At 43.1% G+C, this 121,896-nt stretch overlaps 1 long non-coding RNA gene across 2 annotated transcripts; it reads right to left on the reverse strand.

The window, feature by feature from the left end:
* Positions 1–80,715: 80,715 nt before the first annotated feature.
* LOC143787658 (uncharacterized) lies at positions 80,716–120,613 on the reverse strand. 2 transcript variants are annotated; one of them, XR_013218422.1, is made up of 4 exons: positions 120,529–120,613; positions 109,323–109,422; positions 100,365–100,421; positions 80,716–81,212 (listed from the first exon to the last, which is right to left on the reverse strand). It is a non-coding gene; the product is annotated as an uncharacterized LOC143787658 (long non-coding RNA). The 2 variants fall into 2 exon arrangements; XR_013218423.1 differs by lacking the exon at positions 100,365–100,421.
* Positions 120,614–121,896: the final 1,283 nt, after the last annotated feature.

Here is a 121,896-nt window from a genome sequence, read left to right on the forward strand (position 1 = left end):
ATTGTGATTTCCTTGCTCCGGGGCGACCCTCAAGACTGGGCTTTTTCATTGACACCAGGGGATCCTGCGTTGCTCAATGTGGATGCGTTTTTTCTGGCCTTGGGGTTGCTTTATGACGAACCTCATTTGGAGCTTCAGGCAGAAAAAACTTTGATGTCCCTATCTCAGGGGCAAGATGAAGCGGAAATTTACTGCCAAAGATTCCGTAAATGGTCTGTGCTTACTCAGTGGAATGAGTGCGCCCTGGCGGCGACTTTCAGAGAGGGTCTCTCTGATGCCATTAAGGATGTTATGGTGGGGTTCCCTGTGCCTGCGGGTCTGAATGAGTCCATGACAATGGCTATTCAGATCGATAGGCGTTTGCGGGAGCGCAAACCAGTGCACCATCTGGCGGTGTCCACTGAGAAGTCGCCAGAGAGTATGCAGTGTGATAGAATTCTGTCCCGAAGCGAGCGGCAGAATTTTAGACGGAAAAATGGGTTGTGTTTCTATTGTGGTGATTCTACTCATGTTATATCAGCATGCTCTAAGCGCACTAAAAAGCTTGGTAAATCTGTTTCCATTTGCACCTTACCGTCTAAGTTTATTCTATCTGTGACCCTGATTTGCTCTTTGTCATCTATTACCACGGACGCCTATGTCGACTCTGGCGCCGCTTTGAGTCTTATGGATTGGTCCTTTGCCAAACGCTGTGGGTATGATTTAGAGCCTTTGGAGACTCCTATTCCTCTGAAGGGGATTGACTCCACCCCATTGGCTAATAATAAACCACAATACTGGACACAAGTAACTATGCGTATTAATCCGGATCACCAGGAGATTATTCGCTTTCTGGTGCTGTATAATCTACATGATGATTTGGTGCTAGGATTGCCTTGGCTGCAATCTCACAACCCAGTCCTCGACTGGAGAGCTATGTCTGTGTTGAGCTGGGGATGTAAGGGGGCTCATGGGGATGTACCTGTGGTTTCCATTTCATCATCTATTCCCTCTGAAATTCCTGAGTTCCTGTCTGACTATCGTGACGTCTTTGAAGAATCCAAGCTTGGTTCGTTACCTCCGCACCGAGAGTGCGATTGTGCCATAGATTTAATCCCGGGTAGTAAATACCCAAAGGGTCGTTTATTTAATCTGTCTGTGCCTGAACATGCTGCTATGCGAGAATATATAAAGGAGTCCTTGGAAAAGGGACATATTCGTCCATCGTCATCTCCCTTAGGAGCCGGTTTTTTCTTTGTGTCAAAAAAAGACGGCTCTTTGAGACCATGTATTGATTATCGGCTTTTGAATAAAATCACTGTAAAATATCAATACCCATTGCCGTTGCTGACTGATTTGTTTGCTCGCATAAAGGGGGCCAAGTGGTTCTCTAAGATTGACCTTCGTGGGGCGTATAATTTGGTGCGAATCAGGCAGGGGGATGAGTGGAAAACCGCATTTAATACGCCCGAGGGCCACTTTGAGTATTTAGTGATGCCTTTTGGTCTTTCAAATGCTCCGTCAGTTTTCCAGTCCTTTATGCATGATATTTTTCGCGATTATTTGGATAAATTTATGATTGTGTATCTGGATGATATTCTGATTTTTTCGGATGACTGGGACTCTCATGTCCAGCAAGTCAGGAGGGTTTTTCAGGTTTTGCGGTCTAATTCTTTGTGTGTGAAGGGTTCTAAGTGTGTTTTTGGGGTACAGAGGATTTCCTTTTTGGGATATATTTTTTCCCCCTCTTCCATTGAAATGGATCCTGTCAAGGTTCAAGCTATTTGTGATTGGACGCAGCCCTCTTCTCTTAAGAGTCTTCAGAAATTTTTGGGCTTTGCTAACTTTTATCGTCGATTTATTGCTGGTTTTTCGGATATTGCTAAGCCATTGACCGATTTGACTAAGAAGGGTGCTGATGTTGCTGATTGGTCCCCTGATGCTGTGGAGGCCTTTCGGGAGCTTAAGCGCCGTTTTTCCTCTGCCCCTGTGTTGCGTCAGCCTGATGTTGCTCTACCTTTTCAGGTTGAGGTCGACGCTTCTGAGATCGGAGCTGGGGCAGTGTTGTCGCAGAAAAGTTCTGACTGCTCCGTGATGAGGCCTTGTGCCTTCTTTTCCCGTAAATTTTCGCCCGCTGAGCGGAATTATGATGTTGGGAATCGGGAGCTTTTGGCCATGAAGTGGGCTTTTGAGGAGTGGCGCCATTGGCTTGAGGGGGCCAGACATCAGGTGGTGGTATTGACTGACCACAAAAATTTGATTTATCTTGAGACCGCCAGGCGCCTGAATCCTAGACAGGCGCGCTGGTCATTATTTTTCTCTCGGTTTAATTTTGTGGTGTCATACCTACCGGGTTCTAAGAATGTTAAGGCGGATGCCCTTTCTAGGAGTTTTGAGCCTGACTCGCCTGGTAACTCTGAGCCCACAGGTATCCTTAAGGATGGAGTGGTATTGTCAGCCGTTTCTCCAGACCTGCGGCGGGCCTTGCAGGAGTTTCAGGCGGATAGACCTGATCGTTGCCCACCTGATAAACTGTTTGTTCCTGATGATTGGACCAGTAGAGTCATCTCTGAGGTTCATTCTTCTGCGTTGGCAGGTCATCCTGGCATTTTTGGTACCAGGGATTTGGTGGCAAGGTCCTTCTGGTGGCCTTCCCTGTCACGAGATGTGCGAGGCTTTGTGCAGTCTTGTGACGTTTGTGCTCGGGCCAAGCCTTGTTGTTCTCGGGCTAGTGGATTATTGTTGCCCTTGCCTATTCCTAAGAGGCCTTGGACGCACATCTCGATGGATTTTATTTCAGATCTGCCTGTTTCTCAGAAGATGTCTGTCATCTGGGTGGTGTGTGACCGTTTCTCTAAGATGGTCCATTTGGTTCCTCTGCCCAAGTTGCCTTCTTCTTCCGAGTTGGTTCCTCTGTTTTTTCAAAATGTTGTTCGTTTGCATGGTATTCCTGAGAATATCGTTTCTGACAGAGGGACCCAATTCGTGTCTAGATTTTGGCGGGCATTCTGTGCTAGGATGGGCATAGATTTATCTTTTTCGTCCGCTTTCCATCCTCAGACGAATGGCCAGACCGAGCGGATTAATCAGACCCTGGAGACATATCTGAGGTGTTTTGTGTCTGCTGACCAGGATGATTGGGTTGCTTTTTTGCCATTGGCGGAGTTCGCTCTCAATAATCGGGCCAGCTCTGCCACTTTGGTGTCCCCGTTTTTCTGTAATTCGGGGTTTCATCCTCGATTTTCCTCTGGTCAGGTGGAATCTTCGGATTGTCCTGGAGTGGATGCTGTGGTGGAGAGATTGCATCAGATCTGGGGGCAGGTGGTGGACAATTTGAGGTTGTCCCAGGAGAAGACTCAGCTTTTTGCCAACCGCCACCGTCGTGTTGGTCCTCGGCTTTGTGTTGGGGATTTGGTGTGGTTGTCTTCTCGTTTTGTCCCTATGAGGGTCTCTTCTCCTAAGTTTAAGCCTCGGTTCATCGGCCCGTATAAGATATTGGAGATTCTTAACCCTGTTTCCTTCCGTTTGGACCTCCCTGCATCCTTTTCTATTCATAACGTTTTTCATCGGTCATTATTGCGCAGGTATGAGGTACCGGTTGTGCCTTCCGTTGAGCCTCCTGCTCCGGTGTTGGTTGAGGGTGAGTTGGAGTACGTTGTGGAGAAAATCTTAGACTCTCGTGTTTCCAGACGGAGACTCCAGTATCTGGTCAAGTGGAAGGGATACGGCCAGGAGGATAATTCTTGGGTGAATGCATCTGATGTTCATGCCTCTGATCTGGTTCGTGCCTTTCATAGGGCCCATCCTGATCGCCCTGGTGGTTCTGGTGAGGGTTCGGTGCCCCCTCCTTGAGGGGGGGGTACTGTTGTGAATTTGGATTCTGGGCTCCCCCGGTGGCTACTGGTGGAATTGAACTTGTGTCTTCATCTTCTCTGTTCACCTGTTCCCATCAAGATGTGGGAGTCGCTATATAACCTTGCTGCTCTGTTAGTTTCTTGCCGGTCAACAATGTTATCAGAAGCCTCTCTGTGCTTGTTCCTGCTCCTAGACAACTACTAGATAAGTTGGACTCTTGTCCATGTTTGTTTTTGCATTTTTGTTCCAGTTCACAGCTGTAGTTTTGTTACTGTGTCTGGAAAGCTCTTGTGAACAGGAATTGCCACTCTGGTGTTATGAGTTAATGCCAGAGTTTTAAAGTAATTTCTGGATGGTGTTTTGATAGGGTTTTCAGCTGACCATGAAAGTGTCCTTTCTGTCTTCTGCTATGTAGTAAGTGGACCTCAAATTTGCTAAACCTATTTTCATACTACGTTTGTTATTTCATCTGAATTCACCGCCAATACATGTGGGGGGCCTCTGTCTCCTTTCGGGGTATTTCTCTAGAGGTGAGCTAGGACTAATATTTTCCTCTGCTAGCATTATTTAGTCCTCCGGCTGGTGCTGGGCATCTAGAATCAACGTAGGCATGCTACCCGGCCACTGCTAGTTGTGCGTTAGGTTTAGTTCATGGTCAGCTCAGTTCCCATCTTCCAAGAGCTAGTTCCTATATATGCTGATGCTATGTTCTCTTGCCATTGAGATCATGACAGCGACCGATCCCTCGACCTCCTGCTGGATCTCAACCTGGCCTCCTCCATAGGTCCTCTGTGCCCTTCAGCCGGACTGGCCCCTCTGGCCGCCGCTTCCGCAGCACGACCGCGTCCCGAACCCTGCCGAACCGCTGCAGCCTGCCTGCCCGACATCCTGCTCTGCCGACCTGTCCCCAAGCCGGGTGCACCGTGCAGCCGTGGTCCCGGTGCGCCCGCCGCTGTCCTGTCCGCCTCCAGGCTCCTTGTTGGTGCTGCCCTCGCTGGGCTCCTTCCTTGCCCTGTCACAGATGCCGCCGCCACTGGAGCTGCTCCCCAGCGGGTCCTGGCTGTAGTCCCTGGCACTGCAGCGCCTGTTGTGAAATTGGATTTTGGGCTCCCCCGGTGGCCACTGGTGGAATTGAACTTGTGTGCATCATCCCCTCTGTTCACCTGTTCCCATCAGGATGTGGGAGTCGCTATTTAACCTTGCTCCTCTGTCACTTCCATGCCGGTCAACATTGTAATCAGAAGCCTTTCTGTGCATGTTCCTGCTACCAGACAACTTCCAGCTAAGTCGGACTTTTGTCCTTGTTTGTTTTTTGCATTTTGTTCCAGTTCACAGCTGCAGTTTCGTTTCTGTGTCTGGAAAGCTCTTGTGATCTGAAATTGCCACTCTGATGTTATGAGTTAATACTAGAGTCTTAAAGTAATTTCAGGATGGTGTATTGATAGGGTTTTCAGCTGACCATGAAAGTACCCTTTCTGTCTTCCTGCTATCTAGTAAGCGGACCTCGATTTTGCTAAACCTATTTTCATACTACGTTTGTCATTTTCATCTTAAATCACCGCCAATATATGTGGGGGCCTCTGTCTGCCTTTCGGGGAAATTTCTCTAGAGGTGAGCCAGGACTATATTTTCCTCTGCCAGGATTAGTTAGTCCTCCGGCCGGTGCTGGGCGTCTAGGGATAAAACGCAGGCTACGCTACCCGGCTACTGTTAGTTGTGCGGCAGGTTTAGTTCATGGTCAGTTTAAGTTTCCATCCTTCCAAGAGCTAGTTCCTATGTATGCTGGGCTATGTTCTCTTGCCATTGAGAACCATAACAGTTTGACCGGCCCACAAAGGGTTAAATTAATTGGCAGAGAAAGGAGAGAAAAAAGAAGTCTGCTGAAAATTTTTTTTTTTTTTTTTTTTTTTCCTTCAGTTCTGAGTGTGCTTTCAATTGAATCACTTGCAAGTCTGCCTATATTGCAGCCTTCCTCTCTCTCTCTCCTTCTAATCCTGGAATGGCTCTGTGTTCACCTGTTTAAAATGGATATTCAGAGTTTAGCTGCAGGTTTGAATAATCTCACCACGAAAGTTCAAAATTTACAAGATTTTGTTGTTCATGTTCCTATATCTGAACCTAGAATTCCTTTGCCTGAATTTTTCTCGGGGAATAGATCTTGCCTTCAAAATTTCAAAAATAATTGCAAGTTGTTTTTGTCCCTGAAATCTCGCTCTGCTGGAGATCCTGCTCAGCAGGTCAGGATTGTGATTTCCTTGCTCCGGGGCGACCCTCAAGATTGGGCTTTTGCATTGGCTCCAGGGGATCCTGCGTTGCTCAATGTGGATGCGTTTTTTCTGGCCTTGGGGTTGCTTTATGAGGAACCTCATTTAGAGCTTCAGGCGGAAAAAGCCTTGATGTCCCTATCTCAGGGGCAAGATGAAGTTGAAATATACTGCCAAAAATTCCGTAAATGGTCTGTGCTTACTCAGTGGAATGAGTGCGCCCTGGCGGCGAATTTCAGAGAGGGTCTCTCTGATGCCGTTAAGGATGTTATGGTGGGGTTCCCTGTGCCTGCGGGTCTGAATGAGTCCATGACAATGGCTATCCAGATCGATAGACGTCTGCGGGAGCGCAAACCTGTGCACCATTTGGCGGTGTCTACTGAGAAGACGCCAGAGAATATGCAATGTGATAGAATTCTGTCCAGAAGCGAACGGCAGAATTTTAGACGAAAAAATGGGTTGTGCTTTTATTGTGGTGATTCAACTCATGTTATATCAGCATGCTCTAAGCGTACTAAGAAGCTTGATAAGTCAGTTTCAATTGGCACTTTTCAGTCTAAGTTTATTCTATCTGTGACCCTGATTTGTTCTTTATCATCTATTACCGCGGATGCCTATGTCGACTCTGGCGCCGCTTTGAGTCTTATGGATTGGTCCTTTGCCAAACGCTGTGGGTGTTGTGAATTTGGATTCTGGGCTCCCCCGGTGGCCGCTTGTGGAATTGGACTTGTCATCCTCTTTCCTGTTTCACCTGATTCCATCAGTAGTGGGTGTCGCTATTTAAGCTCATTTCTCTGGTGGTTTCTTGCCGGTCAACAATGTTATCTGATGCCTCTCAGTGCTTGTTCCTGCTTCTAGACAACTACTGATAAGTTGGACTTTTGTCCATGTTTTGTTTTGCCTATTTTTTCCAGTTCGCAGCTGAAGTTTTGTTACTGTGTCTGGAAAGCTCTCGTCGATCAGGGATTGCTACTCTGGCGTTATGAGTTAATGCCAGAGTTTAAGGTAATCTCTGGATGGTGTTTTGTTAGTATTTTTCTGCTGACCATGAAAGTATACTATCTGTCTTCTGCTATCTAGTAAGCGGACCTCAAATTTGCTAAGACTATTTTCCTGCTGCGTTTGTTGTTTCATCTGAACTCACCGTCATTATATGTGGGGGGCTACTGTCTTCTTTGGAATATTTCTCTAGAGGTGAGCCAGGTCTTATATTTCCCTCTGCTAGCTATTTAGGTCTTAGGCCAGAGCTGGGCATCTAGCGATAAATAGGAAATGCTACCTGGCTATTTCTAGTTGCGCGGCAGGCTTAGTTCATGGTCAGTATAGTTCCATCTTCCGAGAGCTTGTCCCTCTATAGGCTTGCTATGATCTCTGCCTGCAGAGATCATGACAGTTTGACCGGCCTATAAAGTGTTAAAGACCCAGGTTGAGAAAGGAGAGTTATTAGAAGTCTGCTGGAATTTTTTTTTTTTTTTTTTTTTTTTTTCCTCCAGTCTGCCTTGCTGCAGTCTTTTTTCTCTCTCTCCTCCTAATCTCTGTATGCTCTGTGTGCACCTGACAATAATGGATCTCCAGAATGTAACTGCGGGTTTGAATAATCTCATCACGAAAGTACAAAATTTACAAGATTTTGTAGTACATGCTCCGGTATCTGAGCCGAGAATTCCTTTGCCGGAGTTCTTCACAGGGAATAGAGCTAGCTTCCAGAATTTCCGAAATAATTGTAAGCTTTATTTGTCCCTGAAGTCTCGTTCAGCTGGAGACCCTGCTCAGCAGGTTAGGATTGTGATTTCCTTGCTCAGGGGTGACCCTCAAGATTGGGCCTTCTCATTGCCAGCAGGGGATCCTGCGTTACGCGATGTGGATGCGTTTTTTCTGGCCTTGGGCTTGCTTTATGAGGAACCTCATTTGGAACTTCAGGCAGAAAAAACTTTGATGGCACTATCTCAGGGGCAAGACGAAGCTGAAGTTTTCTGCCAAAAATTCCGTAAATGGTCTGTGCTTACTCAGTGGAATGAGTGCGCCTTGGCGGCAACTTTCAGAGAAGGTCTCTCTGATTCCGTTAAGGATGTTATGGTGGGGTTCCCTTTGCCTGCAGGTCTGAATGAGTCCATGACAATGGCTATTCAGATTGATAGGCGTCTGCGGGAGCGCAAACCGATGCACCATCTGGCGGTGTCTATGGAAAAGACGCCAGAAAGTATGCAGTGTGATAGAATTCTGTCCAGGAGCGAGCGACAGAATTTTAGACGGAAGAATGGATTGTGTTTCTATTGTGGGGATTCTACTCATGTTATATCGGCATGCTCTAGGCGTACAAAGAAGCTTGATAAGTCTGTTTCCATTGGCACCATTCAGTCTAAGTTTATTTTGTCTGTAACCCTGATTTGCTCTTTGTCATCCATTGTCACGGACGCCTATGTTGACTCTGGCGCCGCTCTGAGTCTTATGGATTGGTCCTTTGCCAATCGTTGTGGTTTTGATTTAGAGCCTTTGGAGACTCTTATTCCTCTGAAGGGGATTGACTCCACCCCATTGGCTAATAATAAACCACAATACTGGACACAAGTAACCATGCGTATCAATCCGGATCACCAGGAGATTATTCGTTTCCTGGTGCTGTATAATTTACATGACGATTTGGTACTGGGATTGCCATGGTTGCAGTCTCACAACCCAGTCTTGGACTGGAGAGCTATGTCTGTGTTGAGCTGGGGATGTAAGGGTATTCATGGGGACGTACCTTTGGTTTCTATTTCGTCGTCCATTCCCTCTGAAGTCCCTGAGTTCCTCTCTGATTATCAAGACGTCTTTGACGAACCCAAGCTTGGGTCGTTACCTCCGCACCGTGAGTGCGATTGTGCCATAGATTTGATACCGGGTTGTAAATATCCTAAGGGTCGTTTGTTTAATTTGTCTGTGCCGGAACATGCTGCTATGCGGGAATATATAAAGGAGTCTTTGGAAAAGGGACATATTCGTCCATCTTCTTCTCCCTTGGGAGCTGGGTTTTTCTTTGTCTCAAAAAAAGACGGCTCTTTGAGACCATGTATTGATTATCGGCTTCTGAATAAGATCACTGTTAAGTATCAATACCCATTGCCATTGCTTACTGATTTGTTTGCTCGTATAGAGGGTGCTAAGTGGTTCTCTAAAATTGATCTTCGTGGGGCGTATAATTTGGTGCGGATCAGGCAGGGGGATGAGTGGAAGACCGCATTTAATACGCCCGAGGGCCACTTTGAGTATTTGGTCATGCCTTTTGGTCTTTCTAATGCCCCTTCAGTTTTCCAGTCTTTTATGCATGATATTTTCCGCGATTTTCTGGATAAATTTATGATAATATATCTGGATGATATTCTGATTTTTTCTGATGACTGGGACTCTCATGTCCAGCAGGTCAGGAGAGTTTTTCAGGTTCTGCGGTCTAATTCTTTATGTGTGAAGGGGTCTAAGTGCGTTTTTGGGGTCCAGAAAATTTCCTTTTTGGGGTATATTTTTTCTCCCTCTTCCATTGAGATGGATCCCGTCAAGGTGCAAGCTATTTGTGACTGGACTCAGCCCTCCTCTCTTAAGGGTCTTCAGAGATTTTTGGGCTTTGCCAACTTTTACCGCCGATTTATTGCTGGTTTTTCGGATGTCGTTAAACCACTGACTGATTTGACCAGACAAGGCGCTGATGTTGCTAATTGGTCCCCTCATGCTGTAGAGGCCTTTCAGGAGCTTAAGCGCCGTTTTGCCTCTGCCCCTGTGTTGCGTCAGCCTGATGTGAATCTGCCTTTTCAGGTTGAGGTTGACGCTTCGGAGATCGGAGCTGGGGCAGTGTTGTCGCAGAAAGGTTCCGACTGCTCCGTCATTAGGCCTTGTGCCTTCTTTTCTCGCAAATTTTCGCCCGCAGAGCGGAATTATGATGTTGGGAATCGGGAGCTTTTGGCCATGAAGTGGGCGTTTGAGGAGTGGCGCCATTGGCTCGAGGGGGCTAGGCATCAGGTGGTGGTATTGACTGACCACAAAAATTTGATTTATCTTGAGACTGCCAGACGCCTGAATCCTAGACAGGCGCGCTGGTCTTTATTTTTTTCTCGCTTTAATTTTGTGGTGTCATACCTACCGGGTTCTAAGAATGTTAAGGCAGATGCCCTTTCTAGGAGTTTTGACCCGGACTCTCCTGGTAATTCTGAACCCACAGGTATCCTTAGGGAGGGAGTAATTTTGTCGGCCGTTTCTCCTGATCTGCGGCGGTCCTTGCAAGAGTTTCAGGCGGATAGACCGGATCGTTGTCCGCCTGATAGACTGTTTGTTCCGGATGATTGGACCAGCAGAGTCATCTCTGAGGTACATTCTTCTGCATTGGCAGGTCATCCTGGAATTTTTGGTACCAGGGATTTGGTGGCAAGATCCTTCTGGTGGCCTTCTCTGTCACGAGATGTGCGAGTCTTTGTGCAGTCATGTGACGTTTGTGCTCGGGCCAAGTCTTGTAGTTCTCGGGCTAGCGGACTGCTGTTGCCCTTGCCTATTCCTAAGAGGCCTTGGACACACATCTCGATGGATTTTATTTCAGATCTGCCTGTTTCCCAGAAGATGTCTGTCATCTGGGTGGTCTGTGACCGTTTCTCTAAAATGGTCCATTTGGTTCCTCTGCCCAAGTTGCCTTCTTCTTCTGAGTTGGTTCCTCTGTTTTTTCAGAATGTTGTCCGATTGCACGGTATTCCTGAGAATATTGTTTCTGACAGAGGTACCCAATTTGTGTCTAGATTTTGGCGGGCATTCTGTGCTAGGATGGGCATAGATTTGTCTTTTTCATCTGCTTTTCACCCTCAGACTAATGGCCAGACCGAGCGGACTAATCAGACCCTTGAGACATATCTGAGGTGTTTTGTCTCTGCTGACCAGGATGATTGGGTTGCTTTTTTGCCATTGGCAGAGTTCGCCCTCAATAATCGGGCCAGTTCTTCCACCTTGGTGTCCCCGTTTTTCTGTAATTCGGGGTTTCACCCTCGATTTTCCTCCGGTCAGGTGGAATCCTCGGATTGTCCTGGAGTGGATGCGGTGGTGGAGAGATTGCATCACATCTGGGGGCAGGTTATGGACAATTTGAAGTTGTCACAGGAGAAGACTCAGCGTTTTGCCAACCGTCATCGTCGTGTTGGTTCTCGGCTTTGTGTTGGAGATTTAGTGTGGCTGTCTTCTCGTTTTGTCCCTATGAGGGTCTCTTCTCCTAAGTTTAAACCTCGGTTCATCGGCCCTTATAGAATATTGGAGATTCTTAATCCTGTTTCTTTCCGTTTGGACCTCCCTGCGTCCTTTTCCATTCATAACGTTTTTCATCGGTCGTTATTGCGCAGGTATGAGGTACCTGTTGTACCTTCTGTTGAGCCTCCTGCTCCGGTGTTGGTTGAGGGTGAGTTGGAGTACGTTGTGGAGAAAATTTTGGACTCTCGTGTTTCCAGACGGAAACTCCAGTATCTGGTCAACTGGAAGGGTTACGGCCAGGAGGATAATTCTTGGGTCAATGCATCTGATGTTCATGCTTCTGATCTTGTTCGTGCCTTCCATAGGGCTCATCCTGGTCGCCCTGGTGGATCTGGTGAGGGTTCGGTGCCCCCTCCTTGAGGGGGGGGTACTGTTGTGAATTTGGATTCTGGGCTCCCCCGGTGGCCGCTTGTGGAATTGGACTTGTCATCCTCTTTCCTGTTTCACCTGATTCCATCAGTAGTGGGTGTCGCTATTTAAGCTCATTTCTCTGGTGGTTTCTTGCCGGTCAACAATGTTATCTGATGCCTCTCAGTGCTTGTTCCTGCTTCTAGACAACTACTGATAAGTTGGACTTTTGTCCATGTTTTGTTTTGCCTATTTTTTCCAGTTCGCAGCTGAAGTTTTGTTACTGTGTCTGGAAAGCTCTCGTCGATCAGGGATTGCTACTCTGGCGTTATGAGTTAATGCCAGAGTTTAAGGTAATCTCTGGATGGTGTTTTGTTAGTATTTTTCTGCTGACCATGAAAGTATACTATCTGTCTTCTGCTATCTAGTAAGCGGACCTCAAATTTGCTAAGACTATTTTCCTGCTGCGTTTGTTGTTTCATCTGAACTCACCGTCATTATATGTGGGGGGCTACTGTCTTCTTTGGAATATTTCTCTAGAGGTGAGCCAGGTCTTATATTTCCCTCTGCTAGCTATTTAGGTCTTAGGCCAGAGCTGGGCATCTAGCGATAAATAGGAAATGCTACCTGGCTATTTCTAGTTGCGCGGCAGGCTTAGTTCATGGTCAGTATAGTTCCATCTTCCGAGAGCTTGTCCCTCTATAGGCTTGCTATGATCTCTGCCTGCAGAGATCATGACATGTGGGTATGATTTAGAGCCTCTTGAAACTCCTATACCTCTGAAGGGGATTGACTCCACCCCATTGGCTAGCAATAAACCACAATACTGGACACAAGTAACTATGCGAATTAATCCGGATCATCAGGAGATTATTCGCTTTCTTGTGCTGTATAATCTACATGATGTGTTGGTGCTTGGATTGCCATGGCTGCAATCTCATAACCCAGTCCTCGACTGGAAAGCTATGTCTGTGTTAAGCTGGGGATGTAAGGGGATGCATGGGGACGTACCTTTGGTTTCCATTTCATCATCTATTCCCTCTGAGATTCCTGAATTCTTGTCTGACTATCGTGACGTTTTTGAAGAACCTAAGCTTGGTTCATTACCTCCGCACCGGGAGTGCGATTGTGCCATAGATTTGATTCCGGGTAGTAAATACCCTAAGGGTCGTTTATTTAATCTGTCTGTGCCTGAACATGCTGCTATGCGAGAATATATAAAGGAGTCCTTGGAAAAGGGACATATTCGTCCTTCGTCATCTCCCTTAGGAGCCGGTTTTTTCTTTGTGTCTAAGAAAGATGGCTCTTTGAGGCCGTGTATTGATTATCGGCTTTTGAATAAAATCACGGTTAAATATCAATATCCGTTGCCACTGCTGACTGATTTGTTTGCTCGCATAAAGGGGGCCAAGTGGTTCTCTAAGATAGATCTCCGTGGGGCGTATAATTTGGTGCGAATTAAGCAGGGGGATGAGTGGAAAACCGCATTTAACCCCTTCATGACCTTGCCGTTTTTTGCAATTCTGACCAGTGTCCCTTTATGAGGTAATAACTCAGGAACGCTTCAACGGATCATAGCGATTCTGAGATTGTTTTTTCGTGACATATTGGGCTTCATGTTAGTGGTAAATTTAGGTCGATAATTTCTGAGTTTATTTGTGAAAAAAACGGAAATTTGGCAAAAATTTTGAAAATTTCGCAATTTTCACATTTTGAATTTTTATTCTGTTAAACCAGAGAGTTATGTGACACAAAATAGTTAATAAATAACATTTCCCACATGTCTACTTTACATCAGCACAATTTTGGAAACAATTTTTTTTTTTGCTAGGAAGTTATAAGGGTTAAAATTTGACCAGTGATTTCTCATTTTTACAAGAAAATTTACAAAACCATTTTTTTTAGGGACCACCTCACATTTGAAGTCAGTTTGAGGGTTCTATATGGCTGAAAATACCCAAAAGTGACACCATTCTAAAAACTGCACCCCTCAAGGTGCTCAAAACCACATTCAAGAAGTTTATTAACCCTTCAGGTGTTTCACAGCAGCAGAAGCAACATGGAAGTAAAAAATGAACATTTAACTTTTTAGTCACAAAAATGATATTTTAGCGAAATTTTTTTTATTTTCCCAAGGGTAAAAGGAGAAACTGGACCACGGACGTTGTTGTCCAATTTGTCCTGAGTACGCTGATACCTCATATGTGGGGGTAAACCACTGTTTGGGCGCACGGCAGGGCTCGGAAGGGAAGGAGCGCCATTTGACTTTTTCAATGAAAAATTGGCTCCAATCTTTAGCGGACACCATGTCGCGTTTGGAGAGCCCCCGTGTGCTTAAACATTGGAGCTCCCCCACAAGTGACCCCATTTTGGAAACTAGACCCCCCAAGGAACTTACCTAGAAGCATAGTGAGCACTTTAAACCCCCAGGTGCTTCACAAATTGATCCGTAAAAATGAAAAAGTACTTTTTTTTTACAAAAAAATTATTTTAGCCTCAATTTTTTCATTTTCACATGGGCAACAGGATAAAATGGATCCTAAATTTTGTTGGGCAATTTCTCCTGAGTACACCAATACCTCACATGTGGGGGTAAATCACTGTTTGGGTGCACGGCAAGGCTCGGAAGGGGAGGCGTGCCATTTGACTTTTTGAATGGAAAATTAGCTCCAATCGTTAGCGGACACCATGTCGCGTTTGGAGAGCCCCTGTGTGCCTAAACATTGGAGCTCCCCTACAAGTGACCCCATTTTGGAAACTAGACCCCCCAAGGAACTTATCTAGATGCATAGTGAGCACTTATAACCCCCAGGTGCTTCACAGAAGTTTATAACGCAGAGCCGTGAAAATAAAAAAATAATTTTTCTTTCCTCAAAAATGATTTTTAGCCCAGAATTTTTTATTTTCCCAAGGGTAATAGGAGAAATTGGACCCCAAATGTTGTTGTCCAGTTTGTCCTGAGTACGATGATACCCCATATGTGGGGGTAAACCACTGTTTGGGCGCACGGCAGGGCTCGGAAGGGAAGGCACGCCATTTGGCTTTTTGAATGGAAAATTAGCTCCAATCATTAGCGGACACCATGTCGCGTTTGGAGAGCCCCTGTGTGCCTAAACATTGGAGCTCCCGCACAAGTGACCCCATTTTGGAAACTAGACCTCCCAAGGAACTAATCTAGATGTGTGGTGAGCACTTTGAACCCCCAAGTGCTTCACAGAAGTTTATAACGCAGAGCCATGAAAATAAAAAATAATTTTTCTTTTCTCAAAAATGATTTTTTAGCCCACAATTTTTTATTTTCCCAAGGGTAATAGGAGAAATTGGACCTCAAAAGTTGTTTTCCAGTTTCTCCTGAGTACGATGATACCCCATATGTGGGGGTAAACCACTGTTTTGGCACACGTCGGGGTTCGGAAGGGAAGTAGTGACGTTTTGAAATGCAGACTTTGATGGAATGCTCTGCGGGCGTCAGGTTGCGTTTGCAGAGCCCCTGATGTGCCTAAACAGTAGGAACTCCCCACAATTGACTCCATTTTGGAAACTAGACCCCCAAGGGAACTTATCTAGATGTGTAGTGAGCACTTTGAACCCCCAAGTGCTTCACAGAAGTTTATAACGCAGAGCTGTGAAAATAAAAAATGTGTTTCCTTTCCTCAAAAATATTTTTTTAGCCCAGAATTTTTTTATTTTTGCAAGAGTAACAGGAGAAATTGGACCCCAAAAGTTGTTGTCCAGTTTCTCCTGAGTACGCTGATACCCCATATGTGGGGGTAAACCACTGTTTGGGTAAATGCCGGGGCTCGGAAGGGAAGTAGTGACGTTTTGGAATGCAGACTTTGATGGAATGGTCTGCGGGCATCATGTTACGTTTGCAGAGCCCCTGATATGCCTAAACAGTCGAAACCCCCCACAAGTGACCCCATTTTGGAAATTAGACCCCCCAAGGAACTTATCTAGATGTGTGGTGAGCACGTTCAACCCCCAAGTGCTTCACAGAAGTTTACAACGCAGAGCCGTGAAAATAAAAAATCATTTTTCTTTCCTCAAAAAAGATGTTTTAGCAAGCAATTTTTTATTTTCACAAGGGTAACAGGAGAATTTGGACCCCAATATTTGTTGCCCAGTTTGTTGTGAGTACGCTGATACCCCATATGTGGGGGTAAACCACTGTTTGGGCACACGTCAGGGCTCGGAAGGGAAGTAGTGACATTTGAAATGCAGACTTTGATGGAATGGTCTGCGGGCGTCACATTGCATTTGCAGAGCCCCTGATGTGCCTAAACAGTAGAAACACCCCACAAGTGACCCCATTTTGGAAACTAGACCCCCGAAGGAACTTATCTAGATGTGTGGTGAGCACTTTCAACCCCCAAGTGCTTCACAGAAGTTTATAACGCAGAGCCGTGAAAATAAAAAATAATTGTTCTTTCCTCAAAAATTATGTTTTAGCAAGTAATTTTTTATTTTTGCAAGGGTAACAGGAGAAATTGGACCGTTGTTGCCCAGTTTGTCCTGAGTACGCTGGTACCCCAAATGTGGGGGTAAACCACTGTTTGGGCGCACGTCGGGGCTTGGAAGGGCGGGAGCACCATTTGACTTTTTGAACGCAAGATTGGCTGGAATCAATGGTGGCGCCATGTTGCGTTTGGAGACCCCTGATGTGCCTAAACAGTGGAAACCCCTCAATTCTAACTTCAACACTAACCCCAACACACCCCTAATCCTAATCCCAACTGTAGCCATAACTCTAATCACAACCCTAACCCCAACACACCCCTAACCACAACCCTAACCGCAACACAACCGTAACCCTAATTCCAATCCTAATCCTAACCCTAATCCCAACCGTAACCCTAATCCCAACCCTAACCACAACTGTAACCCCAACACACCCCTAACCCTATCCGTAACCCTAACCACAAGCCTAATCTTAACCCTATTTCAAACCCTAGCCCTAATTCCAACCCTAACTCTAATTCCAACCCTAACCCTAAGGCTATGTGCCCACGTTGCGGATTCGTGTGAGATTTTTCCGCACGATTTTTGAAAAATCTGCAGGTAAAAGGCACTGCGCTTTGCCTGCGGATTTACAGCAGATTTCCAGTGTTTTTTTGTGCAGATTTCACCTGCGGATTCCTATTGAGGAACAGGTGTAAAACGCTGCGGAATCCGCACAAAGAATTGACATGCTGCGGAAAATACAATGCAGCGTTTCTGCACGGAATTTTCCGCACCATGGGCACAGCGGATTTGGTTTTCCTTAGGTGTACATGGTACTGTAAACCTGATGGAAAACTGCTTCGAATTTGCAGTGGCCAATCCGCTGCGGATCCGCGGCCAATCCGCTGCGGATCCGCGGCCAATCCGCTGCCAATCCGCTGCAGATCCGTGGCCAATCCGCTGCGGATCCGCGGCCGATCCGCTGCGGATCCGCGGCCGATCTGCTGCGGATCCGCGGCCGATCCGCTGCGGATCCGCGGCCGATCCGCTGCCGATCTGCGGTCGATCCGCTGCGGATCCGCTGCCGATCCGCTGCGGATCCGCTGCGGTTCCGCGGCCGATCCGCTGCGGATCTGCGGCCGATCCGCTCTGTGTGCACATGCCATAACCCTAACCCTACCCGTAACCCTAACCCTACCCCTAACCCTACCCCTAGTTCTAACCCTAGTTCTAACCCTAACCCTAGTGGAAAAAGAAAAAAAAATATTTTCTTTATTTTATTATTGTCCCTACCTATGGGGGTGATAAAGGGGGGGGTTTATTTATTATTTTTTTATTTTGATCGCTGTGGTAGAACCTACCACAGCGATCAAAATGTACTTTGTAATGAATCTGCCAGCCTGCAGATTCGGCGGGCGTACTGAGCATGCGCCCGCCATCTTGGAAGATGGCGGCGCCCAGGGAGAAGACGGACCAACTTCGGGAGGCTCGGTAAGTATGAGGGGGTGGTGGGGGGGTGGATCGGAGCACAGGGGGGGGGATCGGAGGACGGGGGGAGCGGACAGGAGCACGGGGGAGCGGACAGGAGCACGGGGGAGCGAACAGGGGGACGGAGGGGGGTACCGGACAGAACGGAGGACTGGGGAGGAGATCGGGGGCGGTGGGGGGGGCCAGAACATGATTTCCAGCCATGGCAGATGCTATTGCAGCATCGGCCATGGCTGGATTGCAATATTTCACCATTTTCATAGGTGAAATATTGCAAATTGCTCTGATTGGCTGTTGCACTTTCAACAGCCAATCAGAGCGATCGTAGCCACGTGGGGGCAAAGCCACCCCCCCTAGGCTGAAGTACAACTCCCCCTCTCCCTGCAGATCGGGTAAAATAGGAATTAACCCTTTCACCCGATCTGCAGGGATGCGATCATTCCATGACGCCGCATAGGCGTCATGGGTCGGGAAGGGGTTAATACGCCCGAGGGCCACTTTGAGTATTTGGTGATGCCTTTTGGCCTTTCAAATGCCCCTTCAGTCTTTCAGTCCTTTATGCATGACATTTTCCATGATTATTTGGATAAATTTATGATCGTGTATCTGGATGATATTCTGATTTTTTCGGATGACTGGGACTCTCATGTCCAGCAGGTCAGGAGGGTTTTTCAGGTTTTGCGGTCTAATTCCTTGTGTGTGAAGGGTTCTAAGTGCGTTTTTGGGGTTCAAAAGATTTCCTTCTTGGGATACATTTTTTCCCCCTCTTCCATCGAGATGGATCCTGTCAAGGTTCGGGCTATTTGTGATTGGACGCAACCCTCTTCTCTTAAGAGTCTTCAGAAATTTTTGGGCTTTGCTAACTTTTATCGTCGATTTATTGCTGGTTTTTCTGATGTTGTTAAACCATTGACTGATTTGACTAAGAAGGGTGCTGATGTTGCTGATTGGTCCCCTGCTGCTGTGGAGGCCTTTCGGGAGCTTAAGCGCCGCTTTTCTTCCGCCCCTGTGTTGCGTCAGCCTGATGTTGCTCTTCCTTTTCAGGTTGAGGTCGACGCTTCTGAAATCGGAGCTGGGGCGGTTTTGTCGCAAAGAAGTTCCGACTGCTCCGTGATGAAACCTTGTGCTTTTTTTTCTCGTAAATTTTCGCCCGCCGAGCGGAATTATGATTTTGGGAATCGAGAGCTTTTGGCCATGAAGTGGGCTTTTGAGGAGTGGCGTCATTGGCTTGAGGGGGCTAGACATCAGGTGGTGGTATTGACCGACCACAAAAATTTAATTTATCTTGAGTCCGCCAGACGCCTGAATCCTAGACAGGCGCGCTGGTCGTTGTTTTTCTCTCGGTTTAATTTTGTGGTGTCATACCTACCGGGTTCTAAGAATGTTAAGGCGGATGCCCTTTCTAGGAGTTTTGAGCCTGACTCCCCTGGTAATTCTGAACCTACAGGTATCCTTAAGGATGGAGTGATATTGTCTGCCGTTTCTCCAGACCTGCGGCGGGCCTTGCAGGATTTTCAGGCGGATAGACCTGATCGTTGCCCACCTGGTAGACTGTTTGTTCCTGATGATTGGACCAGTAAAGTCATTTCTGAGGTTCATTCTTCTGCGTTGGCAGGTCATCCTGGAATCTTTGGTACCAGGGATTTGGTGGCAAGGTCCTTCTGGTGGCCTTCCCTGTCACGAGATGTACGAGGCTTTGTGCAGTCTTGTGACGTTTGTGCTCGGGCCAAGCCTTGTTGTTCTCGGGCTAGTGGATTGTTGTTGCCCTTGCCTATCCCGAAGAGGCCTTGGACGCACATCTCGATGGATTTTATTTCGGATCTTCCTGTTTCTCAGAAGATGTCTGTCATCTGGGTGGTGTGTGACCGTTTCTCTAAGATGGTCCATTTGGTTCCCCTGCCTAAGTTGCCTTCTTCTTCCGAGTTGGTTCCTCTGTTTTTTCAAAATGTGGTTCGTTTGCATGGTATTCCGGAGAATATCGTTTCTGACAGAGGAACCCAATTCGTGTCTAGATTTTGGCAGGCATTCTGTGCTAGGATGGGCATAGATTTGTCTTTCTCGTCTGCTTTCCATCCTCAGACTAATGGCCAGACCGAGCGGACGAATCAGACTTTGGAGACATATTTGAGGTGTTTTGTGTCTGCAGATCAGGATGATTGGGTTGCTTTTTTGCCTTTAGCGGAGTTTGCCCTCAATAATCGGGCCAGCTCTGCCACCTTGGTGTCTCCTTTTTTCTGTAATTCGGGGTTTCATCCTCGATTTTCCTCCGGTCAGGTGGAATCTTCGGATTGTCCTGGAGTGGATGCTGTGGTGGAGAGGTTGCATCAGATTTGGGGGCAGGTGGTGGACAATTTGAAGTTGTCCCAGGAGAAGACTCAGCTTTTTGCCAACCGCCGGCGTCGGGTTGGTCCTCGGCTTTGTGTCGGGGACTTGGTGTGGTTGTCTTCTCGTTTTGTCCCTATGAGGGTTTCTTCTCCTAAGTTTAAGCCTCGGTTCATCGGCCCGTACAAGATATTGGAGATTCTTAACCCTGTGTCCTTCCGTTTGGACCTCCCTGCATCTTTTTCTATTCATAATGTTTTTCATCGGTCATTGTTGCGCAGGTATGAGGTACCGGTTGTGCCTTCCGTTGAGCCTCCTGCTCCGGTGTTGGTTGAGGGCGAGTTGGAGTACGTTGTGGAAAAAATCTTGGACTCCCGTGTTTCCAGACGGAAACTCCAGTATCTGGTCAAATGGAAGGGATACGGTCAGGAGGATAATTCTTGGGTGACTGCCTCTGATGTTCATGCCTCCGATCTGGTCCGTGCCTTTCATAGGGCTCATCCTGATCGCCCTGGTGGTTCTGGTGAGGGTTCGGTGCCCCCTCCTTGAGGGGGGGGTACTGTTGTGAAATTGGATTTTGGGCTCCCCCGGTGGCCACTGGTGGAATTGAACTTGTGTGCATCATCCCCTCTGTTCACCTGTTCCCATCAGGATGTGGGAGTCGCTATTTAACCTTGCTCCTCTGTCACTTCCATGCCGGTCAACATTGTAATCAGAAGCCTTTCTGTGCATGTTCCTGCTACCAGACAACTTCCAGCTAAGTCGGACTTTTGTCCTTGTTTGTTTTTTGCATTTTGTTCCAGTTCACAGCTGCAGTTTCGTTTCTGTGTCTGGAAAGCTCTTGTGATCTGAAATTGCCACTCTGATGTTATGAGTTAATACTAGAGTCTTAAAGTAATTTCAGGATGGTGTATTGATAGGGTTTTCAGCTGACCATGAAAGTACCCTTTCTGTCTTCCTGCTATCTAGTAAGCGGACCTCGATTTTGCTAAACCTATTTTCATACTACGTTTGTCATTTTCATCTTAAATCACCGCCAATATATGTGGGGGCCTCTGTCTGCCTTTCGGGGAAATTTCTCTAGAGGTGAGCCAGGACTATATTTTCCTCTGCCAGGATTAGTTAGTCCTCCGGCCGGCGCTGGGCGTCTAGGGATAAAACGCAGGCTACGCTACCCGGCTACTGTTAGTTGTGCGGCAGGTTTAGTTCATGGTCAGTTTAAGTTTCCATCCTTCCAAGAGCTAGTTCCTATGTATGCTGGGCTATGTTCTCTTGCCATTGAGAACCATAACAAGCGCCCTTGTGCCCGACGCTAGGCCGCACTTCCGGTGTGGCCCTGACTTCTGGTGCGGCGCTGGCGACTGGTCGCGCCTGCACCGCCGTCCCAGCGCCTCGTCGCCTCACTCCGGCAGAGCCGCCGGGTGGATTCCTGTCGGAGGAGGGGGCGGGCGGTGTGGCTGCGCCATTTCCCACAGCCCCCGCAGGGTCCCCGGAGGGGCTCTGCGGCCTGCGTCTGCCGCGCGGTGTCACATCGGGGGACAATCTCTCAGGTGGCCTCGTCCTCCTGGTCCTGCTGCCCTGGCTCCCGCTGTCTTCCAGCAGCCCGGTGAGCTGCTCCTCGAGCCATCCGGCCCTCCTGGACCGAGCCTCCCTACGAAGCTGGGCGACTAAGCTGTCCACTGTGGCCATGGTGAGTAAACACTGTGGCAGCAGGTCCACTCTCTTCACCTGTCACAGCAAGACTGATCCCTTCCCGCACTTTTTCCCCAGCCCCGCCTCCTGATCCTAACAAAACCCCACCCCATACCTAAAACCTACCAATCCCGGGACACCTATTTATCTTTTTTTTTAAATTCTCCACTCCTCCCCATGGCAACGCAGTCATGTGGGGGCTTCCTTTTAGCTGCACCCAATACAGCCCCCCCTTTGGAGAGAAGAGTGCACAGCTCAGGAGAGGAATGCACAGCTCAGGAGAGAAGAGTGCACAGCTCAGGAGAGAGGAATGCATAGCTCAGGAGAAAAGAGCTCACAGGTCAGGAGAGAGGAGTGCACAGCTTAGGAGAGAGGAGTGCACAGCTCGGAGGAGAGGAGTGCACAGCTCAGGAGAGAGGAGTGCACAGCTCAGCAGAGAGGAGTACACAGCTCAGGAGAAAAGAGTGCACAGTTCAGGAGAGAGGAGTACACAGCTCAGGAGAAAAGAGTGCACAGCTCAGCAGAGAGGAGTGCACAGCTCAGGAGAGAAGAGTACACAGCTCAGGAGAGAGGAGTGCACAGCTAAGTCAAAAAGAGTGCACAGCTCAGGAGAGGAGTTCACAGCTCAGGAGAGAGGAGTACACAGCTCAGTGGAGTAGAGTGTACAGCTCAGGAGAGAGGAGTGCACAGCTCAGGAGAAAAGAGTGCACAGCTCAGCAGAGAGGAGTGCACAGCTCAGGAGAGAAGAGTACACAGCTCAGGAGAGAGGAGTGCACAGCTAAGGAGAGAGGAATGCACAGCTGAGGAGGGAGGAATGCAAAATTCAGGAAACAGGAGTACACAGCTGTCTTATTATTATGACATCCAATCCTTAATCTACAGCCAAGAATTCTGGAAGACCTGCTCTTGTACTGGAGGACATGAACTGTCCTTATATTTCAAAGGTTGTTCTAGATGGTCGCCATTTCCCTGCAGCAGCCACAGACAACATGCCTGTCTGACCGCAGTTTCAGAGATTCCAGAGAAGGACTTGACAAACAGCTAATCAACCTGGGACTGGATCCAGAACGGGGCTGTCTCTGTTGAGCCAAAACCATAAATCCCATAAAAATTATTTCTGTAGGATAGGGTTATTCTCATGACTGATCTTCAGGAGCACAACACTCCTCTGCTTACAGGTTTCCTGCTTGATAGGGGGCGGGGCACTCCTGAATGATTGACAGTTCAGATCAGCAGCTTTGTCATGGCACTGACCTAAATTGTGCGCTCTCTTATGCTGCAAGCTGAGCTGCACTTGGAAGTCCTATAACAAGGAGCTTGTAAGCGCTGCTCTCGTTACCCAGGGAATCAGCACCTCTGATAGACTGTAGAGGATGCCCGAGAGCTAGGAAAAGACCTGTAAACGATAGAATTAAGAATCCCTCTATTGTTCAGAACAGAGAAGAGTTTTAATATGAGGTAAATTGCAAAGTTGTTTGTTTTTACCAGTTGTATCTGTTTGTGAGGATGAGATAAACCCTGTAGCTGTGAGCAGAAACCAATGTAACATTTAACTCTTTGATGAAAGGGATTGAGCCAATTATATATAAAGAGTTGTATCATTCAATAAATCACGGCCGGTCACGCAGCACCAGGTTTAGCAGAGTCAATACGTTCAGCTGTGAGGGGCAGCAATTAAATTATCCAGTTATCCATTAATTTGCAACATTAACATCTGTGTGAAAAAGAGTTAAGACAAACATTTCACACCACTATTATAAAGCTGGAGGTGTTTACCACAGGATCACATCAATGATACGAGCACTTCAGCTTCTCCTCCATCTCTCTGCGCAGTGACTGCAGTGCATGTGTCGGAGCACACATCGCACACTAGTGTGCAGCAGACAGTGAGTTATTTTCTGGGTCATGTCCATATTCTAAAGATGACTGAAACAATTCTAAACAATTTGGATTAATCAATAATTTTATGCGAAAATTCAGATTTCACAGAAACTGACTTAGATTTAAATAATTCGAGCAAAATGTTTTTGAGGGCCGAGGAGAGGTTAAAATTAATGAGACATTATATTCAGCTGTTCTAGGACAGACCTGTTCTGCTTTTGCCACTCCTGCCTGTCTTCTGATATACACTTCGGATCTTCTCCTGGCCTCTAGTTCTTCTGGCCTCTGCTCTTTGGTCTTCACTTTGGATCCTCTCCTGGCCTCTAGTTCTTCTGGCCTCTGCTCTTTGGTCTTCACTTTGGATCTTCTCCTGGCCTCTAGTTCTTCTGGCCTCTGGTCTTTGGTCTTCACTTTGGATCCTCTCCTGGCCTCTAGTTCTTCTGGCCTCTGCTCTTTGGTCTTCACTTTGGATCCTCTCCTGGCCTCTAGTTCTTCTGGCCTCTGCTCTTTGGTCTTCACTTTGGATCTTCTCCTGGCCTCTAGTTCTTCTGGCCTCTGGTCTTTGGTCTTCACTTTGGATCCTCTCCTGGCCTCTAGTTCTTCTGGCCTCTGGTCTTTGGTCTTCACTTTGGATCCTCTCCTGGCCTCTAGTTCTTCTGGCCTCTGGTCTTTGGTCTTCACTTTGGATCTTCTCCTGGCCTCTAGTTCTTCTGGCCTCTGGTCTTTGGTCTTCACTTTGGATCTTCTCCTGGCCTCTAGTTCTTCTGGCCTCTGGTCTTTGGTCTTCACTTTGGATCTTCTCCTGGCCTCTAGTTCTTCTGGTCTGTGGTAATTGGTGTTCACTTAGGATCTTCTCCTTGTCTCTGAATTTGAGCTTCTCATTGGGTCTTCCTGTGCTCACTAGACTTCATGCTGTGATCTGGTGTACAAAACATGTCAATGTGTGTTGCCCTCCCCACTTGACAGCATGAGGCCTAGTCATTGTAGCAATGCTCAAACAGAAAACCAAAGACCAGAATATGAAAGAAGATCCGAAGTGAAGACTGGAAACTGGAAGAAGATTCTAAGCCAAAACCAAAGACCGGAAGCCAGAAAAGATCCAAATCCAATACTAAAGACCAAAGTCAGAAGGAAGATCCGAGGTGAAGAGACCAATTGTTGATAGAAGATCCAAAGGCAAGACCAAAGACCAGAGGTCAGAAGAAGATACAAAGCAAAAAGTAAAGTGTGGAGGCTGGAAAAAGATCTGAAGTCAAGGCCAAAGACCAGAGGCTAGCAGAAGATGCAAAGCAAAGAGCAAAGACTGGAGGCTAGAAGAAGATTTGAGGTGAAGATCAAATGCTATTTGAAGATCCGAAGCCCAGACCAAAGACCAAAGGCCAGAAGAAGATCCAAGGCAAAGATTAAATACTGGGGGATGGAAGAAGATACAAAGAAAGGACCGAAGGTCCTTGGCCATAAGAAGATCTGAAGTGAAGACTGAATGTTGAAGAAGATCAGATTTAAAGACCAAAGGACTGGGCAGGGAGCTGCGGTGGCAGGACAGATGAAGAATGGATCTAGAAAAGGTGAGTCTAATGTTATATGATTTTTAACCCCTCCCTGCCCTTTGTGTATTATACCTCGAGGTTTGGAGAGACCTCAGAGCATTATAAAATAATACGTTTTCGGGGCACCGATCTCATTTACATGTCGTAGTGACGACATCATTGCATTGCATTAGATTATGGAAATATAAGATATTTTGACACTGCAGTAGAAATGTAGCATACATTATTAAAGCGAACCCTTATCATCTCAGTAACTTGCTAGAACTTTGCTGAGCTAATGTTTTGAAGATTTTTTTTTCTGTCGGCTTCTGCCTCTGCAAGTTTCGGGATTCTCGAGTTGAGCAGTAAATTTGTATTGATGCTTCCATACCTCATTAGCAATTTTATAGTGGCATTCTTAAGTTATAAACTTTATGATGTGAAGTTAGACTTTATCTCGGCTCTTTATACTGCCAGTAAAAGCTTATTTTTTTAAGAGGAGCCCGAACATTTGTATTGAGTTTTTACATATTTGGTTTAAGTTTTTGGAGATACTTTTGCTCTCTCTGGAGAAGACAGTTGCAGTTGGGTTTCTTATTTGTATTTCACTTTCCAAATGAATAATTAAACATGAAAATTTTTTTTACATTTTTTATTCTCTTTTACTGTATATTTCACTTTTTTTCTTCAGGGAAACTGTTCAGGGTTGGCATAATATAGAAGTTGAGTATAGTACTGAAAGCAAAACACTCATCTAACAGTGACCCTCTGGGCAAAAACTGGTAATCCTATTTTTGCCCCATGTAGAGGAAACCAAAACATGCATTAAATTATACTAACCTTTTCCTCCTCTTTCAGGGTCTTCATAGAGGCAGGACCTCCATCACTGTTATACAGTATATTTAGCTCATGGGAATTCCCACTGTCGAGAGGCCAGGAAGTCTAAACAGAAAATATCTCGCTGAGAGCTGCAGTCACCACTAGAGGGAGCAAACGTGATAACTAAAATCTATATGTGAAATCCGTCTGCTGGAAGCACACAAGCTCCCTCTAGTGGTTGCTGCAGGCACAAACATTTTTGTTTTAGTTTTCATTTTTATTTAAAGGGAACCTGTCACCACGTTTTTGGAAGATGGGATAAAAATAGCGTTAAATAGGGGCAGAGGTGGGCGTTACATTAGTGTGTGTGTTATGCGTTTATTACCCACCTAAGTTGCCGAAATAACTTTGCAAAGTCTCCGTTTTCGCCTGTCAATCAGGCTGGTCAGGTCGCATGGGCGTTGTCTTCCCCCAGATTTGGCGTAGTTTTCCGTTGGTGGCGTAGTGGTGTGCGCATGCCCAAAGTCCGGAATCCTCTTCCAGGGGATTTAAAATAGCGCGGTGTTCGTTATTGCATTGGTGATCGGTGGGCGCGGCCATCTTCCTTTGGCCGCGCGTGCGCAGAAGCGGCGCTCTGCTGGCCGCGGCTTCAGGAAAATGGCCGCCGCGATATCCATCTGCGCACGCGCGGCATCCCGCGGCCATTTTCCTGAAGCCGCGGCCAGCAGAGCGCCGCTTCTGCGCACGCGCGGCCAAAGGAAGATGGCCGCGCCCACCGATCACCAATGCAATAACGAACACCGCGCTATTTTAAATCCCCTGGAAGAGGATTCCGGACTTTGGGCATGCGCACACCACTACGCCACCAACGGAAAACTACGCCAAATCTGGGTGAAGACACCACGCCCATGTGACCTGACCAGCCTGATTGACAGGCGAAAACGGAGACTTTGCAAAGTTATTTCGGCAACTTAGGTGGGTAATAAACGCATAACACACACACTAATGTAACGCCCACCTCTGCCCCTATTTAACGCTATTTTTATCCCATCTTCCAAAAACGTGGTGACAGGTTCCCTTTAAAGTTTATCTGTTACTTCCTTTTCTTTTATTCTCTGTTTTCTTCAATTATATCTCTTGTAAATTTATGATTCAGGGTTGAGGGAATCTAATGAATCACATTTTTTATTCAATCTTTGAAAATGAAGAAATATGGTGTTTAGCTTCTATCACTTTTACGGAATCCCTAAGTCTTAAACTCATCTCTCCATGACCCTTCCTTATCGGTTGGTGCTACAATTGTGTCCTCTCCACACTTTTATTTTTCATTGCCACATCAGGGTCCTCTGGCCCTTGTGGTCAGCTGGGTAAACAGTGGTCACCCATGTCACTGATGTGTGTCACATTTAATGTCAATGCAATGTGGAAAAACAGAAGATCCTAAAGGAGAAGACAGCAAAGAGGAGTCAATTAGAGGACTGGATGGCAGGTGGACAGATCTGGGGGGGCACAGAAAAAGTGATTATTTTTTTTGTTACAGTAAATCCCTTTTCTGCAGATTTAATTCAAGCCAAATTTACTTCATGCAAGTTGAACCATCGAACGCCCCATTAATTGTGCAAATCTGCTGGAATCGAATTTCCGGAGATTCAGTCGACTTTAGTATAAATACATTGACAATTGGGTGTTATCACCCCCTGCATCTACACTGTCTAATAAATACACCCCCGGAAGAAGAATATATTGAAACGCGCGTTGGGGTAGGAGCAGGTCTTTGTTGGTTCCCTACATTCTGATAGCACTTTAACAGATTAATCCAAGCTGGCTATGTTTACATGCACTGAAGCACCTAAGCTTTGGATAGGTCTCAAGGCATTTGTTTGCACAATTTCTTTGATACAGTCATTTTTTTTTCTTAGCACTTTGGCACTTTAATTTAGTTTAAATTTGTGCATTTAATAATTTTGCCCAATGGATACTATTATGAGTGGCATTGTCTATGCTGTGTGATTATCTAAATGCAAATGTATATTTTTTTGGACCAATTTTGATCTGTTTTTTTTTTTCGGCTGGAGGCATCATCATTTATCTTTTATAGTATTTATTATTTTATGTTTTGCGTTATAAGTAAAATATATATTTTTCATAAAACATTCTTGTGCCTGTCCATTATCATGGGTGGCTTTGTGTTATCCTGTCTAATACAGACAGCACTGATATTGTCAGACAGTGTAAGGACCCCCGACACTACAAACACCCACTAAGTGTATATCTGTATAAATAATAATAATAACAATAATAATAATAATAATAATAATAATATTAATAATCTGCATATACATTTCTAGTGGGAATAATGGAAGAATGGAAAAATGCAGAAAACTAGGAAAAGTTGCTTCAATCGTCTTATAAGGGGGGATACAGGCACAGATGTGTTTATCTACACCTTTATTATTTGCTTGACCAGTGTTGCAAGACGTCGAGCTTAAAAAATAGGAATATGGAATACTCTGTCCAGAAACGTTTCTGCCACATGTGCAGTAGCTGTGTATGGACGCCCAGTGTTGTGATGGGAGCTGCAGCCTGAAATCACCCAATAAAGTGTCTTGAAGTTGCTATAAAATCTTGGCGACCAGAGTTACATCACTGAGAATTATTTCCTTTTCTCCCTTATATAATCTGCAGCACTTTACGGACACCATCATCACTGTCCCAACTGGGGATCAAAGATATCATTTCTCTCTTTAGTGTATGGGAGGAAATCGGAGGAACCATTTATACACAGAAACATACAAGCCTGTTGTCGTTTGGTGAGATTTGACCCCAGGGCCCCAGCGCTACAAGGATACAAGCACTGAGCCGCCGATGTCACTATGTTGCCATCTCATGACTTCTATGTTGAGAAATGTCTCTGAATCCTGATATATGGCAGTATCTCATTTCTGTGCTTTATAGTTTTTTTTGTCTAAGGGAAAGGTTTCTCCTTGTGGATAACGACAAGCCGGGTCTGACATGAGGAGACTTTTAAGCCTTGCATGCTCTAGGAAATTAAATATGCTATTGTCTCTTCAGAGAGGAAGAGGACTAGAACTCTAGCGCCACCTATTGGAAGTAGCAATCCTACAAGTCAATGTCAACCCTTTAACGAGTTTTTCCAATATGACTTAAGATAAATACCAAACCAGAATCTCAATTTGCAGACATGATGTATAAGTGCAAGGCGTTTAAGCCTCCTCATACTGGCATGCCAGACCTGACATATCACTCTCCATAAGGAGAAACATTACCCCTTAGATCCCAGTCTTAGACTCTCACCTAGCCAAATCAGATCTCACACTTTGCACTGACGAGGGGCAGGATCCCGAAACACAATGTCTGCAGATTGGGATTCTGGTTTCGCTTTTATCCTAAGTCATATTGCAAGGCTTGTTAAAGGGTCAATATTGACTTGTAGGATTGCTCTTACTATAGGTGGCGCTAGAGTTCAAGTCTGTTTCCTCTCTGAAGATACAATTTGCATAGCTTCTTTTCTGTAACATTGGGGACTTATAGCTCTGCAATACTTCACACATGTCACACGTGGCAAGGGAAGAAAGAGGACATGGAGGTATAAAGAAAACAGACTTCTTTCATAGCTCGATATATTTGTCACTAGCGTCTTCCCCTTTATTAGAGGACATAAGACCTGATTCCTCCTGACAATTAATGCAGTTGGCACTCCGTGATCCAGAATCATACGATGAGGGTTGCATTGGCAGACACAAGTCTTGTATCCTGTGATTTTGAATTGATGTGTTTCTTTCTGGTTGGTCAAGAAAACAGACTTTTGCTCGTATAAGCCTGTAATATTGACTTGTAAGTTGACAATTTGTTGTAATATATTGTGCTCTTATCTTGGATGACTAGTGATATAGGATCTTGGAACAATGATGTTTGCTGATATGTTGATTACCCATTGTCCAGGCCAGCCAGTTTGTTGACTTTTAACCACTTTCCGACATTGGGTGTAATAGTACGCCGATGTCGGACACCCTCTCTTTGATGTGGGCTCCAGCGCTGAGCCCACAACTTTTCCAACACATGTTAGCTGTTTTGAACAACTGACATATGACTCTAACAGCCAAGGGTGGAATTGCGATCCATCCGCGGCAGTTAACTAGTCAAATGCTGCTGTCAAACTCTGACAGCAGCATTTAACACGCGCTTACAGCAAGCACCTGAAGAATAGTGAGCGCAGCCGTGGGATATAATACAGGATGTAACTCAGGATCAGTAATGTAATGTATGTACACAGTGACTGCACCAGCAGAATAGTGAGTGCAGCTCTGGGGTATAATACAGGAGGTAACTCAGGATCAGTAATGTAATGTATGTACACAGTGACTGCACCAGCAGAATAGTGAGTGCAGCTCTGGAGTATAATACAGGATGTAACTCAGGATCAGTAATGTAATGTATGTACACAGTGACTGCACCAGCAGAATAGTGAGTGCAGCTCTGGGGTATAATACAGGATGTAACTCAGGATCAGTAATGTAATGTATGTACACAGTGACTGCACCAGCAGAATAATGAGTGCAGCTCTGGGGTATAATACTGGATGTAACTCAGGATCAGTAATGTAATGTATGTACACAGTGACTGCACCAGCAGAATAGTGAGTGCAGCTCTGGAGTATAATACAGGATGTGACTCAGGATCAGTAATGTAATGTATGTACACAGTGACTGCACCAGCAGAATAGTGAGTGCAGCTCTGGGGTATAATACAGGATGTAACCCAGGATCAGTAATGTAATGTATGTACACAGTGACTGCACCAGCAGAATAGTGAGTGCAGCTCTGGAGTATAATACAGGATGTAACTCAGGATCAGTAATGTAATGTATGTACACAGTGACTGCACCAGCAGAATAGTGAGTGCAGCTCTGGGGTATAATACAGGAGGTAACTCAGGATCAGTAATGTAATGTATGTACACAGTGACTGCACCAGCAGAATAGTGAGTGCAGCTCTGGAGTATAATACAGGATGTATCTCATGATCAGTAATGTAATGTATGTACACAGTGACTGCACCAGCAGAATAATGAGTGCAGCTCTGGGGTATAATACTGGATGTAACTCAGGATCAGTAATGTAATGTATGTACACAGTGACTGCACCAGCAGAATAGTGAGTGCAGCTCTGGAGTATAATACAGGATGTGACTCAGGATCAGTAATGTAATGTATGTACACAGTGACTGCACCAGCAGAATAGTGAGTGCAGCTCTGGGGTATAATACAGGATGTAACTCATGATCAGTAATGTAATATATGTACACAGTGACTGCACCAGCAGAATAGTGAGTGCAGCTCTGGGGTATAATACAGGAGGTAACTCAGGATCAGTAATGTAATGTATGTACACAGTGACTGCACCATCAGAATAGTGAGTGCAGCTCTGGGGTATAATACAGGAGGTAACTCAGGATCAGTAATGTATGTACACAGTGACTGCACCAGCAGAATAGTGAGTGCAGCTCTGGGGTATAATACAGGAGGTAACTCAGGATCAGTAATGTAATGTATGTATACAGTGACTGCACCAGCAGAATAGTGAGTGCAGCTCTGGAGTATAATACAGGATGTATCTCATGATCAGTAATGTAATGTATGTACACAGTGACTGCACCAGCAGAATAATGAGTGCAGCTCTGGGGTATAATACTGAATGTAACTCAGGATCAGTAATGTAATGTATGTACACAGTGACTGCACCAGCAGAATAGTGAGTGCAGCTCTGGAGTATAATACAGGATGTGGCTCAGGATCAGTAATGTAATGTATGTACACAGTGACTGCACCAGCAGAATAGTGAGTGCAGCTCTGGGGTATAATACAGGATGTAACTCATGATCAGTAATGTAATATATGTACACAGTGACTGCACCAGCAGAATAGTGAGTGCAGCTCTGGGGTATAATACAGGAGGTAACTCAGGATCAGTAATGTAATGTATGTACACAGTGACTGCACCAGTAGAATAGTGAGTGCAGCTCTGGAGTATAATACAGGAGGTAACTCAGGATCAGTAATGTAATGTATGTACACAGTGACTGCACCAGCAGAATAGTGAGTGCAGCTCTGGAGTATAATACAGAAGGTAACTCAGGATCAGTAATGTAATGTATGTACACAGTGACTGCACCAGCAGAATAGTGAGTGCAGCTCTGGAGTATAATACAGGATGTAACTCGGGATCAGTAATGTAATGTATGTACACAGTGACTGCACCAGTAGAACAGTGAGTGCAGCTCTGGAGTATAATGAAAGTTTTAATTCATTATTGGGAGAATAGGATTAACGTAACGTATATTAAACAATTAATATTGTACATTGATTTATTTTATAACTATACTATAAAAGTGTTATTCATATGCTACAATGGTAACCTGTAAGTGAGCGCAGTGTTCAGGTTGTCAGCGCAGCTGTGTAATATCGAGCCTTCTTTAATACACTCACGGATCACACTGCTGTGTCAGGCTGGTGCTGCTGTGATTGAGTCGCCCTCCTTTGGCCCTATCTATTGGAGATAAACTGATGGGGTTTATAATGTGGTTTCTTGTATTCTGACTGCCGTCTTTGCTGCATAGTGGCGTCACTTGTGTGTTCAGTTTGGCAGTGTTATTCAGGTGTATTGTATGGGGGAATTAGTTATGTGTACAGTATGGCGGCATTGTATATGTGCTCTGCATTTATCCATCTTATAAGATAATGAGTCATGAATCTGCGGCAGCGCACAATAGGTGCAAATGGGATTCATGTCTATTTTATTTGCTGCTTCTGTTTTCCGATGATCTAAGTCCAGTAAATTTAATGTAAAACGTTTCTGCTCTTGGTTGCAAAGAAGTTTGAGGATAAGTAATTACATTTTTTGAAACACATACTATTCTAAGGTTTCACATAATATTTAATAGATTACTAGTAATGACAGCACTTGTTATAATATTAGCATTGATGATAATAACAATAATACATTAATTTACATCATTAATATTCAGACAATTCATTAGAGGATAATGGTAACTTTATAGTTAACTTTAGAACAAAACGTCGGCATTCTGTATTTAAATTGAAACGAAACATTTCTGCCGTCAAATTAAAGCTCGTGAAGACCAATTATTTTCCAATTGGTTATTTCTTCGGCTTGGTAGCCGGCCAACAGGACTTCTGAATCAGGTCTTTCATTACCAAATACCATTTTCACAAGGTATTTTTCTGGATTTGGCACCGGGTTGCCGCCATTATTGAATAACTCCGTGTTCCATCATTAAACACTTTTCCGAGCCCTGTGTGCTGCTGGAACAATTATCTTCTGAAGATAAAAAGCTCAGACTTAATGGAAACCTTGCACATTTGTATGGATGTGAGCGGTAAAGTCATGAGAAGCATCGCACTTTTCTATAGAGCAGAGATTTGGCTAATTTCTCACAATTCTGTCCAGGTAAATTACAATGATTGCTCCTCGTCTCCCATAAGAAGCAACCTATTAATAAATGTAACGTGCGCTGCAAAAACTGAAATAAAATATGATGGTAATAATAATAATATTAATATAAAACTAGCTAATAAATTATGAATAATATTAGTGCTGCTGCTACTACTGACACTACTAATGTCCTACTACTAGTACTGATAATTAACTACTACTATTATTAATAATGATAATAATAACACTAATAATAAACCACTACCTCTACTCCTATCACATGACTGATACTATTACTACTGTACCACTACTACTTCACATCTACTACTACTAATAATAATGATCATAAATGATAATAAAAATGTTATTACTACCTGTAATAAAAATAATAGTCTACTTCTACCTGTACTATTATTGTAAATATTAATAATAAATAATAATAAGAATAGTTATTATTATTATTATTAATCTGCTACTACTTCTGCTACACCAGCTACTATTACTTCTACTTATAATAGTTACAATTCTGCTGCCATCACCACTAATATTACTATTACTACTAGGGCAGATACTACTAATAATATAACCACTACTCCTAATACAATGACTCTACTTTTGCTGCTGTTATAACAATAATATAAATAATCTAAGTTATTCATTATATTGTATAGCGCGATAATTCTGTAGCACTTTGCACACATTATCATCACTGTCCCCATTGGGGCTCACAATCTACATTCCCTATCAGTAGGTCTTTGGAATGTGGGAGGAAACCAGAGAACCCGGAGGAAACCCACGCAAACACGGGGAGAACATACAGACTCCTTGCAGATGTTGTACTTAGGGGATTTGAACCCCATACCCCAGCACTACAAGGCTTCAGTGCTAACCACTGAGCCACCATACAGTGCTAACCACTGAGCCACAGTACAGTGCTAACCACTGAGCCACCGTGAAGCGCTAACCACTGAGCCACTATACAGTGTTAACCACTGATCCACAATACAGTGCTAATCACTGAGCCACCATAGAGTGCTAACATTGAGCTACCATACAGTGCTAACCAATAAGCCACTGTACAGTGCTAACCACTGAGCCACTCTACAGTGTTAACCACTGAGCCACAGTAAAGTGCTAATCACTGAGCTACCTACCATACAGTGCTTACCACTGAGGCACCGTACATTGCTAACCACTGAGACACCATACAGTTTTAACCAGTGAGCCATAGTACAGTGCTAACCACTGAGCCACTATACAGTGATAACCACTGAGCCACTATATAGTGATAACCACTGAGCTTCCTTGCTGTCCTTTATAATAATACTATTACTGCTATTACTACTAATAATAATAGTACAACAAAGTCTCTAACATTCTGTATAGATCACTGCTCCATCTGCCTAATTACAGCATTTGGGAATCCTAGAGAAGGTCCGGGGTCCGGGGGCCACAACTCAGGACTCTGCTGAAGACCTAGAGCAGGGAGCCACCAACCATGAGCATCTCCCCTCTGGTGGACCTTCCATCTTGCTTGGCCAAGTAAATGACCAAGGTTCTTCATAACACTAAATATGAGTAGAGCCCTTTACATTGAACAGGATGAAAGGAATTAATAATTTGGATCCTTACTTTAGAGTAGATGGACTTTAATGTAACTGTCCAGTCTTCCCGATAGTTTATGTCTTTTTTCCCTGGTGGGTTAGTGGTTTTCCATCAATCTCTAATCATTCCTATCCCAGATATAATCAGATGAGATCTTTATCCACTGATTTCCTGGCGAGTTAGGGTACTGTCACACAGTGCAATTTTCGTCACTACGACGGCACGATCCGTGACGTCGCAGCGATCGTATGATTATCGCTCCAGCGTCGTAGACTGCGGTCACACTTTGCAATCACGGCGCTGGAGCGATGCCGAAGTCCCCGGGTAACCAGGGTAAACATCGGGTAACTAAGCGCAGGGCCGCGCTTAGTAACCCGATGTTTACCCTGGTTACCAGCGTAAACGTAAAAAAAACAAACAGTACATACTCACATTCCGGTGTCTGTCCCCCGGCGTCTCAGCTTCTCTGCACTGTGTAAGCACAGCGGCTGGAAAGCAGAGCGGTGACGTCAGACGTCACCGCTGTGCTCGCTTTCTGGCCGGCCGGCGCTCACACTGCAGAGAAGCTGAGACGCCGGAGGACAGACACCGGAATGTAAGTATGTAGTGTTTGGTTTTTTTACGTTTACGCTGGTAACCACGGTAAACATCGGGTTACTAAGCACGGCCCTGCGCTTAGTTACCCAATGTTTACCCTAGTTACAAGCGAACACATCGCTGGATCGCTGTCACACACAACGATCCAGCGATGTCAGCGGGTGATCAAGCGACGAAAGAAAGTTCCATACGATCTGCTACGACGTACGATTCTCAGCAGGATCCCTGATCGCTGCTGCGTGTCAGACACTGCGATATCGTAACGATATCGCTAGAACGTCACGAATCGTACCGTCGTAGCGATCAAAATGGTACTGTGTGACAGTACCCTTACTTGTAGGTTTCTGCTGAAACAAGAGGTCACCGGAGTATCGGCGCTCAGGCCTCGGCTTTATTTATGACCAAAGCCAAATGTCTGTGACAGATCCATCCTCCGACGGATCCAAACTGCCACTGATGGACCCTATAGGCTTTAGTGGGGTCCATTGCGGTCCCTGTCTATGTAACAGACGGCGTTTTTCTGGTTGTCATAAACACTAGAAATCCTAACCCTGAACTCGAGCCCAGACATAACGGAAGATCCCGGGCGGCCGAGTCTCCAGCGAGACATGAAGATGATTTCTCCAGATCAGATTCCATTGAGCAAAGAGTTAAACTACAAGACGTCTCTCTGATCTCCGGGGTCACGTCTGAAGTTTGTTCCTCTATTACATCCTTTGTTCTTCTTCCTGTCATACACAGAATATAGCGGCGCCCGTTTCATCGCCATGACAAGCTCGATACAAAGTAAGAAATGTCTCGTCACGATGTAGCAGCCACTAAAGGGGTTTTCTGAGAAGGTATAAAACAAAGCTGGTATATTTTAGGGAACGTGCTCGCTGGGCCCACCCGGTATGATAGCTCCGCACCCCTCGCTTGTAGGCCTGACGTAGCCATGGACAGAAGTGGAACTGGTGAATGAAGGAAGCATCATAGCTTTTCTAATCTTTTGCAATCCCTTTAATGTGGGTGTCCAGGACTGGAAAAAGTAGGGTTATTTTCTATACAGACACGAGCCTTTCCATGGTAAAGTCAATGCGGCTGAATTGCAACTTCAAACACAGTCAATGGATCGATGTGGAGACGATTTGGGAAAATAGATGTGTTCTTCTAATTCTGGACAATCACTTTAAAGGAAACCTGTCATGTCGCCAAACGTGGGGATAGAGGGTTAATCTGCAGGTTAGTAGCACTCCAGTACTGTCCGTCCACCTTACTGATAACGCGGTCACAAACGCGCGCTGGGGGCTGCAGTCATCGCTCAGTACACAGCGAGTGGCGGCTGCAAGCACACTTTGATTGACAGCTCGCTCTGTGGCACCTCTGTGCAGAGCGAGCGCTCATAGTGCCAGGGCATGCATTCAGCCAGCACTCCAACTGCTGAGAGTGACTGAAGACCCTCCGTACATGCAGCCACGAGAGCCGGCAGGTCCTGGGAGGAATAACGGTCATTTTCTCCCTGAAGCTGCACGTTCAGCCGGACACCATTGTTACACTATTAACCTACAGATTCACCCATTCTCTGCAGGGTAATTTGTGGAAATAACAACTTCCTTTTAAGCACCTAACTGCATTTCCATTTTTCATGGCGACGTAACCCCCGAGATACAACTGTGGCATCTAAGCGAATGTCTGAATTTGGGTTCATAGGGCTCAGTAAAATGTCAAAACACTGTGAGAGTATGTTCCCACATTGCGTTTTTGCATTGTTTTTTATGCATTTTTTATGCAAATTACCAAAAAAAGCAATAAAATTTCAGAAATCTCATGCCCACGATTGGTTTTTTTTTTAATCATGGCTGAATTGGAAAACCGCTGCTATTTTTTCAGCCTTTTTTCAGTGTTTTGTCAGATTTTTTGACCATAGAAAGCAATGAGAAAGTGCTAAAACTCTGCAAAAATGCAACCATGCATTATAGCTGCTTTTTTGAACGAAACTAACTTTCTTAAACATGTACTGTAGACAAATGACAAATAAAATCTGCACAAAAAAAAAACGCAGCAAACCCTGCACTTTGTAAGCAGCTTTGTGTCCAGAGAGAAGGTTTTGGCTGCAAAAAACCACATAAAAAAGCAATGTGTGAATATAGCCTGATACTTCAGCGTTGCGTTATATTGTGCTTGTAATCACAAGTTTAAGTCCTCTGGGGGAATAGTGAAATATTGTCCCTTTTTTTCCAATTCCTTAATTAGAAACATATTAAAAAAATTGTAAATATTGCTTTTGTTATCTCAGGGTTCATAAAGTCTAAACTTTAGAAATGTAACATAATTGCAGCATAAAGGATACAATAAAGTTACAGCATTGCTGTTCCAATAAAAGAAAATGAAATAACAAAGGAAATACAATCAGATCGAAAAGTTTTACAGGACAAATTATTATTATTATTATTATTATTATTATTATTATGAACGGTCTTCAGCTTGATCTCGATCCATGACGATTTGATGGCGAATGCCAGAAGTACAATAAAGCCATGGCTGGAATTTTTATTGTACTTCTGGCTTGAAGAAGGCCCTTTGGGGCTGAAACGTTGCTTCACTCGTCTACCTCAATTGTACTTCACCATGTGATTTGTAAGGATGGAAAAATGGAATAAAGGTTACGCTTTATCCCTATTTTCTCTGGTGCCTCGGAATCTTGGATTTTCTGGAGATTTCCATCTTGACACTCTGTAATTTCTCTTTCATTCTAAACCAAACAAACACAGTACAAATTACAGCAAACACAATCCCTCCTACAGCTCCATCATGGGAAATATAAAAAAAAGTGATGTCTCCAAATATGATGAAAACTCATTTTTATATTTTTTAGTATTTTTCTAAAAGATACAGAACTTGAAAAACTATAACATTTGGTATCATTGTGATCTCTCGGACCCACAGAATAAAGTTCTTAGGTAATTTTTACTGTACTGTGAATGATGTAAAAAAATAAAAAAAGTGCCAGAATATCGTCCTTCATAACTTTACCCTAAAAAATGTGTTAATAGTTCTTCAGGACATTACATGGAGCCTTTCAAAACTACAGGGTGGGCCATGTATATGGATACACCTAAATAAAATGGGAATGGTTGGTGATATCAACTTCCGGTGTGTGGCACATTAGTATATGGGAGGGGGAAAACTTTTCAAGATGGGTGGCGACCATGGTGGCCATTTTGAAGTCGGCCATTTTGCATCAAACTTTATAAATGGACCATCCAGATGTATCCATATAAATGGCCCACCCTGTACAACTCAGTGAGTGGTGGTTTCATCAGTATTTTGCCCTTGTGTTGCCCCCGCCTTTATCATGGGGGTCTGCTGCATTCTGATAGTGAATTGGTATCTGACCTGGCCTTGGTAAGGATGTTTCTTTTTTGTGAGAACTTTTTTATTTCATGTCCTATGTGAGTTCTTTTTATTTTTTAGAGTAGGGACTCACAAGTATGTGAACCCTTGACGTGGGTTGCAAGCCTGCATATTTTTGCCACAATATTGACCGATACCTCATATATTTTTTCCATCTTTTTATTTCACATTTTTCCATTTTTATGCAGGATGAAGCAAGGCCCTTCAGTGTTGGTTGGGTGTAGTGGGGTATCCGTCTTTGTGGGGTGCACTTATCTAATAGGCTGTAAGCCAGACACTGTGCATCACATGTACCTGTGTGACTGGCGCCCTATGTCAGCCTCATCTGTGTGCATACTTACTACTAGCCAACCACCCCCTCCATGAATTGGTAGGTTTGTGGTCGTTTCACCAATATTTTGCACCTGTGCTGCCCCCCACCTTTATCATGGTGGTTTGCTGCATCATGTTAATGCATTGATATTCTGCCCTGGTCTTGCTAAGGCGGTTTCTTTTCCTATGAGATATTTTTAAAACTCTTGCGACAAAAAGAAACCCTCATAGGTTTTATTGATTGAAAAAAAAAAAAAAATACTTTTTACTGACCGGGATGGGGGTCTGGTCTGGAGAGAGATAAGTGTCGGTCCTCATCTGTCAGACATTTCCTGTGCATGTGCCATAAATATCCATGTAACAGTTAAAAGGATGAAATAGGAAGTATAAATATAAAAGGATACATTGTGACTGACAGCCACAAAGTGACACTGAAGGTTTGGTAACAAAAAGCGAGCGGTGCATGCCGGGAGAGTTATTTACAAGGCCATTTTAATGCTCATTTTAATGCTTTCCTTACTGGAGATGAAAAGCCGGCAGATTATGCGATTTGTCTTTTTATTCCGGCGGAGCGACTTTTCTCTTATTTCGGATTTTGATTACAATAAATACATTTATCTTCTAATATGTGAAGAGCCTGTAGACATATTTCCTTTACTTTCATATTTATGATGTTTTTGGAGAATGAATTGAGACATTCCGCAGTTATTGCAGCCTGAAAGTTATCCGCGGCTCGCAGCATTTATAGCCGGAGTTTGATGGAACACCAATCACATTTTGTGATCTCAATTTACAAGCGCATTGGTCTCCGAACGATCGCAGATGACTTAAATATTCAGATGTTTCTTCCTACGTATTAATGAACAATCTCTGTAGAGTAACGGGAAAATCTATCCCGTCTCAGTCTACGCCATATTTCTAATATATGTTTCTATAAATGTTCTGCAAGACGCTTTTCATCTTCATTTCTCTATTGGTCCCACCTGTCAGCACAATGTGGAGTCTCGCACTAGTTGGGCCCAGAAGGCAAAGGAAGAAACTTAATGTTATCCTATGTTTTCTATCCTGGAAATTTAAAGGGCCATAAAACTAGTATAAAGAAAGAAGCTGACCCTTTACTCCAGAAACAGCACCACCATTAACCCACAGGCTGTGTTCGGTATTACAGCTCAGCTCCATTCAGCTTTATACTCTCAGACAGGAACGGCACAGTTTTAGGAAGAAGGCAGCCATTATTTTATTTTTAATCTCATATAATCCATTAGCATTACTGGAGATTGTTTTTCTATTACAATTAATATGGCTCTGATGCTTCTTAGAACTGTAACTTGAAGGCGGTGAACTGTGTGACTACATCTTTAACTTATGGGTTGCCCAAGTTTCCTACACCTGTTGTCATCCCTTTTTTTTTAAATTGGCCATACATGGTCTAAAGAAAAAACCTCACCTACCAATAGCCTTCTCTGTGTTCCTGCCCATTTAGTCATTGATTGGCTGCAGCAGTCACATGCTCCTCCCGCTAGAAGAGAGACAGGAGTGGACCTGCGCAGCAGTACATATACGTAGGTGATTATATGGGTATTTTTGTAGACCACAATCTGACCATTTTTAGGAAACTAAAAGGAAAAGTCAAGTACTTTTAAAGAGTAATTTAAAGTTATCACAAATGCACAATTTTTCTTACCCGGTGTAAATGCCGCTGTTCTCCTGAATCCGGCGATGCTTTTCTTTTCTTCCTGCGACTCTCTCTTCCTGAGATATGGCCTCCTCTTCCATGTATATAAAGCTGGTCAAGTGGGTGTGGTTCTAAAGAAGACTCCCATAGTGAATAGTGGAGGACCACACCCCCTTGGCTAACAAGACAAGATTTGCATACGGGGAAGATGAGGTTATAACACTGGAACGGAGAGGAGCAGGAACAAAAAAATTGAATCGCCAGATTTGGGACAATGGCGGCATTTACACCATGTTGATCAGATGTTGCTAGACTTTATATGTACTGTAGTTTATTTCACGGACCGGCTGAATGATGGGCCATGTGTTTTCTGAATGTTTCTAAAGGTCTTTAGGTGACAGTCAATGGGGCAGCACCGAGCATTAGTCGGTCTGGGAAGAGCCTGGATCTAGCTGGGTATGAAGTGTTGGGACACTAATGTGATGGGCCACCATGTTACCTCCCGATAAAGCAGTGAGTCAACAAAAAAGAGGTTTGGACCCAATCAGGAAATTGCAGAGTAATGGCCCCATGCACATTAGACTAAAGATGACCAAAGACACCGACGTCTGCAGGATAGTCTGAGCGACGAACGTATACGGGGGCCTCCTGACTCTTCACCAGCTGATAATGTTTGGGTAGAGAAGAATCGGCTTGTTGGAGTTCCAACAGCAAAGACAAGGCGCTGCCAAAATTGTATCTCTCCTAGTGAACAATGAGGAGCATTCCGCCACGCCGGGCATTCCCGTGTGAGGGAAGTCAGGGGAGGCAGCTGTCGACTGAACCATTTTTCCATCTGATAACTATCTACTGTCCATGGGGGTCTCATCGTGAGGTGCTAGCATTAAACTTGGAGCAACTTTTCAGTAAAATAGTCACCAGAGTAGAGGAAACTTCTTTACCTGCAGAGAGTTGAGGGAAACTAAAAGCTGCGGCTAATTTCCTGGCCGCGGCTGTGAAAGTTGCACTTCGATACTTCTTTTATAAACTTTTCATATCAGCGATTTCTTGGACTTGCTTCCTTGATTGCATTTGACTTATATTAGTGATATTTCTATAAATCTCCCCAGGTACCCAGGAAAGTTCTCTGTCCTCCATCCAGCACATACTGAGACCTTGCCGTTCCCAGCAATAATTCACTGTATCATTGTGGCCGGCAAAACAAACCGAAGGAGCATAAATAGGCTTCAAGGTATTTTATCAGGAGAAGAGAAGTGACAGATTCGAAAGATTATTGGCAGCGACTATATGATTGCACTTTCGGGAAGTGATGGTAAAGTTGCCTCAGTGTTGTATAAAATACTATCACAATCTTTGTATTTTTCCCAAGTCTGAAGAAAACTCAAACAGAACTTAAAGGAAATTGGAAAAATGATTGGATAGTGTTAGCGGAAATTGAAAGGATGATTGGAAAAAGCAAAACGTGATTGAGCAACTTAAGTGATGCGCAGTAATTATGGATAATTTAAGTGCATTTTCTTCGAAAATCGACTGCTCCGCTGAGCGAAATGGCTGAATTATGTTATGAATTCCACCAAGATGCCTATTTATGGAGGGTTTTAGTGCAGTAAATGTATTGCTATTTGCCTTCAGAGGAGAGATTGTAAATGTTTTTTTTAATTTTAGAAAATGAGCAGAGCAAAAACAAGAGGCCAAATTTTGAAAACAGCGGAAACTTTGCTGTCCGTACGTTCAGCTTTGAAACCTCAGAATGCTGTATCATTCTTTTATGCCATCAATACAGTTCATAATATTGCGCATATATTGTCTCCGTTCACAGAGATCCTTGTAGCGTGGGAGGAAACACACGGAGGCGCTTACACTCACCTTTCAGAAATTGTTGTTATAGAATCTAATTTCCCACAATACAAAATCGATACGTTAGAAAAACCATAAGAGGCTGCAATTCTCATCACAACCTACCGGTGGCTACAAAGACACATATAGCATAAATGCCATTGACAGAGTATCATACATTTATGTTTTATTTTTTGTTTTTAACTGGTTGTCTCATTCCACTCATTTCAGTAAAAGTCCCGGTAAGAGGAAAGATAAGGAAGGGCACCGCTGTGGATAGATAGATGATAGCAATATAAACTGTTTACAGCGTTGATGAGGCCGTGTCTGTCTGTGTTGTTTGTAGATACATACACATAATGGTGTAACTTGAAACTTATGGGCCCCAATGCAAGAAGCTGTAATGAGGCCCCCAATTATTGCAAGTCTTTAATAGTATTGGTCTTTTCATTTAGGTCAAAGGGAGTTTTTGGGCCCTTTAGGCTCCAGGCAAAATGTTGTATCATTAAAGCTTGGTGAAATATCCTGAAGACCATCGGAGCACTGCCGGCTTCTTTTGGGTCTCTATATAGATCAAGAGATAGAAATGAGCTATATCAATAGATACATAGGTAGATAGACTTTTCCCGAGCTCCTGTCCCCTGATATCAGCTTTTTTTAGGACTTCACCGAGACATTTGACTTGACCTTCTCCTTTTATCTTTTTGCAATTCATGCACCAACAAACATGAAAGAGGCTTTGATGATAACAAAGGCTTCACGTCTTAATTCTCGAGCCGTGCAAGGATGACGATGTTCCCATTAATGCATTGTCGTTATTTTATTTTCACAACACTTATGCAAAAATTAATTCCTCGTCCATGTAGATCGCGGCTGAGAACTGTTAATGCTCCGAAGACTTTTCTGCTGATAATTCCAAGGTTCAAATTAAAAATTGACGAAAGACTTAAGATCTGCACACAATGGTCATTATTTGCCTGTTCCCTATCAACAAGTATAATCGCTTAAATCCTCACCGCCCTGCGGAGCGGTACAATACGCTGATTCATCTTTTTTGCTGCCAAGTAGCATTTTTTCCCTAACTTTTGTGTTTTGTGCTGTATTGATGGTGTTTGTGTTCTGTTTGTTCTGGGATTGAGTTCATTGTGCCTCTTTCAGCAGGTCAGGGTTCTCGGACAGTGGGATAGCAGCAGCTTCACGCGTCAATTCAGCTCACGTTATCGTTTACAATTTACTTCCTTCTTGTGTTTTAATAACGTAAAATGTTAATTAAAGGGATTAATGTCTATCTCTCTAGAATACTCCATACACAAGAGCACGCGGCTGGGTTGACGGCTCCTGTGCTCCCGACTCTAGAGCTGCCAGGCTCCTCTGGAGGTGACTTATCTCCGCGAGAACTAAAGGAGCAGCCATTGGAAATGCAATCCTTAACTTTTCCAACAGGGAAGAGCCAAGAAGCTCCCATACTCATTAGACTGTCAGATAATCTTGCCGATATCCCAACGGTTAGTCCGATTTTAGTCTAATGTGTTTGGGGGCTTTCACATCTCAGTAGCATCTTATCAGTGGGGTCCAACACCCAGAACCCAACGGATCAGCTATTAGCAGGTCTTGTGACTGCTGGAAGTAAACAGGGTACTGTGATATCACAGGCAATATACTGTGCAGTGGCCATTCTCCGTCCTGCAGCTCAGCTCCTATTAAAGTGAATAGGATTTGAGCTGCAGTTCCAAGAGCGGCCACTGCACAGTGTAAGGCAGCGTTGTGCTCTGGCACTCTGTGCTCTGCCGGCAGTTGCAGGACTTGCTAACAGCTGATTGGTCGGGCTGGTGGATGTCTGATCCCCATAAATCTGACATTAATGACCAATCATAAGTCATTAGTCTTGAATAACCCATTCTAAGAGTAGTAAGTGACACTTTTATTAACACAATAGTTAAATTGCTGATGTCAAGAATGGCTGCTTTAACTCGGGGAAAAAGGTTGGCTACACCCTGGTGGGGGGGAGACCCCTTACGTGTCCGCTTCTCTTCTTTGGGGGGTCCAGCTCACCAGTGCACGGTAAGATGTGAGTAGAAGAGACCACGCCGTGCATTGCTACTGTGCCAAGATGAGCGTCATCCCAGAGGTACAGAAAGCTGGTGAAGTGAACTTGCCACGTGAGCAGAGTTGGAAGTCTGTAGCTTCTGTTCTTCCCATTGTGGGTCTAGTTATATTCTGGTGACTTCTTCTGTTTCTCCACCTGGTGCATCGGCTCATGCGCATGCGCTATGCCCCTAAACATTATAAGCAATAATTGTATCTCTCTGTGTGGTTCATCAGCATCGGTATACGATGTACAATAATCTACTGATAAAAAGAAATGAAAAGAAAAAAGTTCTGTTTAAGATACAACTCTCCTTCTCAACCAAAACCCAGGGACATGATACTTGTCAAACATCGGGCAGAGGATGAGGAATGTTATCCATACTATCATACAGATGTGCCATTGCTATATTTTTTCTTTTGGCTCATCGTATCCCGAAGTGATTGAGGCAAGACGATCAGCTTTGAAAAAAAAAAAAAAAACATTTTGTGATACTCTGCAATGAGATGTTTATGCTATATGTGTCTGCAGGCCGAATTCAGCCTTCTGAGGGTCTTCTTTTAGCTTTCTAGTTAGGGGAAAACATGGTAATAAGTGGTAGCCAACAGCAGTATTCGAGTGGCAGATATATGTCTAAGATTGTAATATTACAACAAGGAAGTGAGAAAAAATATCTTTTTAACAACACGCATACTTTGTGAGATAAAGAGCTGTGATAAACTTCCAGAATCCATTTCCCAGTTCAGGGAGCGCACCTTTTGTGATACACAAGCCTTGGATTCAGGATTTTTCTTTAGTAACAAAATTAGGAAAGAGGGACATTAAACTGCCTTCAATATTTGCAGTGTGTGAAGAATGCAAAATATATCTGTTATTGTAGTATGTCACAGATCAGTCACTTCACAGTTGGACTGACTCTGCAGGTCCAGCACCTCCCTCTCTCATGAATCTTTACTCTGCAGGGCCAGCACCTCCCTCTCTTGTGAATCTTTACTCTGCAGGTCCAGCACTTCCCTCTCTTGTGAATCTTTACTCTGCAGGTCCAGCACCTCCCTCTCTTGTGAATCTTTACTCTGCAGGTCCAGCGCCTCCCTCTCTCGTGAATCTTTACTCTGCAGGTCCAGCACCTCCCTCTCTTGTGAATCTTTACTCTGCAGGTCCAGCCCTTCCCTCTCTCATGAATCTTTACTCTGCAGGTCCAGCACTTCCCTCTCTCATGAATCTTTACTCTGCAGGTCCAGCACTTCCCTCTCTCGTGAATCTTTACTCTGCAGGTCCAGCACCTCCCTCTCTCATGAATCTTTACTCTGCAGGTCCAGCACCTCCCTCTCTTGTGAATCTTTACTCTGCAGGTCCAGCACTTCCCTCTCTTGTGAATCTTTACTCTGCAGGTCCAGCACTTCCCTCTCTCATGAATCTTTACTCTGCAGGTCCAGCACCTCCCTCTCTCGTGAATCTTTACTCTGCAGGTCCAGCACTTCCCTCTCTCGTGAATCTTTACTCTGCAGGTCTAGCACTTCCCTCTCTCGTGAATCTTTACTCTGCAGGTCCAGCACCTCCCTCTCTCATGAATCTTTACTCTGCAGGTCCAGCACTTCCCTCTCTCGTGAATCTTTACTCTGCAGGTCCAGCACCTCCCTCTCTCGTGAATCTTTACTCTGCAGGTCCAGCACCTCCCTCTCTTGTGAATCTTTACTCTGCAGGTCCAGCACTTCCCTCTCTCGTGAATCTTTACTCTGCAGGTCCAGCACTTCCCTCTCTCGTTATCTTTACTCTGCAGGTCCAGCACCCCCCTCTCTCGTGAATCTTTACTCTGCAGGTCCAGCACTTCCCTCTCTCGTGAATCTTTACTCTGCAGGTCCAGCACCTCCCTCTCTCGTGAATCTTTACTCTACAGGTCCAGCACCTCCCTCTCTCGTGAATTTTTACTCTGCAGGTCCAGCACCTCCCTCTCTTGTGAATCTTTACTCTGCAGGTCCAGCACTTCCCTCTCTTGTGAATCTTTACTCTGCAGGTCCAGCACCTCCCTCTCTCGTGAATCTTTACTCTGCAGGTCCAGCACCTCCCTCTCTCATGAATCTTTACTCTGCAGGTCCAGCACCTCCCTCTCTCATGAATTTTTACTCTGCAGGTCCAGCACCTTCCTCTCTCATGAATCTTTACTCTGCAGGTCCAGCACTTTCCTATCTTGTAAACCTTAGGATTGTTAGTCACAGACTGACACACCCATTTTCAGTGTGTCTGATTCAGCACTGCATTAGTACACGACATTCAGATTAAGACTATTCTTCGCTATGTGGAATGTGTTGTGCACTGACTGCTAACACACACTACACTGTACAAGCATACCATGGTGCTGCTTGTCCGCTCCTTATTTTTTATAGTAGCTGTGATAGTGCCCTCTGATTGGCTGCATTAGACCATATGACGTGATAGCTTCCAGGCATTATGGGTAAGCAGCGGCACCTGAAGTCATGAGCCCGCACTCATTTTTCCAAATTTCAGGAAACTTGGCTCAGAGTTGATCCAAACTGTGCATGTGTCTTTTTCTTTTTTACCTATGCTTATTATACTGTCAGGTCTGGAGAGATCCCTGAATATAATAATGCACATTCTTTTCATGTCCATTTCACAAATTTATTTGGATTTTCTGGACAATTTTGAACAAATCAGTGAATTCAGAAGTTTGTTGATTAACTCTTCCTTGCTGTTTAGACATTTTTGTAGATAATTTTTGCTTTTGTTTTGAGCACATTTTCCCTTTTGTTTTGTTAATACATTACATTTAGAATAAAACCCGACTAACGAGCGTGAAGACTATCCCAGGGTCATTGTCAATAATTGTTTTTTTTTACTTTTCATAATCTTGCAGAGCTTGTGAAAAAGCTACAAAATTGATGAGTAAGCAGTGCGCCCCATCAGATTCGAACCTCCGAGACAAGGTAATGCCATACTGCAATTCTGCCTGAATGCTAATTGTATAGATTTCTGTAAAAGCCATTTGAAATAATAGCAGTAATAGCGGTAAGCCCTCACAACGATATAATTGTGCGGAATCCCACAAGCACAAACTTAGTTTAATACAGAGGCTTTGTGTGTTTGACTCCAATAAGTCTCACATTAATGGCTGAACATCTTGTAAAATTGCTCAGGAATTTCAAACATTTCAACAATCTTCAAATTTTACCCAGGTATTATTTCCTCTTTCTTTTCTTGGTAAATTACTTTAAAAGAAAAATCCGATTCCTGGAGGTTTTAGATTCTTGCTAATATTCCTCTTTATAAAGCTTACAATGTAGAATTTGGATCAGGGGTCGGCAATTAATTTTCCCAAGGGGCCGCATGTGAGACTGTGACTGTTGTGGAGGTCAAACCAATAGGCTTCAATTCATTATGCTCAATATTAATATTAGCATAATAATTATAATTATTTATATTAACTGTAGCACTTAATATTGAGCAGAAGTAAGTATGCTGACATAACCCTATTTACAGTGGCTTGCGAAAGTATTCACGCCTCTTGGCTTTTTAACTATTTTCTTACATTACAACCTGTGTAAATAATTTTGTAATCCGATTTGTGTGTGATGCATCAGCACTAAATAGTTGGTGAAGTAGGAAAACGATAGTCATAAACTACATTTATGGGATCAAATGACTAAAAATTGGAACATGCATATGTACTCACTCCTTTTGCTATGAAGCACCTAAAAATTTCTGGTTCAAACACTTTCCTTCATAAGTCCCATGCTTAGTGACAGGACGTCCCCCTGTGTGCAATCTAAGTGTCACATGTCTGTCAGAATATACACTTAACCTTTTCTGAAAGGCCACAGAGGCTGCAACATCATTAATAAGAGGCACCACTAACCAAACACCATGAAGACCAAGGAGACCTACAAATGACACCATGAAGACCAAGGAGGTCTCCAAACACCACCAGGAAGACCAAAGAGATCTCCAAACACCATCATGAAGACCAAGGCGATCTCCAAACACCATGAAGACCAAAGAGATCTCCAAACACCACCATGAAGACCAAGGAGATCTCCAAACAACACCATGAAGACCAAGGAGATCTCCAAACAAATCATTTACAAAGTTGTTGAGAAGTACAAGTCAGGGTTGGGTTATAAACAAATCTCCCAATATTTGATGATCCCCTTGAGCACCATCAAATCCATTATCATCAAATGGAAAGAACATGGTGCCACCACAAACCTGTCAAGAGAGGCCAACCACTAAAACTTTCAGCCTGGGCAAGGAGGGCATTAATCAGAGAGGCAGCATAGAGACCAATAGATGTTTTTCGGCAGCAGAGACAGGGAAAATGGTCCGACTCAAGGGGAAAATAGATGGTGCAAAATACAGGGATATTCTTGAGCAAAACCTTTTTGCGTCTGTCAGAGATTTGAGACTAGGATGGAGGTTCACCTTCCAACAATGATTCAAAGCATACTGCTAAAGCAACACTTCAGTGGTATAAGGGGAAACATGAAATGTTTTGGAGTGACCTGCTCAAAGCCCAATCGAATGGAGAATCTGTGGTCAGACGTGAAGATCGCTGTTCACCACAGGAAACCATCTAACCTGAAGGAGCTGGTGCAGTTTTGCCTTGAGGAATGGGCAAAAATCCCAGTGGAAAGATCATAGAGACTTATCCAAAGCGACTTGCAACCAGGTACGGACTGGGACTGAAATTCAGCCCTGGCATTTGAAATCACACAGGCCCATGCTGTCACTGTCTCCAAGAACCAGATGGAATATATTACTAATATTACCCTGGATGGAGGAAACCAACATTTACTACAAGACCAATATTTCTAATGATACCCGTGGCGTGCCGGGGCAAGAGATGGAGTCAGCGACTTTGTGCTCCATCACAACTCTTAAAAGTATGGATGTCTTGAGAACAGCGATTCTGTTAACAACTTAGCAGACAAGGTGGCCCACAATCAGACAGGCCCTTCTGGCATTTGCCAGAATTGCCAGATGGCCAGTCCGGCTCTGCTTGCAACTGTAGCAAAAGGAGAATCTACAAAGTACAGACTTTAGGGGGGTGAGTAGTTAGACACACTGAAGTTTTCAGTTATTGTGTCCTATTTGTTGTTTGCTTCACAAGAAAAAGAAAACCAAATGTTCACAGATGTAGGAATGTTCTGTACATTAACTTATGCAAACTCTACAAAAAAACCTGTAAAATTGCGGCTTATAAAGGGTGAATATTTTTGCAAGCCACTGTACAACATGAGTCCCCACATAGCCTCACATATACAATGTGAGTCCCCACATAGCCTCCTATATACAGTATGAGCCCCAAACAAACTCCCGAGATGCAGCATGAGCCCCATATAGCCTCAGTTATACATATGAGCATACAGTGTGAGTCCCACATAGCCCCGATATACAATGCTATATATACGATCTCTAAAAGGTTTTAAAGTTATGCAACTATTTTTTTTTATTCTGTGAATTCATGTTAAATGAAACCTGAATCAATATTTCTACAGCTCCCGTGCAGATTTTTGCATTTTCATGATAACACACAATAAGCAAAGCTTTCCTCTATTTAACCCCATGATAACCCAATGCACCTATGTAGATAACTGATGGAAAGGAGCATGGGTGCACCACGCTACCCTAGAAGAGCACGAGAGCGATAGAAAATAAATAGTTGGATCTGGCTTTAAACATCACCCATTGTACAATAACTTTTATTTCAGATCCGTTGTAAGATCCCAACATACCAACGTCATGTACATCAGTATTACTCAGAGGGAGAATCGTGCCCAATTTACGCCATATTTCCCCCATTTAGCCTTTTGTGATCCGTAAAACTGTCCAATTCCCATCTATGTCTATGATAATTGCTTCCAGCCAGTAAACCTGTGAATATCGTGATTATTTTATGAGATCATCATCCAATGGGATCCACATGTTTGGCATGGCCGGTAAAGAGACACGTTGACCTAAGCCCAATTCTATCATGTGTGGCCAAGGCGACTCCTGTGCGTGGTTACACTGGAACCTTCGTTAATAAAAGGTTTCACTTTCCAACATATATTACGGGTAATTTAAACCAGGGCTGGATTATGAGATTTCTCCGCTCCTATAATAGACATAGAGCATTCATGCCTGATAATCCATTCGTCAGTAAAATAGTAAAGACTAGAAAAAATATATATAGCTCTGATTTTAATAGGAACTTTTCGGCATTCTTCATAAGGCGATTCCGCGCCCTCGCTACGCCCCCTCGCCTTTGAAGCCTGTATATTTGACATGGGTTTAAAACCATCTATTTTGCCCATTTAGAGTCTGTTGAAATGTACACCGAGTGATGCGATCATTACGTATTCTGTTTTATTCTGCAAAGGCCGAGGTACTTGTCTGCACCCATGGGATATAAATGCATGCCGATTCGTTTAAATATAATAATTAAACTTTAAACTTCAGACTCGTTCTTGACACCGACTCGGAGTTTGCTGGGAAATATTTTATAAACCTGTTTCTTTAATGATCTCCTATTTTCTTTCATTGCCCGTGGAGCTGATTGATATAATACCGTATAATGGTATGCTGCTATATAACCCTGACAAATAAGGGGAGTTGTTTGCTGTCGCATTGTGCTATGTTCACGGTGTTCTGCTTATTAGAGGCTTAATAAAGCCGTGCTCTTATAAACTTGCGGGAAGGCTTTCATTTTTTCTTTTTTTTTGTGTAAATCAAGTATTTTTTCTTTTTTTCATGTTTTCTTTTTTACCCTTTTCTGCTCAGCATTCAGAAAAGCCTGTGTGATGTGTACGCAGCCCCCGATCTAAGGGATTCAGCTCGTTATGCATGTGATTAACCTGTTAGAGACCAATGAGGAAAACGTTCATCACGCTAACGGGTGTAAAATTTCATCATGGTCACCTCGCCTGTGGACCTTCATGATGAGCAGCAGTGAAAGCTACGCTAAAGATGAGCTCAAATCGAAAGTATTACTAATTTCCAAAAGAATTCAGATTTGCTAAAATCCAAAAATTTTGAGATTCGATTCTGAAGGAAATAAAGAAGTAATTAAAGCTTATACTCACTTGTGTAAGTGGTGCCCTTCACCGTTTTACCCTCTTCAGCTCCTCACCACGTCCTCTGCTCACTCCTTCCAGTCATTCTTCAGATCTTCCAGCAATAGAGTAATAAGGTCGCGTTGCGAGCAAAAGTCGCAGTGCTTTAAGGTCCAAAAAGGAAATGGTGACTAGAAGGAGCGAGCCAAGGTCCCGCAGGGTGGAAGGACCAGTGAGGAGCATTCCTAGGAAAGGTGAGTATAAGCTTTCATTACTTTGTAACCCCTTCCTAGCTTCCCATTCTGCTAGGCTTTGGGATCTGGAGAGACTTCAGGGTGTAATAAGCTTCTTTTCATAGCAGTTTAATCTGCTCACCTGGTAAACTGGTTTCTCTAAACCAGTGTTCCCCAACTCCGGTCCTCAAGAGCCACCAACAGGTCATGTTCTCAGGATTTCCTTAGTATTGCACAAGTGATAATTGCATCACCTGGACAAGCAATAATTCCATCACCTGTTCAATACTAAGGAAATCCCGAGAACATGACCTGTTGGTGGCTCTTGAGGACCGGAGTTGGGGAACACTGCTCTAAACTATAGGTCAGATTAGCAGCACGGACAAGAGGTAATGATGCGCAGGAGCCGGATTTGCCACACAGCAAAAGGATTAACAAGAACTAGTACAATAGGGTGTGAAGGACAACAGGTGGGCCAGCAGAGATGGAAGCACTAGCTGTAGCTGAAAAAGAAGTGAAAGTATAGATGTAGACGCAGAATGGTATTAAGCTTGTAGATGTTCAGTTCACACAGAAATAGCAGAAATGTGTAGGCAAACTGGTAACTTGCTTGCAAGGTGCAGTAATATACAGGAAAATATGAGATACTACATATAGACAAATTGGTACCTTGCTTGCAGAGCTGCAGATACTCACAGAAATAACAGAGTAGCAAATGTGGACAGGATATAATAGCATGGACAAGCTTTTTAACGTAACTTGACACAACCGTGCCAAGAGTACTATAGTGCTAGACGTTTCTGTACTAAGCTTGGAAATAGCAGCTGTTTGCTGTGAGAATAATTAGACACTGCTGTGAGCAGGGTGTTGGACCAGATAACCCAGGAGGTCCCTTCCAACTTTACCATTCTATGATTCTGTGACACTTGGTTGGAGCAAAGACAAGATGAATATGATGTTAGCTACTGGTAAAGCACATTGTAGTAGGATGCTATACCTCCTGAATACTCTGGCAGTGGACAGCTGCCTGACTTTGCCTTAACAGGCCTTGGAAGATGACTGCTATTGTGTATTTTGGGCTACAATATGGCACCATAGACGCAAACATAATTCAACAGTGATCTGGCAAGAACTAGCACAGCTGGAACCGGCCATAAAGGAAGCAAAACCCAGCACTGGAGCCTGGACAGGTGAGGAATATAGTTCTATTAAAGTTGTGACTGAACATGATTGTAGCACAGTACAAGATAGAATGAGCCCTTGTAACAAGGATCCAGGCACATAAACCAGAGACCTAGTATGGGGATAGCATTGGCGCGATGATTTCTTGGGTTTATTTTGATTATACCTGCAAAATGTAATTAAAGAAGCCCTCCTCCTCCTCTTCCTCCTTCTCCTCTTCCTCCTCCTCTTCCTCCTCCTCTCATCAAAACATTTATCCTCTTAATATATTGCAGTCATCATATTATACAGCACTGTGCACTTACAATTGCTCATTTTACCCTTCTATCCAGTTCATTATTTTATTTTCCATTATGTCTATGACATCACATCATTAAGGGGAACCTATCACCAGGTTTTTCCCATATTACCTACGGTCACCACCTTTCAACCCCATGTGACAGATTTAGATTATATGGGGAAAAACCTGGCTATGGAATCCCTTCAAAAACTAACAAGCTGAATCCTTCTAAGCTTTATGTAGAAACAAGAGATCAATTTTCTCTGCACAAGTCATGAGTCACTGCAAAAGTCAGTGATGGGAGAGGAGCGGAGCAGCTGGGTGAGGAGCTGAAGAGGGGAATGATAAATGCAGGGACAAGAGACTTCCTGTTTCTACATAGAGCAGGGAAAAGAGAAGCATTATCTGGGTAGAAAATGAGCAATTGTAAGCACACAGTGCTGTATGATATGACCTGCTATTGCCACTAGAGGGAGCTCATCAGATACATGCAATGAGCTCCCTCTAGTGGCGCCTGCAGGCTGCAGGAATTTTACAGTTTTAAAACAAGGGCCACACAATAAATTTTATTCTGATGAGATCAAGGTCACAATTTTGCATGACATCTGTGCTTCTAATGATTGTCAATGTGTCACATCACAGCCCACTTATTGTGATGTCATGTGGCGGGTGACAAAACATACAACCATTGTGGATGCCTGGTCTTAGGTCACACTGAACTTTTCCATCATAGTCTATCATTTTCTTTGCCTGAGCCTGTGACTACAACGTGTGACATATTTGCATTTTATTTTCAGCCTAATCCCAATTTTAATGCCATACAGAGCTTATACTGCACCAGAGACCCTGGAGGACCCTCAAACGTATTTCTCTCCTTCCTGTAGGGTCCACATCAAAACATTATGCAGATCTTAATTAAGGTCATCATAAAACACTAAAGAAACGCTGCAAAATAACAGCAGAATGAAGTCAAGCAGAGGCGAATAGTGCTGCCATAAAGTATCCCAGTAAATCTGCTACACGGCGCATTAATAACCTTCCCCGGTAGGACAGATCTGCATGCGGTCCGGCTCCGCTGAGGTCTCCTGGGTCTGGGTGGAAAAGGCAGCACCAAAAGGAGCAATATTCTCCCATCATCTGCGATAGAAACGTTTACAGGAAGTTCGATTCCAATAGAGTTTGGAGCCAAGTAACAGAATCCGTCTGATTGACACTTTTGGGTCGCGATAGTTGATTGTGCTGTTAGTATGAACTCAGACCGGCGCTAGCGGAAACCAGCGGAGGCCGGACAGGGATCAGCGGCAGCGGGACACGGGCGCACAGGCGTCAGTGTAATGGATTTTATGTTTTGCCCCTTTCCTGGTCCTCCATAAACTAACAAAGTTAGGACTGACCGGCCAAATGTTGTCGAATTTACACATTGCAAATCACACAGGAAACGGGAAAATCCAAGATTTTCTGCCAAATCAAGGTGAATATGATTCGCCTCTAACCAGTTCACCCATCTCTAGTATCTATCACCATCTGTCTCTAATCTGCCTACCTCTCTGTCTGCAGGACTTCAATGGCCGATGTGATGACGCTTCAGTTCATAATGTGACCTGTTCTCAAGCTCGGGAAAGATTCACACTACGAACCGAAACGTCACCACATCGGCAGTAACGTCACCACATCGGCAGTAACGTCCTAGAATCTGTGTTATCTTTGTAGCGCTGCTTCCATTTCTTGTTTCTAGATTCAGGTTAGGCTTTTACCTGGGAAACTTTACATCCACATCTGCTCTTTATATATATACAACTTGTGCTGCTTGTTTTCCTGTCTATCTATTATCTATGTATCTATTATCTATTATCTATCTATTATTTATTTATCTATTATCTATCTATTATCTATTAACTATCTGTTATCTATCTATTTATTATCTATCTATTGTCTTTCTATCTATCTGTCTATCTATTATCTATTATCTATCTATTATCTATTATCTATCTATCAACTATTTATCTATCTATATATTATCTATCTATCTATCTATCTATCTATCTAAGTATCTATCAGCTATCTATTATCAATCTATTATCTATCTATTATCTATCTATCTATCAACTATTTATCTATCTATATATTATCTATCTATCTATCTATCTATCATCTATCTATCTATCTATCTATCTGTCTGTCTATCTATCTATCTATTATCTATTATCTATCTATCATCTATCTATCTATCTATCTATCTATCTATCTATCTATTATCTATCTATTATCTATCTATCTATTATCTATCTATCTATCATCTATCTATTATCTATCTATCTATCTATCTATCTATCTATTATCTATGTATCTATCTTTTATCTATGATCTATCTGTTATCTATCTATTATCTATCTATTATCTGTTATCTATCTATCTATCTATCTATCTATCTATCATCTATCTATTATCTATTATCTATTTATCATCTATTATCTATCTATTATCTATCTATCTATCTATCTATCTATCTATCTATTATCTACCTATCTATCTATATATCTATCTATCTATCTATCTATTATCTATCATATCTATCTATCTATCTATCTATTATCTGTCTATCATGTATATATATATATATATATATATATATATCTATTATCTATCTCTCTATCTATCTATCTATCTATCTATCTATCTATCTGTTATCTCTCTGTATCTGTCAGTTTTCATTAAGGACCACTATTTTAGAATCTTATTAGCAATAGATAATATGTAAATATGAACAAGATACAAGCCGGATTGTAGCTGGAGGTTACAGAGGGAGGGAGATTTTCCTGTTTTCTATTTACTTACAAGCTTCTTTTTATCATATTCCCTAAATATTCTGGGCTATAATTTATTTCGCTCTGTGTTCGATGTCTCCTCGAGGACGGAGAGTGAGCCCAATTATATTTTATCTGTATGAACCTCAGGGTGTCTGTGTTGTGCTTGTTTGAGCGATTATTGCTTTCCAGCAGTCAGGACTCTCGTTTGGTCCTTTGGGTCTTTATTTTTGCCTTTTTTTAACGAGGGAAGAAAAGACATTAAGAAATTGGACTACATTCCCATTAATGCAAATCTGCATCCATCATTCGTGAGGCTTCTGCAGTAAGTGTCAGGCTCATAGAACACTTTGGAGAGTCGGGATCATTATGGAGTCGTTACTTTCTAGTGACTAGATAACCAGATCCACACTTCCCTTTCCACGATGTTCATTAGAGGAGCTGTTCTCCTTCAGGAGAAAACTGCAAAAAGAAAAACGAGCAAACTGAGCTCTACTTACCCTCTCCGGGAATCAGCCACTGCCTCAGTCTTTAATGTTTGGCTGCAGCGGTGACATCATGTCGACATATTGTAGCCAATCGCTGAGCTCAGTGACACTGCCGGTGTAGATGGAATAACTACTCCAATTTTGTTTCCATACAAACTCAATTGTATCGTCTCAACTGATAGTAAAACCCTCAACTGTCTGCCCTTGACATCAGAGCCGCTGTGTCACCACATGTAGACACGTGGATCATAGACTTCTCCCAACAGAGTCTTGTGCCACCAATCTCAGAATATGTGGGCACAAGAGGAAATCTAAGGATGGACAAGTCTTTATGATATAATTGTTTCCATTAGTTTCTATGATGGTACAAGGCTTCCGCACGGCTTCTCCATATTGTCCTAATGTCACGTGACAATGGCACCTAATGGCTGTAGGCAGATGGGACATCTCATTCATAGAACCAGGAGGCCACACATAGACACATACAGCATAAACATCTCAGGTGAGAGCTCTAGAAACCCATGATTTATTGTAGTGTCTTGTTTTTTGTTTTGTTGGTGTTCATTGGAGGAGAACAGAACATAGAAGACAAAGTGTTACAAACCCGTCTGGCCTCCTGACTTTAACTAAACCCGGCGGAACTATTCCCAAGGAGAAGAGCTGCAGAGGGGACAGAATTAGCCAGTGCCCTGCATCAGGTGACAGTGAGAAAACCAGCCTTCAATATAAAAGGTCAGAGCTCCAAAACAGGAGGGGATTTGGTGCTAAGAGAAGTGGCAGACATTCTTGCTGCAGCTCCAGCAGCCAAGATAATAGTCCGCAGCTGCAGCTACCAGCCAGGCCCAGACCTAGACAATATTCAAGCACCGAAGACCAGAAGTACGCCGGTCAAGGTCCAAACTGCACTCATCGATGGTCAATCATTGAAGACCCAAATGACGTCGGTCAAGGTTCCCAACCTACACAACGCCTGTCAACAGTGGAGGATCAGCCCTCCTCTGATACAGACTGAGGAGACACTTGCTTCTCGTCAAATACCGAAGAGGTCCTGGGAATACCCAGCAAGAGACTCCAGCCTGGGCCAGTGATCGAAGGAGACGTGTGAGATGGGCCGTCACTTCCAGCACGGACTTACAGTACCGGGAGTGTGCAGGGGGAGGGCTGTGGACCAGACGGGGTCCGGCTGACGCTAGAGCGCCCCAGAGAGCGACAATAGACTTTTGCAAGAAAAACATGTGGCTACTGAGAAGGATCAGCAACCCTCGTCAAGGCCCAGAAAGCTGCAGACACTTCTAGTGACTGTTCCTGACAAATTCTGGGGTTGCCCCCTACTAGAACTAGGTTGGCCTGTAGGCTGGGAGCTGATCCAGGAGTTTCTTGTTGCATACTAATCCATGTACCTTTGTTATATAATTCCTTGTGAAATACTCTGTAAATTGTGTCCTTTTGTGATTTGTCATTTTCAGCATCTCTGCTTCTCTTTCATATTGTTAATCCAGTAAGTAAGTAGTTTTTCTATCTGTTGCCTCCGCTATTTAGTCTCCTGCTCACACTCATCATACACAACATATCTCGGAATATGCTGAACCAAGAGACTTGGAAAGGAAGGACAATTCTGGAATAATTTTAGGGGCAACTTCCAGTTGCACATTGGTCTTACCAGCCTTTACTTAGAAACTACACGAAGGTTTGGTCAGTCAGGGGCCCAAGGACTAGACCACCCTCCATCAACACAGAGACAACTAGACCCAGCTGAGGATCTCCCCCTACAAAGGGATTTCCTTCACAAAACTCCAAATAGAAAAAAACACCAACAATCCAGATATGGGATATTGTATAAAACTGTTGTCTTCATTCACACACTTAAGTGCAAAGTTTCAGCTCATCAAGCTGTGAGCCTTTCTCAAACCTTACTTCCAGAGAGTTTACAGACCTTAATGTTTACCTGTAGCTTTCAGTGACTTTTAAAGAAAAAAAAATGCAACATACATGTACATGAATGTAATTTGCATACACAGGCATGAAGGATTCCTGCTGTCCTGTCTCAATGAAGCACAAGTTTAGAAGCAGCAACATGGATGATATTGTACAGCAGGACTGAGCAGTGTAGATGTGAATCCATCACTATGCTGAGTTAAAACAACAGAAAGCAGCAGCTATGTCTGTGTGCTGTGCCTACCTCTTATTCACTGCTCCCACCACTTCCTCCCCCTCCCTCCTCTATTGACTACAATAGGCAACTGTAATATGATCCCTCAGTGAACTGTCAGTTCCTCTTTTTTTTAGCAGGATAAATTTTAGCAGATTTTTGGAGTGAATGTGATGAGCTCGGGAAGATGGTGGAATAGTAGAAGTGGCTCATAAGTGCAGAGATAAAAAAAAGTTTATTTTTTAAGATGTATTGCGTAGTTTTCTATGTTTACTTGTATATGAAAGGTTTGTTAAAACGACAGCGGACATTTAAAAATTAACTTATTTTATTCTTCAAATGTTAAATTATAATAAAGAAGTTTTGTTTTATGCGTTTTTCATTTCTACAATTTTTTGTTAATTTGCTAAATATGGAAAAAAACATATCAAAGACCTAAACAATTATTTCTGCACTTGGATTAATGGTATTTTTAAAGAGAGAGCTTTTCTCCACCCACTAAGGTACAATTTAATGTGGCATGTGTGGGTGAGATATGACGGGAAATGCTTTATAATTGTAGTTTGTTTAAAGAGCTGAATGCAAGTTTTCGCTTCCACCATAACAATTTCCAGAATATTACAAATGAAATCACTTTCTGCTGAAATTAGACCTAATTAGACCTTCCGTGGAATCCTTAATAATATCAAGGGTCAGGCGCTGGTAACAGCTCATTTCATTCCTTAGGGTGCTCCATCGCCAAGTGAGGCCCCAGCAATAAATATGCTGCAGCAATTAGATCTGGAGGGGGTGAAATAGGAGGGTAATGAGATATCCGTCCTATGAATATTGCGGGATTGTGGAGCAATGTTTTATGTAGGAGGCCAATAGTCTCCATTATAAGATGGCCAGATGTACAGTATATGATAGAAGAATTAATAAGAAATTAGAAAAAAAAAACAACATTTCGTAAAATTTGTGGTTTTTAAGTCACTTTTCGACTTGTGCTGTTTGTTGCATTTTTGAGAAAATTCTTCAGAATGGTGCAGATAGGTTCAATGAATTGTGTGCAAAAAAAGATACTTTTTATTTTTGTATTTTATGTTTTTTTTGCGCAAAGTAAAAACGTCACAGAACGTATTAAAGTCCTGCACACAATTCGACATTTGCATAATAATTTTTGATGTGCAAAAACATTTCGGCAAACACGTAAAAACAAAAAATTACAAAAGCACTCCCTACAATAACAAACATTTAAAAAAACAAATGTACAAGTAGAAAGTAGATTTCAATATAAGTACAACAATGAAAAACATTAAATTAAAAAACAGACAAAGACTGGGCGTAAGTGCTGTAATGAATCGGGCCCGAAATTTAGAAGTGAATTATATTAATTAATGATTGGAATGTAGTCGTCAGAGTGGGGAGAGGCTCCTGCTGCAGCCTTAAAGTCACACAAAGGACAGTGAGGAGGAGGACGGTGACATAACTGACCTTTTGAAAGAAGATTTTTTTACATACGTATCAGTTTTTCAATGTAAGGTAAAATTGGATCAAATACAAAGAGAATATTAAGAAGGGAAGTGCTGGGATATTTCTTTTATATTTTCTGCCTTTTCTGTCTTTGTGTTCCTCTAAACACATAGGGAGACACGTGTGAAGGTTTTTACACCAGGTTATTTGGCATCAAAACGACACAAATTTTGTCACGCTCCTTTTTTATATAAATATGTGCAACTTTAAAAGTGGACATCTAATTATGTAAATTAATTTTTAGCCGGATTTGTAAATTATAACATTTTTAAAAAGTTGCAAAAACATTTTGCACAAATAACAGTTACACCCTTTAATAAATTTGACTCAATAGCAATGCAGCCTGAATGAAAAGTGGCTATAACGAGCCCCCTCACAATAACATCCCCGGTAAGATCTGCCGCAGTGGTGCATTGACGCATCCATGTCACTTACTATGAATGTTATGGATATTGTAGCAGTGGTTTCTTCTGTCCCCTTCACTGACAGCCCTGTCCTATGCACACACATCGGGGGAGATCAGTGAGTCTTGGGAAGAAGACCCCGGCCCCTGAGCAGTCATCTGAAACGCACGTTCCTTCCCCTTGTTCTAAACCATTAACCGCCATATTAAATCTTATTGGTTATTTTAAAAGATTTAGAATTTCCATTGTATCATTTTTCAAAATTGCAAAACTTTTCATCGCAGCTTTCATTTCCTCAGCCCTAATAAAACACGAATATTTATAGCTGCAGAAATTTGCTGAAAACTTTTAATCATCCGCAGACAGTAATGAGAACTTTGCAGGATAACAAATATATATTTTGGACTCAGCCAATATGTTTCTTATTCTTCATCCCTTCCACCTTTAATTGTTTTCCGGATATTCATATGCTGGATGTTAACAGTTCATCCTGAAGTTATATTTCACTTGCAAATTGCTTTTCAGCCTTCAAAAAGAAAGTAATATCATCCAATAAACGCATTTCAAATAAACAAGATTTCTTTTCTGAGGAGAGAAATGCTGTAATAATCTCGGCTTTAAATGCGATTTTGAATTAAAGTCGCTCATAAAGTTTGTGTAGTAGATTGGGCTCCGTCAGATCTGTGTGTGCAGCATGTCGTTACAGTATGATGTCCGGCGTCGGGTTTGATTGGCGAATGAAATGTATCAAGTCATGTGCTAGCATTCCTTGTACATAAACTTTTTTAACAAGGTAATATTAATTCTTTTTTCCCCTTGTTCTCTATGTGAATTCCCTGGTTTGTGGCAGTACTTCACTTTGTTTGCCCCTTTAACCAAGCACACACTTCTCCAACCTGGCAATGGCAATACCTATGCTCTCCTCGTCTAGCTGCAGCATGGAGCCTGGTGCCTTCCCTCTCCATCAGCAGTGGCAGCCAGAAGTAACCCTGTGATCGGTGAGGAAACATAACATAGTTCAGGTGGCAAGATGCCATCTGAGTATTCAGGTACTTGGAATTCGGCCATGTGCAACTTTTCTGCTTCATTAAACTTCACAGTTTCAGCTCTGCTACATCAGCCATTGCACCTCCAGCTCTGCTACATAAGTCTTCTGCACTCCAGCTTTATTGCATACTGTGAGTCTTTGCTATTTCAGCCCTCATCCATTATTAATCACACATCCAGCTCTGCTTCATCAATCATCACTATTTCAAATTTGCCATATCAGTAATTGCTGTTCCAGTTCTGCTACATTAGTCACAACTGTTCCAGCTCTGCAACATTTGTTTCCATTTTAACATCTCTCTTGCTCCAGTTCAGCTGTATCTTACCTCCATTTATGGATCCAACTCACAACTCATATAAGTGTCAGTTTTGGGAGATAATTTCTGAGGGCGACAGGTTCCTCACAGCAGCTTGAATAGGGAGCCCAATAGTAAATCTAAAACACATTATCAGTCACGCATGAGCAACTCTTGTGAAATTTGAAGCCTAGAAAGATATCTTTTAAAGATATTTAAAAAAAAGTTTTGTGATGCAATTTCTTTGCTCAACACCACCTTTTTCATGCTGATGCAGTAGTAGGCTGTCATTGACACCTAGCTCTAGGCTTAGTAATGAAAAAGTGTCAGCCCCATACCCTTATTACTAAGGCCATAAGTAAACATAAACACACAAACACACACAAACCTACACACCTATTGTCACCAGCCTAAGTGGGAGCGTTAACAGAACGAACGTACATAGGCTGTAACCAGACAGCAACTGTTAATTTTAAAAAATAAAAAATGAAAAAAGTAATTGCGTGGGCTCACACATAATTTTATTAACCAGCAGAGGGAAGGCTGATGGCTGAGGGCTAATGTTAATATTCTGGGAAGGAGCCAATGGCCATAAAGGTTCCCAGGCTATTAATATCAGTTCACAGCTGTTTGCTTAGACTTTACTGGCTAGTTTACAGGGGGACCCCAGAAAAAAATTGACATAGGGTCCCCCTATAAAATCTAACCAGCAAAGGCTAGGCAGACAGCCGTGGGCTGATATTAATAGCCTAGGAAGAGACCATGAATATTGGCCCCTCCCACACTAAAAACATCAGCTCTCAGCTGCCCAAGAAAAGGTGCATCTAGAAGATGCGCCAAATCTGGCACTTAGCTTCACTCTTCCCACTTACCCTGTAGCAGTGGCAAGTGGGGTTCATATTTGTGGGGTTGATGTCACCTTTGTATTGTCAGGTGACATCACGCCCACAGGTTAGTAATGGAGAGGCATCTATAAGACACTTATCCTTTAGTAACCCCATAGTGATATTGTATAAAAAACACAGACATCCAGAATATAGTCCTTTATTTGAATTAATGGCACAGACTCCTTTAATAATCTCAATTAAACCATACTCACCGAAAACCTAAACCACAGAAGCCAACGTCTCCTGCAACAAAAATAAAATAATAAAGCACAATATTCCTCACCTGTCAGCAAAGAAAGAAATCCATAGTGTCCCATGACGATCCTGATCACTTTGAGATCAGTCACATCAGTGATGTGACTGCTCTCAAAGACAGACAGTGATACATTGACAGCAGGTAATCCCTCCCCCAGTGTATCACTGAGCTGTCGTGAGAGAGTTCACCGGAGTTCCTCAACTGATAAACTCCGAGGATCTCCTTTACGTCACCACTGCTGTGTTGGAAAGTTCTCACGCAGCAGTGCCGTAAGGGAGAGCACTGGAGCTGATGATCTCCTGTGAACTCTCAAGGTAGCTCGGAGATACACTGCAGGAGCGATTACCTTCTGCCAGTGTATCGCCAGCAGCCAGGTAGAGCGGTCACATCTCCAGATGTGACTGTTCTACACATGAGATCGTCGTGTGACACTCGGGATTACCTGGACTACGGTAGACAGGTGAGAATATGTTGGTTTATTATTTTACATTATTTCGGGTTTTGGTGTTAGGTGAGTATCATGGGTTTTTATTTTTATTTGAATGTGTATGTAATTTTACTTTTTTTTTTTAACTGTGGGCAGAGGCAGATGAGACTATGTCTCTCATCAGCAGCACCTGCTGTCATTGTTATCAGTGACAGCTGATGTAGCCCGATGAGAGTAGTAGTCTCATGAGCCCACGCCTGCGGGTCACAGTCACAGCTGCAGGATCACGCTGACATCTGACAACGTTACCCCGCAGAGCTATGACCGACATTACCGGTGGTAGTGTTACCATGGGTGACAGTCACAGTTGCGGGATTCTGCTGACATCTGACAGCATGATCCCGCAGTGTTCTGACCCACGGTCTTACCGGGGGTAGTGTTACCGCCGATAAGAACTACCGCACCAGTGCTTCCCACGCCGTCACCATAGGAAGCTGGTAAAATGCTAAACAAAAACTCAGCAAATCTGCAGCAAATCCACAAACATTTTTATACCTGCGTTTTTGCTGCGGATTTGACTGACTCAATTGAAGTCAATGGGTGAAAAAAGCTGCAGAAACGCACAAAGAATTGACATGCTGCAGAAAAAAACGTACCACAAATACTTAAAGAAAATTACTGATCATGTGCTCAACACTTCAGGATTGTCATTGAATAAGCCAGTATAAGGATTCCATAGCGTTTTTTTTCCAATTTCCTCACGGAAAAAAAGCACTGTGAAAACGCATCAAAAATGCACCGTGTGCACATGGCCTAAGTCCCCTCAGTCCTAATTAACTTACTGAAGAAAAATACTGAAACCAAGGCTTGGCTGCCTGAGAAAGTGTGCAACCTAACTTGGAACATGGATAAGCCATAAGTAACATCTTGTTACATTTCTTTTTGTATAGGGTTTGATTTTTGTATTTCTTTATTTAAAGAAAAATTAATTTCTCAGCATTCCATAAATGTAAAAGCCAAAGTCGACAACGCAAAGTGTGAGCATTTTAAAAGAGTTTTAAATTAATTTTCACACTTTTCAATCTAATTACAGGTACTAGCGATTCGCAACAAAGGTATTCACTACAAATAGAATTAAATACTTGAAGCCTGATGGATTCAAATGTCAAAAGATTCGATCCCCCCTAGATACAAGTAGATTTAGGCATATTGATTGTTTCATAGTTTTCTTATAGACTTTGTTATTTTTCCTAGATGCAGAATTTCCATCACATTTTGTATCATGTGTTTTATGGCTGCTACAAATATAGATATAGGAATTCAAAGTATCAGTACAAAATTATACCACTTGCCAAAAAATGTGGCTGCCGAGTGTTTGTCTAGTATCTTACTAATGAGCTTAATTTTGCTATTATAATTAAAACTGTTTTAATTAAAATAAGATAAATAGTAAGTATATGAAAGATGGAATTTTCAAGAAACTTCATCTTATATGCAAATTTAATTAACATATCCATGTTTTTATAGAACTGCAATAAACGAAAACAAAAGAAATCATTATAAAGAGAAATAGTGATTATTACAGGAAATAATAGTTTTCCTCTTCTTATGTATGAGACATGGATGGTTGTTCTGTACAATTACAAATAGAATCATAGATAGATGATAAAAACATATATAATTAGGTAGAAAAATAGATACATGTCAGATGGATCCATCAAATGGTGGCTGCAGACAGGATCTTACCATGTTGTATCTCTGTATACAGGGAGCTCCCCCTAGTGGTGGCTGCAGACAGGATCTTATCATGTATCTGTGTATACAGGGAGCTCCCTCTAGTGGTGGCTGCAGACAGGATCTTACCATGTATCTCTGTATACAGGGAGCTCCCTCTAGTGGTGGCTGCAGACAGGATCTTATCATGTATCTCTGTATACAGGGAGCTCCCCCTAGTGGTGACTGCAGACAGGATCTTATCATGTATCTCTGTATACAGGGAGCTCCCTCTAGTGGTGGCTGCAGACAGGATCTTATCATGTGTCTCTGTATACAGGGAGCTCCCCCTAGTGGTGACTGCAGACAGGATCTTATCATGTATCTCTGTATACAGGGAGCTCCCCCTAGTGATGGCTGCAGACAGGATCTTATCATGTATCTCTGTATACAGGGAGCTCCCCCTAGTGGTGACTGCAGACAGGATCTTATCATGTATCTCTGTATACAGGGAGCTCCCCCTAGTGGTGGCTGCAGACAGGATCTTATCATGTATCTCTGTATACAGGGAGCTCCCCCTAGTGGTGGCTGCAGACAGGATCTTATCATGTATCTCTGTATACAGGGAGCTCCCCCTAGTGGTGACTGCAGACAGGATCTTATCATGTATCTCTGTATACAGGGAGCTCCCCCTAGTGGTGGCTGCAGACAGGATCTTATCATGTATCTCTGTATACAGGGAGCTCCCCCTAGTGGTGGCTGCAGACAGGATCTTATCATGTATCTCTGTATACAGGGAGCTCCCCCTAGTGGTGACTGCAGACAGGATCTTATCATGTATCTCTGTATACAGGGAGCTCCCCCTAGTGGTGACTGCAGACAGAATCTTATCATGTATCTCTGCATACAGGGAGCTCCCCTAGTGGTGGCTGCAGACAGGATCTTATCATGTATCTCTGTATACAGGGAGCTCCCCCTAGTGGTGGCTGCAGACAGGATCTTATCATGTATCTCTGTATACAGGGAGCTCCCCCTAGTGATGGCTGCAGACAGGATCTTATCATGTATCTCTGTATACAGGGAGCTCCCCCTAGTGGTGACTGCAGACAGGATCTTATCATGTATCTCTGTATACAGGGAGCTCCCCCTAGTGGTGGCTGCAGACAGGATCTTATCATGTATCTCTGTATACAGGGAGCTCCCCCTAGTGGTGACTGCAGACAGAATCTTATTATGTATCTCTGCATACAGGGAGCTCCCCCTAGTGGTGACTGCAGACAGGATCTTACATAGCAAATTGATCAATGGCTGCACTCAACTGTACTAAGGCAAGGAAATGTGCGATACATGAAATGTGAATAGCGGCTTGTAAAATCTATGAAATGACACATGAGATGCTTAGCACAAGATTTGGCAAAAAAATGTGAGCCCATCCACCAAACGTCAAGGTAATCTCAGATCGGATGGGTCCCTGACCTGACTGCCTAGTGTGAACACTTATCTATTTGCTATGTAAGTCTTTTTTGGTTATGCACCAGTTCAGACTAGATTGCTGTTCAGTCAGTTTTTCTATATTTACTATGTACAATTTTTTCTGACTTGAACGCCCCGCCCTTCACCATGCTGTGATTTTAATTACATCCAAACACAGTTGGTTCCGACCTTCCTATAAATGCAGGCTTTACTATGTTATTAGCCATAGGTAAGTGTTCACACTGGTGGTTGCAGACAGGATCTTATCATGTATCTGGAGCACCCCAAAGTGTAGGGCAATGGGGTACTCGGTACCGGGTCTATCTCTCTCGGTTCTGGGAATGTCACGGTGGCCCGACCCGGTCCGTGGCCCTTCTGAGGGGCGTCCAATTAAAGGTGTAGTTGTTTGTACGGTGTTCGTGACGCCACCTGTGGTATTCAGTCAGGGTGACCGACGCTGCTAGGGGTCCACTGGGGTGATGGAATGGCAGCTAGATGGTATACCTTCCCACAGGTGAAGTATGTCCCCAGGGCTTCCCAGATGTGTAGGTGGTGATGGTGGACGATGTAAGGCGCAATGAATAACGAGGACACAAAGGTTGCAGTCTCTTTACCTTTTACTGAAGACTTCAGAGTCCACAGTCCAGAGTACCGTTCACAGGGCAGGCAGAGTCTGGCCGGTCCGAAGGCACATCCAGAGTTCCCTTATCCAGATGGAAATCAGTAGCCTTCCTACTAGCGCCTTTGTGTTGTAGTACCTCCCTGCTGAGCACCACGGAATAGTCGTCACAACTTTCGTGGATGTTTCTGGTGTTCTCTCTCTCTCCGTCCCCCAGATGGTATGGCTAGGACGCACCCGTATGACGGGGTAGGCCTGGAGCTATTTTATAGGGACCCTAGAGACGCCCCTCTCCCACAATTTGCCTCCGTGTCTTCTTAGGTATTAAGGTCGGGCAGCCAACTTGGAATCGACTGTCCTGCTGGTCTCTGAAGTAATGCGTAGAGCCTATTACTCCCTCGGTGTTCCGACCACCGGCTACGCGCCTCAGAAGGATGTTGTCGATCTTAAGGCAGGACTCCTCCCGGTGTTATCTCCTTGTGCTGTGATCTCGTTTCTCACTCTCCACAATATACTTCGCTTTGTGTCCTTTCTTAGGATACTGCCGCAATGAGGTGCAGGCGCAGCTCCGTAACGTTCTGTCTCGTGCTCTGTCTCTGTCAGGATCCCACCCCTGACAGGGACCCTCTGTCTGCAGCTCAGATGTTCCTCCTTCTCCCCCTGTCTGACTGACAGGTCCTCTCTGGGTCAAACCCAGGTAGCTTTCTGACTAACTTCCTATCCAACCCACCAGTTTTACCCGTGTGTGAGGAGTGGCCTAATACATAGAACCTTTGCTCCCCCTGGTGGACTGGAGTGTGAAGTGTAGTGTGTGACTGTGATACCTGGTCAGGTGAACTCCTTTAGTACCATCAGACGTACCATCACTCCCCCTGGTGGAAGAGCGACATTACTGCAACGACCAGGACTCTGGGGCGCTGCATATCTCTGTATACAGGGAGCTCCCCCAGTGGTGACTGCAGACAGAATGGTATCATGTATTTATATACAGAGAGCTCATCACTAGTTGGGTCTGCAGACAGAAATAATCATATCATGTAAATATTTTCAGAATATAATAAAAAAAGCAAAAACAGAGAAAATTTTCCTTCCAGCTTCTGGGATAAAATTTACAGTTCCTTTATTTGAAAAACATTAAAATTCCATAAGAGATTCTGGGACAAAGAATATCGGACAGATGAAAGAGCGACGCGTTTCGATCAATGAAGTGATCTTTATCAAAGCTCTAACATTATTAACCACCATCGGTATATATACCTCACGCCACCAATCAAAATCAAAAGATAGGTCACATGATATATGCCAATTACAATTGAAAGATCCTAAAAAACAAAACAAAAAAATGTCCCATGCAAATTAATAGTGGAACATTATCTCGTTACGTTTGTTAAAACCATCAGGGAGTCTGGTACCAAGATAATAAATCCAATCCGTTTTTTAACAAACGTAACGAGATAATGTTCCACTATTAATTTGCATGGGACGTTTTTTTGTTTTGTTTTTTCTGTTTTCTTTTGTTCTGATAACAATGAAAAATGTTTTTGTTTTTGTTATATTTATGAATTTATTCAATGGGGATTTGTACACAAAATTGATGTTTGTATTCTTTGATATTATTCATGTGTTTCACACTGTTTGGTTTTTATTATATGTATGTGCTTTCTGTACATGTTTTAGGACCTTTCAATTGTTATACATAAAGATCACTTCGTTGATCGAAACGCGTCGCTCTTTCATCTGTCTGATACTCTTTGTCCCGGAATCTCTTATGGAATTTTAATGTTTATCAAATAAAGGAACTTTGAATTTTATCCCAGGAGCTGGAAGGAAATTTTTCTATGTTTTTGCTTTGCATTTACGTCTGACCAGGACGGACTTCCGTGCACCGGTGTTTCATTAGGTGAGCTGGCCTTTCTTCCTTCTTTTTTTGTTCACATATAATAAAGAAATCTTTAAACTCAGTTTCATTAGACATAATTAAAAAATATACTTTAAATAGATGAGACCTCTTCCTGTTGGTATCGTTAAGCATGCAGACTAGTTGAATACCTAAGGTTTATTTGAAATCTTGATCATTTCATGTTTATTTTCTCTATAGAAATTGGAAACTGTTTCTCCTACAATGAAAGCCTAATTCAATTCAACATGTTTCCATGGTTTATTATGAGAAAACTTCTTTGTTGTTATTATTTTACACCTTTATTTGAAATGTCTAAACTTTTGTGGCTGCTTTAGAGGTTATTTGGGTGTTATTATTGTACTTTGGTTCAGCAAACGGCTGAGAGTTTAATGAGTTCCTAATTCATGAGAAGACAATGGATGTAAAGATGAATAACACTGACAATAAATATTTGTACATTCTAATGGAACGGTGTTGAGAATTTTAAAACTATTTGTATATTAGGTGCATTACAATGTTTTGGAATCCGTGGGGCTGCTTTCCATTAGAAAGAAAGCAAAGTATTCCATTTGTTGCTGAAACGTCAAGGAATTCATGTAGAATTGCAAGAAAGAAAAATGTAGGCAGGTCAGTGGATTTAGAAGGCAGTCATTGTGATCATTCACCCATCTGTGTATTATGCAAATTGTCTCTTCAGAGAGGAAGAGGACTAGAACTCTAGAGCCACCTATTGAATGTAGCAATCCTACAAGTCAATGTCGACCCTTTAACGAGCCTCGTCACATGACTTAGAATAATAGCCAAACCAGAATCTCAATTTGCAGACACTGTGTTTCGGGGTACTGCCCCTCATCAGTGCAAAGTGGAGATCTGGTTTGGCCGCGTGAGAGGCATCTGACCGATATCCAAGAAGTATCGTTTCTCTTTGTGGAAATTGATATTCTGGTTTGGCAATTATCCTAAGTCATGTGACAAGGCTCGTTAAAGGGTCAACATTGACTTGTAGGATTGCTACATTCAATAGGTAGCTCTAGAGTTCTAGTTCTCTCCCTCTCTGAAGATACAATTTGCATAATTAGCATATTTCCCAGAGGAGCATTGCGGCTTTAAGTCTCCTCATCTGGGCATGCTTAGCATGTCAATTTCTGTAAGGAGAAACAATACTTCTTGGATACCCATCTGTGTAAAAAGTTTGATCAGTCATCTATCAGTAATCAATGTGATCAGTCATCCACCAATGATCAGTGTGACCACTCATCCATCAGCGATTAGTCATTGTCACGCTGGGTGAGGGAGAAGCAAGATGCACAACAACGAGGAGAGGGAGGGGAAGCCCAAACACTAGGAAAGGGGGAGTGGAGACCCCCTAGGCAACACCCTCTCTTGCCTGACATTCGTAAATAGGTTCCTCATTTATTGCCAAGCAGGTACCTAATCCCTGCCTCAACCTAGCAATATGCCCTAGATAGGGAAGGGACAGAGTGGGCGCTAGTCAGCCCCCACTACAACTAAAGACAGAGAAGATGGAGAAACAAGAGGATACACTTGGCTTGAGATATCACTTCAGCAAATCTCCCAAAAGGCACTAGCCGACTACTAGTACTTCCAAACAGACAGAGGGAAATTGAGCTGTCACCGACACCTTGTTGAAGAGACTGAAGGTATTTAAATCTTCAGCAAGGGTGTGTTAATTAGCAGCAGAAGATGGAGGTAACTGTTGGGTTGTAGAGGTAGAAGGATATCATTCCATATCAGAGAAGCAAAAATCAAGACGGTGCTTGTACAGCTAATCACAATGACCTTCTACAGCTGATCCAGGATGACTGTCACACCTGACACACCCGTGAGAGTCATCCACCAATGATCAGTGTGATCACTCATCCATCAGTGATCAGTGTGATCAGTCATCCTTTAGTGATGAATGTGATCACTCATCTATCAGTGATCAGTGTGATCAGTTATCCATCAGTCGTCATTGTGATCACTCATCCATCAGTGATCAGTGTGATTAGTCATCCTTTAGTGATGAATGTGATCAGTAATCCTTCAGTGATCAGTGTGATCAGTAATCCACCAATGATCATTGTGATCACTCATCTATCAGTGATCAGTCATCCGCCAATGATTATTTTGATCACTCATCTATCAGTGATCAGTGTGATCACTCATCCATCAGTGATCAGTGTGATCAGTCATCTTTAGTGATGAATGTGATCAGTAATCCTTCAGTGATCAGTGTGATCAGTCATCCATCAGTGATCAGTGTGATTAGATATCCAAGAGCAATCATTGTGGTCATTCATCCACTAGTGATTATTATGCTCAGTCTTTAAGCTGTGATAAGAATGATTAGTCATCCATCTGTGATCACTGATCTTTCATACTTCTGTGATTTACTTCCTCCTGTGATCATCCATCCACCATTAATCATTATTATCAGTCTCTCACCTGCGATCAGCGTGATCATTCACCCCTTTGTGATCAGTTTGATCAGTCATCATGCGATCATTGTGATAATTGATATTTCTATGATCGTTTATCTCCGCTGATCATTGTGATCAGTTATCGTGTTTTTAGTAGCCCAGTGGGTTGGGAGAGTTGTTGATGATCATTATTATTAGCAATGTTCTGGAGAACTTGGAAAACCTCTTCATGTACTTTACTTGGCAAATACGTCTTTTACATGGATTGTGTGTGAGCAGCTCGGCTACTTCAGAGTTAACGAAGCGCAGTCCTTGGAGGGGCGCACTGCCTGGCCTTGGCTCTTTATATAGTAATATTTCATTTAGTCAAAGACTCGTCTAAATTTGCTTACATTCTCTAGTGAGACATTTTCTCTTATCTACTGGAGTGATGGTCATCCAAAAGGGGCTTGGAACAAGAACCCAACATTTTGTTTATTTTTTGGTTACTTTGTATAGAAGATATTTTCATGTGTGAATTCTATTTGGGAACATCTCCTTCCTTTTCTTTATTTACGCTCTCAAACAACAACCAGTTGCCATAAACAACTAAGTTATTAATTGTTTTCCACACTTTGAAAGGAAATGTATCACCACATTATGCCTTAATGATTAATACCAAGTAGTGATACACATTTAATAGATGTTTTCATTTTCTAATAATTTTATTTGTGTTCCATGTTCTGTACGTGATTAAGGGGCCCAGACATGTTATCTCCTGTTAATACCAGCTAGAGATAGAATTCACCGCAACCACATGAGCTGTAAGTATAACAACAGCCTCACTGTGTTTAGTGGATAATATGAGAGTGTGCTGTGACCTGTGCAGGGAAGAGGAGGAGGTGAGCTGTGACATCACCTATTGTGAATGGTGGATCCTGTGTTATCTACTGTATATAGAGGTGTTATCAGTCATTGTACAGGAGGAGGAGGTGAGCTGTGACATCATCTATTGTGAATGGTGGATCCTGTGTTATCTACTGTATATAGAGGTGTTATCAGTCATTGTACAGGAGGAGGAGGTGAGCTGTGACATCACCTATTGTGAATGGTGGATCCTGTGTTATCTACTGTATATAGAGGTGTTATCAGTCATTGTACAGGAGGAGGAGGTGAGCTGTGACATCATCTATTGTGAATGGTGGATCCTGTGTTATCTACTGTATATAGAGGTGTTATCAGTCATTGTACAGGAGGAGGAGGAGGTGAGCTGTGAGATCACCTATTGTGAATGGTGGATCCTGTATTATCTACTGTATATAGAGGTGTTATCAGTCATTGTATAAGGAGGAGGAGGTGAGCTGTGACATCACCTACTGAGAATGGTGGATCCTGTGTTATCTGCTGTATATAGAGGTGTTATCAGTCATTGTACAGGAGGAGGAGGTGAGCTGTGACATCACCTATTGTGAATGGTGGATCCTGTGTTATCTACTGTATATAGAGGTGTTATCAGTCATTGTACAGGAGGAGGAGGTGAGCTGTGACATCACCTACTGAGAATGGTGGATCCTTTGTTATCTACTGTATATATAGGTCTTATCAGTCATTGTACAGGAGGAGGAGGTGAGCTGTGACATCACCTACTGAGAATGGTGGATCCTGTGTTATATACTGTATATAGAGGTGTTAACAGTCATTGTACAGGAGGAAGAGGTGAGCTGTGACATCACCTATTGTGAATGGTGGACCCTGTGTTATCTACTGTATATAGAGGTGTTATCAGTCATTGTGCAGGAGGAGGAGGTGAGCTGTGACATCACCTACTGAGAATGGTGGATCCTGTGTTATCTACTGTAAATAGAGGTGTTATCAGTCATTGTACAGGAGGAGGAGGTGAGCTGTGACATCACCTATTGTGAATGGTGGATCCTGTGTTATCTACTGTATATAGAGGTGTTATCAGTCATTGTACAGGAGGAGGAGGTGAGCTGTGACATCACCTATTGTGAATGGTGGATCCTGTGTTATCTACAGTATATAGAGCTGTTATCAGTCATTGTACAGGAGGAGGAGGTGAGCTGTGACATCACCTACTGAGAATGGTGGATCCTTTGTTATCTACTGTATATAGAGGTGTTATCAGTCATTGTACAGGAGGAGGAGGTGAGCTGTGACATCACCTACTATGAATAGTGGATCCTGTGTTATCTACTGTATATAGAGTTGTTATCAGTCATTGTACAGGAGGAAGAGGTGAGCTGTGACTTCACCTATTGTGAATGGTGGATCCTGTGTTATCTACTGTATAAAGAGGTGTTACCAGTCATTGTACAGGAGGAGGAGGTGAGCTGTGACATCACCTATTGTGAATGGTGGATCCTGTGTTATCTACTGTATATAGAGGTGTTATCAGTCATTGTACAGGAGGAGGAGGTGAGCTGTGACATCACCTACTGAGAATGGTGGATCCTGTGTTATCTACTGTATATAGAGGTGTTATCAGTCATTGTACAGGAGGAAGAGGTGAGCTGTGACATCACCTATTGTGAATGGTGGATCCTGTGTTATCTGCTGTATATAGAGGTGTTATCAGTCATTGTACAGGAGGAGGAGGTGAGCTGTGACATCACCTATTGTGAATGGTGGATCCTATGTTATCAGCTGTATATACAGGTGTTATCAGTCATTGTACAAGAGGATCAGGTGAGCTGTGACATCACCTGTTGTGAATGGTGGATCCTGTGTTATCAGCTGTATATAGTGGTGTTACCAGTCATTGTACAGGAGGAGGAGGAGGTGAGCTGTGACATCACCTATTGTGCATGGTGGATCCTGTGTTATCAGCTGTATATAGAGGTGTTATCAGTCATTGTACAGGAGGAGGTGAGCTGTGATATCACCTATTGTGAATGGTGGATCCTGCGCTATCTACTTTATATAGAGGTATTATTGGCCATTATACAGGAGAACGTGAGCTGTGAAAGAGATTAGTAGTGGAGGGTTGGAAGGTGAATATGATTTGTTATTTTTACATAATGCTAAGCTGTTTACCTTTTAAACTAGAACTAGTACTGTACAGGACAGCCCCTCTAATTATACTAGCACCCTTGTTGGCATGCAGTTTATGTGGATTTACAGTTATTGTCTGTGTGCATGAGCTCTTACTGTTTGCATCTATATCATTACTATGTTTCATACTCGGTATGCACTATGTACCATAATCATTTTTCCTACATTTTGCGTATGAGATTCAGATACATTGTAATTTGTAGCAACTGAGCGCCCCCCCAAAAAATCTCTAACATAATGTATGAACCACGTCCTTTTCTTTTTGAGCCACCATATGCTCCATGGCCCAGGTGTGCTGTGATGCATTGTGCCCCCTGCTCTTATCGTTGTCTTTTCGGAATAGTTAACGTCTAGGAATGAGCGAAACTCCTTATCCAAGTAGCTGCAGTGGGAACCCAGATACCTGGAGCGCTCCTGATAATCAGCTGTTCGGCACCGCAGATGCATGTGTATCGGCTGTGTGACAGTCACAACAAACAGGCTCTCCACGCATGTACTGTGACGGTCACACAGTTATTCGCTCATCCCTATTTATGTCGCTTGCATGAATCCTCTTAATATCTGTAAGGTGCGGACTCTAGTGCCCTGAATTATTCATCACCGAGGATAATTGACTCGATGCTAAATTAATCACATTTGTGTCGAGTTTCCCCAAATTTGCAGAGTTTAGCAGCCGGACACCATTTTGCTGGATTCATATGCGGCAGGAGGGTTGTTAAAAAATAATAAAGGTCATACTTGCCTAGCCCCGACCTGTCCTGCAGCTCTCTACCAGTCCTCCACCAACTTCCTAGGTCCCTTCTCTTTGCACCTTTGCAGTGCTGGTCTCCTCTTAATTCTTTGCCGGAGCTTCCGGTGCTGGCTAGGCCTTGCCACATACCTTCAGACAAGCACCACCACATGTGGTCAGGTGGAGGCGCACACATCATATCGTGATACCATCAGAATGTGCACAAGGCTTTACCGTCACCGGAAGCGACTGCGAGGACCGAAGAGAGGACCGGTGCCAGAGCCGAGATAGCGCCTTAGGGATAGACCAGTTGCTGTGGCGGCAGGGACTGGGGAGAAGAAAGCAGAGTGTGACTTTTTTTAATTGTTTTTAACCTCTTCCCGGCCAATGAGATTATTATGCTTTGAAGTTGCGAAACGTCAGATTTTAACCGCGATCAAAGCTCATTCGATTCACATTTTAAAAATTAATTGTTAATCGAATTTCCCAGTCAAATTTGAACAAATCTGGTGACAACGAAACTCGACAGATTCGCTCCTCGATATTTACCAGTAACTGAAGTTATTCATAGAGGATTCGCCTACAGTCTGTACTGTACACATGTGAAGGGCCGGGAATATTGGCCTCCAGTCTCCGGGAATCAGCGCCCGATATGTTATTCTTGGAACATCCTTATCTTCATCCATTCTCATCAGGCACAGCGGCTGGGAGACTCTTTTTTTCGAAACTGAACAAATTCTTGCCGTACTTCTCATCTGCAGTTAGGCTCCGATCTTATCACCAGTCAGTGTTTTCATTTTTTCTCCTTGCCTAGTGCACTCTCATGCTTTCCATTCTAGACTTATGTATTTCCAGCAAAGGAAATTAAAATAAGATTGCACCGAGATTCTTTTGTATCTTGAAGTGCAAAGGTTCACTGCTAAATTAAAATAACTATTAAGCTGAAGACTCCGAGACTTTCAGACACAAGGGCTTGAAGGACTTCACTTTTCCTTCAGCTGCTTTCAGGGTTTTTTAACCTGATTTCAAGCTGACAAAGTTTAACAAGGAACATTTAATAGAAACGTTTGTATAATGTAGAAGGTTAAGAGCGAAATCTTCTAAGTTTTCTTGTACCTTAATGTCGGATACATTTCCAATTACAATCTAAGGGCTCAGGCACAGAGACTTGCATACTCATATCTACCAACTCTCCCGCTGATTCCTGGAAAAAGGAGAGACCTCTGGACTCCCAGGGAAGATACCAAACCACTGTGGTAACATCTGTAATTGCACATGTATCTGTTAATGATTGTTTCATCATCTTTAATGGGTAACATTGTAAATTGCTTGTAATGATAAGCAACGTTATAATTTACGTGTTATTAAAAATCCTTTCTCTCCAGAACTGATGGATTTTTAAATTTTTGCTTATTTATGACTCATACATACTGCCACTTCTGCAGTCTATTAAAAGTGGCCAGTGTCCTAGAAAAGGAGAGCTCTTTCCAGTACAGCTTGTTGTAATCACTGTTGCAACACTGGCAAGATCATTGGATGAAGTTAGCTACAGCGCAGATGTGAGACTATGACGCTCTCTTCCACAACATTTTGCAAAATTCTCTTGGGTGCAAGGTAGAGATTAACATAAAAAAATACAAAGAAGCATATTTTTAAATGAAAGTCCATGAGGTTTTTGGTGCACAACACACAAAAAATGGCACAGTGTTAGTTAGACATTTGTCTGATTTCTTCTCACCAAAAGGAATCATTTTTTTCCAAAAGTGTTCTGGCCATTAGGGCAAAAGACGAGGTTAAATCATTGTTGTCACTTTAATAAGCTGGGATGCTCTGATAGTGATGTCTAATGTGGTAATAGCACCATCTGGTGATGTTTAATTGTAAAACATATATATAAATAGGGGACGTCAGCAAATCACCATATACAACGACTCAACAACATGTACCAAACACAGGAGAAACAAGAGTCGGAAAAAATGGTAGAGAAGATACGAAAATATAAGAATATGTTTTATTTAGAATCCATTAATAAAATTATCATATGCAATAATATATATTTGTGCAAAAATGAGTGATAAGTGACTGCATTCAAAGTGCATCTAGTATACCAGGAGCCACTGGGCGGAACTATAAGACATATATTGTTGTGGTACTTGAGGGTTAATTTGCATGTGCACAGTAGCACCTAGTTCCGATGTACAAAAGGCATAAATATCTCAATAGTAAACCATCACTGAACCGGCAACATACCGTGTCATGATTCCCGCAAAGTTCAACATACGTAAAGTGCTTAAACAGTATTAACAAAGGAATTATTTACCCATAAGTGTCTGTAACCGTCCGTCCAGGTCCTGGATATATACCCCGATGCGCGTTTCGCGTTAATATGTGACTGCTTCCTCAGGGACGCCCCCTGAGGAAGCAGGCACATATTAACGCGAAACGCGCGTCGGGGTATATTTCCAGGACCTGGACGGACGGTTACAGACACTTATGGGTAAATAATTCCTTTGTTAATACTGTTTAAGCACTTTACGTATGTTGAACTTTGCGGGAATCATGACACGGTATGTTGCCGGTTCAGTGATGGTTTACTATTGAGATATTTATGCCTTTTGTACATCGGAACTAGGTGCTACTGTGCACATGCAAATTAACCCTCAAGTACCGCAACAATATATGTCTTATAGTTCCGCCCAGTGGCTCCTGGTATACTAGATGCACTTTGAATGCAGTCACTTATCACTCATTTTTGCACAAATATATATTATTGCATATGATAATTTTATTAATGGATTCTAAATAAAACATATTCTTATATTTTCGTATCTTCTCTACCATTTTTTCCGACTCTTGTTTCTCCTGTGTTTGGTTAATTGTAAAACATGTTGTTTTCTGTAAAGCAGTTGGTTGCATTGTGGGAGACCAAAATGCATGCCGGATTTATACAGGTCCTTTTGATACAAAAGTTTTCCAGAGACGTGTGTGTGTCGTGTTCCCTGCATTATCTTACTTGAAGTCCATTATCCTGGACAAAGTATATCTGGTGAGGAAACAATCTCTAATCATGTGGTGTTGAGTTATGCAGAACTGTTCTTAAATCAGACGGTGATTGTTGCTAGGTCATGTGCTCACATGTACAAGCTCCATCTTACTGTGTTTTCACTGTTAATTGTAAACATCAGAGTTATGTGATAATTTAAGCTTAATACTGATACATGTTATTTGTATTCTTCCTCAATATGTTTCCATTCTTACCTGGATGCATATGTTTGTATTTTAGTGTGTATTTTCTATGTGTATCCATAAATATTTGATTTGTTCTATCTACAACTTTTGCTGGTTTATTTTCTACTCCAGTTCTTTAGTTTGGATACAGTTTTGGGGAGTATTCCACCAGTCTTATTTTCTGTTATAGAATGTTTGGGTGAGCTATATTCTATTATGTTCTCAGCCCTATTATTGAAGTTGTGCTTTCAGTTTATTGTCATTTTATGTTTATTTGTATTCTTGTAATTTTTCCACATAAATTTTGGTTGCATAATACCGTCTGTTGACAAATAAACAAGTTAGACTACAAAGAATGGTCTGCTTATTTTTGAAGACAGAAGAGATTTATGCTGTATGTCAGATTGCACACCATGTAAATGTGTAAGACGACAGACCAGACATCTTCAATACTTGGATTTCCAAAGCTCAGAAGAGGAAGTGGCTTTTCTGTGTCTAACTTTTATGTATATTTATACTGTTTATTAGTGATGATGAGTGAATATACTCGTTACTTGAGATTTCCAGAGCACACTCGGGTGTCCTCCGAGTGTTTTTTAGTGCTCGGAGATTTAGTTTTCATCGCCTCAGCTGAATGATTTACAGCTATTAGCCAGGCTGAGTACATGTGGGGGTTGCCTGGTTGCTAGGGAATCCTCACATGTAATCAAGCTTTCTAGTAGCTGTAAATCATTCAGCTGCGGCGAAGAAAACTAAATCTCCGAGCACTAAAAAATACTCGGAGGACCCCCGAGCGTGCTGGGGAAATCTCGAGTAACGAGTATATTCGCTCATCACTACTGTTTATGGCAATTTTTCATGCAAAATTAAAGTGGCAAGTTTTTAACGCTTTCAGACAATTTTATGTTTTTACAGTTTCCTATTTTCTTCCCGTTCTTCTACGAGCCATGACTTTTTATTTTTCTATTGACATAGACATATGGGGACTTTCTTTCTTTTGTGGGACGATTTGTAATTTTGAACCACACCAACTCATTTTACCGCACAATTTACTGATATCTGGAAAAAATGTATATTTCTGGTAGAAACAAGTGAAACTTTTGAAATTCAATTTTACCAGCTTCATCCAATTTTTTTTTCCCAGAAGTTTGATTTGCACTGAATAGATTTGTTGGGAATCACAAAAAATGTCAAAGTCTCCAATTGCCCTGGAGACATATTTGTAAAACTCTGAGGTCTCCTTGGTCTGTTTTGAACACTTTTCAAGCTCTTTATCGCAAACACAGTGTTAGTAATGTCAAGGTGACCATAAAATATTTGGCTCTGTAACGTACTATTCACTGCTGAGCTGTCACACACTATATATAATGTTTCTTCAGTGTTTTATGGTTTTCTCGCCCTATCCTTATTGCAGAGCTGTGACGTCCTCTTACTGTTCAGAATCACCACACAATAGCTGCTGCATTCTCTGACTTGACTTTTATACAGGCTCTAATAGTCCCTCCTGAATGGATGTGCTATACCATGTGATGTAATAGCTGCAAGGCATTATGGGGAAGACCGCGTGGTCACACATGAGGTCATGTTAGCCTTCTTTGCCTGATAATTTTCTGCTTGGTGTAAATTTTTTTTGTAATTTGACCAAATCTCAAATTGTTACATTTTGCTAGTTTCAGCGAGTTTCCTAAAAAGTAACAAATTCAATTTGCATAGAATCGAGTTGCTTATGCGCTTTTAGTAACTGAGTACTTGTCCATTGATTTTTCTGTGTGCCGTATTAGCCATCAGTAAAATATGTTCACCCTAAAATGGAGCAATTGGGATCATCTTGTAAAGGAAGGGTCGACTTTCTCAGGAATATCACAGGAGAGAGTTGAACCCCAGCTCTGCAGGGCCTTGATTAGATTCACCTGTAGGGTTTCACTAAGAACCAGGAAGTAGCATCATGGAGGGGCAGTCTCCTGAGGGGTCTCCTCAAGGTGTGTGAGTCTTAGGGATGATGAAGCAGAGTCGAGGGTGCTGCCGATGACCAGGCAAGATGTTAGCTGTGGAGAATGAAGAAACAGGATGCGGTATCATCCAGGCACTGCACAGGAACAACACATCGACAAGCCAACTGCAGTTAATCCTATTGGCTACACGCTTCAAGGATGGTCCGTCCTCTTCATCAGGCACATGCACACAATAGAAAACACATGGCCTTTATACAGGCCGATAATCTGGACACAATTACATACAATATGGTTAAAAAAGATATAAAATGTATATATATAAACAAATAATGCCATTTACTTATAAGATTCCTCCCTCAATTTGCAGGAAAATGAATCCCCATAACAATCACTTGTATCAATGATTTATCTATCCACACGCACAAGTCAATATTCAATTACATTCACGTCACATGTAATTACATTACGGTATGAACCTCTGATTTAAATGGGAATTTTGGAGAAAGTTGTTATCACTCAACTGCTGTCACCTATAATACCTCATCACATTTGCAGCTGAAAATTCGCCCAAAAAAAGCACTGGTAGCAATGGACCCCAAATTCAATATATATAAACCCACATGTATAATTAGGTGTTCAATAACATCAAGGCTCTCTCTATATATATAAACTGTGTAATACACACAAAGATGTGTTATTCATATTCAATATGCTATATTTATATGCTATAAATCCCGTCAGCCGACTCTTGATCAACCCAGGAGCCAAAAACAAAGGTGTCTTACTGCATTAACCCTAACCTTACCGCGTGTCCTCAATAGTTTCATTCAGACCCTCAGGGGTAAGTGAAGATTTGAAGATCCAGAAATATTCTCTATTAATCAATTTCTGAAAACAATCAGAGAATTTGTTTCGATAAATGTTCTGATATTTTTGTATGCAGACACTCATGATTTTTTGGGTGGTAAATAAATACATATTTAGATAGACTGTGGATCAATACTGTTATGACCCCAATGGCGAGGGTCTCAGAGGAACAAGTAAGTCTGCGAAGTACAAAAATCCAGCTCATAGGGCAGTGGTAACTGGGTTGACCATATATCTACTCCTAACGCCAACACTAGAAGTAGCCGGGGAACATGCCTACGTTGGTCGCTAGATTTCTCGCGCCAGCCGGAGGACTAACTACCCCTAGAAGAGGAAAACAAAGACCTCTCTTGCCTCCAGATAATAGACCCCAAAAGTTGGATACAAGCCCCCCACAAATAATAACGGTGAGGTAAGAGGAAATGACAAACACAGAGATGAACTAGGTTTAGCAAAGAGAGGCCCACTTACTAATAGCAGAATGTAGTAAGATAACTTATATGGTCAACAAAAACCCTATCAAAATTCCACACTGGAAATTCAAGAACCCCCGAACCGTCTAACGGCCCGGGGGGAGAACTCCAGCCTCCCTAGAGCTTCCAGCAAGGTTAGGATACAGATTATGTACAAGCTGGACAAAAATGCAAACAAAAACAAATAGCAAAAAGCAAGAAAGCAGACTTAGCTTAATCTAGCAGGAACCAGGATCAGTAGACAAGAGCACAACAGATTAGCTCTGATTACAACGTTGCCAGGCATTGAACTGAAGGTCCAGGGAGCTTATATAGCAACACCCCTGAACTAATGGCCCAGGTGAGCATACAAGGGATGACTGAAATACCCAGAGTCAAATCACTAGTAACCACTAGAGGGAGCCAAAAAGCAAATTCACAACAGTACCCCCCCCTTAGTGAGGGGTCACCGAACCCTCACCAAGACCACCAGGGCGATCAGGATGAGCGGCGTGAAAGGCACGAACCAAATCGGCCGCATGCACATCAGAGGCGACCACCCAGGAATTATCCTCCTGACCATAGCCCTTCCACTTGACCAGGTACTGAAGCCTCCGCCTGGAGAGACGAGAATCTAAGATCTTCTCCACCACGTACTCCAACTCGCCCTCAACCAACACCGGAGCAGGAGGCTCCGCAGAAGGGATCACAGGCACAACGTACCGCCGCAACAAGGACCTATGAAATACGTTGTGAATGGCAAACGACACCGGAAGATCCAGGCGAAAGGATACAGGATTAAGGATCTCCAATATCTTGTAAGGACCAATGAAGCGAGGCTTAAATTTGGGAGAGGAGACCTTCATAGGAACAAATCGAGAAGACAGCCATACCAAATCCCCAACGCGAAGTCGGGGACCCACACCGCGGCGGCGGTTGGCAAAACGCTGAGCCTTCTCCTGTGACAACTTCAAGTTGTCCACCACATGACTCCAGATCCGCTGCAACCTATCCACCACAGAATCCACCCCAGGACAGTCAGAAGGCTCCACATGTCCCGAGGAAAAACGAGGATGGAAACCAGAGTTGCAGAAAAATGGCGAAACCAAGGTGGCGGAACTAGCCCGATTATTAAGGGCAAATTCAGCCAACGGCAAGAAGGTCACCCAATCATCCTGATCAGAAGAGACAAAACACCTCAAATAAGCCTCCAGAGTCTGATTAGTTCGCTCCGTTTGTCCGTTAGTCTGGGGATGAAAAGCGGACGAAAACGACAAATCAATGCCCATCCTACCACAAAAGGATCGCCAGAACCTGGAAACAAACTGGGATCCTCTGTCCGACACAATATTCTCAGGAATGCCGTGCAAACAAACCACGTTCTGGAAGAACACAGGAACCAGATCAGAAGAGGAGGGCAGCTTAGGTAAAGGAACGAAATGGACCATCTTGGAGAAACGATCACATATCACCCAGATGACAGACATGCCCTGAGACACCGGAAGATCAGAAATGAAATCCATAGAGATGTGTGTCCAAGGTCTCTTCGGGACAGGCAAGGGCAAGAGCAACCCGCTGGCACGAGAACAGCAAGGCTTAGCTCGAGCACAAGTTCCACAGGACTGCACAAATGACCGCACATCCCTTGACAAGGAAGGCCACCAAAAGGACCTGGCCACCAGATCTCTGGTGCCAAAAATTCCCGGGTGCCCTGCCAACACTGAGGAATGAACCTCAGAAATGACTCTGCTGGTCCATTTAGCAGGCACAAACAATCTGTCAGATGGACAAGAGTCAGGCCTACCAGCCTGAAATCTCTGCAACACACGCCGCAGATCAGGAGAAATAGCTGACAAGACAACTACTTCCTTAAGAATACCCACAGGTTCAGCGACTCCAGGAGCATCAGGCACAAAGCTCCTAGACAGAGCATCGGCCTTCACATTCTTAGAACCTGGTAAATACGAGACCACAAAGTCAAAACGGGAGAAAAACAATGACCAGCGGGCCTGTCTAGGATTCAGGCGTTTAGCAGACTCGAGATACATCAGATTTTTGTGATCAGTCAAGACCACCACACGATGCTTAGCACCCTCGAGCCAATGACGCCACTCCTCAAATGCCCACTTCATGGCCAACAACTCCCGATTGCCCACATCATAATTTCGCTCTGCCGGCGAAAACTTCCTGGAGAAAAAGGCACAAGGTCTCATAGTAGAGCAACCAGGGCCTCTCTGCGACAAAACGGCCCCTGCCCCAATCTCCGAAGCATCCACCTCCACCTGAAAGGGAAGTGAGGTGTCAGGTTGGCACAAAACAGGCGCCAAAGTAAACCGGCGTTTCAACTCCTGGAAAGCCTCCACGGCAGCAGGAGCCCAGTTAGCCACATCAGAGCCTTTCTTGGTCATATCCGTCAATGGTTTAACAATGCTAGAAAAATTTGCGATAAAACGACGGTAGAAGTTAGCAAAACCCAAGAACTTCTGAAGACTCTTAACTGACGAGGGTTGAGTCCAATCATGAATAGCTCGGACCTTGACTGGGTCCATCTCTACAGCAGAAGGGGAAAAAATGAACCCCAAAAAGGGAACCCTCTGTACACCAAAGAGACACTTTGAGCCTTTAACAAACAAAGAATTTTCACGCAAAATCTTAAAAACCATCCTGACCTGCTCCACATGCGAGTCCCAATCATCAGAAAAAAACAGAATATCATCCAGATAAACAATCAAAAATTTATCCAGATACTTCCGGAAAATGTCATGCATGAAGGACTGAAAAACTGAAGGTGCATTAGAGAGCCCAAATGGCATCACCAAGTACTCAAAATGACCTTCGGGCGTATTGAATGCGGTTTTCCATTCATCGCCTTGCTTAATGCGCACAAGGTTGTACGCACCACGAAGGTCTATCTTGGTAAACCACTTGGCACCTTTAATTCGGGCAAACAAGTCAGACAACAGCGGCAAAGGATACTGAAATTTGACAGTGATCTTGTTTAAAAGCCGATAGTCAATACAAGGCCTCAAAGATCCGTCCTTTTTGGCCACAAAAAAGAATCCCGCACCAAGAGGGGAAGAAGAAGGACGGATATGCCCCTTCTCAAGAGACTCCTTGATATATGAACGCATCGCGGTATGTTCAGGTACCGACAGATTAAACAGTCTCCCCTTAGGAAACTTACTGCCAGGAATCAAATCTATTGCACAGTCACATTCCCTATGAGGAGGCAATGCACTGGACTTAGACTCGCTGAAGACATCCTGATAATCAGACAAATACGCCGGAACTTCCGAAGGCGTAGAAGAAGCAATAGACAAGGGCAGGGAATCTCCATGAATTCCATGGCAGCCCCAACTTGACACCGACATTGCCTTCCAGTCCAAGACTGGATTATGGGTCTGTAACCATGGTAAACCCAAAACAACCAAATCATGCATCTTATGCAGAACAAGAAAACGTATCACCTCCCGATGTTCGGGAGTCATGCACATGGTAACCTGTGTCCAATACTGCGGTTTATTTTTTGCCAAAGGCGTAGCATCAATACCCCTAAGAGGGATAGGATTTTCTAATGGCTCCAGAACAAAACCGCAGCGCTTGGCAAATGACAGATCCATCAGACTCAGGGCAGCACCTGAGTCTACAAACGCCATGACAGGATACGATGACAGTGAGCAAATCAAAGTTACAGATAGAATAAATTTAGGTTGCAAATTACCAATGGCGACAGGACTAACAACCCTAGTAAGACGTTTAGAGCATGCTGAGATAACATGTGTAGAATCACCACAGTAGTAACACAAGCCATTCTGGCGTCTATGAATTTTCCGCTCATTTCTAGTCAGGATTCTATCACATTGCATTAAATCAGGTGCCTGTTCAGACAACACCATGAGGGAATTTGCGGTTTTGCGCTCCCGCAACCGCCGGTCGATTTGAATTGCCAGGGCCATGGAATCATTCAGACCTGTGGGAATGGGAAAACCCACCATCACATTCTTAATGGCTTCAGAAAGGCCATTTCTGAAATTTGCAGCCAATGCACACTCGTTCCACTGGGTCAGCACGGACCATTTCCGAAATTTTTGGCAATACACTTCAGCCTCGTCCTGGCCCTGAGACATAGCCAGCAAGGCTTTTTCTGCCTGAATCTCAAGATTGGGTTCCTCATAAAGCAAACCGAGCGCCAGAAAAAACGCATCAATGTCAGCCAATGCCGGATCTCCTGGCGCCAGCGAGAAGGCCCAATCCTGAGGGTCGCCCCGTAAAAAAGAAATAACAATTTTCACTTGCTGAGCGGAGTCTCCAGATGAACAGGGTCTCAGGGACAAAAACAATTTACAATTATTCCTGAAATTTCTAAATTTAAATCGGTCTCCGGAAAACAGTTCAGGAATCGGTATCTTAGGTTCTGACATAGGATTTCTGATAACATAATCTTGTATGCCCTGCACACGAGCAGTAAGCTGGTCCACACCTGTAATCAAGGTCTGGACATTCATGTCTGCAGCAAACACAAGCCACTCAGAGGTAAAGGGGAAAAGAAAAAAAAATGAGAGAGAGAAAAAAAACCTCAGAACTTTCTTTCTTATAATCCCGCTTCTGCAATGCATTTAACATTTAATACTGGCCTGGCAAACTGTTATGACCCCAATGGCGAGGGTCTCAGAGGAACAAGTAAGTCTGCGAAGTACAAAAATCCAGCTCATAGGGCAGTGGTAACTGGGTTGACCATATATCTACTCCTAACGCCAACACTAGAAGTAGCCGGGGAACATGCCTACGTTGGTCGCTAGATTTCTCGCGCCAGCCGGAGGACTAACTACCCCTAGAAGAGGAAAACAAAGACCTCTCTTGCCTCCAGATAATAGACCCCAAAAGTTGGATACAAGCCCCCCACAAATAATAATGGTGAGGTAAGAGGAAATGACAAACACAGAGATGAACTAGGTTTAGCAAAGAGAGGCCCACTTACTAATAGCAGAATGTAGTAAGATAACTTATATGGTCAACAAAAACCCTATCAAAATTCCACACTGGAAATTCAAGAACCCCCGAACCGTCTAGCGGCCCGGGGGGAGAACTCCAGCCTCCCTAGAGCTTCCAGCAAGGTTAGGATACAGATTATGTACAAGCTGGACAAAAATGCAAACAAAAACAAATAGCAAAAAGCAAGAAAGCAGACTTAGCTTAATCTAGCAGGAACCAGGATCAGTAGACAAGAGCACAACAGATTAGCTCTGATTACAACGTTGCCAGGCATTGAACTGAAGGTCCAGGGAGCTTATATAGCAACACCCCTGAACTAATGGCCCAGGTGAGCATACAAGGGATGACTGAAATACCCAGAGTCAAATCACTAGTAACCACTAGAGGGAGCCAAAAAGCAAATTCACAACAGTACCCCCCCCTTAGTGAGGGGTCACCGAACCCTCACCAAGACCACCAGGGCGATCAGGATGAGCGGCGTGAAAGGCACGAACCAAATCGGCCGCATGCACATCAGAGGCGACCACCCAGGAATTATCCTCCTGACCATAGCCCTTCCACTTGACCAGGTACTGAAGCCTCCGCCTGGAGAGACGAGAATCTAAGATCTTCTCCACCACGTACTCCAACTCGCCCTCAACCAACACCGGAGCAGGAGGCTCCGCAGAAGGGATCACAGGCACAACGTACCGCCGCAACAAGGACCTATGAAATACGTTGTGAATGGCAAACGACACCGGAAGATCCAGGCGAAAGGATACAGGATTAAGGATCTCCAATATCTTGTAAGGACCAATGAAGCAAGGCTTAAATTTGGGAGAGGAGACCTTCATAGGAACAAATCGAGAAGACAGCCATACCAAATCCCCAACGCGAAGTCGGGGACCCACACCGCGGCGGCGGTTGGCAAAACGCTGAGCCTTCTCCTGTGACAACTTCAAGTTGTCCACCACATGACTCCAGATCCGCTGCAACCTATCCACCACAGAATCCACCCCAGGACAGTCAGAAGGCTCCACATGTCCCGAGGAAAAACGAGGATGGAAACCAGAGTTGCAGAAAAATGGCGAAACCAAGGTGGCGGAACTAGCCCGATTATTAAGGGCAAATTCAGCCAACGGCAAGAAGGTCACCCAATCATCCTGATCAGAAGAGACAAAACACCTCAAATAAGCCTCCAGAGTCTGATTAGTTCGCTCCGTTTGTCCGTTAGTCTGGGGATGAAAAGCGGACGAAAACGACAAATCAATGCCCATCCTACCACAAAAGGATCGCCAGAACCTGGAAACAAACTGGGATCCTCTGTCCGACACAATATTCTCAGGAATGCCGTGCAAACAAACCACGTTCTGGAAGAACACAGGAACCAGATCAGAAGAGGAGGGCAGCTTAGGTAAAGGAACGAAATGGACCATCTTGGAGAAACGATCACATATCACCCAGATGACAGACATGCCCTGAGACACCGGAAGATCAGAAATGAAATCCATAGAGATGTGTGTCCAAGGTCTCTTCGGGACAGGCAAGGGCAAGAGCAACCCGCTGGCACGAGAACAGCAAGGCTTAGCTCGAGCACAAGTTCCACAGGACTGCACAAATGACCGCACATCCCTTGACAAGGAAGGCCACCAAAAGGACCTGGCCACCAGATCTCTGGTGCCAAAAATTCCCGGGTGCCCTGCCAACACTGAGGAATGAACCTCAGAAATGACTCTGCTGGTCCATTTAGCAGGCACAAACAATCTGTCAGATGGACAAGAGTCAGGCCTACCAGCCTGAAATCTCTGCAACACACGCCGCAGATCAGGAGAAATAGCTGACAAGACAACTACTTCCTTAAGAATACCCACAGGTTCAGCGACTCCAGGAGCATCAGGCACAAAGCTCCTAGACAGAGCATCGGCCTTCACATTCTTAGAACCTGGTAAATACGAGACCACAAAGTCAAAACGGGAGAAAAACAATGACCAGCGGGCCTGTCTAGGATTCAGGCGTTTAGCAGACTCGAGATACATCAGATTTTTGTGATCAGTCAAGACCACCACACGATGCTTAGCACCCTCGAGCCAATGACGCCACTCCTCAAATGCCCACTTCATGGCCAACAACTCCCGATTGCCCACATCATAATTTCGCTCTGCCGGCGAAAACTTCCTGGAGAAAAAGGCACAAGGTCTCATAGTAGAGCAACCAGGGCCTCTCTGCGACAAAACGGCCCCTGCCCCAATCTCCGAAGCATCCACCTCCACCTGAAAGGGAAGTGAGGTGTCAGGTTGGCACAAAACAGGCGCCAAAGTAAACCGGCGTTTCAACTCCTGGAAAGCCTCCACGGCAGCAGGAGCCCAGTTAGCCACATCAGAGCCTTTCTTGGTCATATCCGTCAATGGTTTAACAATGCTAGAAAAATTTGCGATAAAACGACGGTAGAAGTTAGCAAAACCCAAGAACTTCTGAAGACTCTTAACTGACGAGGGTTGAGTCCAATCATGAATAGCTCGGACCTTGACTGGGTCCATCTCTACAGCAGAAGGGGAAAAAATGAACCCCAAAAAGGGAACCCTCTGTACACCAAAGAGACACTTTGAGCCTTTAACAAACAAAGAATTTTCACGCAAAATCTTAAAAACCATCCTGACCTGCTCCACATGCGAGTCCCAATCATCAGAAAAAAACAGAATATCATCCAGATAAACAATCAAAAATTTATCCAGATACTTCCGGAAAATGTCATGCATGAAGGACTGAAAAACTGAAGGTGCATTAGAGAGCCCAAATGGCATCACCAAGTACTCAAAATGACCTTCGGGCGTATTGAATGCGGTTTTCCATTCATCGCCTTGCTTAATGCGCACAAGGTTGTACGCACCACGAAGGTCTATCTTGGTAAACCACTTGGCACCTTTAATTCGGGCAAACAAGTCAGACAACAGCGGCAAAGGATACTGAAATTTGACAGTGATCTTGTTTAAAAGCCGATAGTCAATACAAGGCCTCAAAGATCCGTCCTTTTTGGCCACAAAAAAGAATCCCGCACCAAGAGGGGAAGAAGAAGGACGGATATGCCCCTTCTCAAGAGACTCCTTGATATATGAACGCATCGCGGTATGTTCAGGTACCGACAGATTAAACAGTCTCCCCTTAGGAAACTTACTGCCAGGAATCAAATCTATTGCACAGTCACATTCCCTATGAGGAGGCAATGCACTGGACTTAGACTCGCTGAAGACATCCTGATAATCAGACAAATACGCCGGAACTTCCGAAGGCGTAGAAGAAGCAATAGACAAGGGCAGGGAATCTCCATGAATTCCATGGCAGCCCCAACTTGACACCGACATTGCCTTCCAGTCCAAGACTGGATTATGGGTCTGTAACCATGGTAAACCCAAAACAACCAAATCATGCATCTTATGCAGAACAAGAAAACGTATCACCTCCCGATGTTCGGGAGTTATGCACATGGTAACCTGTGTCCAATACTGCGGTTTATTTTTTGCCAAAGGCGTAGCATCAATACCCCTAAGAGGGATAGGATTTTCTAATGGCTCCAGAACAAAACCGCAGCGCTTGGCAAATGACAGATCCATCAGACTCAGGGCAGCACCTGAGTCTACAAACGCCATGACAGGATACGATGACAGTGAGCAAATCAAAGTTACAGATAGAATAAATTTAGGTTGCAAATTACCAATGGCGACAGGACTAACAACCCTAGTAAGACGTTTAGAGCATGCTGAGATAACATGTGTAGAATCACCACAGTAGTAACACAAGCCATTCTGGCGTCTATGAATTTTCCGCTCATTTCTAGTCAGGATTCTATCACATTGCATTAAATCAGGTGCCTGTTCAGACAACACCATGAGGGAATTTGCGGTTTTGCGCTCCCGCAACCGCCGGTCGATTTGAATTGCCAGGGCCATGGAATCATTCAGACCTGTGGGAATGGGAAAACCCACCATCACATTCTTAATGGCTTCAGAAAGGCCATTTCTGAAATTTGCAGCCAATGCACACTCGTTCCACTGGGTCAGCACGGACCATTTCCGAAATTTTTGGCAATACACTTCAGCCTCGTCCTGGCCCTGAGACATAGCCAGCAAGGCTTTTTCTGCCTGAATCTCAAGATTGGGTTCCTCATAAAGCAAACCGAGCGCCAGAAAAAACGCATCAATGTCAGCCAATGCCGGATCTCCTGGCGCCAGCGAGAAGGCCCAATCCTGAGGGTCGCCCCGTAAAAAAGAAATAACAATTTTCACTTGCTGAGCGGAGTCTCCAGATGAACAGGGTCTCAGGGACAAAAACAATTTACAATTATTCCTGAAATTTCTAAATTTAAATCGGTCTCCGGAAAACAGTTCAGGAATCGGTATCTTAGGTTCTGACATAGGATTTCTGATAACATAATCTTGTATGCCCTGCACACGAGCAGTAAGCTGGTCCACACCTGTAATCAAGGTCTGGACATTCATGTCTGCAGCAAACACAAGCCACTCAGAGGTAAAGGGGAAAAGAAAAAAAAATGAGAGAGAGAAAAAAAACCTCAGAACTTTCTTTCTTATAATCCCGCTTCTGCAATGCATTTAACATTTAATACTGGCCTGGCAAACTGTTATGACCCCAATGGCGAGGGTCTCAGAGGAACAAGTAAGTCTGCGAAGTACAAAAATCCAGCTCATAGGGCAGTGGTAACTGGGTTGACCATATATCTACTCCTAACGCCAACACTAGAAGTAGCCGGGGAACATGCCTACGTTGGTCGCTAGATTTCTCGCGCCAGCCGGAGGACTAACTACCCCTAGAAGAGGAAAACAAAGACCTCTCTTGCCTCCAGATAATAGACCCCAAAAGTTGGATACAAGCCCCCCACAAATAATAACGGTGAGGTAAGAGGAAATGACAAACACAGAGATGAACTAGGTTTAGCAAAGAGAGGCCCACTTACTAATAGCAGAATGTAGTAAGATAACTTATATGGTCAACAAAAACCCTATCAAAATTCCACACTGGAAATTCAAGAACCCCCGAACCGTCTAACGGCCCGGGGGGAGAACTCCAGCCTCCCTAGAGCTTCCAGCAAGGTTAGGATACAGATTATGTACAAGCTGGACAAAAATGCAAACAAAAACAAATAGCAAAAAGCAAGAAAGCAGACTTAGCTTAATCTAGCAGGAACCAGGATCAGTAGACAAGAGCACAACAGATTAGCTCTGATTACAACGTTGCCAGGCATTGAACTGAAGGTCCAGGGAGCTTATATAGCAACACCCCTGAACTAACGGCCCAGGTGAGCATACAAGGGATGACTGAAATACCCAGAGTCAAATCACTAGTAACCACTAGTGGGAGCCAAAAAGCAAATTCACAACACAATACCCCACTCCGAATGTTATGTCAGTGCTTGTTCATTACATTGTGGGCAGGTTGAATAGTACAACCAACATCTTGAAGCCCACAGATACATTCGAGCAAACAAACTAGAAAAGGATGAGTTGTAATTTAAAAATTGGTTGATGGGAAAGACCTCACCAGTGGTTTTTTATTGGAAGTTTTTACACCCATGTGAACCCATTACACAACATAAACATTTGGAGCCCCCACATCTACATTTGTGTGAAAAAGTGTTCGCCCCCTTCCTGATTTCCTATTCTTTTGCATGTTTGTCACACTTAAATGTTTTAGATCACCAAACAAATGTAAATATTAGACAAAAATAACACAAGTAAACACATTTATTTTAAATGAAGGTCTTTACTATTAAGGGAAAAAGAAATCCAGACTTACAGCACACTGTGTGAAACAGTGAAGGCCTCCCCCCCTTAAAACATAAATTAACTGTGGTTTATCACATCTTTGGGAAGCTGAATTCACATTCCCTAGCCACACCCAGGCCAGATTACTGCCAGATCTGTTCTCAATCAAGAAATCACTTAAATAGGACTTGCCTGATAAAATAAAGTAGACTAAAAGAACCTCAAAAGCTAGACATCATGCCACAATTCAAAGAAATTCTGGAACAAATGAGAAGCAAAGTAATTGAGATCTATCAGTCTGGAAAAGGTTATAAAGTCATTTATAAAGCTTTGGGACTCCAGCGAACCACAATGAGCACCATTATCCACAAATGGCAAAAACAGTACAGTGGTGAATTTTCCCAAGTATGACCAGCCGACCAAAATTACTCCAAGAGCACAGCGATGACTCATTCAAGAGATCACAAAAGACCCCACAACAACATCCAAAGAACTGCAGGACTCACTTGCCTCACTTAAGGTCAGTGTTCATTACTCCACCATAAGATAGAGACTAGGCAAAAATAGCCGCATGGCAGATTTACAAGATGAAAACCACTGCTGAGCAATAAGAACACAAAGGACTGTGGACTGACGAGACAAAAGTTGAACTTTTTAGAAGGTGTATGTTCCATTATATCTGGCATACAAGTAACACAGCATTTCAGGAAAGGAACATCATACCAACAGTAAAATATGGTGGCGGTAGTGTAAAGCTCAGAGGCTGTTTTGCTGCTTCAATACCAGGAAGACTTGCTGTGATAAAATGGAACCATGAATTCTGCTATCTTCCAAAAAATCCTGATGGAGAATGTCCGGCCATCTATTTGTGACCTCACACTGAAGTGCACATGGGGTCTGCAAAAGGACAATGATCCAAAACTCACCAGCAAATCCACCTCTGAATGGCTTAAGAAAAACAAAATTAAGACTTAGAGTGACCTAGTCAAAGTCCTGACCTTAATCCGATTGAGATGCTGTGGCATGTCCTTAAAAAGTTGGTTCAAGCTCGGAAACCCTCCAGTGTGGCTAAATTGCAATAATTCTGCAAAGATGAGTGGGACAAAATTCCTCCAGAGCGTTGTAAAAGACTCATTGCCGGGTAATTATCGCAAACACTTGATTGCAGTTGTTGTGGGCTAAGGACGGCTCAATCAGTTATCAGGTTTAGGGGGCAATCACGTTTTCACACAGGGCCCTGTAGGTTTGGATTTCCCTTAATAAAAAAGACCTTCATTTATAAGCTGCATTTTGTGCATGTGTTATTTTTGTCTAATATATTTGTTTGGTGGTCTGAAACATTTTAGTGTGACAAACAAGCAAAAGAACAGGAAATCAGGAAGGGGGCAAACACTTTTTTCCTCACAACTGAATATATCCCTGGGAATTCAGGGAGCAGGTATAATCACCAGTCAGTGAGTAGAGATGAGCGAACCCGAACTTGAAAGTTTGGGGTTCGTACAGTACAGTTGGCGTCCGGTGGTAAACGCCGAACACTGACTTCTCCCGGAAGTCTGTTACAATGTTCGGAGTTGCTGAAAGAGAGAGAAATTCTTCCAGCTCAAAAGTTTGGTTCCCCATTGTTTTCAATGGGGTTCGGCTTCTGGTTCAAGTTCAGGTACAGTTGTGCTACCCGAACCGACCTTTGAAATAAAGTTTGGGTCGGGTACCAGAACCTAAACTTCCACGGGTCGTCTCATCCCTATTTGTGTGTTCACTACTTTCTTAGAGATGCGGTTGGGTGCAACAAAATGATTCAAGTTTCTATTTTGTCTAAAAACAATATTGCGGCTTTTTGGTGTACTCTGAGCTAATGTAAAGTCATTCTCCAGAATCAGCCAATATTTCTTAAGTAATCCCATAATCCGGTCGTGGAAATTATTGAAGGTATTAAGAAAACTAAATTTGAACATTTCTTCAATCTTATTTTCCCGCCTAGTCATAGACTCCTTTATGCTCATTTTATTATTAATTTTTGCCAGACAATCCGACTGCTGTAAGTCTCTAGTATTTTTTTCTAAAAACTATATTGGTGTGTTTTGGTATTCTCTGAGCTAATATAGGGTCATTCTCCAGAATCAACCAACATTTCTATCGCTATAGATTACTATTTCCGAAGGATTAACTATTGGCCTCCTTGATTTTCACGACTCATTATGATCATTCTGAAAATTCTGATGTCACTGTAATATTGTTGACTTACACAAAATCACAATTTTTTTAGCCCAGTAATGTCCAACCCTGGGTCTACAGTCAACATAAAAGGAAGCCCCAAGACTGTTTCTTCATTGTCCATTCCCTCAGCTCCGTGTGATCAGCATTGTGAGCCTGCGGCCGGTGCGGCTATAGCTCGCGGAGACCTCCACCACCGGGGAGCAATGGACAATAGCTGCTGTGAGTGACCGGATTGGGGCTAGCTCAGCCGTGTGAGTAGCCAGGGTCTCTTCTGTCTAGTTAGCACCTTCACAAGGCCGGGATTTATGTTTATGAGTTTGTGTTGGTGTTCGGCAACCCATGGAAAGCAATAAAAACTGCACCTGTTTGGACCAAAACTACGTTGCCAGTGTGAACGCTCCCTAAGACCTATTGCCTACCAGAGAGTGAATCCATACACATATTATCATAGGATACAGTTGCACTTGCTTTAGTTTGTAGACTTTACATTAAGTATAATTCTCGTCACTCGCGTCTCAAATTTTTTGCTTTTTCTATACATCGCATCAACAAGAATTGCAGAAGAGAGGCGTAATCTTGATAAGTCTGAACAATTTCCAAGGAGGAACTGAAGATCAAACCATGAATACAGGAGATTATTAATAAAGAATTCATTTCACAAACATGTGGAAATAGATGTGCCCAATAGTAGGAGGCAGAAAAAAAATCAAAATTGCCAAATGGTCATTTAAAAATGTAACAATTTCTTCGATTTAAAGTAAATCACCTTTAAATGCTGTTTTTTGGAGCCATTAGCGTGGCATTTCAGAGGTACCGTATTATTACCAGGCTCGCTGTGTCATGTAAATTGACATTCTTTTTCCACGTCTTGACAGAAATCTGGAGAGCACCCTAGCTATTTTCTCTTGCAAGCTTCTGAACGATGCTTCTAATGGGATTTTTTGGCTTAGATCATAAACCTTTGCATAGTAACTTTCTGTTGTATGTTATTCAAAAAAGGGTTTAAAGTATTCCAGCGATGGAATGGAAAATATGGAGGAGAAACGAAGTCTGAAACATCAGGGTAAGTGTGTCTAAACTTTATAGGTAAGACATAATGATAGTAAAGGTAACAGGGGCCCATTGCACATAGCCGCACGACCCCCAGGTTCTTCCATACTAGTCCCGTCAGGCACCCCAGGATTAGAGAATGCTTCTAGGGAAGGATATCTCAATTCTCCGGAGGCCAGTGGAGCATGTTGAGTTTTTTCGGATTCACACTATATATGACAACATCTGTATGCTTTGGTATTAATTTGGAGGTGCACAGTCTTCTGTCCTCTTGGTTACAGCTGTTCCCTTCCATTTCCAGGTGTATAGAGTATAGTGGCTGCAGAAACCTTTGTTTGCAATTACAGAGGTCAGACGCTTCCTGTAGTTCTTGACCAGGTTCGCACACACTGCAGCAGGGATTTTGTCCCCGTCCTCCATACAGATCTTCTCCAGATCTTTCAGGTTTCGGGGCTGTCACTGGGCAACATTGAGTTTCTATTGGGCTCAGGGCTGGGGACTGGCTCGGCCACTCCAGGACCTTCAAATGATTCTTATAGAGCCACTCCCTAGTTGCCCGGCTGTGTGTTTCAGGTAATTGTCATGCTGGAAGACCCAGCCACAGCCCATTTTCAATGCTCTATCTGAGGAAAGAGGTTTTTGGCCAAAATCTCGCGATAGATGACCCCATCCATCCTCCCTTCAATATGGTGCAGTCATCATGTTCTCTTTACAGAAAAGCACCCCCAAAGTATGATGTTTCCCCACTATGCTTCATAGTTAGGACTGCGTTCTTGGGGTTATACTCATCCTATTTCTTCCTCAAACCATGGCGAGTGGAGTTCATACAAAAAAGTTCTGTTTTGGTCTCATCTGATCACATGACCTTCTCCCATGCCTCATGTGGATTATCCAGATGGTCATTGGCGACCTTCACATGGGTCTGGATATGTGCTGGTGTGAGCAGGGGGACCTTGCGTGACCTGCAGGATCTTAATCCATGATGGTGTAGAGTGTTACTAATCGCAATATTTGAAAATGTCATCTCAGCTTTCTTCAGGTCATTGACCAGATCCTCCATGTAGTTCTTGGCTTATTCCTGACCTTTCTCAGAATCATCCTTATCCCGCAAGGTGAGATCTTGTATGGAGCCCCAGACCGAGGAAGACTGACAGTCATCTTGTGTTCTTCCATTTTCTAATAATTGTGCCAACAGTTGTTGCCTTCTCACCAATCTGCTTGCCTGTAGCCCAGGTAATGAAGTCAAACAGGTGCAATTAATGCAGGTAATGAGTGCAGAGTAGGAGGCTTCTTAAAGAAAACTAACAGGTCTGTGAGACAATTCTTGCTGGTTGGTCCGTGATCAAATACTTATTTCATTAAATAAAATGCAAATTAATTATGTAGAAGTCATACAATGTGATTCTATCTTAGATTCTGTCACAGGTGAAGTGAACCTATGAAAAAAATGACAGACCTCTCCATTCTTTGTAGGAGGGAAAACTTGCAAAATCGGCAGAGTATCAAATACTTATTTTCCCCACTGTGCCTACTTGGCAATGCCGAGGGTGCACCGAAACCTCAAGTAACATATGGAGTAAAGATTATCTTCTGGATAAAGGAAATGACAATGTTAACCACTTCACCCCTGGTTAATTTTCCATTTTTCGAGGACACAGATATCAAACATGTATAATTTTTTTTATTTAAGAAATGAAAACTAATTCAGATATATCTAGAAAAAAATATTTCGCTTTTGAGAGACCCATTTTTGGGGATCTGGGGTTGGGTGATGGATTATTTTTGCAAGCTGAGCTGATGTTTTCATTGATACCATTTTGGGGTACATAAGATGTTTTGATCGCCTCCTATGGCATTTTATTGCAATGTTGCGGCTACAAAAAAATGTAATTTTGATCTCTTTCTCTTTGTGCCGTTTACCGATCAAATTAATTCACTTTATATTTTGATAGATCAGACATTTCCGAATACAACGATCCCAAATATGTGCATTTTTCATTTTTTTTATTTGTTTTATTTTTAATGCCTCAAAAGGGGGGGGATTTCAACTTTTCTGTTTTTTATTTTTTTAAAACTTTTCTTTCTTTTTTTTACTTTTTACTGTATTTAATAGTCCTCTTAGGAGACTTGAAACTGTGATCATCCGATTGCCTGTGCTACACATAACGGCTTCAGCACTGCTATGTGTAGCAAAAATCACGATCTCCTATGAACGCCGACCAGGCTTAATTTAATGTGTAAAATTGGGGTGAGAGACTCATTTTAACCCCTTACCGTCAAAGCCAATAGTCATCTTCCTGACAGCTCCATTTTATGTTGTAATATTCCTTCCAATCCAATGATTCTGAGAATGTTTTTAGTGACACTTTTGTACTTCACAATAGTAGCAAATTAGACAACTAAACAAAAATCTTATTGATTAAAGTATTGGAACTTTGGTGAAAATGTATTGAAAAAAACTGTAGTATTATTAAAGTTTAATTTTTATGCTCTTAAACAAATTGTCATACCAGATAACATTTCCTATATGTCTACTTTAATTGGCATCATTTTTAAAACGTCCTTTTATTTATTTATTTTTAGGAAGCTCAAAAGATTAAAATTTTTCTTTTTTCAACAAAATTTGAAAAACATTTTTTTTATTTTATGCAACCTAATCTGGTTCAAAATGACTTCCTATATGTCAGAAAACTCCCAAAAGTGAGACCATTTTTAAACCTGCACCTCTCAAAGTATTTAAAACCGCATTCAGGACGTTTTTTAACTCTTCAGGTGATTCACATAAAGGAATGCAAAAGTGGAGGGAGCAAACAAAAAGTACCTTCCTTCAGCTTTAATGTGGTTAGGTCTTCACTTTTTCATTTTTTAGAAGGGGTAGCGGGAGATGATGACAACATCATTTGTTACACATTGTCTCTGGAGCGGCTTTTGGTTTTCAATTTGCCTGGAATATACTGTATTATGGACGTGTGTTGCAGTTGACCCTGAAATGTCAAAACAACAAAATAAAAACATAAGTGACCCCTTGTTGGATACTAAATTTGCCACAGAATTCATCTGGAGGGGTAGAAACCATTCTGGACTTCAGGTTGTTTCACAAATCTTTGTAAAATTAGGACACAAAAGTTTTTTCCACTAAAATTTTGACTTGGCCCCAAATTGTTCATCTTCACAAGGGGCACCTGGCAAAAATGGACCTCACAATTTGTAAAATAATTTTTTTTAACCCTACATGTGGTTAGAAACTACTGTTTGTTCACTTTCTGAATATTTTTCTGGGGTTTTTATATGGGACAAGATGACATTATTTTTATATATGATTTTATGATTACTTTCTATCCCATTTTTTGTGTATCATTGACTAAAAAATGATATATTTTGGAGCGTTTTGTATTGAAAGGCGTTAAATCTGTCAGTTTTGCACTGACATGAGACCTTTTAGACCTCGCTAGCAGGTGCCCAGGTCATTACTTGGCCTTGACCATCCTGTGGTCACTCTTTGCAAGGTGCAGATGAGGATAAAGAGGGAGTGCCTACCCTCTGTTAACCATCTAGATGCTGCTGTTGCTATTGCCAAAGGCATCTAAATGGTTAAGTGGCCATGACCAGTGCTGGCACCACGTGCAACCATTGTAATATACAGCTGTTGATGGTGCTATTTCTTATTACATGTACGGTGAATGACAGGAAGGGGTTAAAATGAAATTGCCATCAGAAAATGACCTATTGTGTAAACCAGAATTATATTTTTTAATTTATAATATTTTTACAATTTTTTTCCTATCAGTAACTTAATTAAAATGTTAAATTTTGTAAGTTTTCACTATAGATATAATAGTAAGTCTTATATTAGGTAACATGTATATATGAATAACACCGGATTCACGATTCGCAATATATGATGTCACAGCTTACCTCCTCCCCCTCTCTGCTTAATGACCTCCTCCACATGTCACAGAGCATGCTCACAACACTCTGCTCGGGAGCATAATAGGTGATGTAACAGCTCACACAACGACTGTGCACGGATCATAGAGTATGACCACAAAGACTGTATATGGAAAACACAGGAACAAACAATCACAGCTCACCTGCAGTTATCTGCACAATGTCCTCTGCACAGGTCGCAGATTGGGCTGAAACATTCCCTTAATAGGGAAAATATAAAAAATTAAATATCTTTAAATCATGTTTTTTCATAATGAAATGTTTTTATAAACGTCATATATCACTAACTGTAGTGTATAAAGAAAGTGTAAATTCTTAAAAATTTTCAGCTTTTGCCATGAAACCTAGTATTAGGCAACAACTGTGTATGGATAACACAGAGTTCATGATTCACAACACGTGATGTCACATCTCACCTTTTTTGTGGTCATAGAGCATGCCCACAATACTCTTCTATAGAAGATAATTAGTGATGCCATAGCTTACCTCCTTCTCCTCCCTGCGTAATAACCTCTGCACAGGTCATAGAGCATGCCCATAATACTCTTCTATAGAAGATAATTAGTGATGCCATCGCTCACTTCCTTCTCCTCCCTGCGTAATAACCTCTGCACAGGTCATAGAGCATGCCCATAATACTCTTCTATAGAAGATAATTAGTGATGCCATAGCTTACCTCCTTCTCCTCCCTGCGTAATAACCTCTGCACAGGTCATAGAGCATGCCCATAATACTCTTCTATAGAAGATAATTAGTGATGCCATAGCTCACTTCCTTCTCCTCCCTGCGTAATAACCTCTGCACAGGTCATAGAGCATGCCCATAATACTCTTCTATAGAAGATAATTAGTGATGCCATAGCTCACTTCCTTCTCCTCCCTGCGTAATAACCTCTGCACAGGTCATAGAGCATGCCCACAACACTCTCCTATAATAGTCAATGAATCACATTCTGTCTATTACCGTCTATGGTCCATGTGGTTAATATAAAGTAAATCTCTAAGTGAAACTATCAAAAGCTCCTACAACACGTCGCCGTAGATATGTGGAGAAAAGAAAAATATCTACAATCAAAACATAAAAATAAAATAGATTAGAAAAAAAGGATGAGTGCGTGCCGGCGTCTTGCCGTATCCTTCTTTATATTCAGGATTTCCAGCTTCCGTCGGCCAATTACATCTTCTATTCAATTCAGTGAAGAGTCAACACTCAGGAAAGGTCAACTCTACTCCGAAATCTGAGACTGGAGCCCCTTCATTCCCGGGATTTGTGAGACTGTCAGGGCTCAAGGTCTCGCTGTTCACACTTTCATGGGATATCTTATTGGATATGAACGAGAAAAAAATCGTTTTAAATCTCCGCTCTTATGAAATTTACCTTGTAAACTTGTGGTTTTCAAAATCTAATACATAACAATGAAAAATATATATATTTTTTTTTTTTCTTTTACAATACATGAAGTAAACAACAAAATTCAAAGCTGAATCCGCGGTAAGAAAAAGTTTAAATTAAAAAACATGAAATGCAATTCTTCTCCAGACTCTATACCTGGATCAAGATGTGGATCTGCTCCGGTGTCATCGAAAAGAAGATAAAAATAATAGTCCTGTCTGGACTCTGATAAATATTAATATGATTTGTATTAGGAAAAAAACACAAGATTTCATATGTGACTTGATATTTTATTGAGGCAATCTGCCACCCTCGCCGGCGTCTTCCAGCAGACGTGCTTTATAAGACCTACGGAAAGTTTCCTCAGAATTGAAGAACATTTTGCGAGAAGCCCGGATGCTGTAAATATGAGGGACGTCTATCCTTACAACCAGAAAATCACTTTGTAATGCCGGGCACGCTGCCACCAGCCCGACGAACCGATGGTCATTCTAGTGTTTTGTGCACTTTTGCATCAGGATTAATAAGAAAAGAAAAAAGTTAAAGGCATGAATGGATTTGTACACGGAAAGACTTAAACAGAAAATAAAGTTGCAAACGCTTTGCACAAACACTGCCTGAAAAAGCCGAAGACTGCCGAGTGCAGGGAATACCGCCGGAAGGTAATGAGCGGCCCCGGAAGTAGATGCGGCCAGGAGACAGCGGGATGGGAGGACGCGTCGCTGGACAGGTAAGTATAATATTTATAATGTTTATTATTCATTTTATGTTTTCTTTTACAGCCGCCCTGGACCCGAACTATGTGTTCGTTATGGTCCCGAACTTTACAGTTCGGGTTCGCCCATCCATAGCAACGCTAAATCAGCAGAGGCAGTTGCATGACTCCACACACAGGGAGATAGTGATATCTGTGCCTGCATGATTTACATGGTGATAGTAATGCCTCTGCCTAAATCATGCACAGACAAGAGTAAAAAAGGGTAATATCTGTGCTTACATCATTTACATGGAGAGACAGGGAGGCAGTACTATCTGTACCTACATCATCAACATTGACAAGTAGGGAGTAATATCTGTTCTAGATTATTAACTTGGAAAAACAGGGAAACAGCAATATCTGTGCCTATATCATATATAGGAAGAGACTTGGAGGCAGCACTATCTGTACCTACATCATCAACATTGACAAGTAAGGCGTAATATCTGTTCTAGATTATTAACTTGGAAAAACAGGGAAACAGCAATATCTGTGCCTATATCATATATAGGAAGAGACTTGGAGGCAGCACTATCTGTGCCTTATTTATTTACACGGGAAGGCAGTATTATCTGTTGTGCCTCCATCATTTATAAAAAAGAGACATGAAGGCAGTATGATCTGGAGAGACCAGGAAGCAAAATAATCTGAACCAAAGTCATTTAGAAAGGGAAAGAGAAGAGTAACTGTCTGTGCCTTCATTATTTACACAGAGAAACAGAGAGGCAGTACAGTCTGTGCCTTCATTATTTACATAGAGAAACAGAGAGGCAGTACAGTCTGTGCCTTCATTATTTACATAGAGAAACAGAGAGGCAGTACAGTCTGTGCCTTCATTATTTACATAAATAAACAGTGAGGCAGTACAGTCTGTGCCTTCATTATTTACATAAATAAACAGTGAGGCAGTACAGTCTGTGCCTTCATTATTTACATAAATAAACAGTGAGGCAGTACAGTCTGTGCCTTCATTATTTACATAGAGAAACAGAGAGGCAGTACAGTCTGTGCCTTCATTATTTACATAGAGAAACAGTGAGGCAGTACAGTCTGTGCCTTCATTATTTACATAGAGAAACAGAGAGGCAGTACTATCTGTGCCTTCATTATTTACATAGAGAAACAGTGAGGCAGTACTATCTGTTCCTTCATTATTTACATAGAGAAACAGAGAGGCAGTACAGTCTGTGCCTTCATTATTTACATAGAGAAACAGAGGCAGTACTATCTGTGCCTTCATTATTTACATAGAGAAACAGAGAGGCAGTACTGTCTGTGCCTTCATTATTTATATAGAGAAACAGAGAGGCAGTACTGTCTGTGCCTTCATTATTTACATAAATAAACAGTGAGGCAGTACAGTCTGTGCCTTCATTATTTACATAAATAAACAGTGAGCCAGTACAGTCTGTGCCTTCATTATTTACATAAATAAACAGTGAGGCAGTACAGTCTGTGCCTTCATTATTTACATAAATAAACAGTGAGCCAGTACAGTCTGTGCCTTCATTATTTACATAAATAAACAGTGAGGCAGTACTGTCTGTGCCTTCATTATTTACATAAATAAACAGTGAGGCAGTACAGTCTGTGCCTTCATTATTTACATAAATAAACAGTGAGGCAGTACAGTCTGTGCCTTCATTATTTACATAGAGAAACAGTGAAGCAGTACTATCTGTTCCTTCATTATTTACATAAATAAACAGTGAAGCAGTACTATCTGTGCCTTCATTATTTACATGGAGAGAGGTAGGCGGCACTTTCTGTGCCTGCATGATTTAAAGGGAGACACATTGAGGCAGCACTAAATGTGAGTACATAATTGAGAAATATGTGAATTTCCATCGAGTAAGATGACAATTACATTACACTAAAACTTGAGCACAACACGGTGTTCACACTAATGTTACGCATACTGTTGCTATGCGACAATATGTAGACAAGAAAAAGAATGTTAAAAAAATACAATAGTCAGGGATATGTTTAAAAAATGTATAAAAATGCACAAACCTAGACAAAAATTCCAACATTCCGCTCCGTTCAGTAACCACACAAGGAGATTTCCTCTAAAGAAGAACTTGATTGTTTTACAACCCAAAAGTTACTTATTGCACTTTGTATCAGGATCTTTGGCCTACACTTGCTGTGCGCTCACAGAATAGTAATTACCCAGTGATTTGCCGAGTGCACAGGGTTAGGAGGTCCATGAGTCAAGAAATCCTCTGCCCCTTGGTCCCTGCCCACGAGGAACACATTGTAATGTGACATTGCTTTTCTGCTCTGTTCCTTTCCCAAAATTCATCCTCTTCCCCAAATAATCGTCCCTAATCTAGAAGACTGATCTCCTGCTGGCTCCACTAATGAACAAAACGATCGTTAGTTTGTCAACAGTATCTAAGGACAAAGAAAAAATCCTGCATATTCCCATTAATCACAGCTAAACTTTATGCCCAGATCTCCTTTAATAAATGTTACTTTTATTTGTCCTAAAATTATAAATCTTAATTTACTATTAAAAAAAATACATTTTAAGCTTTTTTAATGAACACTCAGCTTCGCTAATGAACAGGATTCCTATTGGAATAGCAGGAAAAAAAATAAGCAATTGATGAAAATAAATTAAAAACTAATAAAGAGGTCTCCAAACAGCTTGGTGTATGGGCCGGAGCCAAGACTGCAGAACATCAAGCTGCTTGGCATCGGAGTGTTTATCATTTTTAAGGTGATTACTAAAAGAAATTATATCAGGTTAGAAGCATTTTTTTACCCTGGGAAAACGCACTGATGCATAAATAATAGTTAATATCCTAATGTTACCTGCTGAAATAAAGACACAACATACGCTCTTCCTATGTGAAAGCATTCATAATTCAGTCGGCAAAACAAAGCCTTAACGGAGACTAGAGCGGCATTTACAAAATGCTAATTTTTCACATGGCAGCGAAAACGTTTGGAAAAAAAAATTGCTAAAATTACTGCAAAATCACTGATGTGATTATATCTGGGATTCATTGAATTCAAGGCTATTACGGTAAATTTCCTGGTGTGAAGGATTTGCTTGCTCAACGGTTATTCTCTCCGCTAATACTATAAATGATGAAAGCTGATTACAAACATAACCGGCTATGAGAAGGCATTGTATGTGATGTGCCAAGAGCAGTCGTCAGATTTTAGAATTCAGCTCCATTCACAATATATCAAATTCTCATTTTCACTTTTTTTTTTTCATCTTTATATTTGATTCCCAGAAAATTTAAAAAAAGCATATAATGGTTGAATACGATGGAAGCTTCCTTTTCCCAGCTACTGAATAGCAGCTCTGGAGCATAAACCGCTGCTCTAACAAAAGGCAAGCTGTGAAGTAGAAAAAATATGAATGTCCTGAATTATGTTTTATAGTAAGTATGCATCTGAAAACAGCATGTCATTTTTAAGGACCAATATTCATGGAAAAGTAATTTCTTAATATATCTTTACATCCGTGAAACTTTGTTTTTTTTTTGCTACAGATTTCCAATTTCCCTTCATAAACATTAATTAAATGGATTTTTCAGGCTCCGTAAAGTCACCACTAGAGGGAGCTCAAAATATCACTGCATACTGCTTCTACCTTGTACTCATTAATAAGGCTACTTTCACACTAGCGTTAACTGCAATACATCGCAAATGCGTCGTTTTGCCGAAAAAACGCATCCTGCAAAAGTGCTTGCAGGATGCGTTTTTTCAGCATTGACTAACATTAGCGACGCATTTGTGACGCATTGCCACACGTCGCAACCGTCGTGCGACGGTTGCGCCGTGCTGTGGCTGACCGTCGGGATGAAAAAACGTTACATGTAACGTTTTTTGCTCCCGACGGTCCGCTTTTTCCGACCGCGCATGCGCGGCCGGAACTCCGCCCCCACCTCCCCGCACTTCCCCGCACCTCACAATGGGGCAGTGGATGCGCTGGAAAAATGCATCCGCTGCCCCCGTTGTGCGGCGGAGACAACGCTAGCGTCGGGGACCTCGGCCCGACGCACCGCGACGGGCCGAGCCCGACGCTAGTGTGAAAGAAGCCTAAGTGGCAGCTAACATTTTATCACTTAAAGGTTACAGTGGGGAAAATAAATATTTGTTACACTGTCAATGTTGCAAGTTTTCCCCCCTACAAAGAATGGAGAGGTCTGTAAGTTTTATCGAAGGTACACTTCACCTGTGAGAGACAGAATCTAAAAATAAAAAAAACAGAAAATCACATTGTAGAATTTTTACATAATTTGCATTTTATTACATAAGTATTTGATACAAGAGAAAAACAGAACTTAATATTTGGTCCAGAAACCTTTGTTTGTAATTACCGTGGTCGGACGTTTCCTGTAGTTCTTGACCAAGTTCGCACGCACAGCAGCAGGGATTTTGGCCCCCTCCTCCATACAGATTTTCTCCAGATCATTCAGGTTTCGAGGCTGTCACTGGTCAACATTGACTTTAAGCTCCCTCCAAAGATTTTCTATTGGGTTCAGGTCTGGAGACTGGCTAGGCCACTCCAAGACCTTGAAATGCTTCTTATGGAGCCGCTCCTTAGTTGCCCAGGCTGTGTGTTTTGGGTAATTGTCATGCTGGAAGACACGGCCACAACCCATTTTCCGTGGTCTTACTGAGGGAAGGAGGTTGTTGGTCAAAATCTCGTGATACATGACCCCATCCATCCTCCCGTCAATACAGTGTAGTGGTCCGTTCCCCTTTTCAGAAAACCACCCCCCAAAGATGATGTTTCCCCCACCATGCTTCACGGTTGGGATGGTGTTTCTTGGGTTTTACTCATCCTACTTCTTCATCCAAACACAACAAGTGGAGTTGATACCCATAAATTCTATTTTGGTTTCATCTGACCACATGACCTTTTCCTATGCCTCATCTTGATCATCAAGATGGCCATTGGCTAACTTCAAATGGACCTAAACATGTGCTGTCGTGAGCAGGGGGACCTTGTGTGCCCTGCAGGATTTTAATCCATGACGGTGTAGTGTATTACTAATGGTAATGTTTGAGACTGGGATCCCAGCTCTATTCAGGTCATTGACCAGGTTCTCTCGAGTAACTCTGGGCTGATTCCTGATCTTTCTCAGAATCATTCTTACCCCACGAGGCGAGATCTTGCATGGAGCCCCAGACCAAGGAAGATTAACAGTCATCTTGTGTTTCTTCCATTCTCTAATAATTGTGTCAACAGTTGTTGCCTTCTCTCCAAGCTGCTTGCCTATTGTCTTGTAGCCCATCCCAGCCTTGTCCCTGGTGTTCTTAGACAGCTCTTTGGTCTTGGCCATGGTGAAGAGGTTGGAGTGTAATTGAGTGTGTGGACAGGTGTCTTTTATACAGGTAACGAGGTCATATAGGTGCAATTAATACAAGTTATGAGTGCAGGCTTCTTAAAAAATAACAGGTCTGTGAGAGGCAGCATTCTTGCTGGTTGGTCGGTGATCAAATACTTATGCCATGTAATAAAATGCAAATTAATTATGTAAAAATCATACAATGTGATTTTCTGTTTTTTTATCTTTAGATTTTGTCTCTCACAGGTGAAGTGTACCTACGATTAGAATTACAGACCTCTCCATTCTTTGGGTGTATCAAATACTTATTTTCCCCACAGTATGTTACATCACTGCACTGATTTTTATATTAATTTTCATTTCATTATTATTTACAAAACCAAGCACCATGCTAAAGGATCGAGGTAGAATCGAGTTTCCAGAAATTGACACGAATTTGTACATTTTCACATTTGATTTGCAGCTTGGCAACGTTCGGTGAATTCTGCAAAAACAATATTCGCCGGCGATTGTAATCGGAACCGAATTTTGAAAAGTTCCCTCAACTCTAATTATAAATAGTCACTAGTAATAATAGCATTAATAATAATAAGAAGAAGGAGAATGAATCATTATTATTAATAACACATAGTCTACAGATTACGAATTAGGGGGATGAAAATGAAGGGTAGACTGGCAATTGTACCCTGAAACTCAGCACACCTTCTTTAAGAAGCTGTGATCCCTAAAATATGGTAAAAAAATCAGTTTTGATGTCAGTAACTAATGACCATAGTTTTTAATGTTGATTAAATATGAGGGATTTTTTAATTTATATAAGATAAGCAAACTGTGAAGAACTATAAAGACACAATGTTATACAGAAATGTACAAATTGTTTCATATAAAAGAAAATACATACAATATGAAAACTTCTCATTTCCTTCCCGGCTCACACAGAAAAGTTTTCCAATTTTGGAATATGAAGAAATATATTTATATAAATCTGATAATAAAATAAAAGGAGGCTCCTCGGGATCCAGGACATCTTTCCATTTGCGGCATATCTTGCAATGAAAATCCCAATAATTATATATAAAGAAGATTTTTTTCTTTCTGAGAATAAGATATGTGAAAATAAATTCTGTTCTCTTTTTCAGTCGTCGCTGCACCATTCTATACAGCTCTTTTCTATTACCTGAATTAAATTCTTATTTTTACTATCTCGCTTGCCTGGTTATCTGCCCTTTATAGGAATAAAATATGAAGGAAATGTAAATTGGGCTATTGCATTTCCTCTGTATCATTTTTTCCTGCATTTAGAATCTACAGCAGGCAATATTCTATATCCGCGGTGGTGCAAGTCGGTGGAATGGGTGGAAGGTGGTGAAGTTATTAATAGACTGAAATAACCTTGTTCCCTTCACAGTTGAGTCTGTGCAGAATGCGCTGGGGCAAAGACTGAAGCTGCACTATATCGCCCAGCAGAGCCGCGTTACATGAGCAGTCATCACTTATGTATGGGCAATGGCAGAGTCCGGCCAGTAACATTGATCATTGGGGCCACTGTTCAGCTGAACCTAGTGAACAAATGTACCTTTGCTTCCATGTAATATAAGACTGGCTAGCTTGTTTAATTAATGATTAGATTATACCTTTTTCTGCAAATTGTGAATCAACTGTAATAGCGCTGCTCATTAGCAGTCCTTCAGAGGGGCCTACCGGAGGATTCTCCTGCTCTCCTACCGGCCAGTCCTATAGATAAAAATAAAAAATAGCATAAAAATAATAATGTAGGTGAAGTGGGGGGCTGGGAGCTCAGGTTGCTGGGCAGAGGATACCAACAAGTCATTGTTCTATGGCCAATGGGATGCAGAAGCCAACTGAACCATTGCTCCAGATGATGGGAAGCTTAACCCTTTCTGACATCAGACGTAATATTCTGTCCATGTGACCAGGGCCAATTTGACCATGGATGGAATATTAGGTCTGAGCGATCAGCCACGCTCATGGGGGTGCGCGGGCGATCGCTGCCGGATGTCAGCTGATTCTGACACCCGGCACCCAGCACTACGGTAGGTGCCAGGAGCGCTCACAGACCGCACCCGGCACTTTAACCCCTGAAATACTGCGATTGAACACGACTGCAGCATTCCGGAAACCTGCACAAGCCTAACAGCCCCTCTGCCTTTGGATCGGAGACCCCTCGGTGTGACGTGGGGTCCCGATCGTTGCCATGGTGAGCGGATGTCGTCATGACAACATCCGCATCACCAGAGCAAGGAAACTTGTTGATCATACGCAGTGCCTGATCACCAATTCTCCCTGTCAGTGCAGCGCTGGCAGTTTCCATAGCATACAGATGCTGCTTCATCTGCATGCCATAGAAGCGATCAACCTGCAAAAAATAATTGTCCCACAGTGGGAAAAAGTGAAAAAGTTAGAAAAAAGTAAAAAAAAAAATGTTTTAAAATAATTGTAAAAATATTTAATCAAAAATAATTCTAAGAAAAATCAATATTTATTCTATTAAATAAATATTTGAATGAAAAAAAAATCTAAACAATAAAAGTACACATATTTGGTATCGCCGAGTCTGCAACGACCTCACCTACATTATAAAACTGTCCCACTAGTTAACCCCTTTAGTGAACATCATAAAAAATACAAATAAAAAACAAGGCAAAAAACAACGCTTTATCATCACCCCGCCGAACAATAAGTGGAATAACACGCGATCAAAAAGATGGATATAAATATCCATGGTACCACTGAAAATGACATCTTGTCCCGCAAAAAACGAGCCGCCATACAGCATCATCAGCGAAAAAATTAAAAAGTTATAGTCCTCAGAATAAAGCGATGCAAAAATAATTATTTTCTCTATAAAATAATTTTTATTGTATAAAAGAGCCAAAACATTAAAAAAACTATATAAATGAGGTATCGCTGTAATCGTACTGACCCGAAGAATAAAACTGCTTTATCAATTTTACCACACACGGAACGGTATAAACGCCCTCCCCCCAAAAAAAATCATGAATTGCTGGTTAGTGGTTACTGTTTATTCTGCCTCTCAAAAATCGGAATAGAAAGCGATCAAAAAATGTCATGTGCCCCAAAATGGTACCAATAAAAACATCAACTTGTCCAACAAAAACAAGACCTCGCATGACTCTGTGGGCCAAATTTTCGTATGGAAAAATTATAGCTCTCAAAATGTGGTGACGCAAAAACTATTTTTTGCAATAATAAGCATCTTTTAGTGTGTAACAGCAGCCAATCATAAAAACCCGCTATAACGCCTCTTTCACACGTCCTGATATTTCCGGTACCGGAGATGTCAGTGTCCGTGTGTGTGTAATACTTGCGGCCCACATGTGGCATCTGTATCACACAGACGGGCGCCAGGGAAGAAGTGTTACAGTAAGTGCTGTTCCCCGGCGCTGGGTGCTGAACACGGCTTTCACATTGTACTCTGCTCTGCCAGCGATCGGCGCGAGCAGGGGAGAATGATGAGTTACATTTAAGTAATAAAAAAGACAGCAGGCGATGGCTGATTGGACTATTACTCCTATCAGCTTATCCCTGCTGCTGCTAATTACAGTGACAGCAGGATGGGGGTTTCATCAGCCGCCGCCTGCGCTATAAATAAATAGATAAATGAAAAAAGCAACCTGTGTTCCCCTGTATTTACTATAACCAGCCAGGCAAAACTCACAGGTGGGGCCTGCTATCCTCAGCTGTCAGCTTCAGCAAGGCTGGTTATCAAGAATAGAGGGGTCCCCTGTTATGACCCCAATGGCGAGGGTCTCAGAGAAACAAGTAAGTCTGCGACGTACAAAAATCCAGCTCATAGGGCAGTGGTAACTGGGTTGACCATATATCTACTCCTAACGCCAACACTAGCAGTAGCCGGGGAACATGCCTACGTTGGTCGCTAGATGTCTCGCGCCAGCCGGAGGACTAACTACCCCTAGAAGAGGAAAACAAAGACCTCTCTTGCCTCCAGAGAATAGACCCCAAAAGTAGGATAGTAGCCCCCCACAAATAATAACGGTGAGGTAAGAGGAAATGACAAACACAGAGATGAACTAGATTTTAGCAAAGAGAGGCCCACTTTACTAATAGCAGAATGTAGTAAGATAACTTATATGGTCAACAAAAACCCTATCAAAATCCACGCTGGAGATTCAAGAACCCCCGAACCGTCTAACGGCCCGGGGGGAGAACACCAGCCGCCCTAGAGCTTCCAGCAAGGTCAGGAAACAGATAATATGCAAGCTGGACAAAAATGCAAACAAAAACAAATAGCAAAAAGCAAGAAAGCAGACTTAGCTTAATCAAGCAGGAACCAGGATCAGTAGGCAAGAGCACTACAGATTAGCTCTGATATCAACGTTGCCAGGCATTGAACTGAAGGTCCAGGGAGCTTATATAGCAACACCCCTGACCTAACGACCCAGGTGAGCATACAAGGGATGAATGACATACCCAGAGTCAAATCACTAGTAGCCACTAGAGGGAGCCAAAAGGTAAATTCACAACAGTACCCCCCCCTTAGTGAGGGGTCACCGAACCCTCACCAAGACCACCAGGGCGATCAGGATGAGCGGCGTGAAAGGCACGAACTAAATCGGCCGCATGCACATCAGAGGCGACCACCCAGGAATTATCCTCCTGACCATATCCCTTCCACTTGACCAGGTACTGAAGCCTCCGCCTGGAGAGACGAGAATCTAAGATCTTCTCCACCACGTACTCCAACTCGCCCTCAACCAACACCGGAGCAGGAGGCTCAGCAGAAGGAACCACAGGCACAACGTACCGCCGCAACAAGGACCTATGAAATACGTTGTGGATGGCAAACGACACCGGAAGATCCAAGCGAAAGGATACAGGATTAATGATTTCCAATATCTTGTAAGGACCAATGAAGCGAGGCTTAAATTTGGGAGAGGAGACCTTCATAGGAACAAATCGAGAAGACAGCCATACCAAATCCCCAACGCGAAGTCGGGGACCCACACCGCGGCGGCGGTTGGCAAAACGCTGAGCCTTCTCCTGTGACAACTTCAAGTTGTCCACCACATGCCCCCAGATCCACTGCAACCTATCCACCACGGAATCCACCCCAGGACAGTCAGAAGGCTCCACATGTCCCGAGGAAAAACGAGGATGGAAACCAGAGTTGCAGAAAAATGGCGAAACCAAGGTGGCGGAACTAGCCCGATTATTAAGGGCAAATTCAGCCAACGGCAAGAAGGTCACCCAATCATCCTGATCAGAAGAGACAAAACACCTCAAATAAGCCTCCAGAGTCTGATTAGTTCGCTCCGTTTGACCGTTAGTCTGTGGATGGAAAGCGGATGAAAACGACAACTCAATGCCCATCCTACCACAAAAGGATCGCCAGAACCTGGAAACAAACTGGGATCCTCTGTCCGACACAATATTCTCAGGAATGCCGTGCAAACGAACCACGTTCTGGAAGAACACAGGAACCAGATCAGAAGAAGAGGGCAGCTTAGGCAAAGGAACCAAATGGACCATCTTGGAGAAACGATCACATATCACCCAGATGACAGACATGCCCTGAGACATCGGAAGATCAGAAATGAAATCCATAGAGATGTGTGTCCAAGGTCTCTTCGGGACAGGCAAGGGCAAGAGCAACCCGCTGGCACGAGAGCAGCAAGGCTTAGCTCGAGCACAAGTACCACAGGACTGTACAAATAACCGCACATCCCTTGACAAGGAAGGCCACCAAAAGGACCTGGCCACCAGATCTCTGGTGCCAAAAATTCCCGGGTGCCCTGCCAACACCGAGGAATGAACCTCGGAAATGACTCTGCTGGTCCATCTAGCAGGCACAAACAATCTGTCAGGTGGACAAGAGTCAGGCCTACCAGCCTGAAATCTCTGCAACACACGTCGCAGATCTGGAGAAATAGCAGACACGATAACTCCTTCCTTAAGAATACCCACAGGTTCAGCGACTCCAGGAGCATCAGGCACAAAGCTCCTAGACAGAGCGTCGGCCTTCACATTCTTAGACCCTGGCAAATACGAGACCACAAAGTCAAAACGGGAGAAAAACAATGACCAGCGGGCCTGTCTAGGATTCAGGCGTTTAGCAGACTCGAGATACATCAGATTTTTGTGATCAGTCAAGACCACCACACGATGCTTAGCACCCTCGAGCCAATGACGCCACTCCTCAAATGCCCACTTCATGGCCAACAACTCCCGATTGCCCACATCATAATTTCGCTCTGCCGGCGAAAACTTCCTAGAGAAAAAGGCACAAGGTCTCATAGTAGAGCAACCAGGGCCTCTCTGTGACAAAACGGCCCCTGCCCCAATCTCCGAAGCATCCACCTCAACCTGAAAAGGAAGTGAGATGTCAGGCTGGCACAAAACAGGCGCCGAAGTAAACCGGCGTTTTAACTCCTGGAAAGCCTCCACGGCAGCAGGAGCCCAGTTAGCTACATCAGAGCATTTCTTGGTCATATCCGTCAGCGGTTTAACAACGCTAGAGAAATTTGCGATAAAACGACGGTAGAAGTTAGCAAAACCCAAGAACTTCTGAAGACTCTTAACTGACGAGGGTTGAGTCCAATCATGAATAGCTCGGACCTTGACTGGATCCATCTCCACAGCAGAAGGGGAAAAAATGAACCCCAAAAAGGGAACCTTCTGTACACCAAAGAGACACTTTGAGCCTTTTACAAACAAAGAATTTTCACGCAGAATCTCAAAAACCATCCTGACCTGCTCCACATGCGAGTCCCAATCATCAGAAAAAACCAGAATATCATCCAGATAAACAATCAAAAATTTATCCAGATACTTCCGGAAAATGTCATGCATGAAGGACTGAAAAACTGAAGGTGCATTAGAGAGACCGAATGGCATCACCAAGTACTCAAAATGACCTTCGGGCGTATTGAATGCGGTTTTCCATTCATCTCCTTGCCTAATGCGCACAAGGTTGTACGCACCACGAAGGTCGATCTTGGTGAACCACTTGGCACCTTTAATCCGGGCAAACAAATCTGACAACAGCGGCAAAGGATACTGAAATTTAACAGTGATCTTATTTAAAAGCCGATAGTCAATACAAGGCCTCAAAGATCCGTCCTTTTTGGCCACAAAAAAGAATCCCGCACCAAGAGGGGAAGAAGAAGGACGGATATGCCCCTTCTCAAGAGACTCCTTGATATATGAACGCATCGCGGTATGTTCAGGTACCGACAGATTAAACAGTCTCCCCTTAGGAAACTTACTGCCAGGAATCAAATCTATTGCACAGTCACATTCCCTATGAGGAGGCAATGCACTGGACTTAGACTCGCTGAAGACATCCTGATAATCAGACAAATACGCCGGAACTTCCGAAGGCGTAGAAGAAGCAATAGACAAGGGCAGGGAATCTCCATGAATTCCATGACAGCCCCAACTTGACACTGACATAGCCTTCCAGTCCAAGACTGGATTATGGGTCTGTAACCATGGCAAACCCAAAACAACCAAATCATGCATTTTATGCAGAACAAGAAAACGTATTACCTCCCGATGTTCGGGAGTCATGCACATGGTAACCTGTGTCCAAAACTGCGGTTTATTTTTTGCCAATGGCGTAGAATCAATACCCCTAAGAGGGATAGGATTTTCCAATGGCTCAAGAAGAAATCCGCAGCGCTTGGCAAATGACAGATCCATAAGGCTCAGAGCAGCACCCGAGTCCACAAACGCCATGACAGGATACGATGACAGTGAGCAAATCAAAGTTACAGATAGAATAAATTTAGGTTGCAAATTACCAATGGCGACCGGACTAACAACCTTAGTAAGACGTTTAGAGCATGCTGAGATAACATGTGTAGAATCACCACAGTAGTAACACAAGCCATTCTGGCGTCTATGAATTTTCCGCTCATTTCTAGTCAGGATTCTATCACATTGCATTAAATCAGGTGTCTGTTCAGACAACACCATGAGGGAATTAGCGGTTTTGCGCTCCCGCAACCGCCGGTCGATTTGAATAGCCAGGGCCATAGAATCATTCAGACCTGTGGGAATGGGAAAACCCACCATCACATTCTTAATGGCTTCAGAAAGGCCATTTCTAAAATTAGCAGCCAATGCACACTCGTTCCACTGGGTCAGCACGGACCATTTCCGAAATTTTTGGCAATACACTTCAGCCTCGTCCTGGCCCTGAGACATAGCCAGCAAGGCCTTTTCTGCCTGAATCTCAAGATTGGGTTCCTCATAAAGCAAACCGAGCGCCAGAAAAAACGCATCAATGTCAGCCAATGCCGGATCTCCTGGCGCCAGCGAGAAGGCCCAATCCTGAGGGTCGCCCCGTAAAAAAGAAACAACAATCTTTACTTGCTGAGCGGAGTCTCCAGATGAACAGGGTCTCAGGGACAAAAACAATTTACAATTATTCCTGAAATTTCTAAATTTAAATCGGTCTCCGGAAAACGGTTCAGGAATCGGAATCTTAGGTTCTGACATAGGACGTCTGATAACATAATCTTGTATGCCCTGCACACGAGCAGCAAGCTGGTCCACACTTGTAATCAAGGTCTGGACATTCATGTCTGCAGCAAACACAAGCCACTCAGAGGTAAAGGGGAAAAGAAAAAAAAATGAGAGAGAGAAAAAAAAACTCAGAACTTTCTTTCTTATAATCCCGCTTCTGCAATGCATTTAACATTTAATTCTGGCCTGGCAAACTGTTATGACCCCAATGGCGAGGGTCTCAGAGAAACAAGTAAGTCTGCGACGTACAAAAATCCAGCTCATAGGGCAGTGGTAACTGGGTTGACCATATATCTACTCCTAACGCCAACACTAGAAGTAGCCGGGGAACATGCCTACGTTGGTCGCTAGATGTCTCGCGCCAGCCGGAGAGCTAACTACCCCTAGAAGAGGAAAACAAAGACCTCTCTTGCCTCCAGAGAATAGACCCCAAAAGTAGGATAGTAGCCCCCCACAAATAATAACGGTGAGGTAAGAGGAAATGACAAACACAGAGATGAACTAGATTTTAGCAAAGAGAGGCCCACTTTACTAATAGCAGAATGTAGTAAGATAACTTATATGGTCAACAAAAACCCTATCAAAATCCACGCTGGAGATTCAAGAACCCCCGAACCGTCTAACGGCCCGGGGGGAGAACACCAGCCGCCCTAGAGCTTCCAGCAAGGTCAGGAAACAGATAATATGCAAGCTGGACAAAAATGCAAACAAAAACAAATAGCAAAAAGCAAGAAAGCAGACTTAGCTTAATCAAGCAGGAACCAGGATCAGTAGGCAAGAGCACTACAGATTAGCTCTGATATCAACGTTGCCAGGCATTGAACTGAAGGTCCAGGGAGCTTATATAGCAACACCCCTGACCTAACGACCCAGGTGAGCATACAAGGGATGAATGACATACCCAGAGTCAAATCACTAGTAGCCACTAGAGGGAGCCAAAAGGTAAATTCACAACAGTCCCCACGCTGTTCTATTTTTAAATGATTTAGATAAATAATTTTAAAAAATGGCGTGGGGTTCCCCCCTTTTTTGACAACCAGCCTTGCTAAAGCTCGCAGCTGGGGGCTGGTAAGGGGCCATGGATATTGATCTCCCCAGCCTAAAAATAGCAGCCTGAATCTGCCCAGAAAAGGCACATCTATTAGATGCGCTTATTCTAGCTCTTTGCCCGACTCTTTCCACTTGCCCTGTAGCGGTGGCAAGTGGGGTTAATATTTGTGGGGTTGATGTCACCTTTGTACTGTCTGGTGACATCAAACCCACGGCTTAGTAATGGAGAGGTGTCTATAAGATACCTATCCATTACTAATCCTATAGTTATATGGTAAATAAAGACACAGCCAGAATAAAATACTTTATTTGAAAAAATTCCACAGACTCCTTTAGTAACCTCATTTAAACCATACTTACGATCTCGCATTATTCCACCGAAGCCCTCGATCTGCTGCAATAAAAGTAAAATAAAAAATAAAAAAACAACAATATACCTAGTCAAAGTTACTAGGGGAGGGAATTAATGTAGTGGCCAGAAGAGCGCCATCAATTGGAAATACGATCTCCCCAGGTTTATTCCTTTCTAGACCCACATCTACAACGTGGCTACAGTGTAAGGGTTTCCATAAATGTGGAACACCTCAGTGCAGTACATGTAAATACGCCTGCACACGTAAAACTTTTGATCGTTTCAATAATTCGCAAACTTATTTTATTAGACAATTTATTAATTGCCATACTACTAATGTAGTCTATAAAATAGACTGCGCAGCATGTCATCTATCTTATATAGGCTGTATCACAAGGAAACTAAAGACTCGGATCTCAGAACATCTCAGAGATATAGCCAATTGTACAGAGGTGTATCAGCCTTTCCTGCACCCAGGGCAAAGGATCAGTTTGGCGCCCCCCCCAAAAAAACCTCCCCCATTTGAACCTTAACTCTATTGAAACTGTATGGCCAAGCCAAGGTACATTCCTGAATCTCCATAATGTTAAAATAGATACCAATAAAAGTAAAATTAATTGACACATCAGTAGGTTAAGTGTTTTTGAATATCCATATTGAATCAGGAGCCCCATATAATGCTCCATAAAGGTTAATAATGGCCCCATAAGAATCTCCATAGACACATTTGCCCAATATAGTGCTGCACAAACATTATGGCCCCATAAGATGCTCTATACAGATACTTGCCCCATATAGTGCTGCACAAATGTTATGGCCCCATAGATGCTCCATACAGACACTTGCCCCGTTATAGTGCTGCACAAAGGTTATGGCCCCCATATAGTGCTGCACAAACGTTATGGCCCCATATAGTGCTGCACAAACGTTATGGCCCCATATAGTGCTGCACAAATGTTATGGCCCCATATAGTGCTGCACAAACATTATGGCCCCCATATGGTGCTGCACAAACATTATGGCCCCCATATAGTGCTGCACAAATGTTATGGCCCCATATAGTGCTGCACAAAGGTTATGGCCCCCATATAGTGCTGCACAAACGTTATGGCCCCATATAGTGCTGCACAAACGTTATGGCCCCATATAGTGCTGCACAAACGTTATGGCCCCATATAGTGCTGCACAAACGTTATGGCCCCATATAGTGCTGCACAAATGTTATGGCCCCATATAGTGCTGCACAAACATTATGGCCCCCATATGGTGCTGCACAAACATTATGGCCCCCATATAGTGCTGCACAAATGTTATGGCCCCCATATAGTGCTGCATAAATGTTATGGCCCCATAAGATGCTCCATACAAACACTTGCCCCGTTATAGTGCTACACAAAGGTTATGGCCCCCATATAGTGCTGCACAAACGTTATGGCCCCATATAGTGCTGCACAAACGTTATGGCCCCTATATAGTGCTGCACAAACATTATGGCCCCTATATAGTGCTGCACAAATGTTATGGCCCCTATATAGTGCTGCACAAACATTATGGCCCCCATATGGTGCTGCACAAACATTATGGCCCCCATATAGTGCTGCACAAATGTTCTGGCCCCCATATAGTGCTGCACAAATGTTATGGCCCCATAAGATGCCCCATACAGATATTTGCCCCATTTGCTGTTGCTGCGATTAAAAAAAAAAAATCACATACTCCCCTCTCCGTCGCTCAGGCCCCCGGCACTTTCAATATTCACCTGACTTCATTCCAGCCGCCGCTCCATCTTCCGCCTCCTCTGCACTGACGTTCAGGCAGAGGGCGCGCACTAACTACGTCATCGCGCCCTCTGACCTCAGCGTCACTGCAGAAGATGGAGTGGCGGCTGGAACGAGGAGCAGGTGAATATCGCGCAGCGCTCCCCTCCCCGTTATACTCACCTGCTCCTGGCGCTGTGCAGTCCCTGCTTCCCCAGCGCTGCTTCTTCCTGTACTGAGCGGTCACCGTTACTGTTCATTACAGTAATGAATATGTGGCTCCACCCCTATGGGAGGTGGAGCCGCAAATTCATTACTGTAATGAGCGGTACCATGTGACCGCTCAGTACAGGAAGAAGCCGGGGTGCCGGGCAGCCAGGGACCTGCAGGGACCGTGCCAGGAGTAGGTGAGTATAATTAGACAGTCCCCGCTCCCTTGCCCTGCCAACCCCCTCCTTGGACTGCCGCATCATCAGGCAGCCCGCTGGCACCCCCCTGTCGGCTGCGCCCGGGGCACATGCCCCGGCTGCCTCCCCTGGATACGCCACTGCAATTGTAATGTAAGCAATCGTAACATCTCCATGGTAGTGAAAAAGTTGTCACTTACCATACAGGTGATGCTTCAGCCATGGAAATCCAAGGCATTGAAATAATAAAAAGGCCTCATCGCAGGGGAGATGTCAAGAGACGCCTCCTGATGTGAGAGGCATTCTGGATATATGATTTGGAGACTAGATATTCAAATCGCCTTAATAAGAGAAATGAGATAATGCACCACTATTGTTAGTATTATTTTATTTTTAATATAATAGGATGTTAAATATTATATTATGCATAGCCTACATTAAAAGATATGCACGGGGTCGGATAATGAATAGGACCTGAATTAAAAAATCATGTGATCAGGAAAACTGATGCGATAGGCTAGCGGACATTAGAAAAGACTTCTGAATCAGATACAGAGCTAAGCTGTGACAAAGATCTAGCCAGATCGAAACGCATTGCTTTAGTCTTTCTTTTCTTACATGTTTGCATCCATTTTATATGAGGATATGTGCCAACTATGAAGTTTTAAATGGATCAATAAAGAATTTCTATTTTAAGGAGCTGGAACACTCTTTTTCTATTATCCTGAATAATATACCATACCTGTCCGTCGTCCTATCCAACACCGTAATCCATGTCTGGGGCTAAATTTTTTTCAACCTGGACCGTGCCAAGATGCGACCGTCCCACCTGAGAACCACTGGTGAATGAGCTGCTGGGAAGGCAGCGTCAGTGACCGGGGGTGATGTCATAGAGCTTACCTCCGGTCACTGTGCTCCATTCCCAGCCAGCTGAGCTGCGGTGAGATCCCCGCTAGCACCTTGAGTGCTCAGTGACCAGAGGTGAAATCATAGAGGTTACCTCTGGTTACTAGGCTCCTTTCCCAGCCGGGCTGAGCTGCGGTGACTAGATCCGGTGAGATCCCAGCTAGCACCATGAGAAATTTTTGCAAATTTATTAAAAGAAGAAAACTGAAATATCGCATGGTCATAAGTATTCAGACCCTCTGCTCAGTATTGAGGAGAAGCCCCTTTTGAGCTAGTACAGCCATGAGTCTTCTTGGGAATGATACAAGTTTTTCACACCTGGATTTGGGGATTCTCGGCCATTCTTCCTTGCAGATCCTCTCCAGTTCTGTCAGGTTGGATGGTGAACGTTGGTGGACGGCCATTTTCAGGTCTCGAGAGATGGTCAATTGGGTTTAGGTCAGCGCCCTGGCTGGGACAGTCAAGAATGGTCACAGAGTTGTTCTGAAGCCAATCTTTTGTTATTTTAGCTGTGAGTAGTGTTGAGCATTCCGATACCGCAAGTATCGGGTATCGACCGATATTTGCGGTATCGGAATTCCGATACCGCGTTCCGATATTTTTGCGATATCGGGAATCGGGATCGGGATGCATATTCATGTGTAAAATAAAGAATAAAAATAAAAAATAGGGATATACTCACCCTCGGACGCGCCCTGGTTGTAACCGCTGCAACCGGCAGCCTCCGTTCCTAAGAATGAGCGAGTGAAGGACCTGCGATGACGTCACGGTCTTGTGATTGGTCACGTAACCGCTCACGTGACCGCTCACGTGACCGCGACGTCATCGAAGGTCCTTCACTCGCTCATTCTTAGGAACGGAGGCTGCCGGTTGCAGCGGTTACAACCAGGGCGCGTCCAAGGGTGAGTATATCCCTATTTTTTTTTTTTATTCTTTATTTTACACATGAATATGGATCCCAGGGCCTGAAGGAGAGTTTCCTCTCCTTCAGACCCTGGGAACCATCCAGGATCACTTCCGATATTTGTGTCCCATTGACTTGTATTGGTATCGGGTATCGGTATCGGCGAGATCCGATATTTTGCCGGTATCGGCCGATCCAATCCGATACAGATACTTTCAAATATCGGAAGGTATCGCTCAACACTAGCTGTGAGCTTAGGTTCATTGTCTTGTTGGAAGGTGAACCTTCGGCCAAGTCTGA

The sequence above is a fragment of the Ranitomeya variabilis genome, chromosome 8 (assembly GCF_051348905.1).
Source record: "Ranitomeya variabilis isolate aRanVar5 chromosome 8, aRanVar5.hap1, whole genome shotgun sequence".
NCBI lineage: Eukaryota > Metazoa > Chordata > Amphibia > Anura > Dendrobatidae > Ranitomeya > Ranitomeya variabilis.